This window comes from Zymoseptoria tritici, chromosome 3 (genome assembly GCF_000219625.1).
Source record: "Zymoseptoria tritici IPO323 chromosome 3, whole genome shotgun sequence".
Classification (NCBI taxonomy): Eukaryota; Fungi; Ascomycota; class Dothideomycetes; order Mycosphaerellales; family Mycosphaerellaceae; genus Zymoseptoria; species Zymoseptoria tritici.
The window spans coordinates 8,134-120,808 of NC_018216.1; the positions used below are offsets into that span (position 1 = coordinate 8,134).

The following is a 112,675-nucleotide window of genomic DNA, read 5'->3' on the forward strand; positions in this document are numbered from 1 at the left end:
GTGCCTAGTCACGTAGGCCCAGAAGCGCACTGCTGAACTGTCCCACCCGGACTCCTCCCTCCCTGCTACGACCTCCTCCGCGGTAACTACCTCTATCTCCTACACGGCGAACTCCTCCGTCTCGTCCGCTTCGACGCGGATTTCGTTGAATCCGAGTCTGCTCGAGGGTAAAACAAGCTCTTATAGATACGACATAGAAGATTTTGAATAGATAGTTCTTCTCGTAATTGCCCGGTCTCGGAGCCTGTCTTTGTTGCGAAAGAAACTGTTATAAGGTTCAGAAGTAAGGTTTTCGAAGTATGCGACGAGCGTCGGATTCGTCTTGCTGCCCCGACTTGCCGGCAGTAAGCTTGTTGTATTGGATTGTATTGTATATAAGGGTAGTGACAATACAATACAACATGTATCTTAGCAATATATAGTAGATATCCACTGTATACAACACTCTTAGACCTTATTGTCCACTACTGTTGCTTGTGAGTCTCCTTAAGCAGTGCAAAAGGTTGTAAAGCCGGCTGTTGTATCGCTTATAAATGAGCTTGTTGTCTGACCATCTATAGACTTCTTAATGTCCTCGTCGTCGTTAAATGCTAGTGTTGTTGCTCCGGCTCTTGTTGTCTTAATTGGAGGTCTATATGCACTGCGAAGGAACGTATAAGCCTCGATAATATCGCTATAGAGCTATGAACGGCGGTAGTCAATTATATCTCTGCCGGAGCTGAATAAGCGCTTAGGGTTGTCGCTTATAAGGGGGACTAAAAGGCAGTCGAGTGCCATTCGTGAGAGGCATAGCCACTAACGGCGACGAGCCATCCACTAAGCAATAGCGTCGAATAGTAGTGTGTGTTCGCACAACGAGTGTATTTAGTGCCCTTAATCTTAAAGGAGTCCGGCTGAAGGGCCTTGTCGAATATAGCGCTGCTCTTACAGAGCGTAACATAGTCGGAGGTGCGATCCTTGCGTGGTAGCAGTTGCCAGCCTGCTGTCGAGGGTGTTAAGGCTGAAGATAAGGCTATGTTGATGGCAATGGTGTTGTTACAATGGTCATAAGAGCGGTGGATTAATAGCTAACTTCTTAGGTGCAGACTCTGTTCATGCAGTGCAACAACACCGGCGTAGACTCCGAATATACCTCTGAAAACACTACCTCCGAATACACTACTATAAACATGGCCCTTAAAACCATGCCTACTATTACCGGATACAGCTGTATTGTATCTAGCCGTACAGCACGACAATACAATACACCAGCCTTAAGGTAAGGATCTACGACAGCTGTATATACGACAATACAATATAATACAACAAGGATACAATACAACAAGCTTACTGCTTGCCGGCAGACCCTTTACGAAGGATTTTCGGGTTTCGACTACAACTAACAACACCCGAGCAAGACATAGTACTGCCGCGGAAGAGGATGGTGAAGAGGAAGCGCGGAGGAGATGAGGTCTAGCGAGTTATCCAAGTATAGATTCGATCCAGACCTGTCCGGCTCCTCTGATTCGTCGACTGCAAACTCTGAGCCCTACGTCTTGGTTAATTAACTAAGGTGGGTCCGTGTCTGGTCGTATGGACGAATCGGCCGCGACGGGAGGGCCGCTACGTCCTCCCCTGCCTATTGGCTGGCCGCAAACTCTAAGCCCCACGTCTTAGTTAATTGACCAAGGTGGGTCCGTGCCCGGTCACGTGGACATAGAAGCGCACTGCTGAACTTTCCTACCCGGACTCCTCCCTCTCTGCTACGACCTCGCCGTCTCCTCCGCTCCGAACTCCTCTATCTCCTGGACTCTAACGTAGATTTCGTGCAATCCAAATCTGCTAGCGGGCGAATAAAGATCTAATATATACGATATCAAAGATTGAAAACAGACAATTCTTCTTGTTATAACCCGCACTCGGAGCTTGTATTAGTTTCGAAAGAACCCGTCGTGAGGTTAAGAAGTTAGGTTCTAAAAGTATACGACGAGCCTCGAATTCGTCTGTTCGCCCCAACTGGTCGGCAGACCCTTAAGAAGGATTTTCGATAGTTAAGAGGAAGCGCGAAGGAGACGAGGTCCAGCGAGTTATCGAAAGAGCCCTGCTCCAGACCCGTCCGGCTCCTCTAATTAGTCGACCGCAAACTCTAAGCCCTACGCCTTGGTCAATTGACTAAGGAGGGTCTATGTCCGGTCGCTGGGACCAATTAGCGCACTGCTGAACTTCCCGCTAAGACTCCTCCCTCTCTGCTACAACCTCGCCGTCTCCTCCGCTAGGATTGCCTCTATAGCCTGCACTACGAACTGCTCTACCTCCTCCGCCTAAACGCGGATTGTATCGCTTTCCGGAGCTATAGCTGAAGTCTACCCTTCTCACGATATAGACGATGCTAGGGCAGGCTGGCTACGGATTACGGGTGTAGGCGGATTTCTCGCCCAATGCCGGGATGGGCGGATTTCCAGCCCACCTTGCTGCTAGGCGGATTTCTCGCCTAATGCCGGGATGGGTGGATTTCCAGCCTACCTTGCTGCTAGGCGGATTTCTCGCCTAATGCCGGGATAGGTGGATTTCCAGCCCACCTTGCTGCTAGGCGGATTTCTCGCCTAATGCCGGGATGGGCGGATTTCCAGCCTACCTTGGCGCTGGGCGGATTTCTCGCCTAATGCCGGGATGGGTGGATTTCCAGCCTACCTTGCCGCTAGGCGGATTTTCCGCCTAATGCCGGGATAGGCGGCCTCCGCCTAAAAGCAAAACGGAAACTTCTAAGAATTATGGCTTTCTGCTTTCACCTCTCGTATCTCGCGTACATAGCTAATTTCAAAGATTCTAAGAACACGGAGAGTAACTCCAGTATAAGAAGTTCCTTTCTATGTGTCTATATTTAATTTGAGATCGTTGTTGTGGTGTCAAAAAAGGTCGAGAAACTTGAGGTGTCGCTGCTAGACTGTGTGTCGGAATTTCCGTTTTGGCTTCCACACCTTGGGCAGATTTCTAGCCCACCTTGCCGCTGGGCGGATTTCTCGCCTAATGCCGGGATAGGCGGATTTCCAGCCTACCTTGCCGCTAGGCGGATTTTCCGCCTAATGCCGGGATGGGCGGATTTCCAGCCCACCTTGCCGCTAGGCGGATTTCTCGCCTAATGCCGGGATGGGCGGAGAGCTGACCTAGCAGCCGAACACGTAAGCGGCATACACCTCCTGCTCGACGCTTAAGAACAGCTACCGCAGAAACCTCTACGGACATAGAAGTCCCACGATATAAGAGCCTGCGACGCTAGCGCTACTACCTGTAGCTTTGTTACGCTTTCTACTAGGTGCCCGATAAGGAGGGGGTAGTGCTGAATGTAGGCAGGAATTACTACGACGGGAGAGCACTGCACTACGTCGTCGAGCTCCTCGTTAGCAAAAATACGCGGATAGCAAGTCTAACGTGGATTTAACAGCCTATAGAGGACGGCTCGGGCACGAGAACGGCACGAGGGAGAACAGATTAACGAGAGTAGGGCGGAGGAGGAGGAGGGAGAAGACGTAGACACAGGAGATTCGAAAGCGAGACGGTAAGGCAACAGACGAGACGAGCTAGGCGAAGGGAGAGGAAGACGGGAGGATAAAGAGGATATAGGCCCAGCAGGACGGGATGGCATCGAGATAAGGACGATATAACGATGCCTGGAGAGGACGATATAACGATGCCGGGACAGCCCATTCTCGGACCGGGGAGTGGAGGAAGAGACGACGAGCAGGACGAGTAAGTACGGAGGGGAGGGTGGCCCTTTATACTACTACCTCGTCGAGTGCGACGATTGTAATCAAGCCGTGGACCCCGGTAGACAGCGAGATAAGAGGATGGCTATCGACGATAACCATCGACGATCGTGAGGCTAACCCTGCTCGTGATTGTAAGAAGGACGACCACACCCCGGCCCTATAAGAGCCGGATGTGTTCCCTCCTCTCTAGAGCCTCGCTACTACCTGTTTACGCTCTTAGCCTTGGTTTTCCTCTACGGTGGAGACTTCGAACTATCCGTGAGCACTCTCTGCCTAGGTTGCCCTCTCCTTCGAGTGCCTCCTACTACCGATCCCGACTCGTTACTTCGCCGACCTCTCCCTCGACGTTCCTCGTAGCTTCCTCCTCCCCTCTACCCTCGGCGTCGCCCTCTCTGCCCTCTAACCCTCGGATGTTATCCAAACCGTCGACGAGCGCGGTACGGCCCTAGGAAGGTCTGACGGCCTTTGCGGACGCCCTCTGGGAGCTCTATAAGGGCGTTATCCCGTACGGCGGCGAGATCGACTACTTTGGCGTCCTAAGGAACAAGACCGGACATCCTAACACGGAAGGACGATACTACTGCACCTTCGAGTGCAAGAAGTGTCGTACGAACAAAAGGCGTACCGTCAAGGCGTGGATTAAGAGCGTTACCGCGGAAATCGGCCGGTCGAGACTTACGCTTATAGCGCAAACGATCCTGGACTAGCTTCGTAACTGTAGTAAGGATACAGCCTAGCTCGTTGCCTGGATTAAAGATCGACTAGAGGAGCCGGTAACCGTGCCGGCGAAGCGAGCACTCGAGTCCGAGTCTTTAATCGAGACAGCGTCCGCGGATTATCGGTCAAGGAAGACGATCTAGCGTGAGGAGGACGTGTTCCTAGATATTCCCTCCACGGATCTTCCTTCTACAAGCATCCCTTCGACGAAGATTCCGTCGACGAATCTTCCTTCCATAGACATTCCGTCTACGGACATTCCTTCTACGAGGCTCCCTACCGACATCCCTTTAACTAGGCTGCCTTCGATCGACATCCCCTTAACGATCCCTACCGTCCTCGTCCTAGAGACCGACCCTGCCGCGATTCTAGTCGACCCTATACCAAAGCCCATCGTACAGATACCCTTCTTTTAGAAATACGCTGAGGCCTGCCTAATCCGCGCGGCGAAGGAGACAAAGCGATCGGTTAACTGCCTCCTATACACCCTAGGCGAAGGTCCTCCTTATTGCTCGGACGAAGGTCCTCCTTATTGCTCGAGTAAAGATCCTCCGGACCCTCCTAGACCTAAAGACGGCGCGAGCGAGCACCGGAAGGAATCGAGACCCGCTACGAACGGAGCCCTACCGCCTGGCCGGAACAACGCGCGAGCAGAGTTAATCGAGGAGAGACGGCGGAGGAAGAGTCTTCCGCACTGTTCTGTCGAGGAGAAGCGCGGAGGGAAGAGTGTTCCTCCCGAGGTGCGACCCTACGACCTCTTTCCTAGTAAGGACTACGACCTTCTCTCGCCCTTTTCTACAGCATCCGTCCCTCCTCCCCTCGTGCCCTCTCCGGACACGCCCTCTCCCGCAAAGGCGAAGGAGCTTACTCCCTTTCCGTTCTCTTCGTCGGGACGGTGGAGGCCGTAGATCGCGGACCTAGCCGCGCGTGCCGAACCGGTAACGCCCTCCCCAAAAGCAAAGACCTTCCGGATTCTCTCCGCGGAGCCGAAGCTACAAACGAAACCGACCTCTCCTTTAGCGGACTATAAGCGGAAACTACTCCAACCCCGCTCTGTAAACCTTCCCGGGAGATCGTCTGCGGATTAGGTCTACGAGTTCGTCGATCGCTATTAAGAAGCTGATAACAAATTCAAAAGGCGAGTAGTACGGTAGAAGGCGAAGAGTGCCGGCGTCTTCGACGAGTTCAAAGCCGAGCTAATACGGCAGGGGCTAGAAGGGGAGCCGGCAGGACGGGAGGATGGCCTAGGCTCGAAGAGAGAGACTTAGGGAGCATCCTCTAAGAGAGAGAGTCGAGAGGCATCCGGGGGAGGCGAGTCCTCTCGCGGGTCGCGAGACCAGGAGGAATGCTAGGATTAGATGTATTAACATCCGGGGCTTAGGGGATGATAGGTAGCCGATCCTAGCGGTGCTAATTAACGACGACGTCCTCGACTACCTCTTTATCGTCGAGACCTAGTTCGTCAAGCATAAGAAGCGCCGAGCGGATTACTGCGTAATTGCGACTACAGTAAAGCCCGATACGGTGCCGAGAAAGGGTCGCTTAGGCTGTAGGATTCTAGTAATAGGGACGGTACGCGCGCGAAGTTGGCTCACTGGCGAGGCGTAGATCATTGGGACGGACGCCATAACCCTACCGACGGACCGGGGAACGATTAGCGGAGTCTACTTTCCCCCCAAGCGGAAGCCGGATGAGGTCCAGTCTACGCTTAAGGCGGTTGCCGGCTCCGATGTCGTTCTCGGAGATATTAACGTCCGCTTTAGTAAGATGTCTTTCCAGAGTAGGAAGGCGTCGCTACTTCCGAGACGGAAGGTCGTCTTACGATAGATCGAGGACTCCGCGATAACCTATCTAATGCCGATCTAGGAGCCGATTACGATTGCGGACGCCGTGTGCGAGAAACAACTAACGACTGACTACTGCTTTGTCCGCCGGACGCTGCCGTATACGACGCTAGCTCTACCGCGACCGACGGAGAAGATGAATACCAACTATGTCTACTAGCTCTACCTCCAGCTGGACCCGACTGCGGGTACTCTAGGTGGATTAGCCGTGCCGTATTAACTTCGACGCTATGCAATAAGCTAGCTGAACGACGACGATACAGCGCAGGCGCTCTGCTATAGCTAGGAGAGAAGGGCGCGGCATCGACGGCATCTGTACCATATAAGCGCCGATATAGACAAGCGGAATGCGGAAATCGTATCGCTCTGCTAGCAGGTAAGCGAAGCTATGCTAGGACTCGCCTCTGCGCGTCGTCGAAATCGTCCTCCGGGTAGACGAAAGGCGGAGGATATAAGTAACGGAGGCGGAGAGAAGAAGAATCAAGAGGGAGAGAAGAAGGATCGAGAGGGAGAGAAGAAGGATCGAGAGGGAGAGAAGAAGGATCGAGAGGGAGAGAAGAACGATAGGCCTCGAAAGGCGATAACAGACCTAAAGCGAAAGCAAGCCGAGGATGATAACAATGCCGCTCGCAAGCCAAAGCAGCTACGCCGCCGTAGTAAGAAGAAGAAGGACTAGCGTCTTAAGGCGATGGCGAAGCCGAATCCGGACGCCGATAGCGGGACGCTCGAGACGGTCCGTCTCTATAAGAGAGCGCAGCGCCGCGCGAACGAGAACACACTGCTAGTGCCGACCCCGGCGGGGAAGGCGAGAGGGATGACGGCAATCGACGAGGTAACGGAGGGATTTGCCGGTCGATTCGTCTCGACAGCGACCCTCCTGGTACAGGAGATGTTTCCTGTCGACGATCGATCCGCCTTGCTCTCCTTCTCGATCGACGAGATAATGCAGGAGCTTACCTACCAGGATGCTATAAAGGCCTGCGGAAACGATAGGGTACACATCCGTCTAATAAAAACCCTCGCGACGACGAGCTTCCTCCGGATCCTAGCCGCCCTCTATAATTCCTATCTCCGGAATAGTAAGACGCCGCGGAGCTAGAACGAAACTGTCGTCTGTCTGGTCGTTAAGGACAAGACCTAACAGGAGGATAGTACGATGCCGGCGAAGGACGCTAACAACGTTCGTCCGATCTCGCTAGTAACGATATTTCGAAAGGTCTTCGAGCGCCTGCTCCTCTAGCGCTTTAATAGCAGGATATAGGCGAGGATGCATCCTAACTAGGCGGGATTTCGAAGTTACTACTCTACTGTAACGAACGCCGCGGTCGTCCACGCCCTCCTCGAATCGAGCCGGATTATATACGCCGTGTTCCTCGATTTTTAAGCTGCCTTTAACGTCGTCGATCATGTACTGCTCGCGGACGTTCTACGCCGGCGGAGATGTCCAGAGAACATGCTAGCTCTGATTGCGAGCCTCTGCTTTTTCGATGTCTAGTCCTTTGTCGTTTTAGATAGTACAGCTTCTCGGTGGTTTCCGCGGACGAGGGGAGTTCTGTAGGGCTTACCCCTCTCGCCCTATCTGTTTAACATCTTTATCGATGGCTTGCTCGAGGACTTAAATCGACCTAGGACACTCGCCCTGGCCGGCTCTTCCGACGTAATGCCTGCGGCGCTGCCGATTCCTCGCGCGCTGTTCTTCGCCGATGATAGTGTTCTCCTCGCTAGCGACTTGGACGAGGTGCGTGTACTAATCCAGATCCTCGAGCGCTGGTCCTCTGCTAACTGCATCGCCCTGAACATTAAAAAATGCGCCTATCTAGCTCCGGCGTCTTCGCAGGAGGCGATCTACCTCTTTAGTGTAGAGGTACCGAGGAGAGAGGTATATACCTACCTCGGATTTCCCGTGACGGCGCAAGGGATTGACTTAAGGAGGCACCTTAAGAGCTAGCTCGAACAGGCCGGGAAACGAAGCGACTTCCTAACCCTCGACACAGATGGTTAGGGCTTCGCGCATCGCCTACGAGTCTATCGGTAGTATCTCGCACCGATGTTCGAGTATAGCGCGCCTCTCCTCGCGGCGTTTGCTAAGGACTCTCCTAAGTTCTGGGACGAGACGACTAAGGACGTTGCAAAGCTAACGAAGTGGATCTCGGGTTATGCTTCTAACCCTCACTTTACTTGCAATCTCCTAGGAATCTCCGCCCTACCCTCGCGATTTAAGGCACTAAAAACTGGCTTTTAGGTCGTAAAGAAGTACGCTCCAGAAGAAAGTCCGCTGCGGAAGTTGGGATTACTAATCTAGAAACCTAAAGCGTTCTTCCGGCGCTTAACAGAGGATAAGCTCTACAAGAAGTACCGTAAGACACCCGAGTCCTAGCCTCGCGACCGAAGCCTTAGCAAAGACCGCCGTTCTGTCTAGCGGTTCCTACGCCAGGAGAGAGAGGAAGATATAGCCGAAGAGGCCAAGAAGTGGAGCCTAACCCGGATTTTACCGGGAGAAAGCTGCCTAAAGCGGGACTTACGAGGAGCCGATCACTTTTTAAAGGCGCCGCAGTCCTTCTAGAAGCGCTTCCTCTAGTATCGGCGTGGAACCTTCTATACCTATAGTTTCTGCGTCTATACGAGCAAATTCATCCGAGGATACGAGACTTGCTACCGGGAAAATAGGACGAGCTAGCTCTCGAGGAAGGAACGACGGGCGAAGCAGAAGATGTATAAGAAAATAGGCACTACAAACACGAAGTTTACCGAGGTAGACTTCCTTCTAAATACAGGATGCTGGGAGCGAGCTAACGAGATCCTCGAGCGAATCTCGACGAAGATTACGAAGGAGGAAGCTGCGAAGGAGGAAGCGGAGGAAGCGGCGGCACAGACCTAGTGCACACTGTCCTAAGTAGGACGTTAAAAGGCTCCGTCCGATGGGTAGGACGTAAAGTGGCTCGGTCCGATAAGTAGGACGTAAAAAGGCTCCGTCCGATGGGTAGGACGTTAAAAGGCTCCGTCCGATAAGTAGGACGTTAAAAGGCTCCGTCCGATGAGTAGGACGTTAAAAGGCTCCGTCCAATGAGTAGGACGTAAAAAGGCTCCGTCCGATAGGTAGGACATAAAGTAGCTCCGTCCGATGGGTAGGACGTAAAGTAGCTCTGTCGACCCGGGACGCAAAAGCGGAGATCATCCCTCGAGGATAAATTAGGCGTTTACCCTATTAAAAAGAAGTCTCTTCCCTCGAGATAAAAGTGGGCGTCCGATCGGTAGGACGTTAAAAGGCTACGCTGCGACGTAGGAGACGTGGGCGACTGGCGAGGCCCGGACTAGCTCCGCACCAGACGATCAACTCTATCCGGAAGGCCCAGCAGTAGATGTAAGGCGTGTACCCTAGATCTGCGGCTGCTTCCTCTTAAAGCCGGGGAGCGGGAGGAAGAAAACTGGTACCTCTACAGAGCAGTAGGAGGCTGGGAGGAATACGAAGGCGACGGCGTAGTAGGGGAGAGGAGTGGACGACGACGATCGCTAGAGGAGGAATTCTAGCCGAAGGGAAGACGGCTCTCCCTAAACCGTTCGGGAAGCACTTGTAGACTAGTGTATAAGCGGCTCGATCGGAATCGAATGTCTCCGATAGTAGATACGCCGGACGGAGGGAGGACAGAGCTCCACCGAACGGTCTTAAAGCGGGATGTTCCCCCTTAACGAGACGGGGTTACAGTTTCGGGCGGATAAGGAGACGCACACCTCGTCCGTCACCTAGGAGGTTTGGAAACCTAAGGTACGATAGACAGTAAGCGATTGCCGGAGCGATATCGTGCGTTGGGATGCGGACTAGCCTATCGGTGGTCTCTCTTTTTGGCGGTTTGGTCAACTCGGGAGATAGTAAAAAGGACACCGTAAAATGTAGTTAGGCTGGGAGTAGCTGCGGTGCTGTGCATCGCGAGGCGCTTTACGTAGGAGCGTAGGTCTGTTTCCTCCCCTCTAAAGACGGCCAAAAGAGCCGGGAGCAAGGGCTTGGATGGGGCTTCAGTTCAGATCAGGTGCAAAGGTAGACTAGCCTATATAAACAAGTACAATGAACCCCTAACCCTAACCCTACCCTAACCCTATACCCTAACCCAAGGGTCACGAATGAGATGGCATATGTCTTGATCGGTCTATATGCGAGTTTGTTAGGAGTCATTGGACTGTTTGAATGTGCTCCTTCTGCAGGTGCGCTCGAATACTTCATAAGTGTGGATCGAAGCTGCCGCATGATGTAGAATACAGGCCCAAGCTATGCACGGTCTACGCTGTGCACGCTCCACACGAGAGCATAGCTTCATTTCTCACACCTCTTTAATAGCCAATTTCTTTACAACTAATAGTTATAATAAGGTGTTTGATAGCTTAAATTTATCGCATTAATTATATCTATTAGCTCTAAGCAGCTTATAACTTCTGCCTTAATGTTATGCGTGTTAGAGGCTAGGAGGATTTAGCTAGCTGTAGACCCCCCCTCCGGTATAAGGACACCTTTAACACGACGATTAACTGCTTTTAAGCTACCTTATCCGCTCTGCGCTGTCTAGCTCTTAGTAGACAACGTGTTGCTTTGCGAGCAGAGGCTTAGAGGTTAGTTTTTAGCTGTAAATTAGCCTGTTTAGTCTCCCTCTAAGCAGCCTTTTGTCTAGCCTTCAGAGCCGCCTTAGCCTATCTATCTGCTATAGCTTATATCCGCTATTTAGCTCTTAATTGCTCGTCCACCTTCTTATTTATTGCTTTACGCTCCTTCCGCTTCTTCTTAGCTACCTTCTTAGCCTCCTTAGCCTTAATTAGTGCCTTGCTAGCTTGTAATTTGGCTAGTAAGAAGAACTAAGCTGCTTAACCTTATAGTAGAGCGAGCAGCGGCTTGCTACGTTGTCGCTTCTGCTTCTCGTTCTTAAAGGACTGCCGCAGGCTATTGCACTCGCTCTTAAGCAGCTAATTCTGCGTCTATATATAGATAAAGATGTTAGTAAGCTTCTAAATCGCCCTATGTTCCTTCTTATTCTCTAGCTTCTTTAACACGCTCCTTATAAGGGCACGAGTCTTACGCTAGTTGTTAGAGATAACAGAGGTGTCTATGTCGGCGGTAGAGGGTCTAGCAGTGCTTAGCCTTAAGTCGTTAGCAGTGCCTAGCCGAGAGCTATTACTAAAGTGCACGTGTTTACCCTCAGTTGCTAGCTCCTTAAGCTTCTTTAGAACGACCGCTGGATCTAATAGATATAGTCTAGTCTTGCGGAAGCTAGAAGCGATATTAGCTAGTATAAAGGCCAGCTTGTAGGCTGGCTAAAACAGTCGGAAGAAGTTACGCTTAGTTACTACTAACAGCCCTTTAGTCTGGTAAATAAAGCGTAACAACTCAGAACTGTAGCGGTTAGCTAATAGGCTAAAGAGACTAACATCGAGAGGTTGTAAGCGGTATGTTAAATAAGGTGGATAGACCGCTACGAAGATGCGATAGTCTATGTAGTACTACAAGAATGCTATGTTTACGTATAAGCTATAGCCGTTAATAACTAACAATCTGTAGCCTCTCTTACTAGCCTTGTCTCTTGTAAACGGCTCGAATACCTTCTTTAGCTAGTAAAGTCTAAGGTTGTAGTTAGTCTAGCTATTCGGTAAGGAAGCAAAGAACGTATAATAGTCGGTATTGTCCGGCTCGAAGTCCTGTAGCTATAAAGACTAAATGTTGCCGGTTACGGCCTTATATATTAATGCCGGAGGTAGGCAAGTGCTATTAGCGCAGATTGTAGCTATAAGGGTAATCTATTTACGACTGCCGTCTTGCATATTGCTAATAAGTAAGCCTAAGAGGTAGTACTTCTTCGTAAAGATCCGGCGTGTCTTTTAAAGCATGCTAATTAGGAAGCCCTTCTCGTCTATATTGTAGGTATTATAAGGCTTAATGTTATACTAATCTATCTTGCTTATAATAAGGTCGTAATACGCCTTAAACTGCCTTGTAGAGTCTGCCTTCTTCCTGCTCTTATCTAGTAGTTTAAGGTATCTCGAATCGATATCCTTCTTGTACCTTTTAACGAACCGTAGTACCTATTTGCGATCTAGAAGGACCTTCGCAATATCGTAAACAAAGGTTAGAACTATTGCTAGAGTCGGTAGAATGCCTCTACGTATAAGGGTGTCGATATAGGCTACGAGGGTGCGTTCTTGTTAGTGTAAGAGAATCGAGTTATTCTCGTCGCGTTAGGCGCGTGAATCGGTTAGCTTGCGCTATCGTCTCGATAAAGTGCTACGGTACACCTAATAGTTCGTCGCGATTTCCTAAATATTCTTTACCTTCGCGTCTGTTAGCTCCTTTAATGCATCGTCTATCGGTGCTATAGTTGTAGTGCATTAATTCGTAGAAGTTTGGTTAAAACCATAGTTTTTGACGTTCTCGAAATTCGAGCGTGCACAGCGTGGACCGTGCACAGCTTGGGCCTGTATTCTAAAGCTTGTGTCACATCGCCACCTCACTTCACTTCAATCTGTTTTCCTCGTCCTTCTTTATCAAAACATCCAACATCTCTTCAACACAAAGAATCCTGCACAATGCCGGACTCGACCTCATTCCTGCCGGATCGTTCATCGGGTCATCTCAATGCCACGAACCAAGACAAAGCCGCGCACATCAAGAAGCCCTACTCAATCGCCATCAAATCCGCGCCAATTACCACCGAACGACTTCCATACGTCCCTTCATCAAACGACCGTCTCCTCGATCCAGGTGTCGCCCGCGCAAACTCAGCTCCCACGCAGGAACATCCTCACGGCACGCAAGGCACCTGGCACGAACAACACAAGAACCAAACCGTCCTCCAACAACACTGCGCCTATTTCGATCCGGACAACGACGGCATCATCTGGCCGCTCGACACATACCGCTCCACTCGCGCATGGGGCTGGAGCATACTCCTCGCAGCCATCGCCGCTTCCATCATTCACTTCGGCCTGTCGTACCCGAGCAACCCATCTTGGATTCCGGACCCTTTCTTTCGAATTTGGACATCTCGCGTACACAAGAATGCTCATGGGAGTGACAGTCTGTCCTACGACAATGAAGGTCGCTTCCGTCCGCAGCTTTTCGAGGACATGTTCTCCAAGTACGACGTGGAGGGCAAAGGAGGGTTGAGCATTGGCGATTTGTTGAGATTCCACAAAGGACAGAGGAATGCGTTCGACTTCTGGGGTTGGAGTGCGACGGCATTGGAGTGGACTGCGGTATATTTGCTGTTGTGGCCGGAGGATGGCATCGTGAGGAAGGAAGATGCTAGGAAGGTGATGGATGGGAGTATCTTCCAGATCAAGGCGGATGAGTATGCTGCTAAGAAGCAAGACAAGGGTGTCACGGGCGCGCAGAGTGGTGGGATGGTGAAGAGCAAATGATGAGTCCGCCCTTGTGGGTTGTGACGGAAGAGGTGACAAGCATCGAAAGCTGCTTCGGCCATGGGTGGATCACGAAGTACCAGAGAAGCTGCAACATTCGCACAGCTTGGCGCAAAAGATTAAAGAGACCATCATGACAGCATTAGATCACAGAGCAGCTTTCAGATCAGCAAAGCCAAAGCAATAAAATCATAGAAATCTTTACGGACCGCATTAGACAATATCATTGAACTTCCTCCTCTGCCTCGATGCTCCAACCTCTTCATCATCACTGCTATTCTCCTCAAACCACGTCGTCGTCTCATGTCTCTTCGCAGCATCGCCCGGCTCCGGAGTCCCTATCGCCGTGGTATCAGAACCTCTCGCGCTGGGCTTCCGGCTATCGGGGGTATCGGGCGCATCAGGCAATAGTCCTGGACCATGTGGAGGATTCGACCGCAAGGGCGAAGAGTTGAAGGAGGACTTCTGTCCTACTCGCGATGCCATGGTATCGTCTTGACCTTCAAAGTCGATCAAGCTCGGCTCGTAGCTCCGCGAAAGGCTGGCTTGAGAGCGTTGCGCATGGCTATCAGGTTGGTAGGGATGCGGCATTGGATTCAGCAGCGTCGGATCGATCTCGTGAGGCGCAGGGTTGTATCTGTCCGATTCGAGCTTCTGTGCGGGCGTCCTTCGCTTCATCGGTACGATTTTGAAGTGGTCTTCCGCCTCGGGTTGTCGGCGACCATGGCGGATGATGTACCACCAGCCTGTGGCCATGGAGGTGCGATACATCGCCAAGAAGATCAGCATTCCATTGATTGCTGCCAGGATGAAGTTCGAGATGAAAGCCTTCTCGTTGAGAAGATTCGGGATGCCTCTGCACTTGTTCGGATCCAGATCATTCAGGATCAGGCAAGTCGCCCACTCCACAAGCCGGCTGTCCTCGGTTCCAGCCATGATGCGCGCCGTCTTAGCATCTTGCGCTGCGAAGATGGATCCGTAAAGCACTGTATCGGCAGAGACAATGAAAGAGAGCAGAATGCTGCGCCATTGGGTCTTCAGCACCACCTTGGTCCTCCTCCATGTCGCCTTGCGGGCGGTGGGAGTGTCTGAGCCACGGCGGGCTACAGTGTTCTCGCCATTCTGAGCCTGACTGCTCACGGCCGGACCAAATCGGCCATGTGTGCCGCTGCGAGTGGTGCCTGGTGCCGGTCCGCCGATCACCTCGCGTAGGTAGATCCAGAGACAGTAGAATGTCGTGGCGAGCTGGAAGATTAGAGCCAGGATGCCGAAGGCCATGAGCCAGCCGAGATAGGTGAGGAATGGGTACTTCTGGCCGGGAAGGCAGGTGTCGCCGAGTCGGAAGGCGACTTCAGTTACGATCATGGAAACGATGAAGAAAATGCTAGGGAGTACCCAGCCGACGAAGCACATGGGCCACATGAGGATGCGCTCGTCCTTGAAGTTCCAGCAGAGGCGGAGATGGATCCAGAGCGACCTTGCGAGGACTACACGATCGTTAGTGACGAAACCTCAAGCTGACGAGCGCACACTGACCCCAAGTGGTCGCAGTGAGAGTCCCCGCAATGAAGAAGCCGCCGCTGAATCCGCACTGCGTGCTTGAGTGCATGTCCCTCGGTGTAATCTCATTGTAGCAAAAATCCGGTCTCGAGGCCAATGGTATCACGAACGCAATCTGTCATTTGAATGTCAGTCATGTCTTCGGCGTGTGCAAAACATCGATACATACGCAAAGAAGACTTAGCCCGACACACAGCCCAATATTGAGGTAATGCCTGTGACTTTGCTTGGCCGGCAAAGCGGCAAAAGTGATGAGTAGCAGCACGAGAGCAATCAAGCTCGGGACATTCAGCCAAAAGGCGACGTCGAGGTTGCGGTTGAACTCTGCGACCAATGGTCAGCTTGAACTACTTCTCAGCCTTTGAGAGAGTAGACACTGCTCACCATTCGTGTATGTCCACTTTTGTTTATTACATGGCAGGCAACAGGTCAGGGTCGAGGTGACGGCACTGCAAAGTCGCCCCGGTAGATCTGCCAGATTTCCGTCAGTGCTTCTTTCCTCCATATGTCGCTCACGCTGTACTCACATCCTCCTGTTGGCGGAAAGTCTGCCGCTGATAGAAATGGTACTGGACACGACATGTTGCCTCCGGGCGAGGAACGTGGTCCACGTTGTCTGTACTGTTCGTCGGGTGTTTCAGTTGCTGAGACGTTGGCCGTATGAAGATGTAACGTGCGGTCGCTACGCTGGAGTATTGACGTCTGGAATGCACCAAGATAGATCTTTGTATCATTTCTTTGTTGTCGCTGAATGGCACTGGAATGAAGACACGCCGCGAATCCCTCGGCACGATTCTTTGTGCTCTATCGTCTGCATCGTGTGGCGTGCTGTCTGTAGGCTTTGATTGCGAAAATACAGCAGCTCACGGCATCTTTGCATCCCGCGAGGCATGCAGCAGACTGGTAAATTCAGCGAGGCGTCACAGCGAAAGCGGTATTCGAAGGTCGTTCATTCGTACATACCACCGTAGTATTCGTGCCAGACGCTGAAGCACATAATCCCGCAGACCCATACCCATGGACATCGTTTTCCTTCGATGCGAAGCAGCTCGCCGGCCGATGCAATAAAACCTCAGCCAAACGCCTATTCGCCTAACGCCCTAATAACATCAAACAGGATACCCATTGAAGCCGATCTTCAGACACCCTCGGTGTCCACTGTGTGCTTCCGTACCCCAATGCCGCTTCCAGCCGACTTCTGCAGCTCGCGCTTCCTCGAATGCAGCTCGACAGTCCGTGGGTAGCTCATCAAGCAGCGAATCTGGTACTGAACTGAGGCCATTCGGACCGGAGGTGGGATCTTCCACGTGCCCATCCGGGCCAGGATAGCCAGCGGCAGAGATCGGCGGCGCTTTGTAGACTGTGTCGACGATTGTGAAATTCCGTGAGATGATCGGAGGAACGTTCGAGAAGATGGACGATTCTTGGGCCTCGTCAGCAGCTGCTGGATCATGAGTTCCATTGGTCTCGCGATGGCCATTCGTCAGACCATTGGTGATTTGTTTCGCTTCAGCTGATGTCGATTCGGGCTGGACCTGTTCCCATCTGGCGTGGGTCGGCTGCATGATCTTCGGAAATAACATCATGTTGGTGTTGGTATCGTACACACCATCGAGATTTGCGTGTCGCAAAGACGTCAGTGTGGTGTTGAAGCGACTGTTCTTCTGGTCAGTTGGCTGCAATTGCATCAATTCGTAGCACTTTGCACATACCTTGCTTCTCTAGCATGCATGAACTGCCAATTCTGCAATGTAATGTTGTTCTTCCGCTTGCCCAAAGACTGCTTTGTGTGCGGCATTGTGCCACCACCCGCCTGCACGCGGTACACCTCGCTTGCACCAAACCATGCGACGTAACGGTTGCGGTTGTAGTCGTCACGTTTGTCCGGCACATGATCATCGGGATCAGCGAGCTCTCCCTCGATCTCTCCATTTGCACGCGCTTCCTCGACCTTGTAGTCGTCGATCACTTTTCTTCCACCAACGATGATCTTCGCGCCAAATTCTCGGAACACGGAGCGGGCAGTAACCACACCAATGTTTCGACCTTTGTAGCTGTTCGGAAGAATCTCCCGTTCGATCAAGTCCTTCTTTTCCTCGTCGCCGACTACCACCTTGAACAGCTTCGGATGCTTCGTGAAGAACAGGTAGCTGTCTCGAAATCCGCAGCATCGAGCAGGCTCCGTGGAAAGCATATAAAGTCTTTCCTCTTTGCCCATGATTGTGAATGTGCGCACACGATATTCTCGACCGCCTTGCAGATGACCTTTGCTGTCCACCTTTTCGTTACCCTCAGGATCGTCGTCCACCTGCGCCTCGTCGTCCACCACATTCAGCACCATGCCATTCTTGTCGGTCACCGTCTGGCGTGCGTCCTCTCGTCTTCCTCCTCTTCCACGACCTCGACCACCTCCCCGACCTCCCCGACCTGGCGGCCGGCCTCTCCTTCGGCGCGGTGTCCCCGACTCGCTGCCATCGTCTCCAGGTTCAGGAGTGTCTGCGTGTTGTACGCGCGTTCGCGGTCGCCCAGCTCGCCCTCTTCGTCGTGGGATGGTGGTAATTTGTGGTTGCGCATCATCGTCGTCTTCATCATCGTCGTCGTCGGCCATGGGTGTAGCAGCTTCGTCGTCCTCCCCGTCCGGATCCAACTCTTCCTGAGGCGTCGCATCGCGCACGTCCTCCACATCCATCTCCACATCGGCGTCCGCCATTTCTTCGTCAGATGCGTCGGCAACGGGTAATGATTTGGGAGTTCCTGTACATTGGGACATTAGTTTTGAGGGACGGCCAGTGAGTGTTCGGCGCGCATTACGGGTGTTTGTGAGGGCTAGCCGCGTGCTGCTTTTGCGGCCACCTCTATTTTTCTTAGTGAAAGGCATCGCTATTCGCGGCGGCAGCGGAGGTGCCGGGGTCGTGATCAATGGGAGTGCTTCTTGAGCTAGGATCTACAGCAGGAGCTCAGAGGAAGACGAGAGCGACGCGACTGCCAAGCTTTTCACATGACTCGCGTAACAACTCAATGACCTCTTCACGAACCTTTGGCGACTTCAGTTCGCCTTTTGTGCACATCCGACGATATGAACAAGTCAAGAATTCTAGCTGAGCATGCCTGAATCGAAGTCGAGATGGCCGCTGGTGTGGATCGACTGCGAGATGACTGGCCTCAACGACACGAAGGACAGCATCATGTCCCTAGCATGCTTCATCACGGACTACGATCTCAACGTGCTTGACGAGACTGGCTACGAAGCCGTCATTCACCACTCACAGGAACAGCTGGATGCCATGGGAGAGTGGTGCACGAGCCACCATGGCTCTTCGGGATTGACAAAGGCGTGTCTGGACTCGTCAACAACAGCAGAGCAAGCTGCCGAAGAACTCCTTCAGTACATTCAGAAGTACGCTCCAGAGAGGAAGAAAGCGCTTCTGGCTGGCAACACTGTACATGCCGATAAGATGTTCCTCGCTAAGGAGCCCTGGAGGAAAGTTATTTCGCACCTGCATCACAGGATTCTGGATGTATCGGCGATCAAAGAAGCAGCAAAGCGATGGGCACCCGAGGAATTGATCAAGCAAAGTCCGTCGAAACAAGGACTACACGAGGCGAAAGCCGATATTCTGGAGAGTATTGAGGAGGCACGATTCTACAAGCGAGTGTTCTTTCAAAACCCTGCCGAGGTTGAGAGTGAGCAGTCGAAACTTCCAAAGTGGCCGTGATGAGGCGTGGAGGATGCGACTCTGGCACGAGGTCGATTTGCTGACACTCGAGCGGATATGTGCAGACGTCAGGTGAAGGCTTTCCTGATTTTGACTAATGACGCTATACATCGAGTTCCAGTCACAGGAACAAAATGAGATTATTGATGGGAAAGAGAAGAGTTTCTTTCATGTGTCGAACTATGGCGCCTCATGGCTTTTGGGACCTCCAATCGAGATCATCGCCGACATAACCACTCTATGATCTTGCCTTCCCGCTCCAGTTGGTCAAGAACAGTGTAATCATACCCATTTTGATCCACCGCCACCAAGATTGCGTCGAATGTCCGCAATCCCTCGACTCCCCACATGGCATCCTCGAGCTGCGGAATGAACGACATCGCATCTCTCTCCACCAAGGGATCCGCGAACTCAACGTACACATCGTGCTCGCTGAGCAAGTGTACCGCAAGAGCCTTCCCAGGCGAGTGTGAGAGATCTGATTGCCCCCGATCCGAACCCATGCCCACAACGAGGACTTTCGGTCTTTGACTGTGATCTTTTGCGCGGAGCGTCTTCATGATGCGGTCGCCGATCCGCGCGGCTTGCTCCTGCATTTGAATGGTGGAGGATTTCAAAGACGGGTAGTCCGCACCGAAGAGCAGGCAGTATGATTTCACGAAACCTTCAGTATCCACCGACATCAAGCAAAGAGAAAGCTATCCATCTGAACTGCTTTGTCTCCGGCTTCTGCCGCTTCTCATGCACGAGTTTCTTTGTGCCGCCACTGGTCTTGCTGGAAAGCCCTCGGCAAACCTCGGACATCTCCTTGGCCAAAGCAATGCACATCATGAGCTTAGGGTTCTCACGGCTCATCGCCGCCACCTCGCACTTGAGCAGCGTGATGAGGACCCAGAACGAGAGGGAGACAAGCTCCCGAAATTGAGAGAAAATAGCGCCATCAGCAATTCTGCATCGCTTCGTTGTTCCTTGCCGGCCGGTTCAGTCAAGCAGCATGACAGAGGTGAGGCATTTTGTCCTGGCCGATGCGCTCGCGGTGCTCATAACCAGCTCATAACCAGGCTCTTCACACTTCCTGTCAAATACCCCTGCCCATGTCGGATTTGCGACTTGTGGGTGGCGAGTAACGGCATTCCATTGCAGGCAAGCGTCTTCCTCTTATTTGCTGTGAGACTAGACGGACTGTCTCCCGGCGCTGGGCCTTCGTCATCCTCCAAGAAGGCTATGCCCACTCATTGGGCCGTTCAGATGATGCTGTGTTTGTTGCTCTCACTGGTATCGAGCATCCTATCCGTCCAGGCTCAGAGCAATTATTCCAAAACCCACTTACTCCCGGAAACTTCTGGACCACAACAACAACCAGCCGGGAATGCGCTCTGGACTATTGGTGAGGTGTACAAGGTCCAGTGGCTGACGACATTTATATCCTACAAACTCGACATGTGGCAGCGAAGAATCCGGCCAAGCTGCGGGTATCGTCTGACGACCGTGCAAAGTAAGTCGCTGTCGGCAATCAGGAACGCTACAAGGCAATACTGACACCATCCTGAGCTTACGATGGCAAGACTGCGCAAAGCCGACATTCGACTGGAGCGCTCAGCTCTACGGCTCGAACCTGACATGTTCGCCAATTGACTTTTTCCGGATCTATCCGGGGATCGAGAGGTCGATGTCGTCCCATGACGTCAACTTGATGGAGACCACATCTACGTCTGAGGAAGCTACGAGCACGGGACATCCTGCAGAGACCTCTGTAGTCAATACTGCTACGGCGGTCTCTACATCAGAGGCCAACGCCGGGACGCCCAGCGCCATGTGGACACAGCCGCCAGACGATGCCAACGCCGAAGGCAGCGAACCTGAGGTGCATCTTATGATCGGACTTGGTGTCGGCGTTGGCGCTGGTGCGATTTTGACCGTGCTCGCCGTTGTGTTCTTCAGCTTAAGGGGCTCTCGCCGGCGGAAAGGGAACCCGGCCGCCACTCAGGACGATCATCTCCTGCTCTTCCTTGAACCGAAATCGGACGCTTTCAGGACCGCAAATGTACCAGTCCTCCGCTCTGCGAGATGCCTATATTACAGGAGAGCTCCGGCAGACCGCTGTCGCCCGTGGACATCGGTTCAGGTTCATAGATGATGGTTTCACTGTTACAGACAGTCAAGTGGCAAAGCTCTCATCTGCTCATCAAGGATCAAAAAGATTTCGGCCAGGCTCTGGCATAGTTTCTGAATTTGGCAAAGACTACTTGATGTTCTTCCGGGCAGCTGAGGATTGGCCAGCACAAGTGCCAGTCGACCCCTCTCACCAAGACTACAAGGCACTCGCTTTCCGCTCCTCGCTCAGACGGACCTGCTCAGCGTGGACCTTGGCACAGCTGGCTCCTGGGCGCTCCACGGAAAGGAACAAATCATGGATACCCCAGGCTTCGTTCACCTTGCGTTCACTGTCGCAGATACGAACGTGCTCGTGGGTCTGCCAGAAAGTCTTCAGGTACGCCCATACTGTCCAGCATGCTCGAGCGTCATGGGAACACTCGTCCCACTGCACGCCCGAGTACTGCTGCTTGAAGCAAAAGGCGTCCCTCGCGATCTTGCTGCTTTGCTCGGCGCCGATGTGCAGTGCCGGCTGGCGGAGACGACAGCGTCCAAGGAACGTGAATTGCCAATTATAGAATGGAGCGAAGGAGAACGTATCGAATTGGATAGCGGATTCGCCCTCAAACTGCTCTGCGTCCAGGATAAGAAAGCCGAGCGAGGTCAGAAACATCTTGGAATACTCCGTCAGAGCGGGATCCTGGACAGAGATGACGATTTCTTGTCCTTCTGGGAGCCGAGACTGAAGATGGGCGACAATGTCCTGGAATACTGCCAGCTGGAAGAGCTGATGAGGCAATTTCTTGAATGTCTTTGGATCGTCGTGGAATATCTCACCAATCGCCATCAACACAGCGTTCCGGATGGAAAACCCTCCTGGTGGTGCCTTGAAGTTGAGTATGGCGATCAGATCGCGGCGGGTTTCAGTTGCCAGCCACCTTTGCTGCTGTTCGGCGTACAAAGCAGTTGCGGTTGCCAGGAAATCCGGAGTATTCCAGCGACCGCCTTCTTGAGATTCTGGACCCAGTACTTCGGCACACGGACAAATATGGTTCCAACTCGCATCCGGTGTTAAAGTGGTGGCCATGATTCTTGTGAGTGCGGGATGATATAGGTGGGCTATCAGTCAATGATAGTCGAGATTTCTGATAGGAACCTGAAGAGGATGCGTGGAGCTTCCACGACAGTAGGTATATTGAATTTTGCAGACAAAGGCATCGTCTTAGTAAACCTTTGTCAACAAGCGCCTGGTGTCGTTATAGCTATTTTAACAATGGCGTTGGGAAGATATTGAATATAGAGCTCACGACAAAGAACTTGTGCAGATCGACGCCTGATTGTCTCGAGGCAACAAAGAATTCGTCGGCGGAAGAGGTGCAAGAACAGGCAGGACTCCGCAGCGTATGTCGTAAACAGGCAGCATCATTTCAAGTCGAGAAAGCATGGCTCCGGTGAGAGACTCGACGATCCCGCCTTATCAAGACGAAGTGCAGGTGTCCATTCAAAGAGGACCTTGGAACGATAGACGAAAGGTGGATGTACGATGAAGACAAGTACGGATCATTCCATTGCATACAATTTGCGTCGAGGTAGCACTGACCGAACACAAAGCCATCGCCACAGCCCTTGGGCAGTTCAGGCGAAGGCACGCCAGGCACATAACAACAAAAAAAGTGGCCATTAAGGACGAGCCCAGGATATAGACGACAAGCAAGCACGGGTATGAAGGAATGTTGGACTGATCGTGGTTATGAAGGGTAGAACGTAAGGCGAAGACAGCACATGGTTGCTAAGATATGACGGACGACTGTGAAGCAGTGTTGTCTCTCTGACAGCAGATTTGACCGCAGCGCTACATTTCCAACCAGCAGATTACTGGTCGTTTCCTCTCGCTTGAGCTACCTGCCGGTCTATCTCGAGCAAGGCTCTCGCACAACTGGCGCCATGTCTTTCCACAGAGAGGTACAATTGACAAATCCCCGCAGCCTGCGTGTACTTCTCTTCGGTGTCGCAAATTCGGAAAGTCTCATGCGTCATCTTGAACGTCCTGAGCATTGCCCACATTTTCCAGTCCCGTCGAACCCTTCGCGGAACTTGATCGAGCTCTACAGCCGGTCCACGAGCCTCGTTGCCGTACGCATTGACACCCTCTATCCAAGCGCTGCGGGACAGCGCCGTATCGAACGATATCCCAATAGCCAGGACTGGCTGCCTTATGCGGCACCGTCCAAGGTACGTGTAATCAAAGGCATAGCCCGGAGCGAAGGAGAATGTGTCGACTGCGATGAGGTCTTCGGCGTGAGGTCTGTGCAGAACCGCGATGCTGAGCGATTCGAGGAATGTTTGAGAGCGAGTCGTCAATACGGGATCTTGAACATAAAGCCGAATGCGCAGGCGCAGAGGAAGCTGATGTTGCACTAGAAAGAAACGTCAGCTTGTTAACATCAGAAGGGTCTTGGGTCGAATTCGGCGTACAATGGTCTACAATGTCCATGAAGCAGGCGAGCTGGAAAAGCTGCCTTGGTGTGTTGCGGAGATCAATGGGATTGTCGCTGAATATTGCGCCAACGGCAAGGCAGACTGCATTGCGGATATGCCAGCCCTGCGGTGGTGCTTTTGCATCCAGCGTGGAGAGTAGATCTGTTCGTGCTTTGCAGTTCAACCAACGCTGCTGCTGTTCAGCATATAAGTCAGTTGCAATATGGAGAAAGTCTGCCCGATCCCAGCGGCTTGCGCTTCCGTCGTCTTCGTTGAGGATAGGGTGTTGTGAAGTACATTGACCGCGAGGCCAGCTTCTGTCTGGTTGCAATGTGCTATCCATCTTTGGATGGCAGGGTTTGGGGCAAGGGATAGTCAATATCAGTTCGATGGTATGCTGGGGTCTGAGCAACGAGTTCGCCTACTTACTTATCCGGAAGCTGACAGTACCATCAGCACCGGACAATGGAGGCCTTTCCAAGAAATTTGCATTGATGCGATAAAGAGACCAGGCGTATGGGTCGAACACAAAGCCAATGACAAAGGCAGCAGGGAGATCAAAGAGTATGTGGTCCCGCGACCCAATCATCGGAGCATCCACTCTACTGATCATTCTCCAACCAAGGCTTGCAAGCATCATGCAGCGCCTTCAACTGCGGCTCCAATGCAACAATCCGCTCATACAGCCCGCCTCCCAACTTCGAGACGCACTCCACCAGAGCCGCCAGCACAAAGTCCGCATAGCAGACCTGGCTACCCAACACAAACGGGCCGTCGTCTTTCTTGTTCTGCTGCATGAACTCTCCCATAGCCTTGAAGCCGGGCTCGGCTGTTTTCCAAGCCTTCTCTCCTCCCTCACGCTCCTCGTATTCTTCCATGGTGCAGCCGAAAGCAGCTTCTTTGCCTTTCTTCCACTCCTCTACGTAAGATTCGAGGATGATCGCCCGTCCGATTTGAGCGTAGATGACGGGCATGAGTGGGCCCAGGGAACGTCCGACTAGAGGTCCGAGTTGGTTATGGAGGTTGTTCTCGAGATGTAGAGAGGGCTGGGGAACATGCTTCTCCAGAACAGGAGCGATGGCCGCAGAATCCATGACGCCCGTCCCGTCTGTTTGTTTGATAGCTGGCACGGTGTACTTGACAGGTGTCGGTGTGATCCCAAGGGCGGAGAGAGTAGGTTCAATTTCGGCATGCTTCAACCATTCGGTCTGGTACGGGATCTTCTTGTAGTTCAAGACCAGGCGTGTCTTCCAGACGTTGGGTGACCAGCATCGGTAAGGCTGCCCGGCTGCGGTTTTACAAGGAAGGTCGTAGAGAATGATTTTGGACGACATGATGTTGTTGTTGTTCTCGGTGTTGCTGAAGGAGGAAGTGAAGGTTGTGGTTTGGATGCGGAAGATGACAGCACCACGGCCGACCTTATAGGCAGCAAAGAGACGGGATTATCAACCGTCTGTTTATGTCGTGGCGCCTGATTGGACGTAGGCGCAAACGAGGATACGTTTCCTGTATGCCGGTGGTATGCCACGAAGAACGACACTTCCCAGAGCGAAGCCCAAGCTGAACGTAAGATGAGGTTCAGCCATTCTTTGTCAGCCCAATCCTTCGGTCTAGACTCCTCGGCCGATCGACATTGTTTCGAATAACCTTCGGCCGACTCGCTCGTCCAATCTGGAGTTTCGGTACATGCATCGTTACGGGGTTCTTGGAAGGCCATCAAAAGTCCGGTGTGGCTTGCCACTGATAGCGTAGAGCAGATCGATTGAGGACGTCGACAAAGCTGTACGTACAATAACCTATAACGCTGATCCATCAAAACGCCGTCATGTCTTCGTAACTTCTTGCTGCGCGGTCTCATTACTCATCCCTCTTACACGGCCAATTGTCCTGCACCCAATCTCTCAGCACATCAGTGAGAGTCTTGCCATCTATCGCGACTTGTGTATCCGACTTCTGGCGTTTCTCGCCCAGGTACTCCAGAGCCAGCAGGACCCAGTCTTCCACGAATGCATTGTAGACCAGGTCGACCTTATCCGGCTCGTCTGCGATCGAGACGCCGGCTGTCGAGGTGATATTCGCACCAATGCAGTTCGGCACATCGTAGAACTTGATCGCTTGATGGATTGTGTCGTCGCCGTCGGTGCCGGCGTCGTCGGTGGTCGTGTAGCCGGGGACCTGGGGGTTCTTGCTATCGCCGCTTCCCCCGAGGACGGTCTGCCCATTGCTTGGATACATATCCTGTGATTGTGCCTTTGCTGCTTCAGATCGACTCAGAACGCTTGCTGGTACGAAAGGAGGCGAGAGATCCTCAAGTCCATTGGTCGCCGATGCTGATAGGTCAGATAGCAAGATTCTGTTCTCGCTGTTCAAAATCCGCAGCACCTGGCTAGCAGCTTTGTACGGAACATCCTTGATGGTCCGGAAGCCGCTCGTGAATGGCGAGATCAAGAATGTGGAGTCGATCGTGAAAGGCCCCTTGAAGATGTCGAACCGCAGTGCTCCTGTGTTTGTAATGACGATCGATGGATTCTTGGTGTTGTTGAATGATCCTGGAATCACCTCCTTCTCGACCAAAGTCAACAAACTGTCGTCGGATGGGTACGGAGCACGACTGATCCAATAGTCTTGTGGCGCACAGCCAAAAGCGTGGTCCAGTTTGAGCTCTTTCCTGGCCGCAGCAATCGACTTGGAAACATTGCGACCCAGATCCGTATCGAAAGTGCTTTTGTTCGTCCTGGAATGGCTGTGCAGAGAGTACAGGTTGTTGTCAATGTACATTCTGCGGTATGTCGGTGTCGCATCCGCGGAGATCTCGCTCTTCTTGCCCGTGCTTAGACCGGAGATTGACATGAAACCCAGCGTCTCCATGTATCGACCGCTCTCAATACCCCACGCCTTCTTGTCGAACTTGCGGTAATCTCTGATATGTGTGTGTCCGCCGAAGAACGCAATAGGTGTATCCCAGTTGGCACCACGAATAGCCTTGTAGACTGCATCATACTCTGGGGTCTCTTTCACAGGAACATGGCCGGCCACAACGAAGAGATCAACATCCTTGTCCTTGATCGCGTCCTTGAACCACTGCTCTTTGATTGTTTCCTCTACCGGCTGTACGATGGTGTTGTTGGCGTTTCCCTTGAAGTTGAAGAGAAATCCGAAGGCCGCGATCCGGATTCCTTGATTCTTGGTCGTGAATTTCCGAAATCGCTGTCCCAGAGCTACGCGCTCTCCCGTCTTGGGATGGTAGATGTCCAAATTGCTTGCAATGTACGAGTTCTTAAAGTCCGGCACCACCGACTCGTACTCACGGATGCTGGTGTTCTTCAGATAAAGCTCATGGTTGCCCACCGTCACGATGTCGATGCTCTGCTGCTTCACAATATCCAATGCGTATTTTCCCTTTGGATCGCTCGCATCGTAGAGGCCGTTACCTTCTACGCGGTCGCCCGTATCGACGAGCAGAAGGTCGCTGCCTTCATCGTCCGCTCGTTTGTGTAGATGGTGCGCGAAGGAGATGTAGTCGCCCCAGTCGGCCGAGTATTGTGCCTCTTGTAGATGTCCGCCGTGCCAACCGTGTGTGTCTGTGGTGTGTAGGAAGTTGAGCTTGCCCCAGGGTAGCTCGCGGAGTGGCGCTGCGATCGGTGATGGTGCGGAGGGTTGTTCGGCGATGGCGAGGGAGGAAACGGCCAAGAATAGCGCGAAGAATGTCATGATCAGGTCGTGGTTGAGATGATGGTTCACAGACAGAGAGGGAGCGAGCTGGAAAGCTACCGGGATCGGAGGTGTACCGTACCTGCGTTGTCTCACGTGAATGAAGCTGGAGCTCCGAAGCTCGAGCTCTCTTCGCGACGTCATGAGGGGAGCTTCAAGTAAATGTCTTGAGTGAACATCTAGTCGACCGGCACAACTTGTCTACCCCTTCTCATGCATCTATATATGGATGAGGTGTATCGTCAACGCTGTGGATGACCTCGCCGTCACCCAATTGACCTTCCGCCCTACTATTCCGAAGCAAGTCTTAGGGTTAGGGTTCGGGCATCGCTCGAAGACAAACTGGAACGGTGCAATGCCTTGTCATTGAGCATTCGACGATGCAGTGCTGATCGTGCATGAGTCTCCTAATGCGCCTCATTCGTTGCCTGATCGAATGGAACCTCATGGCCGCATTGAGCTACATTCAACGACACGTTTTCTGTGGTGGCTCTTGGCGTGGAGCTTGAGTCCCCCAACCACACCGAGCATGTCCACTTTCGACTCCAAGCATATGAGACGTGCTCGAGGAGAGACTGGCCGCTCACGGTCTCATCTCTGCGGGCACTCCAGGCTCCCAAGATAGAAGGTCACCGCTCGATTGGAGCTAGTCAAAGTGACGGAGTTCCAAGGTCTGCGGTAGCCAGAAGATGGCGCCAGTGGCAGACAATGTCGCTCGCTACGCGTGACGATAACGTGGCAGCAGCAGTCAGGGAGGGAGACGAGATTCCCACAAGCCTTCTGCTCGATGATCTGATCCGGCGCTTTCATCGCCGTCCAAGATCGATGTCCAATGCCTTCACCATATTGTCGGTCGACCCCGGAGATGATACACCACCATTATCGAAGAAAGGCAACACACCTACCTTGAAGACATCGTGAAACAGATCAGAGATAATGCCCTCAAGTTCCGGACCGGTCTGCGCGAAGTCCGGGAAGGCGTTGACCTCCAGCAGCCAAGCGGTGCCCTTGCTATCGACCAAGAAGTCCAAGCCAAAGATCTCGAAAGCATTCGGTAGAGGTTGAAAGTGTATGCTCATGCTTCGAGCTGCGGCCTCAAAGATCTCGCCGGTGACCCTGCAAATCTGCTTAAAGACATCGTCCTTCCAGTCTGCATTATCGAGGCTTGCCACTTCAGCTGGCAACGACCAGAAGGCATGCACGCTGCCCTCCCTCTCCCCACTCTGAAGACATGTGTTCGTCAAATGACTGGAAAGATTCTCGTTGGGCGATCCAGACCCGGTTGGTCCAGCATACGGCTCTCCCGCGAATAAAGCCAGCATCGGCTTGTAGACGAATACCTTCAAAGCACCCACAGCCAGGACATATGTCCGGATGTGAAACTTGCGACCAGCAGAAGGGTGAGATTCAGGAAGCAGCAAAGGCCGCATGATGTAAGGCTGCGCAACGAAATGTCTGAGTTGCGAGGCCATGACACCTGCGTCGTCGTGCTTCTCTGAGAGATCATCGCCCGTTTGAGACGTCGTGTCCTCTTCCTCATCGTCGGAAGCAGGATCCCAGTCTTCGAAGATTTCCGTTAACTCTTCCTCCGAAGAGAACAATCGAATACCCTGGCCTCGATCACTCATGCCAGGTTTGAGGATCCACCATTCTTGGGAGGTTTCATCGCCCTCCTCGATCGCCTCATTCCTCGCCCAGCTTTCCTTCAGCTCGTATGCTTCGACAAGAGCGTCGTCAAGGAACTCTGCGTAGTCGACTTCGAACTCAACGCTTGGCTGGATGTGATCCTTGAGCGGACTGTCGGGATGTTTGGACAGCCAGTGTGACGCTGTCGAAGCTAGGTAGTGCTTCCTGATGAGGGCTTTCCTGATGACATAGCTGTTGCAGAGGCTGCTAGAAGGATGGCTGATGAGGTGGTCGAAGTCGATGCTTTCGTATTGCCGCCATTGGATGAGCTTGTCTGTCTTGTTGGGCAATTCGGAAATATCGTTGATGAGAGTCAGGCGGTCTGGCAGTAGAGACTTGAAGGCTGCGCGTAGAAGTGGCTGAACATATTTGTCCTCGTAATCTACAATTGCGTATATCATCGAGGTCTCCATCACGGAGGAGGGAGATGTAGCTGCGTGCTCATTGGTCGATCGGTGGCCACGAGTCTTTGAAAGTGCGAGACAGATGCCGGCGCTGCTGCTCTCCTATGAAAGGTCCGCTTTCCGGTGGCTCGCGGAGATCTGGATATGGCTGACTCCGGACTGGTCCTCAAAGCTCCCGCGGTTGATCTACGATATTGTGCCTCTTGAAAGTGAGACGGTGTCGGAAAAGAAAACGACATCCCGGCTCATCTTTGCTCTAGCGCAAGATCTGCACGGCCTACACCATCGGCCCGAAGCGTGATCGACCGGGTGAGTGAAGACCTCTTCCACAGGCATTTGTACTTGTCCACCTTTGATCGACACCTCCTGCATGACAGCAGTGGATCACCAGAGTCCATATCGTATCCTCTACTGACAAGACGAGACTCCACGCGACGGAGTGATCTCACAAGAGGTCGTATGGCTTCCAAGAGCGTGGAACGTCAAAAGGAGATATTTCTTCCCGCAGCGATACGTTTGACACAAGCAGATTGCTCACCATCGATACTGCCCGCCATTACTTGATTCTATGAAGTCCACAATCTCGTTCATGGTCCTGGTCCCCACAGAACATAGTCAATACCAGAGTTGCGTCGTCAATCCGGCTCTTCGTGGCTGATGCCAGTCAGACGGATACTGTTTCGCGGCTAATGGTACCAGGTACCGACTCACTCGACATGACATGATCCAGTACTTGCATGTCCACTCACGCCGGATGCAAGACCGATTGCCGAACATTCGGATTGCCGAGCGGCTTCCCGAACATACACGGCTTCCCACCTTCCCGGCACAGCACACGCGTCCATAGCAACACTGTTTTCGGACATCCCAAGCAGCATTCCGCTCGCTCGATGTCCATCGTAGCCTATCACTCAGTACACTCATATCAGTCTTTACAGTATCTCCCTACGACATCATTCATCTCCGCGGCATGGCCTCGAGCCCACCTATGAAGGAGATTCGTCCAATCCCATTTCTTCACCCGACACAAGCAATCTATAGCGGTCTTCCTCAAGCGTATCCCTCACCCCGGAAAGATACTGGAGCACCGAGCATCGACGACGTTGTTGCTAGCGAATCAGCGTTCACGTGTCCCGCCGACAAGAAACCGCTGCCCGGACATGTGCAGTACAAATGGACCAGCCGAGATAATCGCAAGGGAAGGTGAGTTTAATCTCGCAACAACAGAGCTGAATCTCAGACTGACTCGAACGATCTAGACACACCCTCGTCGTGCCACGAGCCTCTCCCCACAACGTCGCAACCCCACCACCGACAACGACATTCAAAGCCACGCTTCACGGCCTCTGGCGAATGCTGACCTACTACCCCTACTGGGACATCTCCTACCTAGTCGCCGTTTTCTTCACACTCGGGAGTCTCGTTTGGGTCTTGAACTCCTTCTTTGTATTCCTCCCTCTGGCAAATCCTCGCAGCAATTTTCCTGGCGAGGTTCTCTACGGCGGTGGCATCACGGCCTTCATCGGAGTCATCATTTTCGAGATTGGAGGCGCCCTGGCAGTTTTGGAGGCTGTCAACGAGAATCGAGAACGTTGCTTCGGCTGGGCGGTCGCGAGGCTGTACGCAGGGCGGAAGAGTGTCGACGGCGAGAACGATGACGACGACGACGCTGTGAAGATCTTGCCTGTGGGAAATGACTGCTCCCATGATCAGGAAAGTCCCCCAGTGACGCCTTATGAGCTCCAACTCCAACCCCCGATGAAGCTCCTCGATCCAAAACCAATGCACACCTATTCCTGGCACCCAGTCATCCCGTCCCGGCGACGCCGAAAGCGCTGGGTCTGGTGGCCCTCTCCCGAAGCTCTCAGAATGCACCATTCCCGCTCCATTGGTTTCCTCGCCAGCCTGATCCTCTTCGTCTCCGCCACCATCTTCTTCATCTCCGGCTTCACCTCTCTACCCGGCATAATCAACACCATGAACCGCACCCAAACATGCATACTCTATTGGGTACCGCAACTCATTGGTGGCGTGGGCTTCGTCGTCTCAGGATGGATGTTCATGATCGAGACACAGCAGCATTGGTGGAAGCCTGCTGTCGATGTCCTCGGGTGGCACGTTGGATTTTGGAACTTCGTGGGAGGAATCGGGTTCTTGCTGTGTCCTTGTTTTGGGTTTGATAGTCAACCTTGGGCGCAGTATCAGGCTTGTTTGGCGACGCTCTGGGGGAGTTGGGCGTTTTTGATTGGGAGTGTGGTGCAGTGGTATGAATGTTTGGAGAAGAATCCGGTGGTGGTGGCGAGGAGGTGAGGGGGAGACTGGAGAGAACGGCATCGCGATACATCCTAGTCTTACGATGACTTGCAATCGAGTCTACTGAGCAATCCTGTCGTCTATAGCATGAACATGAACATGTCGATCTGAGTGCTGCTCTAGAAGTCTTCAAAGTTGAGCATCAATATTTGATGGACAAAAGATTGAGTTTGACACATGAAAGCCAAGCGTCCCCGCCACTTCCATCATCAGCCACAGTTTAAGGTACCGATGCGCTCATCCGCGCTCACGTCTACAGACAGAGAGGCAAAGTGCAGAAAGGTGGAGAGCTACGTGAAGCACAAAACAAGGCAATCACGAAGCTATGAGGTAAGACAACGTAAGACAACGACCTTTCAGCCACTCTGTCTCTTTCCTTCTCCATCAACAACGTCTTCGTCTCTCTCCATCATCAACAACACCACCTAAATCAACACACCGCATCCACCTCATCATGATCTCAAGAACCACCACACGTGCCTTCAGAGCTGCGCAGCTTCAAGGCAGAGTCAGCCAGAATGTCACCAAACGCGCCGCTCGCCGCACATACGCGACCGAGACCACCACGACCAATGCCAATGCCGGCGGACTCGGACCTGGCTTCGTCGGCGGTCTGATGGGAGCCGGAGCTGTCCTCGTCGGTGGATACACCTGGTACCACTTTTCAGGAGTTAAGACCGCCGTTCAGACCGCCAAAGCTGCAAAGGGCTACGTCGACTATGGCAGCGAGCAATTGAAGGCTCAGCTGGCCGCTGCTACCCCAAACTCCGCCGACGATGTCATCAGCAAGCTCAAGGAGATCAGCATGCAGTACGCCGGATGGGTGCCCGGTGGTAAGGCATTCGTCGACAAGTCGTTCAAGGACCTCGAGGCGATTCAAGAGAAGCACGGCGATGAGGTCAACAAGATTGTCAAGGCCACATACGAGGAGCTGAAGGAGGTCTCGCAGAAGAAGGGCACTAGCATGGAGACCGCGAATGATGTGTGGACCATTCTGTCTCGTCGCTTCGCAGAGTTGGGTTCATTGGCGGGTGATGCTGCACAACAAATCATTGACAACCATCCTGAGGTCAAGAAGAGAGTTGGTGGCTCCATCGACCAGCTGAAGGATCTTGGTGACCGCTACGGCCCAGAGGCGAAGCAGAAGGTCGACGAGACTTTCAGCGAGGTTTCCAGCATCGCCAAGAACGGCTTCTCTGCCGACACAGCCGACAAGATTAGGAAGTTGGTGCAGGAGAAGGTCGAGGAAATCAAGAAGATGGGCGAGGAGACCTGGAACAAGGCGCTCGAGGAGCAGATCAAGCCTGCGTTGGAGAAGAACCCACAGGTGAAGAAGCTTGTTGAGGAGAACATGGACACCCTGAAGAATGGCAACATCTCCGAGGCGGTGCAGAAGGTGACCAAGGCTGTGTCTAGTGGAGATACTTCAGAGCTCGAATCGTGGGTGAAGGAGTGAGTCGAAAACACCCCACCAAACACCCACAGGCAGAATTGACAAGTTTCCCAGCTCCGCCAACAAGGCTCAGAACTTCTCCAGTAGCACCATGACAAAGTGGCTCAGCATGATCCCCGGCGGTTCGGAAATCATGCCTCAGCTCCAGAAGCTGCGCGCAATCGCCGAGGCTAAGGGACCACAGGCCGAGCAGTTGACCAAGGACACCATTGCCGATTTGAAGAAGGTGCTAGAGAGCCGCAGCAAGCAGGCTGAGAGCTTGGCGCAGGAGGCGAAGAACCAGGCGGAGAAGTAGACAAATTCGACATCGACAGGTGGATACGAACAGTGTATGAGTGGTTTGAGGTGTGTCACCAGCGAACGAGCGAGCGATGAAGCATTGCAAAGGCGATCAAGGCGTTTGAGCAATTGTATATATACCTGAGAACGAAAGAAGATCCTACTAAGGCATACACCAACACTCACAGCTCGCTCATCGACGACCAGAGTAGCACGGGATTGGCGGAGTGGGCACACCCTACGCTCTCATTTGATCCCTTTGCAGCTCAGACATGCGCCGACTCTGAGCTTGCCGTTCATGCTCCTTCCTCAACCTCTTCATCTCCCGCATTTCGTACTCCCCATCCATCAAAGCTCCTGGGCTCAGCCAACTGTAATTATTACGCGCTTGGCATTCTTGGTGGCGGCGGTAAACTTCCATCATTTCCTTCGCAGTACGTGGTCTGGGGCTGATTTGCTGAGCAGGAGCCGATTCCTCCTCACTCGCAATATCTTCCTCATCTTGTTCCTCGTCCTCGTCCTCGTCCTCGTCCTCATCATCGGCATCATCCGCACCGCCCTCATCATCGGCATCGCCGTCCTCACCCCCACGTATATCCCTCCCTTTGGAGTTGTTACACTCCGATCCCGCCATGAGACGAGTACATCTAGCCTCAATGGTAGCCGATCTCTCCCGACGCAACCCTCTGCTCGGACTCCGGGCGGCGGCTATGTGTTCGGCGTAGGAAATCTGCTGTCGACGGAGCTGAGCGCGGACTTTGTCTTCTTCTCTCGTCTGGGTGCGACCGCGTGGGAAGTCTTCGGTTGGAGGAGGCTGGTTGGTGAGGGTGTCTGGGTGAGCATGGAGGGGCGAGACGCTCTGCTTGTGCTGGCCAGGATCGAGATTCTGCGGACGACAAACAGGCCCGTGGTCTTCGGTCGACATTCTCGAATTGCCCTCGCCATACGCAGGCCCGCGAGCAGTCATCACAACGCCAAGACGGTCTTTGGCTTCTTGCGGCGTGCCGTGAACGAAGTCGTAGTCTCGGAAGCCTCTTGGGTAGTACTCCTCCTGTGGTGGTGGCTTCGGCCTATTCATCATCTCGTTGTACTCCTCCCGTTCGCTTGGTGTGAGGGAGTCATCGCTTGCGTCGCCATCGTCTTCAAAGTCGATGTAGGGTCGTGCGAGGGAGGCGATGCTCGTTGGTGTGGTCCTTGGTATCTTGTGGGAAGCGTCCGGAGCTTCTGGCGAGGCTTTACGCTTGAGAGCGTTGGCGGCAGTGACTGTGCTGTCGTTGCGCTTGCTGAGGTAAGCGTATACGTCGGCGTGGGGAGCCATGTTCTCTGTATTGCTGCGTTGGGGGGCAGTAGAGTGGGAAGATAGAAGGAGAGAGGGAGAGGAAGAAGGAGAGAGCACAAGTGCGGGATGCGAAAATAATCCTCCGTGCATGGACAGTGCGCTCTTGGCCGGTGTTGTACCTGGAAGAGCATCTCAATATAGCTGCAGCTCGTCAGAAGTTGCCTGTCATGTGTGTTGTCCGCATGGTATGAGTGACGTTGTTTGAGGCTCTGAAGCTCGAAAGTCTGGGTGATCCACAGAGATATGGATTTCCTAATTGGGAAGTCATATGAACTCGACTTTGGACCGCCTCGTGATTGGTCCGATCGATGCTGTCGATGCGAGCAAGATGCTGCCGGATATGGAGTCGCATTAGCAGAAAGTTGAGACTCGTGTTCAAATTCAAGATGTCTTTGGAGGCAACTCACTCGTCCATTTCACCAAAACGCCTCGCTAAAGTCACACTTCCAACTCCAAAAAGCAGACCCAAGCGGCTTGCATCCTCTTCGCGTCCCATTCAACCCCTCCTCGCCCTCTCCCTCCTCTCATCCACCTCCGCAAACTCCCTCACCAACGCCCCAAAATCCACATCCCACCCCTCCCCGTCATCGTCACCATCATCCAAACTCGGATCATAGATCTCTCCCTCCCACCCATTCGCCCTCGCAAGATTCCAGTCACTGACCATGAATCCCTCCACGGCTCCTCCACTTACAGCCAGCACCGGTCCACCACCTCCACTCTTCGCCAAACCGGGTAGTGTCGCAACAGCGGCGACATTTTGCGGTTGAAGAGTAGACTTGAAGACGGGTTTCTTCTTGACCGGGCCGGAAGTGGAGGAAGTATTGGTAGAGGAGGCTGAGAGGGGAATGGAGACGGATTTGAGACCTCCGGAGGCGTTGGAGCGGGACTCGGCGAGACGTTGTTTGGCGGCTGCGTTGGGGTCTTTGGTCATGGCACGCATTTCTTTGAGGCGCTGTGAGGTCCGTCAGTTTCGATAACAAGATTGATGCTTGTGGCAAGGATTTCTGGCTTCGGTAGACTTGGGTGCGCTGTTCGTACCTTTCGATGTTGATGATCATAACTCCCCTCATGAGCTTCAAAGTCTGTGGAGCGGGCATAGCCTTTTTGGCAGAGGTCGCCTGTGGCATCTCATCAGTCCCGCCTTTCACAATCAACACATGGACATTCAAACTCACAGAAGAAAGCCCGTCTCGCATCTCTCGCGCTGTCGGTCTGAGGCTGCGGAAGGGTGGAAGCAGATGGTGGTGGTCCGCCGCGGTTCTTTAGAGTAACGAAGTCTCAGGTTAGCAGGAGTTCTGGTAGAGCAGCGTTCGCGACTGGAGTGGGGATTGAGGACGATGCAGCAGTGAGTCGCGAAAAGGTGGAAGATGGAGGTCGTGGACGAAGTGCGGCGTCTTCGAGATGTTCTTCCATTCTGCCATTCTTCCCTCTCGCGATCGTGTCCGCTTGCCGACTGCATTGCACCGTCTCATGGGAAATGAATCGACGTACAAATGCCATCTTGATGGATATCTGCGAGAAGAAAGTCCGGTTCGTACTTGTTTGCTCGAATCAAACAAGTCGCTCGAAAAAGGCGATGCGTGCGGCGCTAGAGTCATGCAAATGGTTATCGATGCGACGGAAGAAGCAGTCTATCCATACTATCGAGATGCAAGATTCAGCGGAGAGTTTCGTCGCAAATGATGGATGTGGAAGGAATGTCGTTCAAACAACTTCATGGCACGTTCACGAGAGAGATGTGAAGTCGGCTGGCATGATGGTCCGTGCGAGGGTCGCAGAAATATGATATTCGTACAGATGTTCAGATACATGACAATGACAATGACAGCACACGAACGAATAGCACACAAGAAGACGTCTCTGGTAACTGATCCTATTCCAGACACTATCCTACCTCCGCCGTCTGATCGAGAACCACAAAGCTTTCACCACAAGTCCCATCCTACTGGATTGCGCAACGGCCCAGGACATCGTCCAACTCCTGTTCCGAGGAAAGAAGACACAAGCGCTCAATAGCGACCAGCTCTCATCCATCACCGTTCATCATCAATCTTTTGAAGTCTTCGTCCTCCCTCTTGAGCTCCTTGCCCGCGCTCCCCTCAAGTCTCTGATCATCCTGAGGTAGCAAGCCGATCTTCAAGGCAAACACAAATTGACGAACGCAGAGCACTGACGGCACTGTTTCCACCTCCTCAAAGCACCAATACTCAAGGCTCAAACGTGCATTGTAGTGTAAAGCGCCGCAATAAAGATGTAGCCGCACAATGGCAAACCGCTCAACTAGGCCCAGCCGTGACAACATTGCGAGTGCTGCGCGTAGTGCGCTTGGTCGTCTCACTGGCCAGAACCTCGCCCTCGCGCTTTTGTTGAGTCTTGCGAACGGTCTTTGTGCGCTGCCAGGAATCAAATGGACTGCTGTTCTTGGGTAGCGACGAACCCGATCCCTCAGCCTCCTCCTCCACGATAGGTGTCATGGCCATCGGAGCGACGTCCTTCGCGCGGACGGTGCGTCTGCTGGCGGCTGTGAGAAGGGATGCATGGTTGTCGCCATCTTCTGCAGTCGGCTCGGGTGTGGCATCGTTGTAGACGGCGACAGGGTTCTGAAGTTGGAAGTTGAGCGCGCCTGAAGCTGATTGCAAGCTGCTTGCATCATCCTCGTGAAGCTTGAATGGATCGATCCACTTCTTTCTGGTGGACATGCGACCGGTAGTGGGAGGTGTCGGCATATGCTTCGCGAGACTCTTGATCTTAGCAGGAGTGGCGGGCATACTGAGGCGGACCTCCTCGTCCACGGGTGCCTCGGACATTTCGATATCAGTCTCCTCCTCGTCATCACGCTCGGTCTCGGCCTCCTCATCGTGGTTGGCGGGTGGGAAGAGCAGGCGCGGTTGCACGTTGCTGCGTCGGATGGGTCGGTCGCCGGCAGCGCCAGCTGCGCGCTTGAGAGAAAGTTGATGAACAGTCTCGCCAATGTCGCTGCCGCTCGGTGGGGAGATGTTTGCGTATCGGTGGAAGATTCTGCGGCCTCGGCTGCGAGAGGATTAGCATGTGGTACCTCAATGAAGTTACGGAAAGAGTTCTTACAATATCGAAATCGTGCCTTCACCATTCGCCACAGCGCGATCCATCTCTGCAGCCTCGCGGACTTGATTTGCGGTCGGCTTGCGCCTCACAGGCGAAGGAGAGGCATCATCAGAAGTGTGCGATACGCTGAGCACTCTCTGCTGTGTGCGGCCGCGCGCACGCTGACGAGTGGCCGGGACGTAAAAGACATTGTCCGGAGACATGTCAATTTCCGGTTTGCGCGCATTGGATTCGACGTAGACATCAACATTGCCCTCGGTGGCAGTGGTTGTGCGAGAACTCGTGCCATTGATGAGACTGCGACGAGCGTCCATTTTGCGCTGTTTGTGGGTTTGGGTGCGAGTGGGAAAGACGTCGCTGGGATCGGCGGGCTGGATGCGAACAATTCGTGGTGTCGTCTTCATATCATTGGGACGGGACTTCGTTTTTCGCGAGGATGTTGGTGAGACTTTCCGGGATAATTTGGGTGTTCGTGAAGAGGTGGTGGTGTAAGAGTGATGGTGGTTTGTCGCTTCATCTGCGTCGGAGCTTGGTGGGGTCTTCAATTCCGCCCCATTGTGGGCGACGGGCCGTGATCGTGCAGCGGGAGAAGCGGGCGGGGAAGCGAGGTCGCTGTCTTGTGTCAGTGGAGATTTCTCACTTGAGGTGAAGGGAATATGCTCACCTCGGAGGATGTACTTCTCCCCTTGAGCTCTTGTTGAATGAGCTGTATGGGTTGGAGGCGAGTGAGGAACGGGTGGAACGACGAGGTGAACATGCCTGCCACTCCTCGTTCATCGCACCATGAGTCGGCGAGCCAGGTGTACGGATACGACCTCCCGTCCTGCGTGGAGGAGTAGCTGGACCTTCCATGTTCGAGATCTGCGAGTGATGTTAGTCCACGCTCTCTCATATGCCAGCTCTTGACATTGCTCCCGCATAGATCTGAGCACCATGGTGCGTCGCAGCGATGCGGAGGCAATATCAGAGGCAGTCCTCCGTGATTGACAGGTATCGTACCTTTTGTGGCGGTGACGCGCGAAGAGTTCAGGCGAGATCCTCCCAGACCGCGACGACAGGCTCAGAGGCCGCCTATCCCAACAATAGTGGCAGCGACCAAGCCCCTCGGGTCGCAAATGTATGCCGTCTGGTATGAGAAAGTACCCGGCCTTCCTCCTCTGTTCAATCTCTTGATCGCGAATACGTCGACGTAGTCGCCCTGGCTTGCGCCGGAGATGCCTTCTCCTCCGCGTATGCCCCTCTCTTCCTCCAAGTCTATCTTCCTGTCCCAATTCGTATGCGACTTCAACTCGAATGTGATGCGACGGTATGGATGCGTAGGTCATGCGGCGGAAGTGTATCGTTGTGAATATGGCAGCAAGAGTGAAAGTGAAGTCGGGACGATCAGAGGTGGATTCTAGTTCTAGCTCACCAGCCACCACTGGGGATCTCCTGTCCGGGGGACCCTGGAATCTCGTCCAAACACTTTCAGACGCGTCGTTTTTCTAAAACACGTCACCGAAACAGACGGGATAAACACTTCTGGCCGCCATATCAAGGCCGCAATTGAAAACATCCCGAAAGATCACGTCTTGCGCAATTCAGGTCTCCACCACAATGTCACATCCCAACATGGCCTCCCTCCGCCTCGACGACGACGACGACGATGAACCCACCGACACCGACCTCTTCGCCAGTCCCTCCAACACACCCGCCGCGCCCAGCACGACCAAACCCTCCACCACAACTCACCCCACCACCCACCAACCCGCCCCCAAAAAATCCAAAGCCGACATCCTCTCAGCCCGCAACGCGCAGCTATCGGCCGAACTCGCCCGCATCCGCTCAATCAACACAACCATCGAATCCGTCACCTCCTCCCTCCAGATCGCCAAATCCAACATGTCAACCATCCACACCACCGTGTCCAACGCCTCCACCTTACTCGCGACCTGGACCCGCATCCTCTCGCAAACAGAACATAATCAACGACTCGTTCTCAACCCGGCATGGCAAGGCGCGACGAGGGATCTGGAAGATGCGGAGAATGAGGGGTTGAGGAGACAGGTTGAAGCGGAGAGGAGGGTGTTGGAGGAGGAGAGGAGGAAGGTGGAAGAGGACAGGAGGAGGGAGGAGGAGGAGAGGAGGAAGGTTGTGGCGCAGGAGGTGAGGGGTGGGGTGGGGAGGAGGGGGAGTACGAGAGGAGGGGCGAGGGGTGCGTATACGGGTGTTGGTGGGCAGGGGACTGGGAGGGGGAGAGGGACGACGGGGACGGCGAGAGGTGCGGGTGGGGTTGGGAGGACGGCGGGGACGAGAGGGAGGGGGAGGGGGGTGAGTTGAGAGGTGGTGGTGGTGGAGGGAAAGAGATTATACCCAAGAGCAGTGACATGGGATGGAGCCAAAGTCTGTGAGGCGAAGCGCTGCGTGCGAGGACTGCTTTGAAGGATACAGAACCTGGCCGAGTCGACTCGAGCGGACGCATTGAGGAACGCCATGTCCATATCGCTCGCAAATCGCAGCGAGCAAGGGGAGACACGTGAAGAGTGTTAAATCACATATTGGACATACAGCATGTACAGTCAATCAGCCACAAAGGCAATCGGTCTTAATTCATCGGATCATTGAATGCTGGTTCTGTCTGCTAGTCCGGGATTCTCTAGCCCACGCTTCTCAACTCACGCTGGGAACTGCAGAGACAGTGACAAGCAGGGCGAGTGGACGAAGTCATCTCCATCACTCTCATCCTCAACCATCCCCATTAATCCACAAACCCAACCCAGCCATCTCCTGCTCACTCCTCACCAACCCCCTCCCACCCTCATTCTCCTTTCCCTCTCCCCATCCCGCGGCATTCTTACTTCGCAGTCTTCTTCTTCGCCTCCTCATCCAACGGCCCCCCAGGGTTGGAACCCAACTTCTCCAGCGTCTCCTTGGACTGCTCGGCGGGTTTGGCACCTCCCGGTCCCGCGTTTTGGTCGTTGGGCTGGCTGGCTTGGGTGCCGGTTTGGGAGTCGGATTGGCGCTCCGGCTCGGGGGATTGGCGGCCTTGATTGGGGGCGGACATGGTTGTTGTTTGTTGGAGGGTGTGTTTTGAGTTGGCTGGGAGAGGGTGTTAGTCGGGCTTGAGGAGATGGATGGGTGGTGAGGGAGGTGAAGATGGGGTGGGTGGAGATGTGTTGAGATGTCTGCTCGTCGAGTCTCGTGGGAGCGTGATGCCGTGATGAAGTCGAGGGACAGGCAGTACTCACAAATTGCTTGATCGTTCTTCGAAAGTGTAGGAAAGTCGAATGCAGTGGTTGTTGTTGTTGTAAAGTCAGAGCAAGAGAGCAAACAGAAAGTGACAAAAAGCTTCTTGAAGAATGGAACTGCCTTGTTGATCGCGGCAGCTGCTCAATGATGGAGGGGCAAGATTGAATGGTGTGGTGGGTCCCTTCTGACGCTGATACATGTCATCGCTTGGACATGGGCAGGAAGCAGGAAGCAGGACTTTACTCCCGTCCGATATCAACCCGAATTCGTCATGACCGAAGTAATCCACTTTCGCTATCATCTTTTGACATCGAGATGTGGGACCTCCGTACACAATGAGGTGCTGGCAGGTCTTCCGAGATCATTGCTCGACGAGATTGGTGAAATGTGTATGCCTCAGGCACTAACTTTCACATGAAAGTCCCCTCGTTGCGTGACTGGCGCCTGCGCGAACATCTCTCGTGGTCGGAGAAGGTGCCCAATATGTTGGAGGAGTCGACGAGGAACTTGTCCCAGTCCTGAACGTTTTGTTTCAGTTTGCGGAAGGCGAGGAAGCTGCCATCAACCATCCAGGGTTGACGGGTGGAGGCTTGAGTGTCGCCGGGTCGGCCGCAGAGGATTGCGCCTTGGTCGATTGTGTCTTGACCGGGTGGGACGAAGGCCTCGTCTTGGGTGAGGTTGGGAATATTGGAGATGGCGGGTTGGGAGACGCCGTCTTTGTAGCCGAAGCTGGATGTGGAGTTAGACGTTGTCAATGGCTGGTGAGGCTGAAGAGAACGAGACTTACTGCTCATGTCCCTTCTGCTCGCCCGGTCTGACTTGTCCATCAAGCTTGAATGCCAACTTGATCGAGCCGTCGAACAACTTGACGATGCGATCGAGTTTCTCCTTCACCAGAGCAGGCGTGTTCCCTGCCACCAGCAGTACGCCGTGGATCTCATGGCCATGCCACTCCGGGTCCCAGATGGGGTCGCTGCTCATAGGAGACTTGGGATCGGCCAGCTTATCGACGGCAGTGGCCCGCATGCCGGCTTCAAAGTCTTGGTCGTTGGTGGTGAGGTTGAGGCCGACGACAGGAGAGATCTGAGATGTGTCAACCATCGTGCTTAATCAAGACCACAGGTCGTTGGTCGGTCTCACCTTCTTCAACCCCTTCGCCGAGAACGAAATATTCGCTCCAACAGTCGGAACCTGCAATCCTCCCGCGGCTTTGCCCTGCTGCTTGAAAGCCTTGATCTCACCACGCTTCTCTCGCACATCCTGCGTGCTGGAAATCTCCCTGTTGGCCACGACGCGAAGGTTCTTGCAGAACTTGGTGGCATCGACGATGTCGAAGAACCAGAAGGTCTCGACCTCTTTGGGGAGACCGTCGAGGAGAATGTCGCCTTGCACATTGGTGAGGTCTTGGAGTGAAGATGTCATTTTAAAAGGGTTGAAGTTGAAAGTGGTGGTAAGTTCGGAAGAGAGTTGAGAAAAGAAACGGAGTCGCATCTTATCTGTCTTATGGGCGCCTCTTGTAATGCGAGCTGATTCTCGCTGGTGGAGGAACAGCTGCCTGCTCGAGCTGTGAGTCGCTGACGGGCTGAACCTCAGAACATGCATGCATCCTCTGCTCCATAGTGTGCGAATGACTTGGCTTCTCGAAACGGGCAATCTGATGTCGTAGCATCTGACCACAACTCGCTACCAGCATCCATCGCTACCTCCATGAGCCAATCCAGCACAAGATATTGTCACCATCCAAGCATGCTGACATCCAGTGTCACCTTGTATACGGACTCTCTGCCCGGAGAGCTGACATTTCGAAGTCCGGAGCGGAGGATGGCTTGCTTATATCCAGCTTCAGCTGCGGCCGAATGACTTTTGTAGACCAATCCTTCGCTTCCGCTTGATGAGACTGTCGTTCCTGATTCCTAGAAGTGAAGCCTGGCAGCACACAGATGTTGGAAGTCGAAGTGTCTCTTCGTGATATGCTTTGTACTGACATTGCTCAATCTGGGACCACAGAGCTTTACTCGGAGAGCGACAAGTCCATGCTCCATACCGGAATCGACACTGTAACTCTGGGCCTTGTCACTGGATCGTCTGGCTTCTTCTTCTGGTCATCACAAATGTTGTGACGTTCTTGTGGGCGACCAGATGGTCATGGACCGAACGTGACCACCTGAATGCCATTACACAGTGGTGTGAGTACTTCTATTCCCTGTGCTGCATTCGTCCTAGGATGTTCTGACGATCGTGCAGCACCTCTCCATTCGTCTTTACCATACCATCTGCACACCGAGACGCTCGATACAATGTCCAACACGGACTCTCCTTCGCTGTGGCGCCAAGAGCCAAGCCCCGAGGTGGATAAATTGTGGGAAGACCACTGGGACTCCAATCCGATGCTCATGCCGGTAGAAGATGTGGTCAAAATCGGCCATGATCCGGATTACGTTGTCCGCTGGGCTTCCGGAGCTCGCCATCCTCATGTCCTATCCGCCTATGGCTCCACGCCCAAGAATTGTATGAGACTTTGCTGACCCTTGCGTTCTGTGCGTGCAGGCCCAGTCCAGACGGCACAGAGAGGACTATCGTCAGCAACCACGCACACCACCTGCTCCACTGCCTCGACGAACTTCGCAAGTCTGTATGGACGAGCCACTATTGGCCGGACGGCAATATGAACCCGTTCCATCGCAACCATCAAGCGCACTGCATCGATCTACTCCGACAAGATTTAATGTGTCGCGCTCCGAGGAATGTAGTCTCATGGATATGGATGGAATCGGAGCCCGCACCTCAGCCCAACTTCAACGTGAGCATGAAGTGTGCCAACGACGGCTGGGATGACATGTGGTCGTGGTGGAAAGAGAGGCAGTTGACAAAAGAGCAATTGGGTACCGAAGAGCCGGCGAAACCCGCGGGAGTCAAGGAGTGGCCGGCCTCCTCTGCACAGAAGAAGGAGAATGAGGCTCTCAAAGAGCTGTGCAGTCAGCCGGGCGTGAAGTGTACGCAAGCTGGAGAACCTGTCGACTTCAGCGGTCATTGAAACGTATGTCGCGAGAACTCCGTGCTGCCATCGTTTCCATGGGACCAGTACTCGAGTTGACGATCATTTGAGAATGCAAAGTCTTGTACATTTTCCTCTTATTGCTGTGAGCAAGTTTCGTTGGCGTCAGACGAGAAGTCGAAGCACCTCGATATATCTACTTGTAGGCTTGGACGCTCTGCAGCTTCCTTCCGGCCACTTTTCTTAACTTTGACGGGTCGAGGCCGCCAGTCGTCTCAGGATCCCGTCGAAATGTTTTGCCAATGTCTTCTTCGCTACTCGATTTGGACCACCTGTCGGGCATTGACAACCACTCCAGGGAATCAGCAACCACCACCTCTCACTCCATCCGCCACAATGCGCATCACGCTCGCCGCCGCCGCCATCATCATCGTCCTCGCCGAGATTCCCATCACACTCGGAGCCGGCATGAAACCCCGACCAATGTGCAACGAGATTTGCCACTGCTCGACCGCAACATCGTAAGGCGCCAAGAATGTCTGTCGTTGTGAAAGTCGCGAGACGGTGCTGATCAGGACTGTAGCGACAAGCGGTCTAGGACTTCTACCGTACTGGCGCGGGACCAGGCGACTGTGCTTGCGTAGCTCTTTTGGCTTCGGGCCTCGATCCGACGAACAAAGGCAAGGCTTGTGGATGTACCTGCAGCAATCCACCCCGGAATCCTTCAGTGGAACATGGCGAGTGAGGAGGAGGAGGAGGAGGATGAGGATGAAGGAGACGGGAGGAGATTCCGGATGCTTGGCGGATGCACCATTGACCAAGCATTGGACAAGCAATCGCCAAATCGATGGAGCAGATTCAACACATCAAGGTACCGTATTTCCACCACGCATGCACTTTCTTCCTCTTCTTCAATGCCGTCGTGCAATGTCCCATCCCTTGGAAGCAATTCCAACCACGACTTCAGCCTGAATGCCTGATTGATTGATCTACCTTACAATAGTTCTGATACAGAGTTCATGGCCGGGAGATCCTTCACCCGCACCACCCCACTGGGAACGGAACAATCCTCGCCCCACCGCATCATCCAGGGACCTGTGATCATGAACGATCTTCCCGTCGATCATTTCCTGCACATCACACAACACAGGGCACGACTTGACGACCTCTGCCCCTCTTGTTGAAGCTTCACCTCACAGCTTTGCCTTCCACTGTCCACTCGCACATTTAACTGGTCCACGTTCACTACATCAGGGGACCTCAACTCGTCTGCCCATCCGCCCATTTCCGTCTTGTCCCCATCGCCATGGGTTGCCCTGGTCCTGGTTGAAGTATAATCGTTCAAGCTATTGAATCTTCACTTTATCCCTTCTTGCAATATCTCACCTTTCCTTTTCTCACCTCCCATCCCACGCCGCCGTCGTGCAGCTCCTCCATTCCTCCTCCTCCTCCTCCTCTCCGCTTGACCACCCCCCACCCCTCCTCACCACCACAATGTCCGACCTCGAAAAGAAACCCGGCACCGAAGCCGTCCTCCACCACCACATCCCCTCCACCTTCATCGTCCCCACCCCCGAAGAAGAATCCCGCGTCATCCGCAAACTCGACAAACGCCTCCTCCCCCTCGTCTTCACCCTCTACTCCCTCGCCGTGCTCGACCGCTCCAACCTCGGCAACGCCAAAATCGCCGGCATGCAAAAAACCATCGACCTCACCGGCGACCGCTACCAGCTGCTCGGCACCATCTTCTACATCGTCTACATTTGCTCCCAGTGGACCATGGTCGGGTGGAAAGCCTTCAAGCCCCACAACTTCGCCGCCTTTACCGTCTTGTTCTGGGGTTTCATCGCGAGTATACAAGCCGCGGCCTTCAACTGGGCGGGATTGATGGTCTGTCGTGCTTTTCTCGGTCTCGCCGAGGCCATGTTTGGACCCGGTGTGCCGTTGTATTTGAGCTACTTTTATCCCAAGGATAAGGTGGGATTCAGGCATGGTGTCTTCCTTTCGGGTGCCGCGTTGGCGAACGTGTATGGGAGTGTGTTGGCGTATGGTATCAGTCAGATTCGAGGATCGATTGGACCGTGGAGGATTCTATTCCTGATTGAGGGATTGCCCACGATGGTGTTTGCTGGATTCACGTGGTGGTTTTTGCCGGACAGCATCAGTCAGGCGTCGTTCTTGACCGAGAGGGAGAAAGAGGTGGCGTTGTATTTCACTTCGCGGAATCAGAAAGTCGATGCTGGGCATGAGACGGGTGTGAGATGGAAAGAGTGGTTTTCCGCCTTCAAGGACCCGAAGAGTTTCCTGCCGGGGTTGATGTACTTTGGCTGGTGGGTGGATTGAGATGCTGTGCCCGGATGAACATCCCGCTAACTCCCTCTCCAGCAACGTCTCCTTCGCCTCCCTCCCCCTCTTTCTCCCCACCATCATCAGCGAGATGGGTCAGTCCACCCTCCCAAAAACCTCCACAATCCTCCAAACTAACCCTCACCCCATCAGGCGCCTTCACCCGCGTCCAATCCCAAGGCCTCTCCGGCCCCCCTTACGTCCTCTGCTTCATAGTAATCATTACAGTCTGCTACGTCTCCGACCGCACCCACATGCGCGGCCCCTACGTCGCGCTCTGCGCCCTGGTAGCCGCCATCGGCTTCATCATCAACGCCACCACGGAAACCTCCGCTCCCCGCTACGCTTCCACTTTCCTCTCCGTGTGGATTTTCGGCAGTATCGCGCTGCTACTCGCGTGGATTGCGAATTTGAATGGCACGGAGAGTAGGAGGAGTGGGGGTTATACGATCATGTATACGATTGGACAGTGTGGACCGGTGTTGGGGACGGAGATTTTCCCGCCGAGTGAGAAGCCGTTGTATAGGAAGGGGATGTGGGTGAGTCTATTCCTCTTGATGAGTATCAAGGCCCAGTTCGGCGTGGCGTCCGGGACGACTGAGCGACCGACGAGTCTTGTGGCTTATATTATATCGTACCTTCCTCATGCTTTGAGCATCGCTAACCTCTTTCTTCTCAGATCAGCGCGGGCGCCTGTCTAATGGTCTTCACCCTCGCCGTCATCCTGACTTTCTGGCTGAGATGGGAGAATGCAAAAATGGACCGCGACGGCGTGCCGGTTCCGGACCCGAACGATCGAGAGGACGATCTCTCCGACGAAGCGGAGGATCGAAGGGCCAGGGCGCGGGTGAGACATATTTGGTGATTTGCGCTGTGGAAGATGGAGGAGAGGAGAAGCACGTTTGTGTGGAGAATTTGGAAAGGAAAATACGAGGAGAAGTCATTTCGAGCGAATGTGGTGTTGAATTTGTGAGTGCCTTATCGACTGAAGGTATTGCTTGACTTGACTTGACCGGTCTTCCTTCGACGACGATGATGAAGAAGAAGATCAGATTCGTGATCCTCCAGTGTGCAATCAAACCAGCATGCCCAGCTTTCATTTCCACCTTGGTCCCATTCTCATGTTCTTCATCTCGCCGAACCCATCCGCAACGCATCACTCCCTCGCCTCGCCATCATCTTCCAATCGTCCGAGTGGCGGCAGCATGTCGTGGTTGAAGTTATTTCTGTTCGACAAGGTCAGTACGGAAGAAGAATGTTATTGGAGGAGGAGGGAGAGGAGGAGGAGGAGGGAGAAAACGTACGCTGCAAGTGCAAGCGCCCTGAGCGCAGGTGCACGAGGTGCAAGTGCAAGAGGTGTTTCCGCAGCCGCCCATTTTGGATTGATGTGAAGGGTTGGTTTGGTGGTTGAGTTGTTGTTTGGTTTGAGTTCTTGGTGGTTGAGTTGTGTTCGTCTTCGTGTTCGTTGATGTTGATGTTGTTGTTGAAGAAAGATGTAAGACGAAGAAGAAGCGGGGTGTTATATAGGTAGGGGAAGGTCCTGCGCGTTCACTCCTTCCCTTCCCATGCAGGAGACATCGGTGACATCCCACGTTGGACAACGCATGAGTGTGAGTGACTTGTGCGTGTACTTGCTCCCCTCCGAGCCAATCACAGCATCCATCGAAGCGAAAAAATCAGGGTCCAGACTCTCCTCCCTCTTGCCTCTCCACTTCGGAACAGCACAATTCACGCGCGGGAGAGAGAGAGAGCAGAGCTTTCATGTGACAGTGACAATGACCACGGACGGGCTTATTATTGTTGCCGCCGCAAAACTGACTCGCGCTGTTGTGCTGGGCGGACGGAGGCCTGTCGTTGAGATGAGTGGCGGGTGAGTGGTTTCTGCCGATTTGCAAGGTCCTGCCTGTTGGATGGAAGATCGGAGAAGATCGGACGAAGTCACGAAGCTATGTTTCTTTTTCCTTGTCGATTTTACGCGGGAGAAGCGCCTGATGCGTCAAAGGCCGATCGGGGTGAGCTGGCAAAGACAACGGCCGGCTGGAAGCGGAGACTGGACCGCTTGTCGTCTGGGATGCCGTGTCTGGCTCGAGCACGCTGGCTGCGCGCTCTCCGACTCCATGCGTTGAAGCCCTGCAATGTCAGGCGGAGGAGTCCACTGTCCGAGTCTTCTCCAGCAGGCATGCTCTCGATCGCGATTCCAGCTCCGAGCAAGTCCGCACAAAAACCGCAAGTTGGTCAATGGAACAATCCGCGGTCGGGCGTGGGTCGGGAGTAGGCGCCGACGTGGCGTTTCACTCGCACAAGTCACGCAGTTTGGACTCACATTCCGTGGGATCGAGAGGAGTCGTGGCGGAGTGGGACGACGAGTTCTGTTATATGTCCGAATGAGAGCCATCAAGGTCGCCTTGATGCGGAGACTCTTGGCTCTGAATATGAGAGTGCACCTCGATGGCTGGCCGTACTTCTTGCGGTGATGCTGAACGCGCCGTAGTGTGCAACCGGCGTGCCTTGCCATCGCTCTTCATCAAGACCTCTTCGAGCAACGAAGCTCGTTGAGCGGGGTCGCACTCACACTGGCACATCGCAAGGACGACAGCACAGTTGCGGCTTCAACATACGGCGAACTCCAAGGGTGGGTACGCGACCAGTCTTCGCAGAAGCGGTGGAAGCGCTGGAAGCAACCATCATCATCAACCTCACAACAAGGCGGTAAGATACGAGGCAGCAGGCATTGCGCGGAGCCACGGTGGTGTAATGGTGTTGCTCACGGCTTCATTCTACGACAATGAGGTGGTAGAGCCCTGATCATTGCACTGGCCAGTGCACTGACCATCGGCGAGGACTTCTGCGTCGGACCCTCGACCAGGACCGCTGGGATGAGAGGTCGTGTTGCAAATCTCGGGTCACCTGCAACCCCTGGAGTGCAGGCGTGAATGAGTTTCCGCTCCTTGAAGCATGACATTGATATCTCCGAGCCAATACAAGATTGAAAGACTGGCGTTGTTTGCCTGAGGAAAAAGGCGATGATACGGCCATACAGCGCCATTCATTGCGCATTCACAATGCGCGTTGTACAGGACTCGATCTCGAAGCAACCATGAGTGTTCGTTCTGTAGCGAGGGGTAGTACCAACGACTTCGATACCTTCTCATCATCTACGATAAGCTGACTTCTGCCCGGACCAGCCAACGACAGTCCTGATATGCCAGCGCCGATGCTCGTATGTGCCGAGCAGTGCGGTATGTATTTGACTCATCATTCAACCCTGCAGATAATTGACGCTTTCGATTTTCGTATTTGGCGCTTTTTGCTACGAGCTCACCAAACAACTGCGCAGCCTTGCTCCCCTCGTCCCTCGGGTCATGGCTTTGCTAACATCAACAACAAAGTTATCCTAACTGGACTAACGACGAGGTGTCCGCGACCGATACGGTACCGCTGTTGGGGGTTTGGGAGCTTGAGGCCGCGTAAGGGGCCCCTCAGATCGCTCCCCAGGCCTGGCTGTTGTGTATGAGAAAAGCGTCAAATACCAAAATCAAAAGCGTCAATTATCGACGAGGATTATTCAAGTGGTCTGACAGACTGGCCACAGAGTTACATTCGCTTTGATCAGATCATCAATCCTGGACAAAGTTTGAATGGCAACCACACGGATACGTTGGCAGCGAGACTCCAATAGTCCATCACGGTCTCCAAACCCAGTCTTGCCATGGGACTGGAAATGAGAAGCAACATGTCGCCAGGATTCGAAATGAGGAGCAGACGTGGTATCATTTCGACGTTCGAAGTTCGAACTGCCGGCTTCCTGGCGGTGCGTCGTGAGCTTGACAATACTTAATGCACCATCTCATCCTGTTCCTCTGTACTTGGTTGTTCCTCCACAACCACCGGTCTTCCTCATCATTCCCGGAACTCCAACCACGGAACACTTACCTGGTCTCTGTCACCTGCTGGCTTCCACCGCTTCCAACATATCAACACTCCACCACAAAGCGAAAATGCAATTCAGTCTCGTCTTCCTCGCCGGCCTCGCTAGCCTCCTGCTTCCCGTCCAAGTCCTCGCTGGGAGCTGCGGCTACATTAGCAGTTGCCACTTGAACGCCCGTTGCGAGTGCCTGGTCGGTACCCCTCCGAAACCAACTTTCGGAAAATGTGATGCCCGCAGGGTATGTTCTTTTCCTGTCGCCGCCGACTTGTATTCAACGTATGTACGAGCTGACGCGCGGTTTTGCCAGTATTGCAACTATTAGACGAACCGGATCCACGCATTCACGTCGGACAGCCGCGTTGAGAAGACGGATCTTCTCACGGAAGACAAGGTGATGGAATTGCCGACAGACTGGCTTTCGGAGGCTTGTGTGTGACGTTGGGTGTGAGACGCATTTGGGAAGATGGAGATGGGAACGAATGGGAGCTAACGTTGAGACTGCTTTGCGACAAGGTGGATGTGGCGACACGGCTATTCACGTGGTTTTAATACGAGAGAGGATTCACGCGTGGGAAATGTGATCCGTTGTCTAAAGTGTCTGAACCTGTCCCCAGTGTGGTCAACTGCGTGAATATCTGACAATGGTGAAAGCGTTGGCGAGCAGATCCACAACAACACCCTGATGGCAAAAGCAGCACGAACACAACTCCGAGTGCGGATCGCGAAGAACTGTCGGTCAAGCATGACGAATCCCTGACCTCTGCTGGCAGGGATCGGGCATGTCAGCACACCGTTCTCTTCCTTCCTGAGACCGCGAGACGATCTCAAGCATTCGGGCTGAGACTATACGTATCGAGCAAAGGCCAGCGCCTAAAGAAATATGGGGTCTGAGACTCACACTGATGCTGATAACGAGAGCGGTCGTCTTCTCGACTCAGACAGCGACGACCATCCCAGCCTTGAGAAGGACCGAGTTTCCAGCCTAGAGAACGACCAGCTTCGTACCCTCCGCCAACACCATGCATTACGAGCAAAGTGGAGCTGCACAACATTGATATGTTCCCTCTGGATGTGCTCATGCATCGTCTCGGCACTTATGGGTGCATTCGTTGTATCCAAATACAACAGCCAGAGACGAAACGAAGTCGGTACATTCAGTGATGGATTCGAGACAGACTTCGGTGAGGACACTCCCTGATAATGATGCCCGGAGCCACAACTCATGCTGTGAACAGGTCCAGCCAAGTCCACCATCAAGATAACGACACGCCAATTCACAGGAAGCCCACATTTTCGAGAGGACGGTGAAGAATACGTTCCGCCGGAGTCCCCAAGCGTGGCATACATCGGCGCAACGACGGAAGTAGACGCAGCATGGGATGATCTCACTGAAGGTAATATCTCCTCTCGATGGTGCGAATCCACGATGGATGCTGACATTGACCGACACCGAAGCCCGCTACTTTCTCCTCACGGACGAAGAAGCCGAGACGGCTTGGGGTGAAGACTACCGGCGGTACTGGGACGGCAAGCGAGGAGGCTATCTCGGCGGCCTGGACATGTTCCACCTCATTCATTGCCTCGACTACCTTCGCAAAGCGCTGCATCCAGATGTCTACACTCTCGGCAAAATTCATGGCCCTTTGCACCAACGTAACTCAATCCGTTGCCTCCACACATACGCTCGCTGACTCCTGCAACAGTCCACTGCATCGATCACCTTCGCCAGCTAGTCCAATGTTCAGCAGACCTCACGATCATACCAACGATATATCACCCTGGTATCCACAAGAATTACATCGACGGCGACCAGGTCCACACGTGCCGTGACTTTGGAACTATTCATAGTTGGGTGAAGGACCGATATGATGGGCCCGCGGCCGTCAAGCCTCGACACCCGAATGGGACTGTCCGAGAGGCGGTTGTGGATTTGAGCGAGGAGGGGATGCCGGTTGAGTTTTGAATGGGTGATAATGGGGACGAATGGATGATGCTCGTAATTCCGTCTTGAGCTTGCTATCATGCGTCTTGAAGATTCCACGCATGGCGCTGTCCAGCGCTGTCCCAAATGTCAGCTGTTCACGTGTCACCCAAGATGCGGTCGATACCCTTGGCTGCCGTACGAGGCGATGGAGTGCTGCCATGCCGTCTCGCTGATAGTCGACGATGCCTTTGAAGCGCTTCCTTCCGGTCTGCAGTCGGTCAGTCTTCACAATGCAGATGGGAAGAGGTAGATCACAACGAATGGTGTTGCCATTGCTGCAAGTGTGCTAAGATGCTATGGTATGGTATGCTCGCGGTATGATCTGCTTGCGATATGCTGCCGGGACTATTCACCAGGTTTCTGGTATAGCTTCTCCCCCGAAGGGTGCCGCTGGCAAGCGTGATGAAAAAACAAGTCGCAAGGAAATGCCATTCGCCAGGCGACCCCCCCGAAGGGCCAAGAATGGCGGTGGTACCAATCGCTGGTGTTATCATGGCCCAAAATTTCAATACCCGCTGCGAAATCTCAGTCTCTTGTCCAAGCTTCTCCCGTAGTTTCCACAGACTCTCCTCCAGAGCCCATCCACGGCATTGTGCAGCCTTCCCTGGTCTCTCCTGCGCGCGGTAGCATTGCCTTGATCTGATTGAGGATTGCAACCTCGTCTGCTGACGGCTCGAAAGCTCCAGGAAGCTCCAAGTCGTATTTCCAAGGACGTGAATAGGCAGGGCACAAAGCGCATGCGCCTTAAATCAACGCGCGCCAGATCTCTTCCGGCCTCAGCAAGTGTCTCGCACGAGACTGTCCGTCCGGATGCGGTCCGTACCAGTTCTCGATGTTTTGCTCCCAGTTCAACTCCGTGACGTTGCGGATCCCGCCACCGTAGATGGTGTACTCAATCTTGCCGGCGTCTGGTCCTCGGCGCCAATGCGCTTTCAGGTCTACGTAGCCGTCGTAAGTGGGATTCTCGATCGATTTGTCGATGGCCCATGGGGGACTGAACTGCAACTTGCCCTGGTTGAACAGGCTATCGAGCAGGATGTCTTTGAGCTTTGTGTCTTGCGTACAGTAGTCCAGAACTGGCTGAAATCTGCCCCCTTGGAGGTGGATCGCGCGGAGAGAAAGCTGGTGGAGTGTGTGGCGGGCCTGAATGATGCTCAAGAGTTGCTCCTCGTTGATATGGAAGCCCTGCAGCTTGAGAATCTGCAGCTTAGGTAGCTGAGCCTCATTCAGAGCCTGCACAATGCCTCTTGATTGCAGCAGATACAATTCCGGGTTGTCTTCGTGCTTGTACATTGCCAAGCGATAGTCTGCAAGGTCCAAGTGTGTGAGATTCGAACAGCTTCGCAACAAACCGGCGAAGCCTTCGAAGTAAGCGGGATCTAGCTCTTCAGCTGTGGCATCATAACCTTCGGAGATGCTCAGAGAGAGGCATTTGAGATTGCGTAAGGCCGAGTGCGAGTTGCTGAATTTGACCTTGCTTAGCGCATCGATGGCCAGGCTGCAACCAACCATCCGATCGCTGTTGAACAAGTCGAGCTTCTCAACGTGGAAGTCGCTAAGGTTGAGCGAATTCAAGATCACTTGTGTGAGGTAGTTGGCTGCGGCCCAGGTGGGTTGGTCGTCGAAGCCCCAAAGAGGGAGAACCGGCGTGCTGCTATCCTGTTGATACAGGATGACCTCTGCCCGAATAGAGTCCAGAGCAATGCCGTGCTTATCAAGACCAGAGAACGCAGCGCCAAGCAAGAACGCATCCATTTTCGACTCCTGGAATTTTTGCAACTCCTCGTCTTGCTTGTCCATTTCTTCCATATCCGCTTCCATCTTCTTCAGTTCCTCCGGACCCAGGGGTTGAATAACGTGCTGCAGCGTGCCGTCGCTCGCGTAAGGGGTGTCCGGCCCGAATGAGGAGATCTGTTTGTCGTCGATCTCGTCGGAAAGCGTATTGATGTCGTAGACTTGCGCCGCGAGCGTTAGGTCTCGGAGCAACAGTGACAGACCGCCGCATTTCATTGCTTTTGCGAAGCGACGAAGGCCAGTCTCGTTCATCTCGACGGTCTTTGCTCGAAACCTGGCTTTGAAATCGGTGTCGGTAGCTACGAATGCCAGAGCCCGGTTCACGAGGCGCAGCGAGCATGTGTCGTGGAGCGGAAGGAGTTGGAGGATTTCATCGAAGATCTCCTGTGGCAGCTCTTGGAGAGACATGGCGGATGTCGTGAGCGGGAATGCGCCGGCGAGGTGTGTGGCTATTGAGTTGTGGTATCGAAGGGGGAGGACGAGTAGGAAGGGCAGGATCGAAGTGAAGTGGTGGTGGAAGATAAGAGAAGAAGCGAGTCTCTGATCGTTGGAGGAAGAAGAAGCTTAAGTAGTGTTGTTCTCACTGACTTTTCGTTCCATGAAATTCACCTCGTCCTGGAGCATGTGATCAAAGGCGAAGCGTATGTCAGGCAAGTGGGGACAAGGAGTGAATGAAGTCAATTCACCCAATCCAGGCCCCTCAGTGGCAGCTGATCCGAGCATGACCACAATCAAGCATGCGCACTGATGCACTGGACTGCACGTGAAAAGAGCTCCGCTGCGAGACATGGAGAAGCCCGGCATACCGAGAGTCCAGGGATTTTCGCCTTCGTCGGATTGGATGTAGTTTCATCTCAACGAACCTGCCACCTTTTTGCGGGCCTCGAATAACTCTCACATAAAGCGAGGCCGCAAGGCCCGACGGTTCAAATCGAGTGCGCATATCCTATTTTCGGCGCACCACTCTCCAAGTTGCGCTCTTTGCACGGGCTCTGCTGAATCTAAAAAGTAGTAGCATCGCGCCGCCACCGCGCTTCCCTGCCTTCCTTCGTACATGTAGCCCAGGATGCTGCAAAGTGCACAAACGACGGCTCGAAGATGGTGTCGAGGTGCATGGACGTGATTTGCGTCTCTTCATACAGTAGTCCAGGATTGGCTGCAGCTTACCATGCAGGATACTGAAGATACACAGCGAAAGATGCTGTAGGGATCGATGGCGACGTAGAAGGCCGAGCATTTGGTCCGGGGAGGTGTGGAAGCCTTGCAGTTTGAGGCTGGTCAGGTTTGACATTTTGACCTGATCCACTGCGTGCAGAATGCCAGCATCTTGCGCATGGCTGATCGCATTCGTCGTCAATCCCAGTGACACGCGCGATAACTCGAGTGAAGTCAGACTCTCACAACATTCCAGTAGGCGCACTAGACCGGTGAAGTTCTTTGCGTCTTTGCTTTCGGCCAGGAGCTCCTCGTATGGCCGTGTTGGCAATCGGTGATCCAAAAGCCAGCCGTGGCCAAGCACGCCTTCTGCGCCCACGTATCGATTTATGAGCTTGTTCGAGAGGCTCAGCGAGAGGCTGCTCAGAGTTTGCCATGCTGTGCTTGAACGGCTGAAGTCAACATCTTTCAACCAGTCCACCGGTACGCAACAATCCTGCATTGCCTCGGTATTGAATAGATGGAGAGCCCGGATTGGAACTTCATGGCTGCCGAGTACACGGAATATGAGTCGAGAGAGATACGCTGCTGTCGGGAAGGTAGGCTTGCAAGCTTGGTCTAGCGGATGGCGAGCTCTGCTCACATCGCCTTTGTGCACTTTCACCTCCGTCGTTACAGAGTGCAGAGTAACTTCATGCCTTGCTAGGCTACCAAAGGCTTCCCCAAGGAGCGCAAAATCCAGGCCTCGGTCTCGCATTTCCAGCTGTGCGGCTTGATCATCCTCGAGCCCTTTAATTTCTGCCAACATGCAATCGAGTTGCGCATCTTGCACGTCTTCAACATTGACAGCGTTCAGCCCAGCAATCTCCATGGCCTTATCATCAGCATCGCATTGCAAGTACTCAGGATCGTACAGCGGCGCAACGAGCGTGACATGACGGAGCAAGCAAGGCAGACCTCCAGCAGCTACCGTTTCTGCGAATTTGCGGAGCTCCGGCTCTGTGACCTTGATTCGCTTCTCGTAGAAGTGCGTCTTGAAGTGGGAATGAGTGCCCCCGGCCTCCATATTCCGGCTCGAGAGGCGGAAGGAACATATGTCGGGCAAGGGAAGAAGTAAAGCGATTCGCTCGATCAGCTCCGGAGGCAGTTCTTCGAGACCCATGATGAGATCAACCGTCGCCTTCGCTATCGTGCCTTTATTCGATGTCACAGTGAAGAAGCTCGAGATCCAGCTTGAAATGCGGTTGCAGGAGGTAGAGGAAAATGTGAACTGGTTTGACCATTCGGTCGGGTTAGGTTGGCGACGGGTGTTGTGGATTATCAGACTGACTATTAGTGAAGTGCACGTGACTAGTGCTAAGGCATTCCTACACACAGATAGCTAAAGTAAGAATCTTACACTTAAGATTCTCTCTAGACGATAATATATACCTGCTAATTAGAGGTCTTCTTCTACTTAGCTTAAGTCTAATTACAACAGGTTATAAGCCCGGCGTAACTACTATATACTTAAGGAAGAATTGTCTGTTCTAAGCGCAGCTACTAGAACTTTACTATACACTATTTAGATAGTTAACTAGCGAGCCGAGAAAGAGCTAGTTATAATAACAGCCGTAATGTAGGCTAATAAGTTTAAGACTGCGAAGGAGAATAAAGTCCTAAGAAAGGGAAGTAACTTCTTAGACTAGTTAAGGATGCTTAAAGCAGCCCTTATAGACAAGGAGGTGTTAGGCTATATCTTTTATAATATTCCCTAGTGCCCTGCCTAACTAAAGCTAGGAATTAAAGTTAGATATCCCTCTCTACTAACTAAGGAGAGTACTACTTTATCCTCCTAGGCTCTAACTCCTTTCTAAAAAGAAGGAGGGGATACTCTAGTAACAGAACCTATTCTAACTAGTAGACTAAGACTAACTCCTCTCTAAGTCTAGTATAAGTATAACCTAATTATATACGGGATTATTAGTAAAAAGATTAACTAATCTCTAAGGCCTAACTTTAGGGATATAGAGAAGATAGCTAAGGAACTATATAATATTATTATAGCTATCTACAGGCCTGTTATAATTATAAATATTTATAATAGCCTAAGGATTCTTAGAATTAGTAATATTAAGATCTAAGGAATAAACACTTAGAAGTACTATAAGGACTTCTAGAAGTAGTATTATAAGTATATCTCTATAATAGAATAATACTTTAGGTCTAAGAACATTCTAGTCTTAAAGCTTACCTTTAGTAATAAGCAGATTAGGCTATTCTTTATCTAAGGCCTCTACTATCTAGAATACCTAAGAAGCTAGAGACAATCCTATTATATTAAGAATATAACTCTTAAAGAGCTAATTATCTTATTAATTAAGGAACCTCCTTTATAGATATAGAGGACAGTAGGAGGATTTAGGGGTACTATAGTAGATAATAATTAGTATACTAAGTATACCTATTATATCTATATAAATGCAGATTACTTTAAGAAGCACCCTAACAAGGCCCTAAAGTCCTAGGTATATAGAGGAAAAGGAGGATCTAATAAGGACAAGAAGAAGTCCTAAGATAAGAGCAAGAGATATAATAAAAAGGGAGGAAAGGGTGCTATAGCAATTAAGCCTATCTCCTCTTCTAATATAGGCTTAGGCTCTAATTTAGACAGCTTATTTGCAGGAGCAGCAATTACTACCGCTAGAATATAAAGGAGTAATACTATTATCTAGGATTCTAGTATATTATACTATTTCTTTAATAATAAGTCCTAGTTCTTAGACCTTAAACCCCTAGAAACCCTAATTAGGTTCTTTTAAGCTATTAGACAAAGTATAGTTATATACTTAGGAAGTATAAGGATTATAATAAAGTATAAGGGGAATAAGTTAAACATTACCTTACAAGATGTGTTATACTCTCCTAACTCTAATTACAACCTTATCTTAATAGAGACTCTCTAGCTAAAGTATAAGGTCTACCTAGATAGGCTATCTTTATATATTTTAAGGAATAATAAGAAGATAGGCAAGGTTTAGTCTACTTATAATATTCTAATCCTCTAGAATGTAATTATCTCTCTTCCTAAGGGGAGTACTAAAGTTACTTCTACAACTAATAGAAATATATCCTATCTAGCCTTTACTATACCTAAGGCTAATATAATAAGATAGTACTAGAGACTAGGCTATATAGGGAACAAGATTCTTAGTATAATAAAGGCTTAAGTCTAAGGACTTAAGCAGATTAACATATCTATACTTAAGCACTATAAGCTATACAAGCTTGTAAGGTTATAGAAAGTAGTGTTAAGAACTCTAAGACTAACACCTTAATCCTTATTAGATAAGGTCTATATTAACATTATAGGACTAATCTTTCTACTAGACATCTTTAGATACAAGTACATCCTTATAATTACTAATGCAAAGTTAAGAAGGAGATAGGCTATCTTCTACAAGCTTAAATTACAAGCTATATAAATTATTAAGAAATAGACTACTAAGATATTTAACTAGTACAAAAAGATAGTTAAGATCTAGTTCTTAGATAGAGGAGGAGAGTTTAATAATAATAATCTAATTATATTTGCAGAGAATAAGGGACTAAGATAGGATTTCTTAGCTCCCTATACTCCTAAGCAGAATAGAATTGTAGAATTATCTAATAAGGTTATTCTTAATAAGGCAAGAGCAATAATAATTAACTCTAGCCTACCTCTCCTTCTCTAGAGTTTTGTAGTTATATATATAATCTTCCTTACTAACAGGCTAATATACCTGTTAACTAACAAGATTCCTCTTTAGGAATTTAATTAAGATCTTAATGCTAAAACTCTATATATTAATCTAACAAAGGTTAGGAGATTTAGATACAGAGTATATCTATATAATTAGGGGAGACCTAATTTATAGAAGTTCTATCCTAAAGTAGAGAAATACTAGAATCTAGGATTCTAGGAGAACACTTTAACTAACTATATAGTTTAGAAGTTTAAACTATCTGCCCTTACTAGGTTTTAGTATAAGATTATAACCTCTCCTTATATAATACATAATAAGGATAAGGTATATAGTATAATACCTACTACCCTAGACTTCTAGGGGGAGAGTTTCCTGTAACTAATGCAACCTATTACTATAGAATAGGAAGTCTATACTATCTATACTAAGGATTAAGATTAGGGCTAGGATGCCTAAGGGCAAGATGCCTAACCTCTTACTACTTCTTATCTTTAAGAAGTAGAGAATATATTTAATACTATATAGAGAGAGAGAAACTAAGCCTCCCTTTTAACATCTTAGGGGGAGCAAATATTAGGTTAGGACATACAGTCCTAAAATAACTAATATAAGCAGTCTAAACCTAATTAGCTAGAGGCTACTAAGTATAAAGAAGCCTCCTAGCTAGCTTAGGGGGAGTATGTTTTTAAGGAAACAGGAAGTCCTAAGGGATTCTAAGGAAGTCCTAAGGGATTCTAGGAGCAGGCTAATGCCTTATTAATATAGCTATAATATTAAGCATTAGCAGAGAATTGCCCTAAAAGGGAAGACCTCTAAGATTATACTATAACTTCCTTCTTAGACATTTATATTATAGGAAAGAGGAAAGTAGGGAGAAGCCCTAAGAGACCTAAGAAATTAGGTAATAAAGCAAGTCCTAAAAGCTTAGGCACATTTAGACTCTTAAGAAGTAGAAGATTAGTTATAAGAAAAGACTATAGCAAGATCTAGAAGATAGGACTTAAAGTAACAAATCCTAATCTATCTAATTCTAAGACAGTTAAGGAAGCTCTCTTTAGATCTAACTATAAGGAATAGGAGAAAGCTATTATTAAGGAAGCTAAGTTACTTAAGTCTACAGGATGCCTTAAATAGAAACTTATTAGCACCCTCCCTAAGGAGAGAGTCCCTCTTATAGGGAAATAGGTCTTTAAGATTAAGGTACTCCTAGATAGAACTATAAAGAAGTATAAGGCTAAATAGACAGCTAGGGGATTTATACAAAGGAAGGGACTTAACTATATTAATACCTTTGCTCCTACCCTAAGAGCTATAATAGGGAGAATACTTCTATTCCTCTTAGTTAACTTTAGCTAGAAGAGGAGATAAGTTAATATTAAGACTACATTCCTAAATCTAAACCTAGATAAGCAGATCTTTATTAAGCTACTAGAGGGAGCTTATCTCTTTAAGAAAGATGCTTATAAGTATATTATATATATTAAGAAAGGACTATATAGGCTTAAGTAGGTAGCTACTCTCTAGCACTACGATACTATAGATACTTTCTAAAAGCTTAGTCTAATAAGAACTATTAGTAATACTTGCCTCTTTTAAGGGAAAGGCATCCTTATTCTCCTTTATATAGATAACTTCTAGATCTTTAGATAGTTAGACTATAAGATTAATAAGCTAATTAAGGGATTAGAGCAGAAGTATATAATTAAGGTTATTAATACTAATGTCTTTCTTAGACTTTACCTAAAGGAAGGGAAAGATAGCTCTATGTCTGTCTCTTAGGAATACTATTCTAAAGACAAACTTTAAGGATATAGTCTTAGTAATGCAAAGAGTGTTAAGTACCCCCTTAATACCCTCCTTAAACCCCTCTAGGATAAGGGAATAAAGGAGGACTATAATCTCTTTAACAAGATTATTAAGGAACTGCAATATCTGTTAAACTATACTAGACTAGATATTAGTTTTGCTATTAACTACTATGTAAGGTTCCTTTAGAACCTAGGACCTTTGCATATTTAGGTAGCTAAACATATCTAAAGATATGTTATAGGCATAATTAATAAGTGCTTTATATATAGGAAAACTAAGGAGCAAATTTAGATTAAAGCATTCTTAGACTCTAACTTTGCTAGTAATCCTAGTATATCTAGGTCTACCTTAGGAATGCTCTTTAAAATTGTAGGAGGCCTAGTTGTCTAGAGATCTTAATTACAGAAAGAAGTAGTGCTATCTAGCACTAAGGCAGAGTACCTCTCTCTTACTAAGGCAATAAGAGAAGTAAATTAGGTAAGGAATCTTATTAATAAGCTCTAGCCCTTTACCTAGGCTAAAAGCATTTCTACTATCCTTATTAAAGTAGACAATTAATTAGCTATTAGCCTTATAGAAAACTATGCTAACTCTAAAAGATTAAGACATGTCTCTCTTAGGAACTATTACTATAGAGAATAATATAATAAGGGGAGTATTAAGGTAGAGTTTATAAGGACAGACATGCAGCTTATAGACTGTCTAACAAAACTAAAATCCTTAAATATTATCCTCTAATATATAGATCTATAAATCTAGCAAAAAGATACTTATATGTCTATATTAGGCAGCTAACATAGATATATAAGAGAGGCTAATATAGGAATTAAACCTATAACCTTTTAATTTGTAGTTAGAAATTATACTACTAGACTAACTAGCCCTTAATAAGAAGAGGGAAATTGCTTTTAAATTTATGCCTTAATACCTGCATTCCTACCTAAGAAGGATTCCCTCCCTAGAATTATACTATTTTATTTGTTATAAAACTAAGAAGTATAATACTTAGAATACTTATTTTATTCTTATCTATATAAAGGAAAGGAGGCAACTATATACCTCTATAAAAGTATCTAAGAAACTATAAGAAAAACACCTAGCTAAAGGAAAACTTTTCTATAAAAACCTAAAAGTATTAGAGTATATCCTAGAACCTGTAGCCTGCCCCCTTAAAACTACTACTAAAAGACTAAGCTAATTCCCCTAGAATCTTAACTTAAAGCCTAGGAGAATATTAGTTTCTATTAGGGAAGAAGGGATTTTAAAGAGAACATATATAAGATGCTATACTACTAACTACTACTTTATCTCTGCCTTATTAGAGCTTAACATTTAGCTAAGAGGAGTCTAGTTATAATATAATACAAATCCTTAAGGATTAGGAGTTATTAGACTAGGGTAGTTTTCTACTAGGAAGGCCTACTTCCTTAAGTTATATAGCTCCTCTATTACTATATTAATAAGGTCTATAGTAAGGAGATCCTTATTAAGCTTAGCTATAAACCTATTAAAGTAAGCTATAAAAGAGAAGGGACCCTAAGCCCTAACATTTACTCTATTATAGTATTTATTTATCTCTCCTCTAATAAATTAATATATAGTCTAATATGCTATAGAACTATCTTTATAGATCTATAGGAGATCTCTACTACTAACAGCTCTTGCTTTATTAATAATTTACTAGAAGGTTTTCCTAGGGATAGAGAAAGCTGCTCTTCTTCTAAAAGCTATAGCTAGTAATATAGATTATATTATTAATAGCTGTAAGGGATAGATAATAGATTAGCTAATAAATTAGCTAAATAGATAAGAGGTATAGATTATAAAGTAGAGGAATAAAAAAGCTAGAAGAAGATGCTTTTTAACAAGCTAAAGCCGAGCATTAGCTACGTAGTAGGTAAATACCTACTATATTTAGGTAACAGACAGCTCGTAATAATGCAGCTGCTAATAGGGGAGTATTGTAGATTATTAGACTAACTATTAGTAAAGTGCACATAACTAGTACTAAGGCATTCCTACACACAGATAGCTAAAGTAAGAATCTTATACTTAAGATTCTCTCTAGACGACAATATATACCTGCTAATTAGAGGTCTTCTTCCACTCAGCTTGAGTCCAATTATAACAACGGGAAGTACAGCGGCTGACTAAGCTTCGCCGCCAGTGCAACTTCGGACGACGACTCTCACTTCACATACACGTCCTGGCGCACAGCTTGCGGTACTGCACCGCACCGCAGCATCTACGATCGACCCGAACTGCCGCTTTACTTTCCCGCGCAATCGAGACGGTTCAAAAGAGTTGTGAATGCGAAGGAAAGGACGCAAGCGCGAGCAAAATGCTTGGAATTCGGGACACATGGCTTCAGGGACACCTCGCTTCATGAAGAAATGACTGCAATGGCAGCAACAGGAGGTCAGCGTATTCCATTTATTATGCCTTCTATACATTTTGCTTGGTGTAGTCGCATCTGAGCGGCGATGGAAGGAAAAATCCACGATCGCCCAGTTGACCTATTGCAAATGCTTTGCTTGCATCACTCCTTGCAATAATATCTGACTTCGTCTGGCGTGGCGCCTTCTGGCCTCTCTTCTTCTGGCAGCGGCAACAACAATGCTTCGGGCTTGTCCCCGCTCGGATCCATGAAGATGCAGGGCAGTCGTCTCGACATGCAGTCCGCGCACGCATTGATTCCATTCTTCTTGTTCTTAGTGTCACGGTCAAAGATCGGCGACACTTGGTATGACTTCGCGACAAAACAGCCCTCAATCCATTTGCCGTTCACGATATACGGTTTCATTGCAAACGGCCGAATGGACTCGCGTATGCTCTGAGAAAGAATTTCGGAGAACTCTTCGAGGGCGACACCCGGCGCCGAACCTGCTGGCTTGACCCTGATCATTGCCAGGACCTCGTCGGTGGCATCTCGATTCGCGGCGGCCTTCGCCTGCTTCTTTTTGGGTGCGGGTGTCACTGGGCCTCTCGCCGGTCTCTTGGACGGCTTCGGTGCGGCTTCTTGCGACAACACATTTCCAGTGGGCCTGAGTGGGTCAGGCGCAGAAGATGTCGAGGAAGGTGTCGTCATTGGGAGCCCGGTGCTGCGGTTGGAGCGAATGCGTCCCAGGGGTGGTGGTTGCGATCCCTTCTCTTTCTCGCGCAAACGCTCGCATTCCTTCCGCAGGCTTTCGTTCTCTTTCCTCTCTTTCAACAACTCTGCTTGCAGGTCGGTCGTCACTGTCTTCTCTCTCAAGAGCTCTGCTTGCAACTCGATCGTCAGTCCCTGGAGTCGTTCGACTTCGCTTTGCGATGAACCGCTTCCAGCGACCCTGGATGGCATAGTCGCAGCAGATTGCGAGGAAGCAGCTCGAGAGGATTCCGTTGATTGCTTCTCTTGTAGTGTTTGGGTCGAACTGTGCGCCGCGAATGTAAATGGCTTGGTCGTAGTGGTCCGCGAAGAGGTCGATTGTGAGGAGGCCACTTGCGGGGAGGTAGCTTGCGTGGAATTAGCTTGCGTGAAAGCGGCTTGCGCGGTATCAGCTTGCGAGGTTCCCTCTCGTCGCTTCTCCTGTTGGACCTGAGTTAAACCGTTTGCCTTGGAGGTGAAGGGCTCGGTCGATGCGGCTGGCGGCGGCGGCGGTATGTCCCTCTCTTTGTCACGCACACGCTCGCCTGCATTCTGAAACTTCTGCTGCTCGTTTCTTCCCTTCCAAAGGACTGTTTGGAACTCGGCCGCCTCGATCTGCTGTCGTTCGACTTCATTTGGGTCGAGTCCGTTCCTTACGGCTTCTTCGAGCCTGTTTGCGCTCCAGTTGACAGTTTCGAGCATAGCGCATTCATGACGGGTGTCAAGGAGCGAGGAGCCTTCGACGCATGTCCGGAGCACGACTTTGAATTCCGCCGAGGCTTCGGAATCCTCATCGTCTGCTTCGATGAGGGTCGTAAGGGTTTCCGGGATGTATCGAGACGGCATCTTGAATGGGATCGAGATGTAACGGAGATGAGATGGGGATCGACTCGGAGTGAAGTGTTGGCGAATATGTGGACGTGATGCGGGAATTTCGGTTGGTGTGCGTCTCTTCGCTGGCAAACTACAAGAATTCGGGAAGGAACGACACAGGAGCCCCTGACGTCTTTCGCGACAGCCAACGTCACCACGCACATCAGCCAAATTGCGTTCCAAACGCTGCAGAATCTTCTTGGTGTCCTTTATTGAGATTTTGCAGGACCTCGCCGTCGTCCTGAAGCTCTGAAACGGCGTCATCAACGGGTCATGCAGCTACGGAAGCCTCCTTTCCATCACAGCGGACGTGTAACGACTTCACTGTCGTCCTACAAGGGCCCGTTAGTGGGTTCTGTGGTGTTCTCGAGACTTGTGACGAGTTGAGCTGGAATTTACTGTCGCGGCGACAGTGCGCATGGTACGGAATGGTCAGCGTCAGTGTGATGATGGAGGAAGTTGTGGTTCCTCGAGACGTCAATGGCCAAAGCAACACGGCGATGCTAATGAGCATTGGCGCAAGGTAATTGGAGATCTTGTGTTCAGCATCATTCATTCTCCGTTCCTGTGGTTCTATGTTCCACGAACTACATCCTCTCACATCATGGGCGGGCACGCTGGACGTTGAACGATCCCAATCGTATTCTGAACCAGCCGACTTCATCGACATCGTACATGCTCTTGCTTACCTCGAAGGACCGAACCAATCCGCACCAACGCATAGAATGAGCACAGGTGCCACATCCCAGACGGAACAGTAGCTGTAGCCTTCAGACAAAGGCTCAGCAGCCTTCCGACGCTCGATGCGCAGCGGAAGATTCTGAGTCGGCAGGTATCTCCAAGCACAAAAAGCAAAGTAACAGGAATTTTCGCTAGAAACACACTGGTCTTCTCTTTCGGCCAAGCCACGAGAACGATGATCTCAGGTTCCATCCCATGGACCTTGTCAAAGCAGACTGATTGCATAAAGAATAGCACCGTAACAGCATGCATGGCGCAAGAGGTAACAAACTTCGCTGCAAGGCCCAGACAACGAAAATCAATCCAATCAAAGATCAAAAGTCTTCCGCCCGCCACATCTCTTCCGGTTGCAGTAGGTGCCGAGCACGGGAGCACAGCCGCTCAGGTGGCCCATACCAATTCTCCAGATCCTGAAACCAGTCACGTGCGGCGGCATTGTGCGGCGGCGGGTCGTTGTTGGGGAACACCTTGTACTGAACCGTACCATCGCAACCTCCTCGTTGCCAGTGTGCTTGAAGACCATCGTAGCCCTTGCGGATGGGATTGTCCTTAACCCGGTCGTCGACCCAAGGACCCTCGAATTGCACTCGCCCAGGACTGAACATACTGTCGAGATGAATCTCCTCAAGCCCCGTCTCTTGCGCGAAGTAATCCAGTGCTTCTCCGAGATTACCCTGCACGAGGCAAATGCACCGAAGTGTGAGCTTCCTGACTGTCCGGCGGCGGTGAAGCACAGCTTCCAGCTGATTGTGGTCTAGGTAGAAGCCTTGAAGTGTGAGATCCTGCAGTTTCGGGAGTTCTGCTTGATTCAGCGCATGAAGAATTCCACGCGATTGCTTCGGTCCGCGCTCCGCAATGTCCTCGACACACTCCACACAATAGTCGGCGATGTCGAGCTCTCGGAGATTCTCGCAGCTCTGCAACATCTGCGCAAAGCCCCTGAAGCAGGCTCTGCCGTATCTGTCTTCTTGCGTAGTGATCAAATGTTGCTCCTCCTCGGACAGACTCAGCGAAAGAGATTCGAGTTTCCGGACCGCCGAGCGCGAAGAGTTGAAGTTAATGGTGCCAAGGTCGCAAACAGCGAGGCTGGTTCCCACCATACGACTACTGTTGAACAGATTCAGGTGTTTGACGTTAAGGACACCGTCTGTGAGGAGGCCGAGGATTAGCTTCGCATGATGGGCAGCTGCAGCCCAGGCAATTTCCTCGCTAGGACTGTATAGGGGAAGCATCGACGTGGCGCTGTCCTCCTGGTACAGAACCAGCTCCGCCACGACTGTGTCGAGTGTGATGCCATACTTGCCGAGGCTTGAGAAAGCCTGCCCAAGCAAGGCCAGGTCCAGGTTGTTCTTCTGCAGAATCTGCAATTCCTCCTCGTGCTCGTAAAGTTCCTCCAAATCGGACTCCATTCTCCCCTTGTCCGTACTGGACATTCGCGCGACAACAATTTCCAGCATGTCATTCGGCCCGAGGACTTGCAGCTGACTGGGCGTGCGAATTTCTCCATCGTCGATTTCATCGGAGAGGGCGTTGGTCTGGTAGAATGGCGCAACGAGCGTAAGATGCTTTAAGCGATGCGACAAGCTACCGTGCTCGACGACCTGGGCGAACTGACGGAGCCCAGATTCGGTCATCTCCACGTTCTTCTCTTCGAACCTGGCTTTGAAAGCGCTACTAGTTGCCTTCTCCTCCAGATTCCGATTTGTAAGGCGCAACGAGCATGTGTCGCCAAATGAGACCGACTGAGTAATCTCGTCAATCACCTCAGCCGGTAGTCTGTCCAGAGTCGCCATCGTAGCGGAAGATGTGGTTCGTATCGCTATAGAAGTGTCTGAGTGGTTGTCGAGTGTGGGAGCCGTTCGCAAGATGAAGGTGGAGGTATGGGTGTTGCTTGCTCGGAGCGATCACAGCCGTTGAAGTTGAAGAAGCTTGCTTTGGCGCTGGAGATGGTGCGCGATGTTTGGTGGAGTGCTGAAGAAGAAGAAGAAGAAGAATCCGGAGTGGCGTGAAGAAGATATATGCTGATTAGCGCTCTGGAGCACCTCAGGCTCCTCCTGCATTCACCTCCTTCATTCACCTCCAGATCTACATCCGAATTCACCAACATATTCATCTCCCGCCTCTCACGTGCTGAGCACTTGCAGGTGTCCAAAGGACCTCGGCAAAAATCGTTGAATTGACTATCAAGAAGGCAAACGCCGTAAGCAGAGTGCATGGTATCATAAAACAACAAAAGACCATTCCAACCAACCATCACTTAACCACCGCCTTTCCCACCCCAATTACAACCTTTGCCGTGACCTTAACTCCCGTCCCAACAACCCACACCGCAGCCTTCAACCCGAAGCCAGCAACCGCAATGGTCGCTCTCGCCAGACCCGGCAATTCATCCTCATCCTTCACCTTCTTCACAACCTTCCTCTGCTTCCCCCTCCCCTTCTTCGACTCCATCCTCTTGAACCACTTCTTCTCCCCACCCTCCACTCCACTCTTCCCCTTCAACCCTACAGGCGTCTTCGGCGGCGCCTCAAAAGTCACCAGCTCCCTAACAAGCGCATCGTTCTCAATCACTGCCACAGCCAACAATGCGCAAACAACCGTGTCGATGACGAAATGACTATCCAACGCCAGCAATCCCGGAAGATCCAAAACACAAGCATCATGCGCGAAGTCCAAAAACGCCAGCTCCAGCGTCTCAGCGCCGACAGCCGCAGGCGTGGCACTGGGGTGATGAAACGCGATCTTGGCTCGCGGACCGGAATTCGAGATCGCAGACTGGGACTTGGTGACGGTCACAGCGCAGACGCCGAGGGTGGGGTGCCGTAGGTCGTAGTGTGCGACCACACTTCCGAGCGAGTCGCGGACGCGGGTGCGTTTGGTCAAGTCGCAGCAGTAGCGGGAGAAAGCTACGGCGACGGCGTCTTGAGCCATGCGGGCTGCTTCGGGGCTGGAAGCGGTGGGGTCGAAGGTCGCAATTGCTTGAGCTTGTGGGGAGTTGGAGATGGAGGCTATAGCGGCGAGGGCGGCGGCTTGGGGAAAGATGGTTGTGGTGGAGGATTCTTTGGTGGATGTGATGCCGGTGGTGTGTTCGGGGAGGGTAAGTTGGGCGACTTGGGTTGAGGACGGGGCGGTGGGGTTGTGCTTGTTGACTGTGAACTGTTTAGGTGCTGCGGGGGAGGCGTCGGGTTGGATGGGTTGAGTGTCGGTTTCCATTGAGAAGATGAGGTCCTCCAGCGAAGTGCCGATTGCTATTGCTGTGCCGCTGGCGGGCTGATGGAGGCCGAACTGCACTTTTCTGCCCTCACAGGGGAACTCCTCACACGATGCTTTCCAGACTGCTTCGAGATCGGCATGTCCAGCGGCAGGAATGTGTTCGTAGCCGTTTACGAGACCGACAGCTGAGTCATACCTCTTCAGTGAGTGTCGTTCGATAGGACTACCAATCTTGCTGACTTTATCGCTGTCGAAAGTAGCTGGAGATGGGGCGCGTGCTGTTGGGTAGTACTGTTGTCCGTCCAGAGGTCTGGATGGGTCGTATCGAGGAAACATTGATCTCATCGGTGGACTGTAGCCGGGCAGAGATGGAGTGGTGGGTTGAAACCGGGTCTTGCTCGGTAGCGGTGACAGATTGTCATCATCCGTGATGGGCGTGAAGAGGTCATTGCTAGCCAAGGACACGACGGTCGTCTTGATTGTGTTCGACCTCTTCAAATGTGATGAAAGGCTTCTCCTGGGAGGCGAAGTGGAGCCAAATTGTGTGTTGGTGGGTAAAGCGGTGAGCTCATCCTCCTCATGGGGACAGGAGTCGTTCGTAATTGCGGGTGACCCGTTGGAGATCAAACTCGACGGTCTTCGGGCGCGAGACTGCCTTCGCAGGGGCCCTCGATTCGAAATGGTAGAGTTGTACGTTGTCGCAGATGCTGGAGATGTCGACCTCGGCTCACCAGTTGGAGGGTCGCAGAAAAGAGCGTGCTTGATGGTCTCCTTGGCTGGCTGAACTATGGGTGACTTTGGAGACGCCATGACTTGGAATGCAACGCCATTCAGCTTGACTTCGCCGTTCGTGTGCGGTGTATTGTTGGTCTTGGTCTTTTTAAGGCTGGACTTGCGCGGCATGCCAGTGCTCATCGCTGGAGCGGGAAACAGATTCAAGTGAGTGGGAGACATGGTACCGGACCAATGCTTGAGAAGGGGTAAGAAATAAGATAAATGCAAGAGAAGAGAACTCGAAAGGAAATGGCGAACAAGACAAGTGGAATGATGATTGCTGGCCAGACCACCCGGTCGAGGATACCTGCAACCCATATATCCAACTCCGTACCGCCACCGCTATGCCCTGCCATCCCTGGCCTGTCTGGTTGTAGAAATCCAATAGCGGCTGAAAGAGGGTCGAGAGACTACTTCGCGCCATCGATTACTTGGAAGAGTTAGCGATGGATGTGCCAGGAACGCCGATACCGTCTTCCGGCAGCAAATAGCAGTGCTGTGCCGCCCGAATGCGAGACTTGGCGATGGTGTGAATGTCGAGTGACTGGCTAAGCGCCGACTGCTGTAAGCGCCCAGCGGCATGTGATCTAGGTGGACACGAGTCGGTGAATGGGAGCTTGCAGTCTGAGTGCTCTATTTGGCCTGTCCTTTGACCATGATCCACCGGCAATCGCAGTGGTTGTTCTGATCCCGTCCTTTCGGTGCATCGCTTCTGGAAGAGCGGCCACAATCGGGGTCATCGTCAGAATCCGGTATGTTCGCGGTTGGTAGAACTATATCCACCGTCGTACGCGCCCTACTAACCAAGCAGCATCACACGTGCTGTGCACTCCGCTCACAGAATGTTCGCATGAGGTGATGTTGTAAGGTACTTTAGTTGAGTTCTGTCATCGCGAGTCGAGATTCCTCCAGATCTGCCAAGCCTGACGTTCCTGAGGTTCAATGAACACGAGACCAGCCACTCTCTTACTCTATTCCATCCACTCGCCCCTGTGACTGACATGCAACACGATATCACCGACATGACTTCAAATCGATAGCACCACCTCCCATCATGGTCTCCTTCTGGCCCTTCGGCGGCGGCAACGGCACCGATGCAGCCTCCTTCGAGAAAGTCCTCTCTCAACTCTCCACAAAGATCAACAAGACGAGCGCACAAAACGATCGATACCGCCAGAGGCAACGCCGCTACAAAGTCCTGTGGACACTCTACTCCACATTCGCATACATCCTCATCGCGGCGATCCTCACCCTCGTCACAGGCTGGGAGAACTGGAACATCCTCGAATACAGCGCCATCGCCGGTGCACCCGTCCTGATCTACAGCATACGAACGGGACTCGATGCATATTACAATTACCGACTGGCGAACTCGCAGAATCATCTCAATGACTTGACAAAGCAAAGAGAGGCGGCGATTGAGAAGTTGAAGGCTGCGACCAAGTACAACAGCACGCAGCAGTTGTTGGAGAAGTATGGAGGTTCGCCGCCGAGCAAGCGAGCACCGTCGCCACAGGGAAATGGAAAGAGGAAGTCGCATATGGGACCGAGTGTGCCGCAGGGTGGAAGGACTGGATTTGCGCCGCCGCCAACTGCAAATATACCGGGTAGACAACCTCCGCCTGGTGTTGTGATACCTCAAGGTGCGCCTGGAGTCGTCCCAAGACCACCGAGTGCAGGAGTACCGTCACCAAACCGATCACCTGCTGGTGAAGAGTTCGCACCCAACGCATTCAGCAATGTGTCACCGGCCCGCAGTCCTGGTAGCCCGGTCAGTCCGGTTCCCTTCCAGCGACAACCCTCACAGTACGCTCATGATGGTCCGAGATGGTACGATCGAATCCTGGATGTTGTGCTTGGCGAAGACGAAACGCAAGCGAAGAATCGCATTGCTTTGATCTGCCAGAGCTGCCGACTGGTCAATGGTCAAGCTCCACCTGGCGCGAGGACGATGGAGGATGTCGGAAAGTGGAGATGCAGTGCTTGTGGGGCGATGAACGGTGTGGAGAGTGAAGAAAAGAAGATGCTGAGGGATGTGGCAAAGGGCGGGAAGGCCGAGTCTGCTACCACTTCTCCTGTCGTAGCTAGCGAGAGTGTCGAGACGGAGGCCGCAGAGGATGAAAATGAGAGGAATGAAAGCGACGAGGGCACACCAGCACCAGTGGAGGATGCTTCGCCAGCTGCTTCAACGAGAAGTAAAGCCCGACAGAGGCAGAAGGCTTGAAGCCGAAGTCATGTTCCGCCGCAAGAAACACCTAAGTAGCCACTAATCAAACAACCCATATCTTCACACCATATCCTCCATCACTCCACCTCACAACTTCGGCCCCGTCCTCCTCCCCTCCCAAGCCTTAACCGCATCAACCCCCGCCTGCGCAACCTCCGCATCCTGCGCCGGCGTCCCCGTACTTACTCCAATCGCGCCCACCACCGTTCCCTCAACCTCAATCGGTATCCCACCTCCAATCAACGAAAACCTCCCCCCATTGCTGTTATGAATACTATACGCCACCCCACCCGGCTGGAAGTTCTTCGCCCCGTTACCAGTACTGTACGCGGATGTGGGCAAGCGGTGGCCAGCGGCCGTGAAGGCTTTGTTGATCGCGATGTCGATGGAGGTGAGTTTGGCGGTGGGCATGCGGGTGAAGTGGAGGAGGTGGAGGGAGGAGTCGACGAGGGCGATGTTGAAGTCTGAGAATATCTGGTTAGTTGGGCGGGAGGGGATGGAAGGGGAATGTACCGATGCCCAGTTGTTTGGCTTTTTCTTGGGCTGCGTTGGAGGCTATTACGGCGGCTTCGAGGCTGAGCATGGGGACGGAGCGGGTGACTGGCATGGTTGCGGTGGTGTGGTGGGGAGAGGTATGGAAGTCGAAGATGTTGTAGTGTATCGTTTCTGTAGCTGGATAGATGGAAAAGCAATGAACGAGAGAACAGCTCCGACAGCAGATAATGGGATCTGCTTTGAGATATGGAAGAAAGGCCAATGCGGACGAGGGGTGAGAGTGGCGGGATTCGTAGAAGTCCTTTCGCGTTCAATACATGTGCAATGCCTGTTCGTAGCAATGTCTTGGGTGCAAAGGTGAGGTCTTGGTTGACGTGAGCTTGAAGCTCGATGGCAGCGATGAAGTCATCCGAACCGAGGTCGTAGTGTGGAGTCGGAGTGGGCTCCGCGTCCTTTCACGTGTTCGAGGAACCGTTGGTCCGTTCTTCGATCCGGGGATGAAACTCAGGGAAGCGATAGTGAAGCTTGAAGGACCTGCTGATAGAGAGAAACGGTCGATCAAGAGCCATCTTCATGCACGCAGGACGATAGCGGCAAGGTACGCGAGAACGGTCAAGACATATCACTTCCCACGGGACAAACATTCACAATCGCATCGTTATTCAGCATATCCAGCTTACTCTTGGCCAACTCATCCGCTTCCTCCCTCTGGCGTAACCAGCGGACATCGCGTCGTCAGGTAAGACTGAGCTTTCATGCAGGCTCCATAGACCCGCAGTCTCAGTATAACCAGACCATTATCCCAGCTCTGACCATGCTCCAAAGCCCTTGTTTTGTTCTGTGGTTCGTTCCTGCTGCCATGCCGTTTCGTGCATTGAAAGACCTCATCGCATGCTGTGAAATCAAATCCCGACATCTTCTGTTCGGAAGTGTGTCCCTCGCTAATAGCGCTACCATGTAAAGCATACTGGAAAGGCTGGAAGAAGAAAGGAGAAAATAAAGACGATGGAAACAGGGCAAAAGCGTGCGGCCACGGTCTTCGTATTGACAAGTTGTGGATCCGAAGTTCTGCATGATCGTGTGAAGACTCGCCCTCGGGTATCTTTGCTCGAGGTCTCGATGCCAAGGTGGCGTTTCCAACACCAGCATCTGACGCTGCTTTGCGCTCCTTCGAACGGTACTATGAAGCACGCCCAGAACGATGAGGCGCGTCGATTTTCAAGCTCAAGCCGGACATTTCGAAGTCTGCGATCTGCGAACCACAGACATGAACGACGAGCGGGCGAAGAGTGCACTGTTCTTGTTGCAGCGATGAAGCTCGTGGTCTCGCATTTGCCATGGTTCGAAATGGGTGTACCGACGATCGCGTCTCAATCGATCAAAGCTCCTCATCTCCATCTTCAACTTGAGGCAGCCCGAGAATTGGCGCAGCATCAATCTTGACTTCTGGCGTCGAGTTTGCCCTGAGTGAACCCTCAGCCTTGCCGGCATTCGCCATAGCTGTGGCGGAAAGACTATCAGGTCCATGGCCGAAGATGCCACTCGGAAGTCCGGGCACACTCGCCCGTTGACGCTTGTAAGGACTGGCGACTCCAGCTGCGTCGAGAGGGTCGGATGTGAAAGGCGAAAGGTGGTCGGGTGGAGTGCCAGCGTTGGCAGCGGTAGAGGTCGCCGAACTGGTCGTGTTGTCGGACGCAAACTCGGAAGTGCTGAGGTGGGGAGATTTGCGGGCGGGATTCGGGTCAGAGACAGGTTCGGATGAGTGTTGGCGTTTGAGCTGTGAAGAGTGGTTAGTTTCGTTCCGTGAAGAGGTACCGATACATGCGACTCACCTTGATTTTCGATACACCCTCCGTCAGCTCGCCTTGACGCTTCGCATCTTCCGGAGACAAGAGTCCACCATTCACTGGCTTGGCATCCGTATCTGCGTCCTCAATCCCTTTGATGGCGTGGCCCTCATCCTCGTCGTCGGCATCGCTATCCATCGCATCGTCGTCCTTGTTCTTCGATTTACGCTTACTAGGCGTTTCTCTCCATCCAGAATAGCCCACGGTCCCTTCCGACTTCAGCGGACCGAGCTTGGAGTAGTCCATCGCTGTGGACTTCCGCCGAGCTGATTCCTCCTTGATCGGCTTCGGATTCGAGACGATGCCCATCTTCTGAAGCTGCTTCTCTCCACGATAGAAGAATGTGAACACTGCGTAAGGTGACTCCGGCGGATCGAGGCCAGTCACCGTTTGCGTGCTGATCGACTTTGGATCGAGCGTTTTTGGCTTGGCGAAGCTCGTCGTATGGTCGATGTCAGCACCTCCGCCTTCGCCGTTCCCGTTCTGATCAGCGCCTTCATCATCGTCGTGTGCGTCAAACTGTGGTGAGTACTCTCCCCGCTTGATCTCCCCACTTGCAAGAACACGAAATAGTGCAACCTTGATCTGGCCGGCTGCTTCTGCTTCAGGAGGTTCATCGTCTGAATCCGAGTCGTCCGAGAACAGATCATCGTCAAGCGGAATGTCTTCAACAGGAGAACTGCCATCTCCACCGTAGCGCAGAATGCCGTTCCTGTCTCTCCGCTTGTAAGTCGGCTCCTCTTCCTCCCCATCACTGTTGACCTCCTTTTTCACTTTTAGCCGCTTCTTCTCCAGCCGCCTTTGACGCTTCTCTATCCGCTCAGCCTTCTCTTTGCCGCTGCCCTGCAGATCCAATCCGTTCAACCATCGCTCGAGACCGACTTCCCTGAACAAGAACTCGCGCTCTGCAAGCCCACCGCCTTCAGAATCCGGCACACTAACCCATCGTGAATTCACCCAAGTCTCTTCACCACGTCGAAGTAATGTAGCAACCTCCTCTTTTGCGCGTCCGTCAAAGTAGATGTAGGCAGCGATTGTCTCATTGGGGTTGTTGGTGCGTGGCACGTATGGTTGTACTGCAGGTGCGTATTTGCCGCGATCGCTCGTGGATCCTGGAAGTCCACCGACCACGCGCGGTTGCGGGTTCGGCTCTTCTCGAGTGGGTTTTGCTTGAGAGTATGGCACATTAAGCCCGGGTGTGAGTAGCGTGATTGAGATGGCAAAGGAGGACTGCTCGGGTTTGCCAGAGATCGAGTTGGTGGGGACTTTTGCAGGTGGAACGGGAATGTAGGAAGAGATGCGGCTTTGACGCTGCTGCTTTTGAATCGAGTGCTCGGCTATGGGGCCCTCGGGCGTGTGGATGCTGACCGCAAGGCCCTTGAAGCAAGGCATCTTGCGGTCTTCAGGGGAGTGGCAGCCAGGAGGAGGATGGAGTGTATTCCAGGGTGGAAGTGCAGTGAGCGGCGGTGGCGTGAGTAACAGGCGCGGTGGAGGTGGAGGTGGGTGTAAAGGTCGGGCTGAAGAATGTCGCTTGAATGAAGTGGTGTCTGGAGGAAAAGTGTCCCGCTAGTTCGCAGACGCGGAGCTGAGCGCGGCGAGGATGTTATCGGAAGCGCGGTTCACGTGCAGATGTGCGTGCTCGGTCGTGCAGTATTGGTATTTCCAGGCAGCTGATGTAAGTACAAGTACCGGGATCAAAGTCACTTTCCGAGCCTCTCTTCACAAAGACGTGCCTCAGGTTTAGATATTTTGCTTGGCGGAGCCGAATGACCGATGTTGAGATGGATGTGTACAAGAAGGCCGTCAACGTTCGACACGAGCGCATGTCACTCTTCTCCTCACACGCCCGCAGACATATCAGTCAGGTCAATGTCTCAGGAATATCCCGGCAGGACGAAAAGCTTCATGACGGAGGCAAGGCCGGCGGCATGTCTCGGCTTCTCACATGCCATGAATGAATCCCGAACAACTCCATGACAATGCACATGACCATCTGAGCATGGTGCTCTCCACGCAAGAGAGACTTACCGCGGGCACAGGTGGAGCGTCAAGATTCTGCTACGACGGCAACGTCAGATCGGACCGGCTAGCATTGCTCGAGAGGAGTCTGTTCATTTTCACATATGCTAATCTTGACCTCTCACTCCCTCATGCACCTTCTCGCGCCCTTCCCAAGCTATCCATCATACGGAACAATCACTTGGTAAAACTCCAATCCCGCCGGCTTCGAATCCTCATCAGTCAATTGCCATCTTTTGTTATCGGCACTGTCCGACGCAGCCAAGCTGTTCACTTGATTATTGCAGACCATCCGACAAGTCTGATCCTTCTGCGGCACAACTTCGCACTTGAGAGCATCGTAGTCATCTGCCGCGATATCTTCAGAGGTGTTCACGTACACAAATCGTCCATCAGGTGATCGCCGTCTCTCCTCTGGAGTACCAGCTGAGTCCTGGTTCGCAACGAAGCCGGGGTACGTCGAGTTTCGAAGCGAGCCTTGGGCGTCAAGGCCGAAGACTCCGAACTCTCCATTCGGCTTGACCGTGAGAGGACCGCTGCCTCCGAGGAGTCCGAGAACTTCGTTGTTGCCGCCCGCGTTGACGGCCAAAAGCTTGAATCGAGGAGGAGGCACGGCAATAGTCTGAGTGACAATAGCCTTGGTGGTGCTCGAGACAGTTGTGGTGCGTGTCGAGGTGACCGTGCCGGTGGGAATGTTCAAGCACTTGCAAGCGGAAGAGATGGCCTGGGCCTTCTTGTAGCTCTCGAGACACTGCGGCTTGGGTTTGGGCGACTGCTGGCCGGGGTTCGCCTCTCGCTGGACGACCACCTTCTTGGACACAGTGCCAGCGCGTGCGGTCGTGGTGACTGGAGGCGCCTGGCAGACGACGCTGACTTTTGATGTGATGAACTCGGTGACCATAGGGCTGGAAAGGTGTCAGAGCTGGTAAGTGGCATTGCAATGGAGACGTCACTCACGCGTATGCGGTTGTGATCACTGTCACAGTTGGGCGTGGCTTGAGCGAGAGGTAAGAGCTGCAGTAGGCAGTGGCAGAGGCCTTCTGGGTGGCAGGAATGACTTTGGTCACAGCGGGGCAGTTCGCAGCCTTCTGTTGCTGAGGCAGAGCGACCGCAGAAGCCACCAATGCGGCGAAGAGGAAAGACTTCATGATGACAGTGGTCTTGAGAGCTGGAGATGGTGAAGAGGATTGCAGAACGGATGAACGAAGCAGGAAAGCGCCAGCGACAGCGACGTCTTATAGCGAAACACCAGCCATGAGCCACCAAACATGTTTTTCAGAGCATCGCGCGCCCCGAACATCTAGAGCCATCGTATCCAAGCGGAACTGCACCCTCTTAACCCAAAGTTTGCTAGTCCGTCGCATAGGAGCGATATTGAAAGCACACGCGGTCAGAATTCCGGTAGGTGGCTTTCATATCCACCCGCGAGAGGTCGAGAGGGAGGTCCAGAAGAATTGTGGAAAGTGGTAGACGCTAAGGATTCTTGCGCACGTTTTGTCCAACAGCCTTTTCCGGTTAGCCTTGTCGGTGGTTTGATCCTTTCTGATAGGTCTGGGCGCGGCCGGCAATGACTAGGGCATTTTGTCGCGGCGACTCCGTGAGTATCCATTCATTGGTGGCTGAACTTATTAGTAGGGCGTCGCAGGTCTTGACGAACACAAGGGAGAAGTTGACTGTTCAGAGCTGCCTCTTGAAGTTGTTGGACGCGGCTATTCAAGGCGGACATCGCTGTTTGATGAGACGTAGTGTGCAAGCTTGGCCAAGTATTGCATTTGATAGCGACGACGACCGCCGGAATATGTAGGAGGGATGCGTCCGGGCATCTGGGCTGTGGCTGCATGCGTCCTGCGTCGTCTCGACTTCCCACGAACTCTAACGGCGAGCTGCTGCGAGAACAGAGGATTCCGGTCGTACCATGTCGATAATAGCACGGGGCATTGCCATGCAGCACCTGTATACCGGTATGTCAACCACGCGGCTGCGTATCATTCGTTTCATACTGCACACCAACTCGCATCAGACCACCTCATCAACCCGCAACGCGGGATCCAGCATCGCCCTCTTCTCCATCTGACTCGCCTGCAAATCATCGTTCGGCTCCGTAACCATGACATTCAGCTCATCAATCTTCTCCTGTTGATCATACATCCTGCTACCCACCACTCTCTTCGGCCGCAACCCAGTCCTCTGCACAATCGGGTAGAAGTACGCTCCCTTGGCCAACCTCTTCGCATGTCCCTCTTCCGTCTCGGGATCATGCAATGCCAGAGCGACGGTGTCGTTGTAAAGGTTGTTCACATCACCGTGCTGGTTGTATGTCTCGTACGTCCGCAGTCTCTTATACTTGAATGCCATTTGATCGTCGGCCACTTCGTCGGTATAGAGGGCTGGGTCCTCGTTTTCAGGGTCGTTGACGTCGAGTTTGCGTTTGAGGTTGCGGACGGCCTCGGGGTTCTCTGGAAGGTAGTAATCGTAGTCGTACTCGCGGATAGGTTCTGGTCTCGTGGATCTCGACTCCTCCCATTCACGGAGTTTTTCCGAGAATGCTACTTCGGCGTCTTCATCGATGACTGGTCTGACAATTGCTGTGTCTAGACGGTCGTCGTATTCTCCCTTCCTTAAAGGATTTGTGATGAACTTCATAATCAAGAAGAAGCCAGTCGTGGGTATTGCTTCGGGGTCGGGCAGCACAGGGTATGAGTCGAGGAGTTTGAGGTCGGGATTCGTGGGATGCTTCGGATTCTTCCATGCGCTGAGCTCGGCATCTGATGGCTGTGCTCCTCTCAAGTTTGTTGTGCTGTCCTCGCCTTTGTACGCATCTCTTGGATATGCCACATCGAAGCCCTTGACAATATCTCGCATGATGTTGATCGGGTCATCCTTATTCACAGTCGCCTTCTTCTTCTTCGCATCATTTCGCAGCTTCAAGAGGTCCTTCGATGTGGATGAGGTAAAGTGCTGTGTGTTTTGTGATGATGTGTATTCTGTTCGGCGCAAGAACGACACCGCGCCAGTCGCTCCGCCTGCCTTGCTCAGCGCAGCAAGTGGTCGCAAGAGTGCTTTGTCCGCAGGGTGATGATTTGGAGGTCCAGGTCGCACCGAAATGGCTATCCGCCGTCAATATCGAACAGCGTCCACAAGTAATAGTCTACTCACCACTATCATCTCCCTCGAATACACCAGGTATACCCACGAGATCTATGGGCATACCCAGCTCCGCATCGATCTCCACACTCAATGGCTGCTCTCTTGCCAGTCGCGATGCATATGCAGCGCTCGTGTATTGTCCGCCTGATAGACCAGTCCCAGGGATCTCGAGCAGTTTCGGAGGATGCGGAGGTGGTGGTAGCGCATTGGAATATCGTATGCGCGCGATGTAGTCCTGGTGCACCACCTTGTCTCCTCGTTGGGCAGAGGCCATGATTGCGACTGAGAGGTCGATCCGCAGCAGGTGCTCGAAAGGTCGCGACGTCGGTGAGGAGGTTGAGAGCAGAGATGGAGCAGATGTTGTTGCACTTTGAATGAATCTCGAAAGCGCGAAGTAGAACTAGTTCTAAAGGTCGCAAGCATGTGAATTTCTGAGGCAGGTCAAGCGAGCCCAGCCACAAGCCGCGCCACGTCCTCCTTGATCACCACCGCACGCGACACTTTACTTGACCATCTCGTTACCATCGGTACGGTCCTGAACACGATCTGCGCATATCCCAGCAGACGACATCTTCCACCGGACGAATGCTGGAGAAATATCGCCATCGAATACCCCACACCCAGCGACATTGCATGGTTCACCAGGACTTTCCTCTTCCGGCAGATGATCCACGCTTGCCACGCTTTCAATTGATTCGACCTGAGCCAGCACTGCGGCGAGCTGCAGCGTGAGCTCTGCTAGCACTCCTTACTCATGAGCTGCTGAGGTTCTACACCGACCCACGTGCGAAATGGACGGGACGACGCCCATAGCCTCCGTGAGCAGTAGCGTGGCTGCGTCTGCGTCGAAGGTCGCCGATGTATTGGCGAGCTCCATATTGCCAAACATCACCTCTGCTACGCCCGCGGCGGTCGATGCAGTGGTCCAACGAACGACGCTGAGCATGCTGGGAGGTCTTCTCTTGGGTGTCTTCACAATCGTACCTTCATTTCTGTTCTGGCTGATCGGGTTCCTTACCTTGACTGTGCCAGGATGGCTCTTCTCTTTCTTCTCTACGAGCCTGACATTCACGATGAATATGACGACTCTGCTATTGCTCCTCTTGGTCATGGCCTCGACTGTGAGCTGGTTCGTGAGATACAGATTTCTGAACATGTACTCTCGACTTCCACCAGAGCCGCAAAGGAAGGAACCGCAAGTTGAGGTCTTCCCGGACTCACAGGAGACTGATTCGAAACCAGGACTGGCCAACTACTTCGATGAGTTTCTCAGCGCCATCAAAGTCTTCGGATACCTGGAGCGACCGGTGTTCCACGAATTGACACGGACCATGCAGACAAAGAAGCTGATTGCGGGCGAAACGTTGCTATTGGAGGAAGAGAAAGGTTTCTGTCTCGTCGTGGACGGTTTGGTCCAGATTTTTGTCAAGTCAAATCGTGCGCCGGAACACGATTCCTTCAATGAGTCTGCGATCGTTGATGACGACCAGAATGATGAGCGCTCTGGGGCGAATGGCAGCTATCAACTTCTCACCGAGGTCAAGAATGGCGCTCCCATGTCTTCATTGTTCTCAATACTGGCCTTATTCACAGATAACGTCAAGCTCCGTTACGACGAGCAGGAGAATCACATGGCAACGAGTGCATCCGCTGGAAACCTCAGGAACCACATGCGTTCTGTACCACCGGATGGTGGGACACCGGAGTTAGGCGGCTACGGTGGGTGGAATGGACCCTCTTCGCGCCCCGAATCCAGGCACAATCCAGATTCGGTGGCGAACGGAGGCATGGCGTTCAGAGACCCGCCTCCATTTCATCTTGACGAGAGCAACGAAACGGGTCAGCAGCGACAATCAAGTCGACGACCAAGTACATCTCGAGTTGGCAGCGGCCGGGGTAAGCCAACGACCAAGGCAGGTTCGGCTCATCCTGACATCGTTGCGAGAGCTACTGTCGATACAACAATCGCCATCATTCCAGCGAGTGCATTCCACCGCATTACAAGGATCTATCCCAAGGCGACTGCTCACATTGTGCAAGTCATCCTCACGCGGTTGCAGCGTGTCACTCTTGCGACTGCAAATTCATATCTCGGACTCACGAGCGAGGTTCTTCGCACGGAACGCTTGATGGACCGCTACACGAACTATGATCTGCCTGATTTCCTTCGAGGCGAAGCATTGCAACGGCTGAAGGACAAGTTTCGCAAGGATCAAGAGCGTGTCGGGCCCGAGGAGGGCATGAAAGGCATTGCACTGCACAACCCTCGTCTCGCTCATCGGAGACGGACTAGTAGCAGCCTTCGCCGTGATGTCGCAACGCAAGCGCGCATGTCGGTGCGGAATGGCAGTCTCCATGCTGGCGAAATGGATGGTGAACGCAGCGGAATGAGTGCCGGCGATTTGCTCACCAACATACACGCAGCACGGTCTCCCGGACGCAGAGGCCAGACCGGTAGCTTTTCTCAGCCGTACTCGGCTCCTCGACCGGCTCCCGGGGACGCCAACGATCCTATGAAACACCAGAAGCGCGACTCATTCAGCAGCGGCCATAACCCTCGAGCCGCTCTCCATCGACAAGAATCCATAGACGAGGACCTTATCTTCCGAGAGTCAATCATGGAATGCATGGCTAAAGCAATTGGTCTGACCAACTCCAAGGAAATCTTCCGCAGGGCAGCATCTGCTGCCCAATCACCACATCTAGTCTCGTATGACTCCAGAAAACAGAGCGCCGTCTTCAACAATGCCTTTGGGTTTATGGAGCCATTTGATGGCTCACAGGACGATTCAGAGTCCATGATATCCGCATCGGCGTTCAGTGTGGGTGGCTCCGCAAATATTCTCGACGATTTGAAGAATGAGATCGAGATTGTATTCTTCCCGAAGGAGTCGGTACTTGTTGAAGAGGGCGAGCGAAATCCTGGATTGTACTATGTGATCGATGGCTTCCTTGATGTCAGTGCATCTGTCGACGCACAAGAAGCCAGCTCAAACGTACTCGGCACAATGGCAACTTCTTCTGCGGCAGAAGACCTGCTCGGGACTGGTCATCGACGCGCTGTGTCCAGTGCCAAAAGATCTACTTCTGTAAGTGGTTCGGAGGCCTCTCGAAAGAAGAAGGCGGGCCAAGCAAAGAAGAGCTTGTTCTTGATCAAGCCAGGCGGGCTCGCGGGATATCTTGGAACAATCTCGTCTCACCGCTCATTCATCGATGTCACTGCGAAGACCGATGTCTATGTTGGATTTCTGCCTCGGATTGCCATTGAGAAGATTGTCGAACGACATCCTATCGTACTATTGACTATGGCCAAGCGGATGACAAGCCTGCTACCCAGGCTCATTCTACACATCGACTTCGCTCTGGAGTGGGTGCAAGTCAATGCTGGGCAGTCAATATACCATCAGAAAGAAGACAGCGATGCTATCTACATCGTCCTGAACGGTCGACTGAGAGCCATTCAAGAGAGCGACGACGGCAAGATGAAGGTGACTGGGGAATACGGCCAAGGCGACAGCGTGGGTGAGCTGGAAGTGTTGACCGAGACTGCTCGTTCGAGCACCTTGCATGCGATTCGTGATACAGAGCTTGTGAAGTTCCCCAAGACACTCTTTAACAGCCTTGCGCAGGAGCACCCTGGCATCACCATCAAAGTGTCAAAGATCATTGCATCTCGCATGAGAGCACTCATCGAGAATCCGATGAACGAATCCGACAGCTACAACAAGCTCGCAGTCGAGCGTCCGAAGGTGTCCACGACGTCAAACCTTCGGACCGTCGCGATTATACCTTGCACAGCCGGTGTGCCTGTTGTTGAGTTTGGCAACAAACTTCACAATGCCCTCAATCAGATTGGTACACCAAATGGCGTATCTGTGCTGAGCCAATCGACGATCTTGAATCATCTCGGCCGACATGCATTTAGCAAGATGGGAAAGCTCAAGCTCTCTCAATATCTGGCTGATCTTGAAGAGAAGTACGGGCTTGTCATCTACGTCGCAGATGCCAGCGTCAAGTCGCCTTGGACGCAGACTTGTATCAGCCAAGCTGATTGCATCTACCTCGTGGGTCTCGCAGAAGGGTCTCCCGCGATCGGGGAATACGAGCGATTTCTACTGACCACCAAGACCACCGCCCGGAAGGAACTGATCCTGCTACATACCGAGCGATATTGTCCCTCGGGAACCACTCGCTCATGGATGCGGAACAGAACTTGGATCAACGGTGGTCATCATCATGTGCAAATGGCGTTCAGAAGTTCGCCGGAACCGGTCCACCCACCTCAGTTCAAGCGATTCGGCACCGCCATCAAGCAGCGAGTGCAAGTTCTGCAAGCCGAGATTCACAAATACACCTCGCGCAAAGTCAGACAGACTCCGCTATACTCCGCCGAGACGCCCTTCAAAGGCGACTTCCATCGTCTTGCGAGGAGGCTGTGCAACAAGAGTGTTGGTTTAGTGCTTGGTGGCGGAGGAGCTCGTGGCCTTGCGCATGTGGGAATCATTCGCGCACTGGAAGAAGCTGGACTGCCCATTGACATCATTGGTGGCACATCGATCGGCTCCTTTGTCGGTGCCGTCTACGCACAAGATGCCGATGTTGTACCAATGTATGGTCGGGTCAAGAAGTTTGCCGGCCGCATGGGCAGCGTATGGCGATTTGCCTTGGACGTGACGTACCCCTCCGCGTCCTACACCACTGGTCACGAATTCAATCGCGGCATCTTCAAGACATTTGGCGACAGCCAGATCGAAGACTTCTGGCTGGAGTTTTACTGCAACTCGACCAACATCACAAAATCCCGATCCGAGACGCACACAAGCGGATATGTCTGGCGATACGTGCGTGCATCGATGTCGCTGGCTGGTCTTATCCCTCCGATGTGTGACGAAGGCAACATGCTACTCGATGGAGGCTACACAGACAATCTCACCGTTGCCCACATGAAAGCCCTGGGCGCAGACCACATCTTCGCCGTCGACGTCGGAGCTCTAGACGACGATACGCCCCAAGCCTACGGCGACAGTCTCTCCGGTTTCTGGGCCTCCCTCAACCGCTGGAATCCCTTCTCCTCCTACCCGAACCCACCCACCCTTTCCGAGATCCAGGCTCGCCTAGCATACGTGAGTTCAGTAGACAACCTCGAACGCGCGAAGAAAATTCCCGGGTGCAAATACATGCGACCTCCGATTGAGGCGTATGGAACCCTGGACTTCGGCAAATTTGACGAGATTTATCAGGTCGGATATCAGTACGGCAAGAAGTATTTGGCGGAATTGAGGGAGGAGGGCGTGCTTCCGGGTGTGGAGGAGACGGAAGAGAAGCGGAATTTGAGGAGGACGATGGCGCCGAGACGGGCTAGTATTTGAGTGATGGGACGATAGTTTGAGGTTGCCTTCCGCTGTAGTTCTAGCTGATTCTTGTGAAGGCAGATACTGTACAGACGTAGCGAACGGATCAGAGCACTCGGTCGGATAACTTGTTTCTCAGACATTCAAGCCGATGCACTCTTCGATTGCTCACGAGTCACGACTTCCGATGTGCTATTCATGGCTTAGAAATACTTCGGAAACATTCCGTGCCTATAAGGATTGCTTTACCGGCACTCCTTGTACAATTTCTTGCGAGGCGATCGGCTCGGCTTATGTGCTGCAGGAACCAACCACGCAGCTGAATCGATCGGCTCGGCAATTAAACGGAGCTCACAATGACGCCGATGATGTGCGTTTCGAACTCTACCATACTTAAGGTAAGCTTGAATACCACACTCTCTCCAAGTGAGGCAAACAGGCTTCGGAACATCAGGCATAACATTCAACTCCACATCGCAATGTCCTCCAACAAGAAAGACTTTGAAATTGCCATTATCGGCGGAGGTACGCTGCACCGAAGCACGCATTAACGTCTGTCCTTTATAACGAGAACCGCAGGCATATCCGGTCTCACCCTCGCCATAGCCCTGCACTCCAGGGGCATTCCCATCACCGTCTATGAGCAAGCTCCTCATTTCGCCGAGATAGGAGCCGGCGTCTCATTCACGGACAATGCCGGGCAAGCCATGAAGATATGTCACGCCGGAATCTACGAGGCATTCGAACGTGTGCGGACGTCCAACATGTGGCCTGAGAAGGCAAAAGTCTGGTTCGACTACCATGATGGCTACCACGACAAACCGGACACGCACGTCTTTACGATATCCAACAAGATAGGTCAAGCCGGCGTTCATCGCGCACATTATCTGGACGAGTTGGTGAAGCTGTTACCAACCGAACGCGCCCAATTCGGAAAGCGACTGGAGAAGTTGGACAAGACTTCGAATGAACGGTGGAAGCTGAACTTCGCGGATGGATCTTCAGCGGAAGCGGATGCAGTCATTGGATGTGATGGCATCAAGTCGAAAGTGAGGCAGTTGATGTACGGCAAAGATCACCCCTGTGCATATCCGACGTATACCCACAAGTATGCGTATCGGGCGCTGGCGACGATGGAAGATGCAGTCAAAGCGGTTGGAGGGGAGAAGGCGCAGAATGCGTGTATGCATGTGAGTGATCAGGTGGTTTGGTGGCCGTACGCTTCGATACTGATCGATTGTGACGCTTTAGATGGGCCCAGGAGGCCATGTGCTCACGTTCCCTGTCAATCACGGCAAGACGTTGAACGTCGTTGCGTTTCACACTACAAAGAAAGACTGGCCTGACCACGAGAGACTGACCGTGCCGGCCAAACGGGAAGAAGCGATGAAAGACTTTGAAGGATTTGGTCCCAATGTCACCAAGCTTTTGCAGCTGTGTGAACCGAATCTCGACATTGTAAGTCAACTCTTACTGTTTGCCGCATCGACCCAGGACTGACCTGCGTTGCCTCTATAGTGGGGGATCTTCCACCTGGGCGACAATCCCGTACCAAACTTCGCCAAGGGAACAGTCTGTCTCGTCGGTGATGCCGCACACGCAACCTCACCGCATCACGGCGCCGGCTCAGGTCTCTGCATAGAAGATAGCGCCGTCATCGCCTCACTACTAGCCGACGAGTCGGTGCAATCTGCCTCCGATATCGGAGCTATATTCGCAACTTTTGACGAAGTACGACGAGAACGAGGGCACTGGCTAGTACAGAGCAGCTATAGGATGGGGAACTGCTATGAATGGTTGACCGATGGAGTCGGCGAGGACTTCGGCAAGATTGAGGAAGAGATCAATCGCAGGAATGCTGTTATTGCGGATGTGAATGTTCAGGGTATGTGTGACGAGGCGAGAGGTGTGTTGAGGAAGAAGTTGGGGAGCGAGGCGGTCAAGTCATGATGTAGCATAGCAATGTATGGCGTTCAACGATTGACCTACCAGAACAAGCGAGGTATCGCCAATTGCTGTGTTGTGGAAAGAGGCGGATGAGGTCACGATTCTACAGCTCAACAGTAAATTGAGTTGGACAGCGCATCGGTGTTCGATGCAGCATTGCGTACGATCACAATGCTGCAGTGTATAATGCTCAGGTACCTTGGTACCTCTAGCAGGTATAGCCCATTCGACCGAGGTGGCTGATAGGGTCTCCGCCGGTGGACTACAGGGAAACCATGTGATCACGAAACGTCCATGAAGTATACAAGAGGGTTTCCTTGGTCATCGCTGACATCCAGAATACACTCGAGAAGCTGGAAGACAGCTCCTTCATCTCTATCAGCTACACTACATTCTTACAACAGGAACCTGACATCGGAACATGGACAGTATTTCTACCTCACCTTCGGTTTTACCCTTCACCGCCACGTGGGTGCTCGCAATCCCATTCATCGCTACACTTCTCCTAACGCTCTTGCGACGTTATCTCGCCTTGCGAACGATACCTGGACCTTTCCTCGCATCGCTCACTGATCTATGGCTAGCGCTGAGAATATGGCGCGGCGAATATTTCGTAGACATTGTGTCTGAACTCCACAAAGCATACGGACCTGTTGTTCGGACGGGACCGAATCGGTGAGTCTCGACGCAGCCTGCATCGATGCATCGTTGTCTATTCATGGTTGACTTCTTCTTCTCAGGGTCTCTTTTGCATCCGCGGAAGCCATACCGGAAATTTATGGCACTTCGAAAGTCTACTCGAAGGTATGCCAAAGCGTTCAATGATGCTCTGAGATAGTTCACTCACCACGCTATGACAGGCAGCATCATACCAGCCAATGACACTTCTGGCCAAGGGTCAAGAGATTCCCACAATCGTCACTCTTCGAGACGAGAAGCGTGTCACTGAGATCAAAAGACATGTATCGAATGGGTTCGCCCAAAGCACATGGCTCAAGCAGGAACATCAGATCGACGGGACCATCGACATCCTCCTCGATCAGCTTCGCAAAAGAGCAGGCACGGTCATCTCTCTCAATAAATGGCTGAGCTTCTGGGGATTCGACACGCTTACAATGCTTGCATTCTCTGACATGCAAGGCCACATGGAAGCCGGCGCAGAAGTCGACAAAACTTCTGCCGGTGCTAAAGCTCGCTTCGATCATTGGAGAGCTTGGGCTCTGCTGCCCTCGCTTGAAGCTCTCCTGTACAAGAACCGCTTTGTGCAAAGCTTCCAGAAGCCGTCGAGTGGTTTGGCGAAACTAGCCATGAAACGCATCGAGGAGCGAAAGGCATCCACGGACGAGGATGCACCCGATCAGGATCTGCTAGGCCGATATCTGGCGGCCAGCAAGAAAGCACCTGATATGATAGGATCTCGAGACGTGATGGCTCTGACAATCTCGACCATCCACGCTGGCTCTGAGACGGTGGCCCATACATCGTCTTTTGCTTTAGCGTACGCACTGGACAAAATGGAGATTTTCCAAAAGCTTGAACAGGAGATCTTGACTGCTGGTATTCGGAGCTCTCCGGCAGCATACGCGGATGTTGAGAAGCTACCATATCTTGATGCGATCATCCGTGAAGCATTGTGAGTCTTGGGGTTCTGGTCACAGTGGAATAGATCTTGCTGACTGCTCCCTCCCAACAGACGTTTCAGCGCATCTCCGAATACCATGGAGCGAACCATTCCTCCAGCAGGCGCGGAGATCTGCGGAGTAGCCTTACCTGGTGGGACGGACGTCTCTGTCGCCAAACCTTGCACCTCTCGTGACGAAAGCATCTTTGGACCACATGCGGATCAGTTCGACCCCGAGAGGTGGCTGCATGCCGACGAGCAGCAAAGAAGAGAGATGGAACACGCTACGCTGGCCTTCAGCTTCGGGAGGAGGGTCTGCATCGGGCAGCATTTGGCAAGGATTGAGATGAAGAAATTGATCGCCACCGTTGTGAGGGAGTTCAAGGTGAGTGGACTCGGTCCCGGGACCGCCAAGTGATTGGAAACTGACCTTGGGATTGGCAACAGATTCAGCCTGTGAATGTCGGAATTGGTGACTGGGATGGTAATTTCAAGAAGCTCGATCTCGATGTGAAGCTTACACCAAGAGTTCGCTGAGGTGTAGCAGAGACCGCGCTCAGCTTGTTGTGTGCGAGATATTTCCCAGGATGGGCCCCATGTTGATGTAAGGCTGCTATCTCCAGAAGCATAGTCGGCGAATTGGAGTCCGGAGACCAGAACCTACAACTTCGCCCCACCGCTTCCGCTTGCCCTTCTAATCAGCTCCACGCATACATCGGGCTTACTCAAATACGGCGAGTGTCCTCCCTCCAGATCGACAAACTCCCAGTCCCCCTGCACACCCTCACGTGCAACAAGCTCCTCGAAGATCTTCTTGTACCTCAATGGTGGCATCGCTCGATCGTCCAGGCAAGTAATATATGTACACGGCAGGCCCTTCCAACCCATGGTCTCCACCTTTGCGTAGAAAACGTCTTCGACATGTCCCAACAGATGCTTGCTCGCTTCCGCCGCAAGCGCCGGTTCGAGATCGTGATAGAATGCTCCGATGGGGTCAATGGCTGAGGCGATCCCCGTCGTTTCATTGAGAGTAGTGAAATTGGGTCTGCGGACGTGAGCAGGACGCACAGACTGCCCCTCAGTGAGGACGAAAGAGGCCAGAAATATCAGCCGACGTATCTTTTTCCTCGCTTGCGACGAAAGTCGAGCGACGGCTTCGCCTCCGGGAGCTCCGCCGTAGCTGTGAAAGAGAGGGATTACGCTGTCTGAATTTGCAGCCGCGGATTCGATGGTAATCTTGATCTTTTCGACGTCTTGAAGGAAGACATTTCCAGCGGGCTTACTGGTGGTAGAGGAGGGTAGATGTGGCACGGAGACGGCGTATCCGGCAGCGCGGAGCTTTTCGGCCAGTATGTTGAAGTGCCATGGTTGATGGTATGCTCCGTGAACCAGAACGACGTGGTGCCCGAGCATGTTTTTGGCGTTGAAGATGGAGTCGAGCGAGAGGAACTGGTATGTAGTACAAGCTGATGTTCCGGACCTTCCGGATCGAACAACGATCCCCTGCCCCTTCATCGGAGTAGCTGACCAGGGTCATTGCTATCCTTGTGGAGTCAATTGACACTGTGACAGCGCTGGCCGAACGAGATCGTCTTCAAGAAATTGTTGAAGATGGTGGTCGTAATCAATTCCCGGGTCCAGTAAGTGACCGGTACCATGGATCTGAGAGCTTGGATGAACCTCGACCGACGCATCTTCTTCGGTACTCCTAAGGTGAGTCATTCGATCTTGTCGCACGTCGTTCTTTCGTAAGTCAACTGACTGTGCCAGTCCTTCCGTCTCTTGCGACTTCTCGACTTTTACGAGAGTCGCAACTTGCCATTCTGAACACAACACCATTGTTCCAGATCACACCAACATGGATCTGCTAGCAGACCTCAACTTCCTGGCGAACATTGCACACGTATCGGACAACCTTGGAAGTGTTGAAGATGCCGTGCAGCGCTGGACCGCTCTTTTTGGCTACGAACCCGAGGAAGCCGAGGAGCACATCACGGAGCAACGCGCAGACCTCGGCGCCGGTCTTATCTCAAAAGCCCTCTGGGAATCTGTCCAGACCTCCGGAAGCGCCGACGGGCATGACCGAGAGTCATACACACATCTCCTGAAGATCTTGAATCGCAAAGATCGGAAGAGCGACAGCGTAGGGAGTGATGCGGTGGGCGGCGAGTATCTCGTCAGACTTGGCCGTCAGAACATGACCTCCCGCCAGATCATGGAGGCCGCTGGTCTCGGCGAGAGACCCAAATCCTTCATCGGAGTATCCGGAGCGGAGGAGCACAATTGTGCAAGCTTTTGCATCGTGAGCAGCGCAGCAAGGCAGCGTATCATCAACTGGGCTTTGCAGCGTCAACTGCGATGTCCAGACTTCATCCCGATCTCGATCGCGCCCAAAGTGTTCGACGGCGACTCGATAGCCCCTACGCTTGGGAGGCAAGCTATCCTCCCTCAGCATCGCATGAAGCATATTAGACATCCACCGAGGCCACGACAGGACGAGTACCCAGTCTGGTATTTCTTCTATGGTACACTGCAGAATCCGGATACGTTGCGATCTGCACTCAATGGCTCCGACCAGGATGAGTACGACTTGCGGCCCACGAAGGTGTTTGGCGGGAAGCTCGTGAGTTGGGGCGGCAAGTACAAGGCGTTGGTCGACGACTCTTCGTCTGTAACACCGTATGCAGGAGCCATGGCAAATGCTGTGGAGGGTAGCGCTTATCTCGTGCAGTCGGAGTGCCGCGAAGACAGCCTTCGAATCTACGAGACGAAGGCATACGAAGTCGTAAGGTGCTTGATCGAATTCGCAGATGGGAGCGAGATCTTGGGCTGCACATTTCGGTTTCGGAATGCCGAGTCTCTTGTCTAGACGGAGCATCGAATCGAACAGGAGAAACCGCACGCAGCAGGATAATCACACATACTGCGCCTGCCCGACTCCGAACGGCGCTCCGACCTCCAACCACTCCAAATTCGCCATCTGCTGCCCGTACCACGCCTCACTGATATTCTCGTTGCCGAAAAAACCTGCGTCTTCCAGATTCATCCCGCCGAAGACGTCTGTCGCCTGCAGACCACCGCCATTCACGAGTCCATTCGCATCGACCGGAAGGGCAGCGCGCAGACTCGGATACGGGGAGTTGGCAGAGGTCGGAGCTTGTGAGACGGCACGGCTGCGTGCTTGAACGTCCAGCACCTGGGCTTTCATGGTGTTGAGAATCTGGATTGCGTTGCGAGCAGACGGGATTTGGTCCTCGTGGAAATTGAGAATCGCGAGACACCGGTTCCACGCTGTGGGCATGTCGGAGACATTGGGCTCGGGGCGGTAGGCATCGATTTTGGTGTAGGCCAGGAGGACAATGGCAGAGGAGAATGTGACTGCGATTCATGATCAGTGGTCAGTCTTCCAGGAAGAATAATAGCGCTACTTACAGTAGACCGAATGCCAGCCAGAGGATCGGTAGAGCGTCCCAAGATTGGCGTACACTGAGTCGATGAGACGGCAGGCTGTGGACACACAACTATTGCAGCAGGCACGAATGACCTCGTCACCAAGGACATTGTGCATTGGAGGGCGGGCTTCGCGCTTGGATGCCATTAACAGGAGCGGTCGCAGTGACAGAAGACGGACATATAGGTATCTAGACACGTCAGTTTGGTATATGCAATGTAGCCCATCGAGCTGACGTACCTGCAGAATAGGACTTGCTGCTGGAGCTGGATGTGATCTTCGGTTGAAGGTCGTGACTCTCGACCTTGTACTCGGAGATATTCTGGAACAGTCTGTAATCATGTTAGCAATCGCATTCATTGTGATGAGCTCCGATGGTCCAGATACTCACCTCGGCGAACTTGTCCAGCCTCCGATTGAAATTCAGAACAGGTGCAACTAGCTCCGCTGCTTGCGTCGCGCTGTTTCCGCCGCGATCTCGATAGAACAAGTCTAAGATCTCGTCCAGAATCTCGAACAAGCCGCAGGAAGAGGTGAATAGCCCTAGTCTTGACAGTGCCTCTTTCGGCTGTGTTGCCTCGATTCTGTCGCTCAGGTACTCATCGTCGACCATTGAAGGTATTGGGACGCTTGTGGAATGTCCAATGATTGACGGACGACCGAAAGTCATGGATAGCAATCGGTCCAAGTGGATGCATGTATGCCAGATCCGACGACGCATTTGAACCTCGAGCTGCGTATTGCCTTTTCGGCCAATTTGGTCAACATGTAGTCCCAAAGACTGCGCCATGCGGATGGCGAGACCGGCCGAATTCCAACATCGGCTCGCATACTCCGTCGATTGGAGATATACAGCCATAAGTAAGAGCATTTGCACTAGCGATATGCTGGTAGAGTCGAGTATATCGAACGGGTAGGCCTGTCTCGATCGTTGATAGAAATTGTCCGAGACCGACGATTTCTGCCCAGGATCAAGGTGACTGCTGAACTTGCAGCCAACCGCGAAGACAAGATTGAGCGTTGAGTTGAATGCAGCTTCTTCCGCTTCGGAAGTCTCCTCGGAATGTGCTTCTGGGCCATTGTCTGTCCATAGCTGTTCGTATTTCCGTTGAAAGGTAGGGCGATGAAGGACCGGGAAGAGAGGGTGTACAAATTCCCAGAAACAGGTTACGAAGTTATCAGCTTGACGGCGCATGGGAAGAACGGCCATCCCCCCGTCAGTCTGCGGCTATGAGGTGTCAGCTCGGACAAGAAACGCACAGTGAATCACAGCGAAATAGAGAGGTGGATCGGCATGCCGGATACGCACCGGAAGACGTTCAGGCACTGGAGCTGAACTACGAGATCGAAAGTCTGCGCTCCGCCGACCATCGAGGCTCTCGCGGCCGACCGGCGTGGATGTGCCATTCTGGCTTGGCATCACGGTCCGGAGGAAGGCCACAGTCGAAGATGGTCCATAGAGGTCCTCATCGTGGCGGGCAGCGATAGTTGCAAGGCCATCAGCTCTTCCGCCATGCCATTCTCGATTGAACAGTGGAGGGAGTAGTGACTCGGCTGGTCGTTTGCCACTCCGAGGAGTCAGTGCTAAGGAGGGAGGGTTGCTTGATTTCCGATCTTGCTGGTCTGTACAGTCTGTCAGCCAATTCGACAGCTTTGCACGTGTTACTCGTACTGATGACCGGTCTCTGTATGCTCCCAAGGTCCGATAGTGCTTGCGCAGCGTCTCTCCTCACCGTGGGATCCGATTGAAATGAATGCTGCGCCGTTTGCTGCTGCGATCGAATAGCACCACTCGGAATCGCGACGCTTGGGCTGAGTTGTGGAACATGGCGTGTCCTTCTTCTCCGGACATAATTGAAATTACATGTCGCCGCGACTCCGCGTTCCTCGCAAGCGACACATATCGGTTGGCGTCCATCGCATCGCGTTTTCCGTTCTCGACACGGTCCGCAGGCTTGAGAGACTCGTTGGCGCTTGGCGGATGGCGCCTCATCGCCGAAGTCATTCTCTTCGTGGGACTTTGTCGGCTCCGACAGGGGAAGTGAGTTGGTCTCCATGGTGTGGAGTCCAAAGATCGGATATATCGATCCGTTTGGAGAGATGCGGTGCTGGGATTCAGTTTTTACTGCCGACATTCGGCTCAAGGCTCGGCTGTGATTAGTCAGCTATCGGCTGTGTGGCCAGACATGAACCATACTTTACCCTTGGGTAGACTTCATCCTTTGGCTTCTTTGTCCATGCTGCACTGCCTCAACGATCATGTTTCGACCCCACCGCCTAGCTTTGTGTGCGTTGGCACTCTCCAGATTCGATGCTGAATCTCCCTGAGCATTCCCGTCCAGATTGCGGGCCTGACCTGGCGCATCGATCGATCGAAAGTCATTCTGGAAGTCCTTCGCGAGAGCGGCATCGATGCAGGCACGCCTAGAGCTGTCGCTTTCAAGTCCAGTCCGAATAGAATAGTCACAGCCGCGGCCAAACGAAGAATGGGCATGTCAGACTCGCCGGCCCGATAGCTGAACCAGCCTGCACCCACCGCAGCTAGCCTCTAAATGGACTGCCTCGTCGATCAGTACTTGGGGTCGATCTACGACCCCAAATTCGGGTATTTTGCATTGCAGTTCGAAGTATAAGGAGGTGCAACGGATGGAATTATGGTTACGTATCCCAACATACAGTCGAGCGTGGGTTGCCGCTCGACTCGTGCATTATCGCGCTTTATTGCATGTAACCGCGCTACACTAGCACGCCTCAAGATGGATCTCTAGGTTCGTGCCCGAGGCGCATATATTTGATCAAGGCTTCTCTACAGCGAGACGTCTAGTCCCCAGCGAGAGCCACCTACGTCCTTTTCAGCAAGACACTTTCTCTACAACGCTCTTTCAGTCCCACTTGATCGGTCCCTCCCTCACGCACTAAACCTATTCTCAACCACGTCTCTGATAGTCGCAGCTATGCACTTCTCTGTCCTGACGGTACTCGAGCTCCTCATCATTGAGACCACTGCCTGCGGCTCCAGCTACGTCTGCCAAAACGTCGACGGCACCGGTCTCTGCGTTGCCGATATCCTATGGGTGCATCCATTCAGCGAGCACGCCTGCGCAGGCTGGTACCACGACCGTACGTGCGGTGGAACGACGCCTGGTTTCTTCGGAGAAACATGGAAGTGCCTCATCCGGAAAGAGGACCACAACCTCGACTACTGCGGTTTGCACAAGAGGTACAATGACCGCGAGGGGAAGTTCGATTGCCCAACCCCTCAAAAATGGCAGCTGGGCCGGCGCTGGGCGCAGTCTGTGCAGTCTTGGGTATGTTCAGGCGTGGATTGGACAGGTTCACAGTCCTCGGGTTGGATTTGGCTATGCTCTGCCTTGAAGAAAAGCGCCTATTCGTGAGCCATAGCAGATTGCCAGTCCTCAAATCCCGCATCTTCGCCGTCTCGATCTAGCATGTATTTGAATCTCCCATGCTCTCTGTACTGCTGCAAGACATATGGAGGAATGTCCTCGTTGTTTTCGACGCGGTCATACAGCTCAGTGGGCCGGCCAAATAGATCTTTGCCATTTCTTACACGGTCCATCATGACACCAGCATCTCTGTTATAGCCTGTATTCCAGCCTTGGTGTGAAAAGCCGTGCATCTTCTTGCGCATCTCATCAACAGTCGCGAAGCAGCTAGAGCAATGCCAGCCGGCGTTGTACAGAGCACCCCGATCCCACCATCTCCGGAATGCGGCTGCGAGCAACCATCCTGGCCCGAGAAGTCCTTGTCGTAGGTCGTTTGGAGGTATCGTGAGTGCTCCTTGGTATATTGTAGCATCTGGATGCGCCCACTGTGGTCCGCGGTGTCGCCATTGGAAGGAATAGTAGAAGAAATCGGTATGCAAGACGAGCCGGGCAGGAAAATTGCAGTGTCGTAACAACATCATAACTCCCGGCCGTACGATCTCGTCCATGTCGCCAACAACCAGAGCGTCACCGTACGAGATTTCTGCTCGAGTGCCCTGTAGCCCGGGGAGAACCTCGTTCAGGAGCGAGTTTCGAAACCAGTCTTCGTGGTCCCAGATACGAGTGGATGCGATCGGATCGTGGACCTAGGAAGCAAGGGTAGAGGGTCAGCAGAAGTCGGAGCCAATCTGGAAGCCAAGTCCTGTCGTCCGATATAATCTCAGACCACGCAAGTCTTTTGCAAAGATTCTTACGACTTTGTGAATGATTTTGTGGTGGAAGTCCTTGAATCGGGACCAGTTTTCTTGCAAATAGAGAGGTTTCGGCTTTCCGGTAAAGGTCGTGTCCGATTCGACGACAACAAAGTAATCGACGTATGGTGCCAAAGATTGAAGCCGGATTTCTAGCCAGTCCAGCTCCGTAGCAAAAAGGGTCAGATCGTAGACCTTCCGACTGCGGTTCTTGTAGAGCTTGAATCCATGCGACCGACACGTTGAGTCGGCATCTTGCGGTGACAAGAAAGCCTGATCTCCTATGCCAAATTCCGTCGTATAGCTCGCAAGGCTGGGATTCACTTCGTGACGCCTACTATGATCGTGTTGCACCAGCACGACTGCAAGAGAAGCGAAAACGAGGAAATGGACGAGCATGATCATGCGAACATGCTTGCGCGCTCGTCGTGGGAGGCTCAGCATGGTGGTCGATGAATTCATGGCCCAGCGTATGTCGGGCGGATAGGATCGGAATGAGAGCAGACAGCACGCTCAGTTGCCCGTCTGTGCTTCTGCGTCGTACTTTGACGGGTGAGTGAAGGACGGTACGATATTCCGACGAAACAGCAGCTTGCGGTTTGTTAATTCGAACAGGGGTTGACCCTGTCAGGTTTTTTCGGGTCGTGCTTTCGCGTGGACCCCATGTGACTGTACTCATCAATGGAATACGATCGATTTGCTGCGCATTAGTAGCGTCTCCCACGACGAGTTGGTCTTGACGCTGCGGCAATAGCGTTCAAATCAAATTACATCATCCTCCATATATTTATATCACATCGGACTGCTCAGCGGTAGGCCTTGCCAGGAACAACGATCTCGCTTCCACCCATGGTGTCTGGAAACACAATCTCAAGGCGATCATCGTCCTTGACACGGACTTGTACATTTCCTTTCAACGAATGCTTGGAGTGGATGCCAGCTCCAGTGTTTTCCATGTAGGTGATGCGATCGGGATTCAGTGAGCGAGCTGTCAATTCCGACACCGTATCCCAGGTGCCGGAAAATATTGGGTCGAAGAACAGGTTGTACAAAACGTGTACAAGGGCCAGCAGGCAGTAGACGATGAGAACCGCAATGGCCGCCCCTTCTGCGTCATTCCGTCGTAGCTGTACGCATAGCCATTGGCTTTAGTCTTTATAACGAAACGTGTGGAGCTTCGTTCTTCGTCCGGAGTCAGGGAGAAGGCCTGGCCGCCGAATCCGAGTTCGTTGCCTGGTAGAAATTCATCTTCCCACGCTCCACCTGACCATTGGTTCTGCGGGTCGATTTGTCCTTTCAAAATCCCGGCACTGGCAGTCTTGTATGGCATGAGGGAGAAGCCGTTCACTATCATATTCGCGATGATCAGCTCTGTCGCGTACTCCACGTAATCAGCGCGAATTCTGGGCTCGCGGCGAGAGAGCCCAGCGGCCACCGACATCTTTTGGAACACCTCGCTTGTGCATCTCCGACTGTCAAAGAAACAGCAATTGACCGGCAAGCATGATTGAGGCCCATGTATGCCATGCCCTTCTTCGACATGGTCGGCCTCATCTGATGGGTTCGCGCAGTCTGCCCTACTTCTGGCTTTCCTCATTCGGACTCCGTGACCATGGCGAGGCTCATCCAGAGAAAGCCAATGTGTGCTTGCTTGAGCCCACGAATGTCTCAGACGCTTGAATATTGTGCCGACTCAAGGCAATTCAGCCGGAATGCGTCACTACGCTTCACCGGCAGAGAACAAAGGTTTCTCGGCCTTCACGTGATAGCATGTAGCTACCCGGACGAGCTTCTTTCCGCGGACAAACTTCTTCATTTTCATGTGCGGCCATCAAACAATGTGGGAGTGTCGATTGTGCTGGACCTGATGCTGGTAGTTGCAAATCTCGCGCGAGATATCCTCAGCAATAGTATATTGACCTCTCAACCGCAACAGTGTCTCGCCGATATCGCACGACTTCTCACATCTTCGAGTGAAGTACTGACATTGTTGATGAAAAGGGTATCTCGATCCTCCATCCAACGCCATTCAAATGCAATGCTCTTTCGTCATCCCCTCACAACCACCTCCCCACCACCGGTATCTTCCTATAAATCTCATCATACTGCCGTCCCACCCACCCCAGCGCCTCCCCACCCCTCGCCACAACCCCAAACGCACCGGCCATCCACACCGCCAAAACCCCCGCCGCCACGCCATTCACCGCATACCACCTCCTCTTCCTCGCCACCTCCCTCTCATATCCCGTCTGCGTCACCACCTGCCCGGGCGTCCAGCCCAACCACTTCGCCCACCCCCACGTAACATGAAACACACCCACGCCCATCAGCGCCGCGAACCCCGCATACGCCACGATCGGATGCCGTGCAAAAGCGTGACTCACGTACGCCAATTCCACGCTTCCGCCGAGATGTTTCCGCGGAATCCACCTGTTGATCGCCATGTGGCCCGTCACGAGGACGGCGAGCGGGTATCCGAGTTTCGCGATGCCGCTGACTTTCGGCCAGAAGTGGGTGAAGAAGACGGCTTTGTTTTCTTGGGAATGGGCGTCGCCGTAACGGGCGGCATTTTGATTCCGTCTCAACACACGTATCGCGAGACCGGAGAGGACGTGGGTGTAGATCGGTATCGTGACGAGGAGGGGTTCCATGGGAAAACCTTGGTAGTAAGGGCGGGTGAGGAGGAGGTAGGGTTCGGAGGCGGGCACGGATTGCGTGAGTAAGGGGATGAGCGATGTGTTGGCGATGTGGAATGTGGCGAAGACGGAGAAGGCGTAGGAGGAGTATTTGTGCAGGCGGGCGAGGTACCAGATTGCGGAGTGGGTGGTGGAGGTGTTGAGGCCGAGGGAGTTGGTGGTGGTGGAGCGGCGAGTGGGGAAGTCTTTGGGCGTGGAGGGGAGTTCGGGGGAGTCGATCGGGGAGGGGTCGAGTTCGAGGAGGCCGGATTCGAGTTTTTCCAGGTCGGACATTTCGTCGAGGGGGGTGGCCATGTTGGCTGAGGGAGGGGTGGTGGTGGTGTAAGGTAGAAGGGGGTGGTGGTGGTGTAAGGTAGAAGGTGAGGTTGTAGTTGAGTGTTCGATGATGGAGAGAAGTGGTAGTCTGAACTCCACACGACGACTATTCGCGTGTCTCTGTCCAATAGGAAGACGCTGATTATCATTCAAGCGAGGATCGGATCGTAAAGCTTATCTCAAAGCCTATTTCACTCCCCGGCTACCTTATTCTTCCATTCCCTTCCTTCCGAACTCCAACATACATCCGAAGCACGGGGAAAGATATCCGATGTCCCTGGGAATGCAACGGACAACGCACCGAGAGTAGCACCTCCACACGACCAATCACACCGCAACCCCCAAACGATGCCACCCCGACCACGCAACCTCCTCCTCTGCTTCGACGCCTTCGGAACCCTCTTCACACCCCGTCACCCGATCGCCCAACAATACGGAGATGTAGCCCGTTCCCTCGGACTCGGACCATTCACTAACGACGATATAGCAAAGTCCTTCAAAGCCGGTGCGTCAAAAGTTCCTCACCTGCTCGCCACCACATCCCGGCTCTGACTAGGCCCTCACTCCGAACAGCATTCAAGCAAGAATCACAAGCCAACCCAAATTATGGCAAAGCAAACGGTCTCGATCCCGAGAAATGGTGGGCGAATGTACGTACTGCTCATCTAGCCTAGCTCGGCCTTTGGTGCCATCGTTTCACTGCTGAGCCAACTCAAACAGATCATAACCAACACCTTCCAACCCCTGACCCCACCTAATACCCCTCTCCCTGCCGACTTGGTCCCCAAACTGCTGCGAAGATTCTGGTGCGAAGAAGGATACACGCTCTTTCCGGACGTCGTTCCTCTGGTGCGGAAAATTCGTAGACTTCATGCGGCGAGTGGGACGCATGTTGTCATTGGCATGGTGACGAATTCGGATGATCGGGTGCCGCAGATTCTGAGGTCGCTGGGGATGAGCGTTGGTTCTTGGCGGTTTGGCGACTCGTCTGGGAAGAAGGTGGAGGAGGCGGTGGATGTGGAGTATGATGTTGATTTTTCTGTCATGTCGTATCATGTTGGGCACGAGAAGCCGGATAAGCGGATTTTTGAGGCGGCCGAGGGGATGTTGATGCAGACGCTTGAGGCAAGGGGTGTCTCGGATTCGCCGGGCCATGATGCTTGGAGGAAGGTGTATGTCGGAGACGAGTATGCAAAGGATGTAGTTGGAGCGCTGGGCGCGGGATGGAAGGCTGTCTTGATCGATCGGGAAAGAGGCGGCGAGGGACAGGACGTGAAGCCTTTGGATGATGCGCCGGTGGGTGATCTCTACGACGTTCTGGATGAGCATAGTGCTCTCGGGTTCCGGAGTTTAGAGAAACTGGCCGAGTGGTTGCCGAAAACGCACTGAGCTCCGCCGAGCTTGTAATATGGGTCCCAATTCAGGATGTGTTGCTCTCAGTCAGCCTCGGCTCGACGTAATGCCAGAATATCTCCCAACTTCAACACATTCTTCCCTCCCCAACCCGCCACTCCATCCTCCACACTCGGCCGGACCTTGACATACCAACCCCAAGTCCTCGCATCCAGCTCTTCAGCACTCAGCGTCGTTGCCCAAGACTCGTACAGCAGATCCAATGCCCTCAGCAATTTGCCGAGATTCGCCTCCTTCTCCGCAGCGGCAGCCTTGGCGGTCGGCTTTTTCGTGGTCGCTGCTTCCGTGCTGGGCGCTGATGCGAAAGCCTTCATGATGTACGCCCTCGCAGACTGCGGCGTATGGATGGGAAGATTACTGTACGTTCCAATCCTATAGTCAGACCGTTTCGAAGAATCGTCAGTCTTCTTCAACGCTTCCAGGTCCAGCGCCCACAGAGCCGGCTTCTCTTCCGCCTGCACTTCCTGCCCATCTTCTCCGCCATCACCCTCCTCCACCTTGACGCCACCACCCTCCTCCACCTTTCCCTCAACCTCAACTTCCCCCACTTCCCCCTCACCCCTCCACTCATACCCCCACCTCCTCAGCACCTTAACCTCCTTCCCCCCGACCACCACCTGCGGCAACCCCTCTCCAAACCCCTCTTCCTCCGCCGTCTTTCCATCCTCAATCCCCAAATAAATCGCCCTCTTCTTACTCGTCTGACTGACATATGCCTGCGCCAAACTCAGCCTACTCGAAAGCGGTTGTTCGGGCATGGTGTACTTGAGCAGGGTGACGAGGAAAGCGAGCACTAAAGGGGCGCGGTTGGTGATGAGGCATGTGCTGGAGAGGGAGGAGAAGGGGAGAGAGGAGGTGGGAAGGGTGAGGGAGAATTCCATAGCGGTGGGGGAGAGGGGGGTTTGGTCGGTGAAGAGGGATTCCGCTTTGCATTTCTTCTTGGGTGTTGGTGGGTTGTCGTCGAGCTCGCCGGCGGAGCGTTTTTTGGTGAGACGTTTAGCGGCGGAGATGATTTGCTTGGAGATCTTCTCATCTTCGAAGATGGGCCTCAGGGCGTCTGGCTTGACTTTGGCGATTGATTCGGGAGAGTCGAGGTTTGCGGCTTGGAGGTCTTTGACTTTGCTCATGGCGAGGGCGAGGGGAAGTTTGGCATCTTTGGTGAGGAAGCGGAGGAGGGATTGGAGGTCGACGGCGCTCATTGTGGATGATTTTTGAATTGACTCGCCGCTCTCTTGAGGCAATCTTACATGTCTTTAAGATGTCGTTGTATGAAGAAGGATGCCGTGACGTTGATCGATGCAGCAGTTCGGGGCGTTTCTTAGCCAAAACCTTGCGGACCTGACTCCGGGCACTTTTAGGAAGTGAATCTCAACTTCTTCCCATTGAATTCATCTCATCGTCAACATCAATGAACATGTCCGCCCTCCCCTCCCGAGGGGCTCGACATCTCCGACGCCTCTCCCACCGCCCCTTCTCCACAACATCTTCTCTCCTCGACGACACCACCACCACCTCCCCGTCCTCCACCCCTCCCCTCCTGGACCTCGCCCAACAACTAGCCTCCAACGACCCCAGCGCAACCGCCGAGTTCCTCAAACTCCAACACGACGAACAAACTCTCAAAACCACCCGCTCCCTCGCCCGCCTCTCCACAACCCTCACAAAACTCTCCATCGGCCTCCAATCCCTCACCGAATCCCTCTCCACCATCCGCCCTCCCCCGTCCGCTGCCAAACCAACCCGTCAGAAACCAGACGCCATCCCTTTCTTCATCGTACAACCATGGCGCAAAGAGAATCCCCGCGTGAAAGATTGGACCTCCAGCCATGTGGAGGTGGTGGAACGACTACGACTCCACCTGCAAGATCTCGTAGCTGAGCCGTTCCCCGCGGACATCAAACCGGGACCGGTGGCGGAGATACGGAGGAGTATGAAGGACGCGGAGGAAGAGGAGCAAGAGCGGAGACTGAGGAATGTGAAATTGCTGCTCAAGGGGGAGAGGGTGAGGGCGGAGACGAGGGTGGAGGAATTGGTGAGGAAGGTGGAGGAGATGAAGCGGAATGAGGAGACGAGGAGGGAGATGCTGGGGCAGGCGGAGGTGGAGAAGAGGAGGTTGAGGGAGGTGGAGAGGGTGGGGTTGCCGGAGGGTGTTGGGGGTGGGAAGGGGAAGCAGGCGGAGGGACAAGGCGAGGGGGAGAGAGAGCTGACGGGGAACAGTAGGACGCATAAGAGGAGGTTGACGCGGCAAAGATCTAGTAGACGGAAGGGGTTGGATAAGGGCGATGGTGGTGTTGAAGGAGCGATACCGGAGGCGAAGGTGAATGAGGACGGAACTGTGAGCTTCTCACCATTGGCTAGTGGAAGCGAGGCAGTGGTAGGTTGGGGCGCCACTGCACCGAAACTGGCGAAAGTCACCGAGTCGGATGGTAGAGAAGCGAACCCATTCAAGGACAACCAGAGAGACGCCTCGGAGCAAAAGGACGCAGGTACGGTTGAGGTTCCAAAGAAATGGTTCACTGGCTTTGGCTTTGGACGGAAGAAGGCCGAGGAGGAGACGAAACAGGAGGCTGCACCTGAAGCGGCGAAAGAGAAGCCGAGCGAGAACACGGACCCGAAGGCTGGGGACACGAAAAAGGAAGCTGCACCTGAAGCGGCGAAAGACAAGCGAAATGGGAACACGGACTCGAAGGCTTCGTTGTTTGCATTGCAGGCGGCGCTGGAGAAGGGAAAATCCGGGCCGTTGGGTGGGAGTTGAGATTGATATGTAGAAGACATCATATCTTGCTATGTCGCCATGACCAGACACGGCCGGGGCTCATCTATCATCTCCAAGTGACAGATGAAACAAAGGTCGCTCGATCCCATGAACTCTCAAACTACCCACTGCAGACCACGCATCTTCTCAGCGAAGCTTGCGAAACTTCTCACCAACCTGCCTCCCCCCAATCTAATCATCATAATACTCCTCCCTCTCCTCTTCCACCTCCTTCCTCGCCTCCCGCAATGCTTCCTCATCACTACTGCTCGCATCCGAGTCGGCCGCCGCACGCTGCGCGTCCGCGTAGTCTTGCTGTGCTTCGTGCAGGGACTCGGCGTCGCTGTCGTGGGCGGGTGGAGGGGCCATGAGCGGATCTTGACCGTAGGCGGGCTGAGGGGCGTAAGAGGGTTGAGGGGCGTATGAGGGTTGAGCGGCGTAGGCGGGTTGAGAGGCGTATGAGGGTTGGGCGGAAGAGTGGTGCCCGTCGTCGGAGTCGGAGTCACCTGTGAGAGAAGGTATTGTTAGCTGGTGGTCATGTATCTCTCCAGCACCCGCGGCTGATTCGGCGCATCAACGTGAGTGCGAAGGATACGGTCAAGACGTACCGGCAATCATCGCGCCCGCCACGCCACCCACAGCCAAACCTCCCGCGCCGGCGAGCATCATATTCCTCGTGCCGTTGTCTTTTTTCTTCTCCTTCTTCTCTCCATCCTTCTCCACAGCCTTCACATCCCCGTAATACTGCGCCGCATTGGCATCATGTCCTCCCGCATGCCCAGCAGCCATCGCACCCGGAGGCATCGCGGACCCGTATTGATTGTAAAACCCACCCGCCGCGCCAGATCCGCCAGGTGCGCCGTGTGAGCCCTCATGCCCACGAGAAGCATCATACCCCGCTCCAGACTGTCCCGCATAGCCACTGGGGGGAGGCGGAGGAGCCCCATAACCAGCATTATGGCTCACCGGCACCTCCCACTGCGTGCGGCCGGTGGCTTGCTCGATGTAATACCATCGCTGACTGGACTGGTCGAATTGAACGCTCCAGCCTGGAGGGAGGGGAGGTTGGGAATGCGAGCCGGCAGGGGGTGGGGCGTATTGCTGCTGGTGCTGCTGGTGAGGGTCGTAGGGGGGTTGGGAGGGGGTGTTGTGGGAGTCGACGGCTTTGATGTCGTGACTGTCGTCTTTCGGCTTGTCTTCTTTCTTCTTTTCGTCTTTTTTGGGTTCGTCGTCGTCGAATTTGGCTTTGAGTTCTTTGAATTCGTCGGTGAGCTTTTTGAAGAAGGACATGATTGTGGTTTGTTTTTGGTTTCGTTAATGTGCTGGAAAATGTTGTTGTTGAGGGGTTGAGGGAAAGATGAAGGAACAATGAACAGAGATGGACTGAGGACTCGTACCCCACCGCTGCGTTTGCAAGGGCACATGCAAGCAAATACTGTGCATGCCGCCATGACGCGGCGGGACATCCGTATTCACTATCCTTATCGCGTGTCGGTAGTACGGTCTGACATATGCCTGTAAATATGCTTGGCTTGCATGTGAGACGAGGCTTGGACTCTTTCGAGTGGCCGGCTTAGCGAAAGTCCAGACATTACCGGCATTGTGCATGGTCAGAGTAGCTGAAGATAGCGCCAAGGTGGGAGTCGAGCCGTACACTTATCTGCCGAGGAACGAGCGGAGCGGTTAGCAGGGGTTGCGCATGGTGGAGCTTGGGGCTGTTTGCAGTGATATGCCTCGGCAAGGACGATCGGATGCATGTGCGTAGAAGCAACATGGTCAAGAAGCCATGTGATGTTGATTGTACAGGAGTAGAAGGGCAGGGTATCGCAAGGCCACGACTTCGATCGAAAGTCCAGCGTAAGAATCGAAAAGGCAGCCGCTGTGCCTTGCCAAGGTTCGTCGAAGTCAGAAATTGGCACTCGACGTCTCTCAGTGTTGATGCACTGAAATGATTGTCGCAATCTCCAAGCGTACTGCGCAAAATACACAACATCACCCAGGTGGCCCTCTCTTGCAGCTCCCCTAGCCTACCTTGGTGTCGATGGTGGCCTTTGAATAGACGATATTGAATTTGGCTGACACTCTAATTCATGCTTTGGCGACGTGCTCTTCATGGGCCAATCCGAGTTCGAGGATGCCGGTCAAGGAAGTTCTGCATGAATCCTCAACGGGCAGCGGTCCAGATTGTCGTAAGCCAGAAACCATGTCGCTACCTTTCTGTTTGGGTCCATTGGGACTACTCGTCCGTTCTTCAGGGATTACCTGCTAAGAAAGGAGAACGTATCCAGACGTCGAATCCGGAGCGCCGTGAGCTGATGGAGTTCTGCGTGGATCTCCTCCGTTGAAAACAGCAGTGGACCTTGATGTCGTGATGGCTAGAGAGTAAAAGCTCCTTGTCCCGAGCATGCTCGTATGAAGGTTTTGGAGGTATTGTAACAGCCCACCCTGAGCTTTGAGCGATGGTAGCACATTGTTGCTCTTCTCCTCAAAGTACTTGAGCCGGATAGCTCTCGAGATTCTGCGAACACAGCGAATTTCCAACCTTGTTGAGGAGGCGCTGCATTTCGCATGGAAAGAGCAGCTGGCGATGATGCGATCAGTGTTGTAAGAGCCGTAACTCGGAGCATTATGACTGCCATGATATGGCTTTGCAAGGAACGCAGAGAGGCATGTCCTTGAGCGTCTTGCTCTACTCGCACTCTGGCCTTGGCCAAGGTCTGGTTGCTTGCAAGCCGGGACGAACACAGTCCACTGCGCATGTCCCGAAGACGTCCACGTTGAATGCCGACCTCGCCTGTTCGCATCTCGGCACGTCTCCTTGGCCGTAGCATGCGGCTAATAGACAAGTGCCACCGCAGGCCTGTTTACCGCTTTGCTGGACTTGGCATGTGCGGGTAGCACGGCTCGTCGACTGTATGTCTACCTTAACCTTCAAGTGGTGCCGTCGCTCGAGAAGGACTCAGACCGCATAGACGATTGGAAAGGCCATCCTCTTGACGCTCCCTATCCCGGACCGGCCGATCAGACTCAACTGCATCCATGCGAGCGCTTTGTCGAGAACCGCCATTGCAGGATCAGGCGACGCGGCTTCTCTCCGGCGCCTTGGCTTGTCTTGAACATGGCGAGCCGGAGTACAATCATGCAATTGCTTTCGGGATCGTTCTCCCGTCGTCTCCGGAGATACCCATCGCTGTGTTTGCTCACTTGATGGCCAAGCACTGGGAGGATTAGCGGCGTGCCACGAGAGTTGTTTCATGGGATATTGCATTGCTCTCGTGATCCATGTGGAGGAGAAGGATTCAGCCCAGCGCTCGGCGTGGCGCCCATAGATATCGGTCGAGCTTGACTTGATCCGAGCATTGCACCGGAACTGCTGGATGGAGACACTTTACAGGGGTTCTTCTGCCGCTTTGAGATTGAGTTCAGTCCGTTTCGGCCCGGAAATTGACGGGCCAAGATGTTCCGAGTGTTGCCCGGGTGTATCACGGGACCTCATATTTGGCGGGAGCATTTCTCGTATTTGGCGGGAGGTGCCTTAGGCATAAACCTCTCACTACTATACGCGATATAGTATGTTTATAGTATTTATAGTATTTATAGTGTTGTTAGTGTTATTAGTATGTTGCCGTCGCCGCTATAAGTAATATGTTATCTCCTTCTAATGTTGCTGCCCTCGAAGCCTTACTAGCTCTACTACCGCCCTCGCTGTCGCCGCCGGCTACCTAGCTATATACGCGATTCCTTAAAGACGAGCTCTTAAATAGTAGTAGATACGATCCTAATGTTCTCGCGGCTACCGCGTAGGCTAAAGAGGCGGTAGATAATAATATCGCGGCGGTAGAGAGGGCGGTAGAGGCTACCTATTAAGGATTAAGTTAGCGAGATAATAAGAATAGCCGTAAGGGAGCCGCTAGTAATAAGGGAGTTATTAGTCGCGGTATCGGTAGTAGTAGTAAGGAAGAAGAAGAAGACTCTATACTAACTAAGGAACGTTACCGTCGCCGGCAGCGGCCGACGATAGCGTTATTCGAGGATATACTACCTATCGACGAGTAGCGTATATTCGTATTAAAGGATAAGCTAGACGTATACCTAAAGGACTATACTATCTACTATAGCTAGGAGATAGGTACGAACGGCGGTAAGAAGAAGAACGATACCGGCAACGTATAGAAGACGCCTCTTATATACGCTAAAGGTAGGAGCGAGAACTAGATACAATAACGCCGTAAGAAGCTAGATAATACTAGTATTAAGAAGGTACGTAATAAGGAGTCGAAGAAGACGAAGTGCCCTATAAGGATTAACGTATATACTATCGATAAGGAGAATCCGAGTAGCGAATAGAAGCTATCGACAAATAATAAGGCCTATAACTATCTAGGAGTTAATACTATTAGACTAGCGACTTACCGTCGCTCTAGCTTTAGTCTTAAGGTTACGTAGTTCTTTATAGATAGCTAAGTAGCTAGTATTGCTCCGAAGAGGTTGTTATATTAGGCTAAGATAAGGTTCTACGGCACTACTAATATAGCGAGAGCAATACTATAGTAATTAACCGATATATATAACGTAGCTGCTCGTATACGTACCCTTAAGCTCTAGTCTATAATACCTATAGGCTACGCCCTTAACCTCCTTCGCGACTATAGCTTCTTTAGTAGACCGACTAATCCTTAAGACACTATAAGGTCGTTGTTCTAGGCTTATCCGGAGATTATTAAGATAGCTAAGGCGAATAGACCGGATTAGCTAATTTTAGACTACACTTATAAGACGTAGAGATATAAGCTTCTACTACTCTATATCTACTTTATAACGAGGACTAGCATTATATTACCCTTAGCTTATATACTTATACTAGGGGAAGATAACGAGAACTATATAGAAGCTCTTAGATATCTTAAGGAGCTGCTAGAAGAGTATAGTATAGCTATGCCTTTAACTATGTTGTACGACCGAGACGAGGCTCTTATAAAGGCTCTTGCTCGTATATTCCCTAATATTAAGACTTAGCTCTATATATAGTATATAAACGCCGACGTAAAGGCTTAGGCTAATACGAAGTTTAGCATAGCACGGCTTAATACTAATACGTTTACTAAGAAGGAGGTAGCTAACGACTTCCTTAATATATACCGACACTATATAAACTTACTAACTATAGCTAACTTTAAGACTCGTATAGACGAGCTAAGAGCGGTAAAGCTTAAGGACGAGTAAGACAACGACAACTAGTAGGACATAGTCGACTACCTCTAGCGTACGTAGTAGAATAACTATAAGCACCTCTACGTAAAGGCTTAGACTAATAACAATCGATACTATAGCCTTATAACAACATCCCCTAGTAAGGGTAGCTACGCCGGCTTAAAGGACTAGCTTAGCTCTACGCGGAACGACATTATAGGCCTACTTAACCGCATAGAGCTATATTACGAGTATTACCTTATGCGCTATAGAGCATTACTTATAAAGGCTAAGAGCTCGGCAATTACTACGTTCCGAACGAAGGCGTTCTAGTAAAGGGTAGTACGTATCGTAAGTTTATAAGTACTTAAGCTAGCCGATAGTTAGCTACTTAAATTAAAGTAAGAGATAGCTAAGGAGAAGGACTTACCGTCCTATACAATGCTAGCGTATACTAGTGTAAGGGTCTGAACCGAAGTTGCGCACAAAGGTCCAGATCCGAATGTATAAAATTCTAAAGCTACCGAAAAGAAGATCTATCTAGAACAACGGAACGTCGAGTATAAGCTATGTATACGCGTAGCGTCGCTTAGCGCATACGTAGCCTTCTAGTCGGCCGAAAGGAAGCTTGTTCCCGATTCGGCCTAGTGGATTTCTAAACCGGCGTTCGTCCGTTAGGCGTTGGCCTAGGCATCGGCACAGCCGATGCAGCCTTAGGCACTAGCCTCTAACAATACCCCCCCCCCCTATCCCCACCCCTAATCGCAAAACCGGTGTAACTATTAAATTCGCCTCAAAATTCTACCCTATCCCTAGAAATTTAGCTCCGTTACCTCCTAACCTACTAATCTTATGCTCTACAGCTTATAAAAAGCCGGAGGTAAAGGGTCTATTCTACTTAGCTATTTAACCTCCGGGAAATTGTTAGGTATTGTAGTAGGGAATATCGCACTATTACGTGTAGTCTGTATCTAGCTTTAGCTTCGTGTGCAGGTCGGAGGATTATTAAGACACCTACGGAGGAACAGGACATCGACTACTAGCACCTCCGGAAGGACCTTCGATACGCATACGAGGCCTAATAGTACAGAGCACTTAATACTACCTCTTTTGCCCCCCTACCTTTTACTCTAATTGTATAGTTTACCGCCCTTTTTGCCCCCTATGCTACTCTATACGTCCGCACTACTACTATCCGCGGGAGATCGGAACCTTTAGAAGTTCCCCCCTTACATTTTGGTAGACGATGTAAGACTCCTTCCTTTGCGAAAGCGGAGAAGGAGGATATACAAAGGATAGGCAGTAGTGCGGAAGTGCGGAGCGGCTACGACCTCGACAATAGCGCCGGTCGCATTGCGAGTACTTACGATGCATACGACAAATACCCTCCCTCGAAGAAAGGATTACGATATACCTCTGCCCCTTAGCTAGGGCAGTAGGCTTAAGTACCTAAGATTAAAGTCTAAGTTTAAAATATAAAGTACCTTAATGCACAAATCGCTATGTACACATTGCTAGATCTACTACCGAATACACCCTACCTTAATATACAAATCGCTGTGTGCACATTGCTAGATCTACTACCGAATACACCCTAAATATACGAACATATAGACATATTCCCTATACCCTACCGAGCTACACACCCTACGCCGAGCAGCTCGTCGATATAGCCTAAGAAGGAGAAGGAAGAAACCGAGGGAGCGAAAGAGTACATAAAAAAGGGACACTAACATCGCATAGAGTCTCGGTATAAAGCGCTCTCGCACTAATGCATACAACCGCGCTACCGGACTCGGATGTACGCCCTTAAAGCGCGACGCTATAGCGGAGAGCATATCGACTACAATAGACGCGATTTAGGGTAAAAAGAAGCCTCCTAGGCCTAAAATCGTACTGCTATAGCTTTTCCTATGCCCGACTACCTACTAGTAAAGGTAAGCGAGACGAGCGGCGACCGCATTTTATCTCTTGTTTAGCGGCCCGCAGTGCCCTGCATGCTCCGAAAACGAGTGAATATAACCCCTTAAGTACCTGGAATATCGCGCCGGTCGCGGTAAAAGCTATAATAGATATAATGGACATTAGAGATTATCGCTCCTAAACCTATACGAGCGACTACGCTACCGAGCTTAACTGCACGCCTTTGAAACGCGACACTGCTACGGAGATAATATCGACTCTAGCGGATGCAAAATAGGGTAAAAACAAGCCTCCTAGGGCTAAAATCGTACGGCTATAGCTTTTCCTACGCCCGACTACCTGCCGAGGTAGGTACGCTAGGCGTGCGGTAAACCCTATACGAGGCGCTCGTAAAGAAAAGAAAGAGAAACAGGGTAGAAAAAGAGCCCTTAAGTACCTAGAAAACTTTACTAACCGCCGTAGTAGCTACAATAGACATACTAGACATTAGAGAATACTCGGTTACGTAAGCCGTCCCGCGCTCTCGATAGAATGGCTATAAGAAACGAGACTAACTAGCTATTATAGCGTAGGCGTCGCGAATACCCTAAGAAACGTCGCCCTATCGCACCGATCGTCCGACCGCTCCTCGGTGTTGCTTTCCGAGGTAATAGCAGATAATATCGCTACGAACCCTACACTAGAACTAGGGAGCACATAAGCCCTACCTAGATCTACCGACACTAGGTTCTCGGTACGAGAATGCGATGTGTAGTTCTCGGCTCTAGCTAGCTAGAATAGTCTAAGAGGTATAACCTTTCGAGGATGCGATGTTTCCTAGACTAAATTAGGAAGAGGGTCTAGTAAACAAATAATACCGAGCTACGGACCCTAGACGTATCCCTAGTCCTTATTTCCCTACCCTAGGCTCTTCTATACCGCACGAGAAGCGATCCCGCCTTATTCTCGAGTTTCTAGATACTTAGCCGTCCTATGTGCCCGGAACGTACGATTACACCCTGCCCGCACTAAGGAGACTATCGAATATAGCCCTAGACTATATGTAAACGGCATAATTAGCTGTAATGCACTACTAGCAGCAACAATGTTTCCTAGACTAATAGTCTAGCAAACCCTCGAGAGCTTTAAATAGCCTACTCCCGCCGCCCCGGTATCGACGACGACTTGCTAACCTTTTCCTATACGCCTTCCGAATACGCATCTGCACCCCTTACTTCCTATTTCCCTATTTGCGATACTAAGCTGCACATCGCTATTACGATGTCTCCTAATAACACTCCTAACAACGGCCCGGACGGACCCTCCCGTCGCGGCTATCTTAATACTCCCTCGGAGATTCTCCGCAACACCCTAAGCACCGGCGAGGCTTCCGGAACTAATAGCCCTATCTAGGCACCTTCCGATGCTCGCGCCTTCCGCGATAGTAATAGGATTCTATTAGCTCGCTTTACGACTAATTCGACTAAAGGGTCGACTAATAAGGCTCTCCCTTAAGCCGAAGGGATTGCTGCTGTAGCGACCTATAGTACAGTTCCCGCTCCCTAGCCTACTAACATAAACATCGCAGATCTTGTTACTGCCCTTACCGCGGCTACTTATAATAATAGGGCCCCTACTTACCGTAGTCGCGTACCCTTCCCTAGAGAGCCTAGTACTCTATCCTTCGACAGTAAGGATGCCTTAACTTTCTTCTAGACTATAGCCGACTTCTTCGATTCGTACTTTAAAGGATTACGCACTCCTAATAGGGAAAGGATCCGACTTGCTGCTCGACACTCGGTACTAGATATTCGAGCTTAGCTCGAGAGTCTTTTAGGCTTCGACAGCGAAAACTACAAAGCTTTTAAGGAAGAGGCTCTTTCCTACTATTAGTGCTATAATAGCTAGGTATATAAGTATAGCCTCCCTTTCCTCGAAGAGCTATGCGCAAAGGAAAGAGTCTAGGATATCTCCGGACAGAAGGATAACCTACGTTAGTACGTTATAACGTTTAAAGCGGTCTCGAAAAGGATACCTCTTAAACAGTACAACGAAGTCGCTCGATACTACCTCTTCCTTAAAGGCTTGCCCTCCGAGGTAGGACAGGAAATTATAAACAAGCTCGAAGTAGACGTCTCGAACCTAGCCTCCTGTACTTAGCTTCCTCTATTGTACGATGCGACACTTAAGTACGTTATAAGCCGCATAGCTTACTAGGAGTTATACGGCAAGGGCAAGAGCTAGGTTACTAGCTAGCTTGTTAACTAGACTAAGAAGAGGTATCCGAAGCTAGATATATCGAACGATAGAGTCTAGTTGTTACGCGTACTAAAAGAGAAGCTGCCGGATATAGAGGACCTATCTAAAAAGCTTTCTAAGATAACTATTACTAAGATTAAGCGTGCAAGAGCTAAGAGAAGTGCACGTATAGCTGTTAATCTACCTAGAGACTTTCCGAAGTCTTATATAGCTACGCTGCATACCGATAACACCCCTAATTCTCCCGAGTACTACTCGTATAATGTCGCTAGACCTAGACTAGTGCCCTATTAGTCGTCTAGCAGCTCGAACCCCTTCTACTAGGAAG

The 112,675-nt window shown here is 52.2% G+C and overlaps 43 protein-coding genes across 43 annotated transcripts; 16 read left to right on the forward strand and 27 right to left on the reverse strand.

Moving 5' to 3' along the window:
• Nucleotides 1-12,967: 12,967 nt before the first annotated feature.
• Nucleotides 12,968-13,615, forward strand: MYCGRDRAFT_27860 (uncharacterized protein; the record flags this gene model as incomplete). The annotated part of the gene is made up of 1 exon (XM_003853564.1): nucleotides 12,968-13,615. A coding segment is annotated over one exon (648 nt), but the record flags the coding sequence as incomplete, so codon positions are not given.
• An 816-nt stretch (nucleotides 13,616-14,431) lies between these two features.
• Nucleotides 14,432-15,844, reverse strand: GPCR (G-protein coupled receptorG-protein-coupled receptor; the record flags this gene model as incomplete). Its single annotated transcript, XM_003854636.1, has 6 exons — nucleotides 14,432-14,790; nucleotides 14,836-15,189; nucleotides 15,239-15,377; nucleotides 15,432-15,586; nucleotides 15,647-15,733; nucleotides 15,790-15,844. Coding segments are annotated over 6 exons (1,149 nt in total), but the record flags the coding sequence as incomplete, so codon positions are not given.
• Nucleotides 15,845-16,410: 566 nt separating this feature from the next.
• On the reverse strand, nucleotides 16,411-18,173 carry MYCGRDRAFT_56101 (uncharacterized protein; the record flags this gene model as incomplete). The annotated part of the gene is made up of 3 exons (XM_003854635.1): nucleotides 16,411-16,918; nucleotides 16,975-18,016; nucleotides 18,074-18,173. Coding segments are annotated over 3 exons (1,617 nt in total), but the record flags the coding sequence as incomplete, so codon positions are not given.
• Nucleotides 18,174-18,341: 168 nt separating this feature from the next.
• MYCGRDRAFT_108384 (uncharacterized protein) lies at nucleotides 18,342-18,978 on the forward strand (the record flags this gene model as incomplete). The annotated part of the gene is made up of 1 exon (XM_003853565.1): nucleotides 18,342-18,978. One exon carries the CDS (start codon nucleotides 18,367-18,369, stop codon nucleotides 18,976-18,978), a length of 612 nt encoding a protein of 203 aa, XP_003853613.1.
• A 218-nt stretch (nucleotides 18,979-19,196) lies between these two features.
• On the reverse strand, nucleotides 19,197-19,661 carry MYCGRDRAFT_91293 (uncharacterized protein; the record flags this gene model as incomplete). Its single annotated transcript, XM_003854634.1, has 1 exon — nucleotides 19,197-19,661. The coding sequence occupies one exon, from the start codon at nucleotides 19,659-19,661 to the stop codon at nucleotides 19,197-19,199; it is 465 nt and encodes a 154-aa protein (XP_003854682.1).
• A 913-nt stretch (nucleotides 19,662-20,574) lies between these two features.
• Nucleotides 20,575-22,300, reverse strand: MYCGRDRAFT_103523 (uncharacterized protein; the record flags this gene model as incomplete). Its single annotated transcript, XM_003854633.1, has 1 exon — nucleotides 20,575-22,300. One exon carries the CDS (start codon nucleotides 22,157-22,159, stop codon nucleotides 21,290-21,292), a length of 870 nt encoding a protein of 289 aa, XP_003854681.1.
• A 1,727-nt stretch (nucleotides 22,301-24,027) lies between these two features.
• MYCGRDRAFT_103524 (uncharacterized protein) lies at nucleotides 24,028-25,054 on the reverse strand (the record flags this gene model as incomplete). The annotated part of the gene is made up of 1 exon (XM_003854632.1): nucleotides 24,028-25,054. One exon carries the CDS (start codon nucleotides 24,882-24,884, stop codon nucleotides 24,153-24,155), a length of 732 nt encoding a protein of 243 aa, XP_003854680.1.
• A 231-nt stretch (nucleotides 25,055-25,285) lies between these two features.
• MYCGRDRAFT_69205 (uncharacterized protein) lies at nucleotides 25,286-27,261 on the reverse strand (the record flags this gene model as incomplete). Its single annotated transcript, XM_003854631.1, has 1 exon — nucleotides 25,286-27,261. The coding sequence occupies one exon, from the start codon at nucleotides 27,259-27,261 to the stop codon at nucleotides 25,408-25,410; it is 1,854 nt and encodes a 617-aa protein (XP_003854679.1).
• A 591-nt stretch (nucleotides 27,262-27,852) lies between these two features.
• Nucleotides 27,853-28,071, reverse strand: MYCGRDRAFT_84937 (uncharacterized protein; the record flags this gene model as incomplete). The annotated part of the gene is made up of 1 exon (XM_003854630.1): nucleotides 27,853-28,071. The coding sequence occupies one exon, from the start codon at nucleotides 28,069-28,071 to the stop codon at nucleotides 27,853-27,855; it is 219 nt and encodes a 72-aa protein (XP_003854678.1).
• On the reverse strand, nucleotides 28,068-29,348 carry MYCGRDRAFT_37793 (uncharacterized protein; the record flags this gene model as incomplete). The annotated part of the gene is made up of 1 exon (XM_003854629.1): nucleotides 28,068-29,348. One exon carries the CDS (start codon nucleotides 29,346-29,348, stop codon nucleotides 28,068-28,070), a length of 1,281 nt encoding a protein of 426 aa, XP_003854677.1.
• Nucleotides 29,349-30,321: 973 nt separating this feature from the next.
• Nucleotides 30,322-31,661, forward strand: MYCGRDRAFT_84938 (uncharacterized protein; the record flags this gene model as incomplete). Its single annotated transcript, XM_003853566.1, has 4 exons — nucleotides 30,322-30,407; nucleotides 30,465-30,554; nucleotides 30,611-31,037; nucleotides 31,116-31,661. The coding sequence occupies 4 exons, from the start codon at nucleotides 30,322-30,324 to the stop codon at nucleotides 31,659-31,661; spliced, it is 1,149 nt and encodes a 382-aa protein (XP_003853614.1).
• A 407-nt stretch (nucleotides 31,662-32,068) lies between these two features.
• On the forward strand, nucleotides 32,069-33,573 carry MYCGRDRAFT_103528 (uncharacterized protein; the record flags this gene model as incomplete). Its single annotated transcript, XM_003853567.1, has 2 exons — nucleotides 32,069-33,116; nucleotides 33,172-33,573. 2 exons carry the CDS (start codon nucleotides 32,119-32,121, stop codon nucleotides 33,410-33,412), a joined length of 1,239 nt encoding a protein of 412 aa, XP_003853615.1.
• Nucleotides 33,574-35,513: 1,940 nt separating this feature from the next.
• On the reverse strand, nucleotides 35,514-35,983 carry MYCGRDRAFT_18943 (uncharacterized protein; the record flags this gene model as incomplete). Its single annotated transcript, XM_003854628.1, has 3 exons — nucleotides 35,514-35,690; nucleotides 35,777-35,856; nucleotides 35,914-35,983. Coding segments are annotated over 3 exons (327 nt in total), but the record flags the coding sequence as incomplete, so codon positions are not given.
• Nucleotides 35,984-39,598: 3,615 nt separating this feature from the next.
• MYCGRDRAFT_29277 (uncharacterized protein) lies at nucleotides 39,599-39,988 on the forward strand (the record flags this gene model as incomplete). The annotated part of the gene is made up of 1 exon (XM_003853568.1): nucleotides 39,599-39,988. A coding segment is annotated over one exon (390 nt), but the record flags the coding sequence as incomplete, so codon positions are not given.
• Nucleotides 39,989-40,572: 584 nt separating this feature from the next.
• Nucleotides 40,573-41,073, reverse strand: MYCGRDRAFT_79738 (uncharacterized protein; the record flags this gene model as incomplete). The annotated part of the gene is made up of 2 exons (XM_003854627.1): nucleotides 40,573-40,900; nucleotides 41,050-41,073. One exon carries the CDS (start codon nucleotides 40,863-40,865, stop codon nucleotides 40,656-40,658), a length of 210 nt encoding a protein of 69 aa, XP_003854675.1.
• Nucleotides 41,074-41,550: 477 nt separating this feature from the next.
• Nucleotides 41,551-42,454, reverse strand: MYCGRDRAFT_30068 (uncharacterized protein; the record flags this gene model as incomplete). The annotated part of the gene is made up of 3 exons (XM_003854626.1): nucleotides 41,551-41,779; nucleotides 41,838-42,133; nucleotides 42,191-42,454. Coding segments are annotated over 3 exons (789 nt in total), but the record flags the coding sequence as incomplete, so codon positions are not given.
• An 884-nt stretch (nucleotides 42,455-43,338) lies between these two features.
• On the forward strand, nucleotides 43,339-44,184 carry MYCGRDRAFT_56118 (uncharacterized protein; the record flags this gene model as incomplete). The annotated part of the gene is made up of 2 exons (XM_003853569.1): nucleotides 43,339-43,524; nucleotides 43,620-44,184. 2 exons carry the CDS (start codon nucleotides 43,348-43,350, stop codon nucleotides 44,082-44,084), a joined length of 642 nt encoding a protein of 213 aa, XP_003853617.1.
• Nucleotides 44,185-45,373: 1,189 nt separating this feature from the next.
• Nucleotides 45,374-47,256, forward strand: MYCGRDRAFT_69215 (uncharacterized protein; the record flags this gene model as incomplete). The annotated part of the gene is made up of 4 exons (XM_003853570.1): nucleotides 45,374-46,375; nucleotides 46,431-46,486; nucleotides 46,545-46,930; nucleotides 47,071-47,256. The coding sequence occupies 4 exons, from the start codon at nucleotides 45,540-45,542 to the stop codon at nucleotides 47,254-47,256; spliced, it is 1,464 nt and encodes a 487-aa protein (XP_003853618.1).
• A 78-nt stretch (nucleotides 47,257-47,334) lies between these two features.
• On the forward strand, nucleotides 47,335-47,843 carry MYCGRDRAFT_79746 (uncharacterized protein; the record flags this gene model as incomplete). The annotated part of the gene is made up of 2 exons (XM_003853571.1): nucleotides 47,335-47,617; nucleotides 47,696-47,843. The coding sequence occupies 2 exons, from the start codon at nucleotides 47,477-47,479 to the stop codon at nucleotides 47,780-47,782; spliced, it is 228 nt and encodes a 75-aa protein (XP_003853619.1).
• Nucleotides 47,844-48,148: 305 nt separating this feature from the next.
• On the reverse strand, nucleotides 48,149-48,654 carry MYCGRDRAFT_103539 (uncharacterized protein; the record flags this gene model as incomplete). Its single annotated transcript, XM_003854625.1, has 1 exon — nucleotides 48,149-48,654. One exon carries the CDS (start codon nucleotides 48,570-48,572, stop codon nucleotides 48,363-48,365), a length of 210 nt encoding a protein of 69 aa, XP_003854673.1.
• Nucleotides 48,655-49,588: 934 nt separating this feature from the next.
• On the reverse strand, nucleotides 49,589-50,188 carry MYCGRDRAFT_79751 (uncharacterized protein; the record flags this gene model as incomplete). The annotated part of the gene is made up of 1 exon (XM_003854624.1): nucleotides 49,589-50,188. A coding segment is annotated over one exon (160 nt), but the record flags the coding sequence as incomplete, so codon positions are not given.
• Nucleotides 50,189-51,878: 1,690 nt separating this feature from the next.
• On the forward strand, nucleotides 51,879-52,282 carry MYCGRDRAFT_39114 (uncharacterized protein; the record flags this gene model as incomplete). The annotated part of the gene is made up of 2 exons (XM_003853572.1): nucleotides 51,879-51,972; nucleotides 52,023-52,282. The coding sequence occupies 2 exons, from the start codon at nucleotides 51,879-51,881 to the stop codon at nucleotides 52,280-52,282; spliced, it is 354 nt and encodes a 117-aa protein (XP_003853620.1).
• A 765-nt stretch (nucleotides 52,283-53,047) lies between these two features.
• Nucleotides 53,048-56,414, reverse strand: MYCGRDRAFT_91303 (uncharacterized protein; the record flags this gene model as incomplete). Its single annotated transcript, XM_003854623.1, has 4 exons — nucleotides 53,048-54,546; nucleotides 54,682-54,854; nucleotides 55,059-55,092; nucleotides 55,265-56,414. The coding sequence occupies 4 exons, from the start codon at nucleotides 56,412-56,414 to the stop codon at nucleotides 53,048-53,050; spliced, it is 2,856 nt and encodes a 951-aa protein (XP_003854671.1).
• Nucleotides 56,415-63,325: 6,911 nt separating this feature from the next.
• MYCGRDRAFT_91304 (uncharacterized protein) lies at nucleotides 63,326-64,759 on the reverse strand (the record flags this gene model as incomplete). The annotated part of the gene is made up of 1 exon (XM_003854622.1): nucleotides 63,326-64,759. The coding sequence occupies one exon, from the start codon at nucleotides 64,757-64,759 to the stop codon at nucleotides 63,326-63,328; it is 1,434 nt and encodes a 477-aa protein (XP_003854670.1).
• A 1,082-nt stretch (nucleotides 64,760-65,841) lies between these two features.
• Nucleotides 65,842-67,661, reverse strand: MYCGRDRAFT_108391 (uncharacterized protein; the record flags this gene model as incomplete). The annotated part of the gene is made up of 1 exon (XM_003854621.1): nucleotides 65,842-67,661. One exon carries the CDS (start codon nucleotides 67,318-67,320, stop codon nucleotides 65,842-65,844), a length of 1,479 nt encoding a protein of 492 aa, XP_003854669.1.
• Nucleotides 67,662-67,780: 119 nt separating this feature from the next.
• Nucleotides 67,781-69,694, reverse strand: MYCGRDRAFT_108392 (uncharacterized protein; the record flags this gene model as incomplete). Its single annotated transcript, XM_003854620.1, has 1 exon — nucleotides 67,781-69,694. The coding sequence occupies one exon, from the start codon at nucleotides 69,692-69,694 to the stop codon at nucleotides 67,781-67,783; it is 1,914 nt and encodes a 637-aa protein (XP_003854668.1).
• An 823-nt stretch (nucleotides 69,695-70,517) lies between these two features.
• On the forward strand, nucleotides 70,518-71,738 carry MYCGRDRAFT_69219 (uncharacterized protein; the record flags this gene model as incomplete). Its single annotated transcript, XM_003853573.1, has 2 exons — nucleotides 70,518-71,255; nucleotides 71,307-71,738. 2 exons carry the CDS (start codon nucleotides 70,569-70,571, stop codon nucleotides 71,736-71,738), a joined length of 1,119 nt encoding a protein of 372 aa, XP_003853621.1.
• Nucleotides 71,739-71,828: 90 nt separating this feature from the next.
• Nucleotides 71,829-72,551, reverse strand: MYCGRDRAFT_69221 (uncharacterized protein; the record flags this gene model as incomplete). The annotated part of the gene is made up of 2 exons (XM_003854619.1): nucleotides 71,829-72,205; nucleotides 72,255-72,551. 2 exons carry the CDS (start codon nucleotides 72,346-72,348, stop codon nucleotides 71,829-71,831), a joined length of 471 nt encoding a protein of 156 aa, XP_003854667.1.
• A 964-nt stretch (nucleotides 72,552-73,515) lies between these two features.
• On the reverse strand, nucleotides 73,516-75,648 carry MYCGRDRAFT_99365 (uncharacterized protein; the record flags this gene model as incomplete). Its single annotated transcript, XM_003854618.1, has 2 exons — nucleotides 73,516-74,013; nucleotides 74,069-75,648. 2 exons carry the CDS (start codon nucleotides 75,473-75,475, stop codon nucleotides 73,615-73,617), a joined length of 1,806 nt encoding a protein of 601 aa, XP_003854666.1.
• Nucleotides 75,649-76,259: 611 nt separating this feature from the next.
• Nucleotides 76,260-77,269, reverse strand: MYCGRDRAFT_108395 (uncharacterized protein; the record flags this gene model as incomplete). Its single annotated transcript, XM_003854617.1, has 2 exons — nucleotides 76,260-77,007; nucleotides 77,060-77,269. 2 exons carry the CDS (start codon nucleotides 77,248-77,250, stop codon nucleotides 76,260-76,262), a joined length of 939 nt encoding a protein of 312 aa, XP_003854665.1.
• An 849-nt stretch (nucleotides 77,270-78,118) lies between these two features.
• PAFA2401 (Paf1 complex protein) lies at nucleotides 78,119-79,584 on the reverse strand (the record flags this gene model as incomplete). The annotated part of the gene is made up of 2 exons (XM_003854616.1): nucleotides 78,119-79,209; nucleotides 79,259-79,584. 2 exons carry the CDS (start codon nucleotides 79,521-79,523, stop codon nucleotides 78,119-78,121), a joined length of 1,356 nt encoding a protein of 451 aa, XP_003854664.1.
• Nucleotides 79,585-80,193: 609 nt separating this feature from the next.
• MYCGRDRAFT_84945 (uncharacterized protein) lies at nucleotides 80,194-84,618 on the forward strand (the record flags this gene model as incomplete). The annotated part of the gene is made up of 1 exon (XM_003853574.1): nucleotides 80,194-84,618. The coding sequence occupies one exon, from the start codon at nucleotides 80,194-80,196 to the stop codon at nucleotides 84,616-84,618; it is 4,425 nt and encodes a 1,474-aa protein (XP_003853622.1).
• A 461-nt stretch (nucleotides 84,619-85,079) lies between these two features.
• Nucleotides 85,080-86,550, forward strand: MYCGRDRAFT_38199 (uncharacterized protein; the record flags this gene model as incomplete). The annotated part of the gene is made up of 4 exons (XM_003853575.1): nucleotides 85,080-85,125; nucleotides 85,180-85,790; nucleotides 85,852-86,058; nucleotides 86,119-86,550. The coding sequence occupies 4 exons, from the start codon at nucleotides 85,080-85,082 to the stop codon at nucleotides 86,548-86,550; spliced, it is 1,296 nt and encodes a 431-aa protein (XP_003853623.1).
• Nucleotides 86,551-87,046: 496 nt separating this feature from the next.
• Nucleotides 87,047-88,565, forward strand: CYP-67 (putative P450 monooxygenase; the record flags this gene model as incomplete). Its single annotated transcript, XM_003853576.1, has 4 exons — nucleotides 87,047-87,222; nucleotides 87,288-87,351; nucleotides 87,408-88,180; nucleotides 88,241-88,565. Coding segments are annotated over 4 exons (1,338 nt in total), but the record flags the coding sequence as incomplete, so codon positions are not given.
• Nucleotides 88,566-88,846: 281 nt separating this feature from the next.
• Nucleotides 88,847-89,563, reverse strand: MYCGRDRAFT_17842 (uncharacterized protein; the record flags this gene model as incomplete). The annotated part of the gene is made up of 1 exon (XM_003854615.1): nucleotides 88,847-89,563. A coding segment is annotated over one exon (717 nt), but the record flags the coding sequence as incomplete, so codon positions are not given.
• Nucleotides 89,564-90,338: 775 nt separating this feature from the next.
• Nucleotides 90,339-91,037, forward strand: MYCGRDRAFT_27346 (uncharacterized protein; the record flags this gene model as incomplete). Its single annotated transcript, XM_003853577.2, has 1 exon — nucleotides 90,339-91,037. A coding segment is annotated over one exon (699 nt), but the record flags the coding sequence as incomplete, so codon positions are not given.
• A 1,261-nt stretch (nucleotides 91,038-92,298) lies between these two features.
• Nucleotides 92,299-92,823, reverse strand: MYCGRDRAFT_28269 (uncharacterized protein; the record flags this gene model as incomplete). Its single annotated transcript, XM_003854614.1, has 1 exon — nucleotides 92,299-92,823. A coding segment is annotated over one exon (525 nt), but the record flags the coding sequence as incomplete, so codon positions are not given.
• A 2,205-nt stretch (nucleotides 92,824-95,028) lies between these two features.
• MYCGRDRAFT_15744 (uncharacterized protein) lies at nucleotides 95,029-96,057 on the reverse strand (the record flags this gene model as incomplete). The annotated part of the gene is made up of 2 exons (XM_003854613.1): nucleotides 95,029-95,712; nucleotides 95,821-96,057. Coding segments are annotated over 2 exons (921 nt in total), but the record flags the coding sequence as incomplete, so codon positions are not given.
• Nucleotides 96,058-96,623: 566 nt separating this feature from the next.
• On the reverse strand, nucleotides 96,624-98,840 carry MYCGRDRAFT_108397 (uncharacterized protein; the record flags this gene model as incomplete). The annotated part of the gene is made up of 3 exons (XM_003854612.1): nucleotides 96,624-96,963; nucleotides 97,086-97,289; nucleotides 97,939-98,840. The coding sequence occupies 3 exons, from the start codon at nucleotides 98,805-98,807 to the stop codon at nucleotides 96,624-96,626; spliced, it is 1,413 nt and encodes a 470-aa protein (XP_003854660.1).
• Nucleotides 98,841-99,176: 336 nt separating this feature from the next.
• Nucleotides 99,177-100,217, forward strand: MYCGRDRAFT_39565 (uncharacterized protein; the record flags this gene model as incomplete). Its single annotated transcript, XM_003853578.1, has 3 exons — nucleotides 99,177-99,333; nucleotides 99,402-99,478; nucleotides 99,549-100,217. The coding sequence occupies 3 exons, from the start codon at nucleotides 99,177-99,179 to the stop codon at nucleotides 100,215-100,217; spliced, it is 903 nt and encodes a 300-aa protein (XP_003853626.1).
• Nucleotides 100,218-100,264: 47 nt separating this feature from the next.
• Nucleotides 100,265-101,440, reverse strand: MYCGRDRAFT_37741 (uncharacterized protein; the record flags this gene model as incomplete). Its single annotated transcript, XM_003854611.1, has 1 exon — nucleotides 100,265-101,440. The coding sequence occupies one exon, from the start codon at nucleotides 101,438-101,440 to the stop codon at nucleotides 100,265-100,267; it is 1,176 nt and encodes a 391-aa protein (XP_003854659.1).
• A 215-nt stretch (nucleotides 101,441-101,655) lies between these two features.
• On the forward strand, nucleotides 101,656-102,996 carry MYCGRDRAFT_108398 (uncharacterized protein; the record flags this gene model as incomplete). The annotated part of the gene is made up of 1 exon (XM_003853579.1): nucleotides 101,656-102,996. The coding sequence occupies one exon, from the start codon at nucleotides 101,656-101,658 to the stop codon at nucleotides 102,994-102,996; it is 1,341 nt and encodes a 446-aa protein (XP_003853627.1).
• A 262-nt stretch (nucleotides 102,997-103,258) lies between these two features.
• Nucleotides 103,259-104,340, reverse strand: MYCGRDRAFT_108399 (uncharacterized protein; the record flags this gene model as incomplete). The annotated part of the gene is made up of 3 exons (XM_003854610.1): nucleotides 103,259-103,290; nucleotides 103,380-103,502; nucleotides 103,605-104,340. 3 exons carry the CDS (start codon nucleotides 104,284-104,286, stop codon nucleotides 103,259-103,261), a joined length of 837 nt encoding a protein of 278 aa, XP_003854658.1.
• Between the last annotated feature and the right edge of the window lie 8,335 nt (nucleotides 104,341-112,675).